The sequence below is a fragment of the Trichosurus vulpecula genome, chromosome 8 (genome assembly GCF_011100635.1).
Source record: "Trichosurus vulpecula isolate mTriVul1 chromosome 8, mTriVul1.pri, whole genome shotgun sequence".
In the NCBI taxonomy this organism is placed as follows: Eukaryota; Metazoa; Chordata; class Mammalia; order Diprotodontia; family Phalangeridae; genus Trichosurus; species Trichosurus vulpecula.
Window position 1 is genome coordinate 89197304 of NC_050580.1, and position 144179 is coordinate 89341482.

Here is a 144179-nt window from a genome sequence, read left to right on the forward strand (position 1 = left end):
GGGCATGTTACTTAACCAAAGTCCACATAGGAAGCAGACAGCAGAGCCAAGGTTTGAATATGCTTCTATGCTGGCAAATTTGCCAACTGTTTTTTTGTGGTCCAAAATGTTGTTTCTTTAAAGCTCTGAATCCAATCAACTTCCACATTCTTGGAGTGCAGTGCCATAGATCTGTGGTCTGTTAAGGGATGTAGGACACATTGAGTGGTGAAATTAGGAGGAGAGAGGACTAGCTATCTCATTGTCTGATGTCTTTTCCATATTATAAGCATGAAACTCCCTGTCCACTGTTTCTGTGGTTGTTCTGTATAAAAATAAGGGGGAGTTTTAAGTAATATACTTCACTTTAACAGCGTTTAGGTGGTGTGCATACAATAGCCACAAGAAGGCTTTTGGCTCAGAAACAGAGAGAGGAAGAGAAGATGCTGAAGGAGCTCAGGCAGAAATCACCAGATTACCAAAAAGCAATGGCATATAAAAGGGAACACCCCCTTCTAAATACAGGGAAGAAAAGTATGGAAAAAGCATGGACTGCTAGGATAATTATTCCACGAGAAGAACTTAAAGTGCCAGCCAGAGAGGAGAAAACTATCAATAAGCACATAGAAAGGATGAAATTGGGGCGAGAATTGCAAGACTGGGCACATTTCAAACAATCCCAAAGCAGTTCATTTCTACCAGCTGTAACTCCAGATTCCAAACCAGCAAGTCAAGGAAGAGAAGAGGAGGAGGAAACCTCAAAAGCAAATAAGACAGAAATAAAAATGAAGGTAATTTTTAAGGCAGATGAACCCAAAAAGACCATCATAAGCAATCCAAATGACAGGGAAACATTCGACGTAAGGAAGAAACTAGATCGTAAGATAGCAGGACACACAAATCGCACACGTTTCCTACCCACGGATTTCCCTGGTGATCTGCTTTTCTTAAGTCAAAATTATAAGTCCACAAGAATTCATCTCAGTCACAACATGAAGTTATTCCTTTTGAACAAAGAGGGTCGTTGGAAAAATTGTCTTCAATATCCTTTCGAATATTCTCCTCATTCTTAAAGTTCTCTATATTTCCCAGCTTAACACTGTGTTGAGGGTGTTTGTTATTTCTGCTGGTCCCTGGTTTCTTTCCTTACTTCCACACACTTCTAGAGAGAATCCTGGCTTCCCTACTTGGGACTTCAGAATCATCATAACACATTCACCAGGAGTTCTAATCCGAAGCTCTTGCTTTAAAACAACTTTTGGTTCACAGTTCCATTTGAGATGAGAAAGTTCACCTTACCAATCGGCACAGCCCTTCCCTTCACCAAGGCAACAGGCATTTGGTATGCTACTTCCCCAAAGCCACCCTGGTCAATAAAAATACTGTATTTAAAAGTAGTAGGAAATAGAATGAGGAGGGTCAATGGAGATATCTAGTCCAACCCCCCTCCTTTTAAAATGAGAAAAATTTGCCTTAGGCAGTTGAAGTGACTTGTCCAAGGTCATGTAGCTAATAGGGGGCAATGCTGAGATTTGAACCAAAGCCTTCTGACTCCAAGTTCAGTATCCCCTCTATACCACACAGTTTCAAATGACATAATAGAAAATGCACTGACCTAAAAGACAAAAGACCCAACTTCTACTCCTCTCCCTGCCACTGATAAGCTGTGTGGTCTTAAGCAAACCACTTCCCTACTCTAGGGGAGGGAGGAGGGATTAGTATTCTCCCCTACAAAGCTGGGGAATTAGACTGAATGATTTCTGCCTTCTAGCTCTCACATTCTATGGCTAGGGTGCTAAGATTTAGAATAACTTGAATAGGGCAGCAGAACATTAATGAGAGATTGGATAATAGATAGGATGCCAGAACCCTAATTGCCTTGGCCCACCTTGCCTACTGACACCAACCTCCTACACAGATGTTGCATTTTAAATAACTTGATTCATGACATGAAAGGACTGGAAGGGACCTTGAAATAATCTCATCCAGACCTTTCATTTTACTGATGTGTAAATCAAGGTCCAGATAGTTGAAATAAGTTGCCCAAGATCACAAAAGTATTATATGGCGCAATCCAAACTATAGCCCACTCCTCCCTATTCTTTTTTTTTGCAGGAGGGAGGCAGGGCAATTGAGTTAAGTGACTTGCCCAAGGCCACACAGCTAGTAAATGTGTCAAGTGTCTGAGGCCAGATTTGAACTCAGGTGCTCCTGACTCCAGGGCCAGTGCTCTACTCACTGCACCACCTAGTTGCCCCACTCCTCCCTATTCTTATGAAGACATGGATTCACATCTGCTTCTGATAAGAGCTCTTTGACACGAGCAAGGTCTCTACCCTCTTGTACTTCAGGCTACTTCCAATGGCCAATCTAATAAACCATAGATAGTTTGTGATCTGTATCTGCTTAGGGAATTTCTACTCCAAGACCTTCTAATCCTTTGTGTTTTCATACATTATTTTTATTTTTTTTTAGTATCCAAAAACCTAGCTTCCCTGGTAACCATTAAGCAAGTTAGGAAGTACAAAAGAACCTTTGGGATCAGCTAGTCCAACTCTTCACATTTTATAGATGAGGAAACTGAGACCCATGGGAGTGAAGTAATTTGCCCAAAGTTACATAGGCCAGTGAGTGTCAAAACCAGAATTTGATTCCATGCTTTACCCTAATCTAGCCTTCTTTCCATGGTATCATGCACATCTAAGGTTTAACAATGGCTTGTGCCCTTTTCCTATTATTTTATCATCAGTTGACAAAGAAGGGTATTAACTTTGTCACAATTCACTTTATCAGTCCAAAAAATGCATGGGAATTTCCAAAATTGCCATTGTTTTGTTTGAATTAAAAGGTCATCATGAGGCAGTCATTTATAGACTTAAGACAATGAAAGCAACAAGCCAAAATAAAAGTCTGAGTTTGAGTCACCACATTCTTGACCTTCAGATTCACCATCTGTAAAAAAAAGTGTCCAAATAAATAATTTCTAAGCTCTCTTCCAACATAGTATTCTAAGGTTGCCCAAACACATTAAGCATCCATCCATACAAGCAAATTGAACATCCACCTATTTGTCTCATTGATCATTACTGAGTTTAACTCTTTCAGAGGGTGATCACTTTTTCTGGGCTTACAGTTCTTGGGATCATAGGATCATTGCTCTAGACTTGTAAGGGACCTTAGACATCATTAGTCTCAGCATTTTATTTCAGATGAGCAAAGTAAGACCTAAGGAGGTTAAACGATTTGTCTAATACTATACCAATAGTGAAGAGCCTAGCAGGATTCAAACTTAGGTCCAGGCATAATATTCTTTACACTGTACCAAATCCTGGCTGGAAAAGTCAATAAAAGATCAGCATTAGATGTACCCAACATGGCACTAGAGTTTCCTCAGGTGAGCTAGTCTGGGATACAGCAGCCAGAAGAGTAGGTAAAAAGGGAAGACAGTGAAAGGGAAGACCCTGGGAGTAAAAGGGTCAGATAAGATAAATTTTCCAAAGGTGAAAAATCCAACCCAAAATCAATACCATAATACTCAACAGTTATGCGGAATACATTAATTTATTGTCAACATTCAAGACACACAAAAAACACTCTGTAAGGATACCTTTACCTATTTCAGACTAATTTTTCTCTCTTCTACGTGACTGCAAATTTTGGAAACTACCTTAAACTAACTTAATTCAGAAACAAATTCCAACTTCATGAGGAGATGTTCTTGCTCTCAGCTCCCCTTAGTGTTTGACCACAGCTCCTTTTTCATGAATTTTTTTCAGAAGCAGAACATTTTAATTCCTGGTAGCACTGTGGTCCCAAGAAGGAAACTGCATCTTCCATTTTCATGAGAGGATCCATTGATCAGGGCTGCAAACCAAGAGAGAAATGTCATTCACTTTAGAAAGTCAGCAACAGTTGATACCATGATGGAAATCAGAAAATTAAATGGCATTAACTGTTTTCTGCCTACTGGACTTTTTTTTAAATCAAGGCTTAGATCAGAGGTTCTAAAACTTATTTGGCCTACTGCCCCCTTTTTAAAAAAATATTACTCAGCACCACCCTAAAAATCTACTTTCTTTAACCCTTTAATGTTTTTGTTTGAAATTTATGTCATTTCAAAAAATATAAAATATTTTGAAATGATGCATCTTAAATTTAATAATTTATTTTGAATTTGCAGAGGGTATTCCTACATTGAAATTTTGATGATGAAATATTGTATCATGTAACTGTATAATATTATATTGTAAACAAGTCAATAAACGCACATATTCCCGCCAATGAATGCTAGACTTCCCAACAATGCAAGACATGCTCACCTGCCAACACTTACTTGTTAAGACCTGTTGGCAGACTTGACCACTGATCAGTTTTTACTTGCGTTTTGTATGTTTATTTAGAAAATAATCTAATCACTACTTTAACTCTGTTACACAACAGATGAAATATGTTTGAATGGTTTTTCTAAATTTTCTTCTCATGCTTCCCCCACCCCCTTATTTTTATTCAATGCCCCCCAATTGCACTGGAGGCTACTACTACCCCACTGGATCATTCCAGCACCCCCAGGGGGCAGTATCACCCACTTTGTGAATCTATGATACATGCTCAGGGTAGTAAGTAGGACAGTTAGGATTTGAAATCAGATCTTCTGATTTTAAATCAGTGCTCTTTAAACCATTCTTTCTATTGCTTTTGTTGGTGTTCTTCCATGAAATCAGTAAGGCCAGGTGTGAAAATGGAAATAACATTGGATTTGGAGATGGAAGACCTGGGTTTAAGTTACAAATTCAAACATTTTGAGCTGTAGGTTTAGGATTAGAATTAGTGATTTGCCTGTTTGAACACAAGTCATTGAAGATCTCTAGCTATCTCTTTTCTCATTGGTAAAATTAGAATAATGTTTATCATGCCTATCAAGGTGCTTGCGAAGAAACAATTTAAAATATTGTAAGAAGGAATGAATAAATTTAAAAGCTGAGCTCTAGTGATGCAAATATAATGACAAAGATAGTCCCTACCCTCAAAGAACTTACATTCTAATAGAGAAAGGCAACACATATAAGGAAGTGGCCAAAGAGAGGGACACTTTGGTAAGGAATGTTATAGGAATGACAGGAGGGTCCATAGAGGGGTAGGTTTATATACCTAACCCAGGAAAAGTAGCAGAGTTGATTTGATTATGGCACAAAATGAAATGGTGTGGTACAAGGAAGGGTATGCCTTCCGTGGTAAATTGGTTGGCAAGGCTGTCAGTAGGAAGTGAAAGGAAATTGGAACTTTCTGAGAGGCTAGGGTTTTTCTGAAATGGTGGGGACAGGCATGATAAACATTATTCCAATTTCACCAATGAGAAAAGTGATAGCTAGAGATCTCCAATGACTTGGAGAAGAGATAACTCACGTTAGATATGTGAATTGTCATTATTGGTAGCATTAATGACATTAAATCAATATTGGGAGTGTCATAAATTCATTTTCCATCTCCAGTATGTGTAGTATCCCAGTCAGACCCATGGAAGACCTGGAATGATGGTGCTTGATGTATCTAAGTTATAGATAATAATTTATTAAGACTTTCAATGAATTTTTAACCAGACAAATTGAATTTGTTTTCTCCAAGCTGTATTCACTTACTACAGTAATTATGCAATTACCACAAAATATAAGAAGGATGGGTACAATTTTCCAGAATTTGTACAAATAATAATTGTTGCTGTCATTTCTGACTTTTCATGACCCCATTTGGGGTTTTCTTGGCAAAGATACTGGAGTAGTTTTCCATTTCCTTTTCCAGCTCATTTTACGAATGAGGAAGCTAAGGCAAACAGAATTGAGTAACTTGCCCAAAAACACATAGCTAGTAAATCTCTGAAACCAGATTTGAAGTCAGGAAGATGAGTCTTCCTGACTGTAGGCCTACTACTCTGTCTGCTGCCCTACAAATAATAATCATTCACATTTATACAGATCTTTAAGATTTAAAAAGCACTTTACATACCTTATCTCACATGATCATTACATCAGCCTGGGGTGGTATTGAGTGGAGTGTGGCATTATGTTTCCAATTTCATAGATGATGAAATTGAAGTTCAGAAGAGTTAAGTGACTTACCCAGGGTCACACAGCTAATAAATATCTAAGGCAAGATCTGATCCCTCCAGGTCCCAAACTCTATCCATTATACCACACCATATTCTCGCTAATGCAGGTGAGTTTAGGTATCCTTAAAAATGGAATCTAAAAATAAAGACAAAGGTGGCCCTTTGGGGAATTTCATGTCTACTTGATACAAGCCAACCATCTAGTTGTTTCCAAGGGTCCAGATGTTTGATATTACATGGGCAAAACCTCTTTCACTTTTCATCATTTATGGGTTGTAGAACCCATATCATTTATGGATTGTACAAAATACCTTAAGATTAGATAAATGTTTTTATGTCAGTAACAAATACCTGCTTAAATAGTTTGAAAAGCAAGTAGATTATTTACGTGCTGTTAGTCAGTCAGCAAGCATTTATTAAGCACTTATTCTATGCCAGGTATTGTGTTAATTAGCACATTGTGCTAATGTCCTAACAAAGAAAGGCAAAATCCATCCTTGTTCTCAAGCAACACATTCTAATGGGGAGACAACATGTAAATAACTAGGCATAAACATTATATATCCATGAACATTTATACAGAGAGATGATAGATGGAAATATAGATGAGAGATGGAAAGATAGATAAATAGATGATAGAGATAGAAGACAGATAAAAAGATATATGATGGATAGATAGATAGATAGATAGATAGATAGAAGAGAACTAGCAGTGGAGGGGGCCAGGAAAAGCTTCTTGCAGAAGATAGGGCTTGAGCTGAAGCTTGCTGGAAGCCCAAGAAATCAAGAGGTGAATGTGAGGGGTAGAGCACTCCAGGCACAGAGGCAGCCAATGAAAGCAGGGATTCAGAATGTGGAGGTTCAGGTGGGTGGGACAGCAAGGAAGCTAGTGTCTCTGGATCATAGAGTGCATGGAGGGGATAAATGTGCAAGAATGGTAGAAATGAATGTGCATGAAATGGTAGGAAGGATATGGGTTATAAAGTGTTTACACAGTGACAGATGAGTTCCAATTACCAGCCTTTTTTCCAGAGATGTTTCCCTCCGTAGACGAAGTGGTCCGAATATAATATCCAAGCTGTCCCACTCAGGGTGTGTTTCTCGTTTCGATCTGAGTGTACAGCCTTGTAGACATTTAGAGGATGCATCATCTGCTCTGCATATGATCATTTGGCACTTCAGATAAACAGCATCATGTTGTTTAAGAAACTTGAAGGCATTAAACTTAAACTTGACAACATTTGGGTTTGGAGAAGAGTAAGCAGTGTAGGTGGGATCACTCACACATCTGGAAAATAAAATTAAAGTGAGATGAGATATCTCTTCTGTTGGTCTGAAATAAGGGCAAATATGAGATGAAACTGTCTGGAGCACAATGTAACTTGATATTTAGCAGAAGGAAATCTGTGTTTGTAACAAGAGGCATAAATCTTAACTGGAGAGGAAGCATTAAGGAAGATGAATGCAAATAATAGTTGGTGAATATTCCACTTCAATCCCACCTTCCACCTATAAATGAGGCTGCCAAGTTTCTAGTTATCCATTCTTGAAACCTTGTAATTATTTTTTGCCCCCCTCTCTGATAGGTAATCTATTCTCATGCTTTCAAGTATTATAGCTCTGTGGATGACTCCCATTACTGTCTCTAACTCACCTCATTTCTAAGCTCCTGTCTCACATTTCTAACTACCTCCTGTATATTTCAACTTGGAAATCACACCATAACCTCAAACTCAACATGTATGATGCTAAACTCATCTTTCACTGAAATTCAGCTCCTCCATGAGAATTTTGTTTTGGTTCATGATGCCACCATTCTTTCAATCACTTGAGCTGAAAACCTTGGAATCATCTGCTGCCCTCTCCTGCATGACTCACATCCAATTTGTCACCAAGTTATGTTAGTTCTTTGTCTCTTCCATTCCATTACCATCACCACCATCCTAATTCATTTAGCCTTCACCATTTTACTCATGGACTATTACAGCTACTTCTTAACTGATCTCTGCCTCTCCTAATCCATTCTAGGTCACCACTGTAGTCATCTTTCTGAAACATACCTTTATTCATGTCTCCAAAAATCCCTTCGATAGCTCCCCACTGCAACTAAATAAAGTCCAAACCTTTTTGGCTTTGTATTCAAGGTCTTCCACAATGTGGCTACAATCGGTCCTCTTATCTTTATATTTCATTAGTCTCCACTCCATCCAAAGTGATCTATTCACTTTTACCTGGAAAGGTCCCACTCATTACCATCTCTATGTCTTCTCTCATTCTTTTCCTACTGCCTGAAATACCATCTATCTCCTACTTATCTAAGCTTTATTCATACTTTAATTTAAGATCCATATAAAATTCCACCTACTCCATGTAGCTTTTCCTGACTTCTCAAGCTATTGTTATCAATCCCTCACCTGAATTCCTATGATATGGATTAAGATCAATGGGTGCATCAGTGAGTATATATTTCTCTGAACTATTTTTTAAATTTTATTCACCTCATCTCCTTTACATGAAGATCATACTTCCCTAAAGGTTAGAGATCATGTCTTATATCTGTTTTATCCTTTATAGGATACAAACATGTACAAGGACCACCATAGATACTCAAGAAAATCTCAGTGAAGAAGATGATGTACTTTCCTTCAGTCTTCTGGACCTAATCAGTCTCCATGACCTAGCAATTAATGCCTTTCCCACTCAGTTTTCTTTCTTAATTTCCAGAGCCACCATGTTCTTTGTTCTATGTCCAAATTACTTTATGCCTGGATTTAGTATACTACCAGTTTTCTAGCTGATCATCCTGACTCCAACCTTTTTCTTCAAATTTACACAGCACATTACTGTTACATTTGTGTTTCTTTCATTGGGTCACTACTTTTTTCAAAACCCTTTAAAGGTTTCCCATTGCTGCTAGAGAAATATTAATTCTGGTGACTTAGTTTTAATAAACTTCATTTTTAAAAGTTTATGCATGTATCAAATAGTTGTATTGGTGCTCACTTTCCTCTTCTGCTAATAAAGATTGAATCCAATTAACTAATTATTTGAATTTCAATTGAATTAGATTTATTAAATACTCATGCAAGACAATTTGAATAATGAATTGAGCCCTGACAAAGTAAGACCACTTGTATCCTAGTCTCCACTTGACCATTTGCAACCCATATGATCTTAGGCACATTACTTCACATCTCAAAGCCTCCATTTCCTCATCTATAAAATGGGGGAAATATTTGTACTACCTATCTCGCAGTTTTGCTATGATGAAAATACATAATAAAATGACACATACCATTTAAATGTGAGCTGCTGCCATTACTGCCATTACTAATTAGACAATTTTTACAAGCATCAAGTTGACTAAATTTGTTCTTTTTCCAATTGGTTTTGCAGTATGGAAACAGCAGACAAATAGAATACCCTAACAATCCAAAGGAGATTAACAATTAAAAAATTAGCTGCTATACAGAGCTCTTACCCATGTCGAACTAAATCATAGGTCACAGTTTGAAAGTCATCACCGTAGGGAGAGGCCACACAAGTATCTACAGAAAGCGCCAGATTTGGGTCATAGTGTCTCAGCATAAGTTGAAAGAAAACATCCTGGTTGAGTTGTACATAGTATGGGGATTCAATCACTGGATGTTCAAATAATGGAGATTCATAAAATGAGACCTTCAGGCCATAATGGCCATATTGATGTTTGTAAATATCAATGGAATCATCTGCCAAGTATTTGACTTCTACCATGATATTCTTATTCATTCTGCAGGAGAGATGTAGGTGGAAGTTCTTTAGCCTGGAAATGACTCTGCTGGATTGGTTCGTGGAAATCACATTTGAGTAAATGATGGTGTCATCTTTTTCCTTATCAAATCAAAGACAAAAATAAAGCATGTTTTAGGAACTATATTCTATCAAAAGAGCTAAAAGCATGAAGTTACAACAAAATAATATATGGTCAGGCCCTTCTTAAAATCTTCAACTACTCTCCCTGGCAAATTCAAGATCCTAACTTTGAACCTTAAACTCCTTCACTCCACTCCAGCCTCTCTGATGACTATCATAGCAGTGATGCCTTACTGTTGCCTCGAACTGGACTTTCTGTGACAAAGAGATCTTTTCCCTTAAGTCCTTTTGTCTCTTTCCCTTTCTAGCTCCTGTTCTTTCCTACTGCTTTTACGCTTCAAGTCTGGGAGTAGTCTCCCTGACTCTTATAGACCAACCTCTGGCCCTTAAAAGTCTGGACTTTGCTGCAAGTTGCCTTGAAGAGCTAACTAAGCAAGAAAAGATTGTTTTCTTTCACTCAGTTTTCCTGTACATATTTATATTTAGGTATAATGATTTTTAAGACAAATATTTGGGAAGGAAAAAACCCAGGTTAAGAGGTGATATGTGGTCGGTTTTCCATTTGCTTGTCAAGGAAGAAAGCAGGACCATCCAAAACATCACTTGTATATGGTTTAGGAATGCACAAGGTGAACCTATATAGTAAGGGAGTATTTCCATGACACACATAAAAGTCACCCTCATTGATATATAATCACAGCTCATAGATACCAGTTCTTCCAGAAATCCTTGTATACTTTTAAGCTTTAGTTATTTATGTTGAAGACTAGATAATTAATCTTTAGAGTAATAACATTACACAATTTTACAAAATTTAGTCTTCTTTCAGATCCTGTGACAAATAAAAAATGGCAGCCACGAATAGAAAGATTATCTTTTTCAGCAGCTGGAGAACTGAGTGCTGTCCAAGGTGCTGACTCTGTCAGTGGCCAGTGACCAGGACCCTCATTATGGTGTTAATCAATATCAATAGCAATGTTACACATTGAAAGATGCAAGTTCACCACAGTTAAAGCCTATACAGTTAAACAAAGCCTATGTGGCAGGCATACTTAAAATGCAAAGGTGGAAAGGCAGTCTTACCTTTTTGGAAGACAGGTAGCAAAAGTAGGTCCAGACTATAAGTACTCACCCTTTGCTGATTATTTTATTGGGCCTGTCCTCAGTACCTTAAAGGTTGTTCTCTAAACTTACAACTCTAGAACTTTTTGTGGAAGAATAGAAATGTACCCTGACAGTGTCCAGAGATCTGATACTTTATCCGCAATGTCATGATCCTGTGTATTTTATTCTATGTTTGAGGAAGCTGCTGCTTAACCAGAATGAGATGTTATGTCTCCTGTGTACTTGGGAGAATGGAGTTCTTATCTAGAGGTTGGTTACTATGTGTGTATTGTTAGGAGCCAAAGGCGCTGGTTGAGTTCTTTATCAAACCAATGGAAAATTGGTGACCTGGGATGGCTTGCATGAAAGTCACTCTGTATGCCTGTTTGAAATAATGTATTTTAAGGTTCTATCTTCATCTATCTGTAGAGAGTAGAAGAAATAACTAAGGTTGGATAGTACTAGCCAGCACAACCTGTATTTTATGACTGGTAGAACTGCAGTCAAAATAAAAGAGGAAACATTCAATTTTTTGCCTTTAAGTGTGATTTACATTTTTTCCTATACTGCCTTCACCCATAGTTTAATCATTATGAAAGACTTTTCAGAAGACCTTGAAAATATGTATAGATACATATATAATATGTATCTATGTATATTACAACTGAATTTTACTTCCTCATTATATTCTCCTGAGGCTAGTGTTTAAATTAGTTTGTATTTTTGCATTTTCCAGAGAAATAGTCACAAATGAGGGGCATAGAAATGGTAAGATAATATAGGGGCTGAGAAGAGTGTATTGGAAACAACATTGGATATGGAATGGGGAAGGCTAGGTTCTTGACCCAATTCCATCATTTACTAGCCCTGTGACTTTTGGCAATATGAGGTGTAGTGGAAAGAACATTGGAATTAGAGTTGGAAGACCTGACATTGCATCTTGGTTGGGATCCTTACTACTTGTATGACATTAAACAAGTTGCTTAATTGTTCCAAGATTTAGAGCTCACTATGTTAAATGGATAATACCTGTCTTATTTACCTCACAAGATTGCTGTGTAGAAAGTGCTTTGTAAACCTTCCAATACCCCACAAATGTGAGCTATTATTTATTATTCACTTCACTCAGTCTCATGTGATGAAGTAGGACTCAACGTTCTCAGGAGTTCCTATGACATCTGCTGGTGTCCAATTCTAGAGTTCTGGGGCTTGATTGTACTGAGGTTTGACTGTACTTAAGGTTCATGATTTCTCACCTGTATGACAGTTCCACAACCGTTAAATGGGATGCTGAATATTATGTAGTTTTCGATGACTTCAGGCTCACAGGATGAGTTGTGCAGAGATATGTTCTGAGCACTGTAACCTAGTGACTGCAGATATTGCTCACTGACTGCAGCATACATCTGATCTTCTGTGCATGACAATGCTAGTGGAGAAGGGGGGAGGGGGAAATCATATTATTGCACAAGAGTCCTGAGTTCTAGTTTAAGCTCTGCTGCTTGCTCTCCATGTGGTCTTTGCCATATCATTTCACCTCTCTAAGCTTCAATGACTGCATTTGTCAAATGGGGACAGAAATATGAATCTGACTTATATATGAATCTTTTGTGAGGATTAGTTGGGGTCATGTGAGATTATTACAAGAGGAAATATAGCACAGTGGATAGAGATCTGGATTTGGAGTCAGAAGAAGAAAATTTGAACCCTGGCTTTTCTAATTACTACTTGTGTGACCTAAAATAAGCTATGTGACCTCTCTTGATCTCCATTTCCTCATCTGTCAAATGAGGGGGTTGAAATAGATGACCTCAGAGGAGGCATGGAGTAGTGAAGTCCACTGGACTTGGAATCATGGAAGGTCTGAGTTCAAATCCTGATTCAGATACTCAACTATGTGACCTTGAACAAGTTATTTAACCTCTCTCTGACTCAGTTTCCTCATTTGTGAAGTGAGGAGGTTAGACTCATTGACCTGAAGATCCCTTATAGCTCTTTTTTGGGAGGGGAGAAGGCAGGGCGATTGGGGTTGTTACTTGCCCAATGTCACACAGCTAGTAAGGGTGTCAAGTGTCTGAGGTCGGATTTGAACTCAGGTCCTCCTGACTCTAGGGCCAGTGCTCTACTCACTGCACCACCTAGCTGCCCGTCCCTTATAGCTCTTAAATCTATGCTTCTATATATTTGGACAATCTTTGAAAAATACACATTGTTATAGAAATATAAGAAAACAAATCCACCCCAAGGTGTGATCAAATAAAATACAGAGGTTTCCTGATACCTGCTGGGAATGGTGGTTTGGGAGCCAGCTTTAATGAGTTAAAGCTGGCTTAGATTTTTCTCATCTTTGCTTAGAATCAGGAACACTGGACCTCAGTGAGGAGCAAATTTTCTTATTCAGACAAGGGTGAAAACTCTGTCCCCAATGAGAAATCCAAACTTTACTTCCAGATCTGTCAATGGTGCTAAGTTGGAAAAAGAAATTTCTACAGAGGCAAGGAATGGCTCCTTTGGATTGAGCAATAAAACAGAAATTTGAGTTGCAGTCTTATAATCCTGAATGAGTTGCTAAATCACACCAAGTACTTTATAAATCTGGATCTTGTCTGTAAAGCTCACAGCCACTTAGCTCAGAGATCCACTGTGAGGAGGAATCAGAAACAGATGGTTGCAATGATTTTGCTGGTAAAGCACCAAAGAAACAGTGGGGCTTATCGGTTGTGAAGTGCTAGTCCCCTGCTCAGTCTGGCCACATTTTCCTAGTTAGTCTCACTTCTAGTGGGATTTTCCTGAGGTCCTCATCTAGGTTTGCAAAAGAATTAACAAGGGCCACAAATAATTTATTGCATGAATGCATGAAGCATCTGTGATTTCAATGGTACACATAATTCCAGATGTAGGCACTCCTTACTCTGTTTCATATCTAAACCCAGATATACTTCAATAGATAAATTCTAGGGAGTGGCAGTCATCTATAAAGCACACAAAGATTAGAAAACCTACATAGAGCAAAACAGCTAATAAGTGTCAGAATCAGGATTCGAAACCAGGTCTTCCTCACTCTACTAAGCCATGCTGCTTATATAACATGAATATGGCTACTTAAACTACAGGGTTTATTTTGAGGAAGTGTGGCATTATGCCAAGAGTTCTGAATATTGTGTCAGAAAACCTGAGTTTCAATGGTGTCCCTGCTATTTGCTGGCTACATAGTCCTGGGCAAATCACTTTGCCTCTTCAGCCTACACTAAATCATATGTAAAAAAGGATAATAACTCTTATGCTCCCCATCTCATGGGATTATTGTAAGGATCAAATGAAATAATATATGTAAATAACTCAGTAACTTTAAAGCGTTGTATAAAAATGAACTGCTTTTGCTGTTATTTCAACTGAGTATTGTTTCTCTGAAGTTGGCCACTTAATTTTTTCCCCTCTCTCTTCTATTTCCTTTTTCATTTATCACCCAAATCTCCTAAGCCAAAAAAAAAGGGAGACATGCAATGTCAAGAATTTTGACTGAGTCTCAGATCGGTGAACATTCCTCTAAACAAAGGCTAGATATGAACTTGAATTGTAAATGAGGTGGTTTTGTTTTGGCTTGTTTATTCCTCCAGTACTTATGCAACCTGAGATTAGTGGGGGTAAGGGAAGAGTAGGGTGGGGAGATATAAACATCTTTTTTTTTTTACTTGCCTGTATCATTATTATCCTGTGGAAGAGCAAAATAAGAAGCCTGGAATCCAGATTCGGTGACAAATGAGTCACTAGAAAATTGTACTTTCATCTTGTTGGAAGGAGACAAAAATGTCTCATTGGAAGCATCACAGAAACGCCCTAGCAGATCAGATGAGTTCTGGGATCCATCAAAGATGTCAACATGGCTTGAAGAACAGCTAAGGGAGTGTTCATCCCTGTGAAGTTGAAATTAAAATAGAGGTTATATCATCACTCAGGCATTTGGGACATTCATACATTAGTGGCCAACTTTTTCAGGAGAAATGATGTGGAACATGGTGGTACATGCCTGTAACTCCTGCTGCTGGGGGAAGCTGAGGTTGGTGGGTTGCTTGATCTCAGGAGCTCTGAGCTGAAATAAGGCTAAAGCTTATGAGGTGTCAAACATAGAGCAGGATGGTGGTGGTGGTAAAATGCCTGGTATATGATAGGTGCTAAAAACATTTGGCTTTGTCACTGGTTTTTGTGTAATAATGTCTGATATTTATAAATGTAATTTTTCATTTAAAAACATCTTTCATATAATTTGTCATGTAGTCCTCAATAGCAACCCTTCAAGGTGGTAAGAGAAAAGCATTCTCATCTCCATTTTATAGATAAACAACCTAAGTTTCAAAGAAGGTGAGTGACTTTCCCAAGGTCACATAGCTAGAAAGTGATAAAACCAGGATTCCAGCTGAAGACATGAATTGAAGATGCCAAATTCAACGAACTTTCTACTGTACTACAGAAACCCCTATAGCCCTGGTCATTACAATGGAGAAGTGAGAGATTTTTCTCTACTCCCCTAGAGCAACAGTTACCAAACTTTTTGGTCTCAGGACTCCATTATGCTATCAAAAATTACTGAGGACCCAAAATGTTTTTGTTTAATAGGGTATATCTCTGCATATTTTCAATATTAGAAATTCAAACATCTTGGTATTACCATGAAAGCAGTTTTGACCTAATGGTTCCCCTGAAAGGTCTTAGGGATCCCCAGGAGTCCACACTTTGGGAACCTCTGTCCAAGGGAAAGATTTGTGTTCTTTGGTGTCCAGCTCTTAAAAATAATTATTTGCCTTTTAAAAAATCTAAATGCTTAGTCTACTCTTTAAAGAGCAAATTACAGGGCTATTTGGGGTTGTGTCAAGATGTCAACAAAACAACTAACTGAAAACGTAATAACCCAGTAAGTTTCTTTTGCATCATATTGACACAAATGACTGATACTGATTAGTGACTAGCCTCAAAAAAAGAAGATATCTCCTCTCATTTTTTACAGAAGTGGGCTACCATGCATATAGAACAGTGAAAAAAAAACATGAGATTTTTGATATATTAGTTTTGATAAACTTTTTTCCTTCCTACTTTTTTATTATAAAGGGTGGCTTTCTAGAAGGGGTGGGAAAGAAATACAGTGGGAAATGTAAGTGATGTAAAAACAAAAGATATTAATAAAAATTTACTTTGAAAACAAATAATCAGATTGTTTCATTTTAGGGTACAGACAAAACAATGGAACCTTCTCCTCTCATTGGCTTGTCTTAGAGAATGAGACCATTGGGATTTTATGTTAGAGTTAAAACCTTACTACCTTACTCAGACTCTTGTTCTGATTTCCTCAAATCCATGCTACTATTTAAACTGCAAAATCATTCAGCAGAACAGAGATGAATGGTGAAGTCACACTTTCCGTGAGCTCAATACTCTGGTGGTCAAGATTCTTCTACTCCACCTCCTCCAGGACCTCAAAGTTCCTAGGAATTTCACTCAGTGTTCAAAAACCAAGGCCATGATAATTCTTACAAAGGCTCCAGTTTGGAACCTTCCCTGAGAATCCAAGCCAACTTTCTTCAGAAATGTTCAGAAGCTATTAGGTTAGCCCTTGCCTTTGAGAGAATAAGTATGGCCTTGGTTTTTGAACACTGACTGAGATTCCTAGGAACTTTGAGGTCCTGGAGGAGGTGGAGTTGAAGAATCCTGACCACTGGAGTATTGAGCTCAGGGAAAGGGTGACTTCACCATTTATCTCTGCTCTGCTGAGTGGTTTTGCAGTTTAAATTGTAGCATGGGTTTAAGGGAATGCGATCAAGAGTCTGAATAAGGTTTTTACTCTAGCACACAATCACAATGGTCTTATTCTCTAGGACAAGCCCATGAGAAACAAGGGCTCCCTTGTTTTGCCTATACTCTATATTGAAGTTATCTGATTATTTGATTTCAAAGTAAATTTTTGTTGACATCTTGTGTTTTATCATCACTTACATTTCCCACTGTATCTTTCTCCCACCCCCTTCTAGAAAGCCATCCCTTGTAATAAAATAATGAAAAGGAGAAGGGGGAAAAGTTCAGCAAAACTAATATGCTAAAAAATCCATTTCTTCATCCTATTAGCATGATTACAACAACACAGGTAGCTATAATATGTACATCCTTACTTAATATATACATTAGAAGGTTAAAAAACCATAGAACTCTGTGAAATCTAAGGGGGTATATTACTACCAACTGGAGTAATTAGGGTGGGCGCTCTAGAGATAGCATATTAATGGAGCACCCTACCTAGGCGAAATGGTATCTAAAATTCTGCCATTAAAGATCCCTCCCTTGGGGACTAACATTTCCCTGTCAGAAGAATACACATTGTTATTAGCACATTAGCATTTCAGTTAATAAATTCACTTATATCTATTATAGGAGGTCACTGGAGCTTACTTATCTTCTCCCTTTTGACATGAATACCTCCATCTTAAAAACTGGCTTCTTGTCTTCTCAGAGGGATGAGCCACAATCTCTTCTTTGCCCTTGTTCCTTCAAACCCTCTTCATCTCAGTCCAAGCTACCAGGCTAATAAATGGACTGTCTTGCAGGCTAAACAATGATAAAGTTTTGTAGCAAGGCTTAAATGCAGACAAGCTCACAAGCAAGGCTAATGTAAATAGAAACTCTTACTTTTTAGAGTTCAAAAGATTTCTTTGAGCTTGGTAGGACTAAGGGTTGGAGTAGCTTCTATTCTGTAACAAATCTTCTGATGGCTAAATGTCTCTGTGTTTTCTGTGTTATCAACTATAGCTCCTGATGACCTGACTTGTAAATGCAATCTACAATTATTATGATTAGGATTGTTATTATGTTGCCACAGAACATCCTTAGAGATAGATTAGTATAGAAGACAGCACCAGGCTGGGAGTCATTAGGTCTGCTTTCTAATCCCAGCTCTCCACTGACTGGTTACATGACCTTGGGCAAATTGCTTCTGTCCAATAGAAATCATAAGACTGTAGATTTAGAGCAAAAAAGGATTTCTGGGGTCATTTGGCCCAATTCCTTCATTTAAAAATGGAGGAATCTGAGACCCAGAGAGGATAAATGACTTGCCCAAGGTCATAGGTTATATGTAACAGACAGAGCAGAATTTGAAAAAGGTCCTCTGACTGTAAGTCCAGCACTCTTCCATGTTGCCCCTCAAATGAAATTAGATTAGATGACCTCTAAGGTTTCTTTCCAGCTCTAACATTCTCTTAATCAGCAAAAGCAGGAAAGGGCACATAAAGGTAATTTAAGGATGCCAAGAGCAATTCAGCCAGCTTCAAGTTTTGCTGAGGGTTACGATTCCATATGGAAGAAAGCAACTAAAATCTGATTTTCCCATTTGGCCAATTTTAGTCTTATTCCTCCAATACCAGTGCTATAAAGGGATTGAAGCTTCCACATGAATAATCTAGGTAGGACAATGAAATGCAAAACCCGATTTTCCAAGTGTGATAGAAATCAACATCCAACAAACCAATTAAGATTCTCCCTGGTTAAAAATGGACTGAGAATTTTCTTAATATCAATAATCCAGTTGTCTTCTCACTTACCCAAATGTTTTCAAGGTAAGGCTTATCTGGTAGGTCTTTGGCACTTCAATCTCCCAGACACAATTCACACTGTGTGGATAGTTTCCCAGATATGACGGGCTAGAAAATGTTCCTTTGGGCTGGACAAGTAGACTTCCACAAGGTAGAGCAGCTATATAGAGGGGTGGGGAAAGGACCAGTTGGTAACATGGTCAAGTTGAAAGAGTTAAGACACTTGGGCTTCAGTTCTCACACCATCACTGCTTGTGAGACCTTAGAAAAGTTACCTCTCAGGGTCTTGCTTTCCTCATACGTAAAGTGAGGGTTGTTATCAATAAAACTTTTTTAATTAAATAAAATGAGAGTTGGAGAGGTCCTTTGTAGTTGTAAAATTCTCTGATCTATGTATTTGTTGGAATTCTACTCCTAATTTCTCTATATCTGCTTATTGTTTTCTTTTTTCTTACACAATTTTGACCAGAGTAACACTGACTAAAATTCCTTGTTTGGATGATCTGATGGAATATTGTTTATTAACACCTGCAGATGACCACTTTACCTCTACCAATGACCTCTTGGGTAGCATCTAATTGAAAGGTGAGCCAGGATTTAATTCCTGTGAGTTAAATGTGAGTCTGAATGATTTAGTCCAAATGATCACAAAATCATGGAATATAAAAGCCAAAGGGCATCTCATACCAACTAGTCCAACCCTCTTATTTGATGTAAAAAGAAGGTGAGGAGTGAAATGACTAAGGTCATATAGCTAGTAAATGGCAAGGCTAAGGAACTGAATTCAGGTCCCCTGCCTCCAAGGAATTTCCATCACACTATGTAGTCTCTATAACAATACTGTTTATACTATACTATATTGCACTGTACTATATATAATATTACTACCTTATTATGTATATATACACATGAATAAATGTATACACACATATATGCACATTATATGGAAAGGGCATCTATGTAGCACAGTGGATAGAGGGGCAGGCCTGGAGTCAGGAAGACTCATCTTCCTTCGTTCAGATCTGACCTCAGAAACTTATTAGCTATGTGACTCTAGGTAAGTCACTCAACCTTGTTGTCTCAATTCCTTGTCTATAAAAATGAGCTAGAGAAGGAAATGGCAAACCACTTCGGTACCTTTGCCAAGAAAACCTAGAATGGGATCATGAAGAGTTGTGCATGACTGAATGACTGAACAATAATATGTAAGTGTGAATACATCTATACACGTACATACACACATACATGAATACATGTATGTATGTATCAATAGATAGACAGACAGACAGATAGATAGATAGACAGACATACAGGCAGGCAGACAGGCAGAAAGACAGGCAGACAGACAGATAGATAGATACAGACAGACAGGCAGGCAGGCAGACAGACAGACAGACAGACAGATAGATAGACAGATATAAATCACTTATACTTACCAAAGCATTTCCACATCTGTTTAGTAGAAAAGCAATATGGTATGATGGATAGAGAACTGTCTTCGAAAGATCTAAATTCACAGCCTGCACAGTGGCTGTTGCCCTAGGTAAGTCACTTAGCCTCCCAATACTCATAAACCACTCTCCAAGACTCTAATTTGGAGAACAGAAATCTGCACTGGTTAAAGAATTTCTGTGTTTGGATTTCCCTAACAAATGAAATCACAGGTGCTGTCCGAATAAACTTGTAAAATGGATATTATGATCAATGCTAAAAACCAAATATATTAAATAAATTAAATGAAAATAGAATAAATTTTTTTTAAAAAATGGATATCATGATTCTCACTTTATAGATGAGGGAGCTGAAGACCAGAGAAGTTAATAACAACCAACATTTATAAAGTGTTTTGAGATTTTTCCAAACATCTTACATCCATTTTCTCATTCGATTTTCACAGAAGCCCTGGGAAGGAGGTACTACAGAACCTACTATCCCCATTTTATGGACAAGGAAAGTGTCACTCAGAAAGGTAAATATGCCATAGCTTGCATATGTCAGAAGGAAGATGTAAACCCAGGACTTGCTGATTCCAACTTAATTATTCTATTAGTCATTTTTAATGATATGTCTAAGGCTACACAGCTAAGTGTAGGTAGGGACAATTAGGCGGCACGTCAGAAAGAGTTCAGGGCCTAGAGTCAGGAAGACTCATTTTTCAGAGTTCAAACCTGGCCTTAGACACTCACTATCTGTGTGGCCTTGGGCAAATCACTTCCTGTTTGCCTCAGTTTCCTCATGGGTAAAATGAGCTGGAGAATGAAATGGCAAACCATTCTAGTATCTTTGCCAAAAGAATCCCCAAATGGGGTCACAAAGAGTCAGACATGACTGGAAAAGACTAAACAACAATAACAAAGCTACATGAGTAACTAATGGCTAAGCCTTCTTAGAATCAGGGTTCCTTGAATCCTAACTGTGGCACCATTCTGCCTCCTACTTACCCTATTTAATAGCATTGGGTGCTAGCTCTAAACTTGGTAAGGGGGGAGGGAGGCAGGAACTGAGCACAAGACAGAGCAACTAGAAAATAAAACAACTGATATTATTGACACTATCATGGTATCCTTCTGAAACCCTCAGTCCTTCATCCACAAAGATCACTAGAAATCCACAAACAACTCCCCTATGGTGGCATCGTTTTGACTCAAGAAAAGAAGGATTACTTACTTGTTGGCACTGTGATTGATGTAGAAGCTAGAAAATCAGAACAGGAAAAGTCAATATTAGGATTTAGATCACTCTTATTCATGAAAAATGTCAGTGAGCTTTACATAAGATTTTAAAGCCTAGACTATGGCAGCTTTGGCATAAGGAAAGATTTATATGGCTAAGGATCATGTTCCCTTCATGTAAACAAATACCATACATATCCAAGTTTCTGTCTAGGCCATGCCTCCACTTTCTATATTCCAGAATACCCAGTTGACATACTTTATCTCTGCTTCAGTCCCATTCCTTTCTCTTTGCTATTTTTCTTTTTTTAATTAGATTTTTTATTTTTAGTTTACAACACTTAATTCTACATGTTCTTGAGTTTCAAATTTTCTTCCATTCCCTCCCCTCTCCCCACGCCCCCCCAAGACAGCATGCAGTCTGATATAGATTCTATATAAACCTTTGCATTAAACTTACACAACAGTCAAGTTGCAAAGAAGAATTATGACCAATGGAATGAATCATGAGAGAGAAGAAACAAAACCAAAAAAAGAAGAGAAAAAAGGAAGCAAATAGTTTGCCTCAATCTGCATTCATACTCCACAGTTCTTTCTCTGGAGGTAGCTAGCTTTTTTCCTTCATGAGTCCTTTGGAGCCATCTTTGAGCCTTGTCTTGCTGAGGAGAGCCAAGTCTATCAAAGTTAGTCGTCACAGAATCAATATGTCTGTGGTTGTGGACGATGTTCTCCTGGTTTGCTATATTTCTTACTCTACATTTTGAACTTCTTGCCCAGAAGCTGTTATATGTATTCACTAATTCCAAAGTCCTTCCATTTCTTCTATTCTACTTCCCAAGGGAATACTATGATTGATTCCTTCCTTCTCAGATCATTAGTCTTCCTCTCTCAGGGCCAGATCATTTCTAGTTCCATGTACTATTTGTAGACTGGATTCTCCCAGCTTCTAAAACCCAGATACTCAGTGAATATCTGGGAAGACCCCCTTCCCAATCTGTAGGCACAGTTCAATTTCAAAAACTTTGATTTGGCACCCCCAACATGCTAGGCACCATGCATGCAAAAATAACTACAAGTCTCTGCCTTCAAGGAGTTAAACTTTGCCTTCTGTTTGATGGAATTAAAGGTTATAAAAGGGAGGTGAGTGGAATGGTATGGGGCTCTATATAAGGTAAAGATCCATTGCCTTCAAGTATCATTGACAATGTAATTCGATTGTTAAAAGGACTCATAAATTTGAAACTTGAAGACTTCTTTATCATTTCAGAGGCCTGTTAATATCCCCAAGGGAGTTATACCTTAATTTGTTTGCACTAACATGTTCTTACCAGATATTTGCGAGAATATAGTATAAAATGGCAAACACCTAGGACTGAAATGGGAGATGGAAAACCAAGGGCAAAGCTAGGGGACTTTGCTAATTTTGTATCAGCCCAGGCTGGAATAACAGAAGTCAATTCCATTTAGGGTAGGTTTGCAAAATACTAAGGAAACATATGGGAAAGCAAATCTAGGATCATTCTGTCCCGGCAGTATACAAATCTTCTCATATAAAGGAAATGAATTAACAAAGATAAACTAACAAAAATGTATTTTTTTAGGAGTTACATGATGAATTTACATTTCTACCTAGAAGGCTGAACTATTAAAGAGGTAAAGATAGTCAATCAAATCTGCCAACAAAAATTTATTTAATTCTTACTATGAACAGTCTGCCTTTGGTGCCTCGATTCACAGGATAAAACATTTTAGTTCAGATGTCAAGGAAAATTGGGGAAGAGCAGGGTATTGCAACCTCTCATATCTACTCTGACTACTTCTAAGATTGGGTGTGGGAGTCCATTGGCTAAATTGCAATATAGAATCTGTTCAATGAACTTTCTAAACATGGAAGAAATTTACTAGATTGCAAGCCCCCTAATGGCAGGGACTGTACCATCTTACATCTTTGTGCCCCCTAGAGTAAAGCACAAGATGTTGCTTATATGCACAGTGCTTATAAATGTTTATTGGCTTGAATGTTTTCCCACTGGCTGAGTGGAGCCCTCCAGTTATTGGGGAGACATTTGGTAATTTATGAGGACCACAGGTTCTCTGCTAGGGCAAAGGGGATGAGGAGAGGGGGATTGACCTGGAAAGGCCTCCTATCTTTCTGTTATACTCCTCCCACAGAGAGGAGTCAGATCTGGTCATCCAGGAGGCTGCTGGCACAAAGAAAACCACTCTGCCCCCAGAACAAAGGCTATGTCTCTACAAGACATCAATTCAACTAATCTACTTTACAGGATTTTCAGATATGTCCATATCTATATCCACATACATACATACATATATACACAATGCTGACTTATGACATTCTTGGGCCATCATCCTTCCAGATCACAGATCTTCATAATCTCAGCATTTTAAGGTATCTAAAGCTACTGTAGTCTAACATATACCTCAAACAGCAATGTTCTCTATAACACCCAATCTCTACTCCAGGACTTTCACAGATAGGAACTCATTACTAAACAAGGAAACTCATTCAAGCTCTAATTACTGGTCAGTCTTTCCTTATATCAACACCAAATTGTATTGTTAGTCACCTTTACATGTGTATACCTTAGTTCCCCAACTACACCATAAACTCCTCATTGACAGCTTCAAGTATCAGGCTATTTTTGTACCCCTCATGTTGCTTAGTAACTCACAGGGACTTGATGAATATTTGTCAAATTTATGAATGTGTGTTCCCTGGCTCACAAGACAGATTTGGGGTTTAGCAGTAAGTTTTAGTCACAGCATCTGATATATGTGTGTATATATGTACACATATTTATATACATATACATTTGTACATATATACATATGTGTGTATGAATGCATATTTATATAATATTCATGGATTTCAAAGAACTTATATGGTTAGATATTTGTCTTTAATGAAATTATAGGAGTATACACAAACATCTGAATAGAGTATGAAACCAGGGTGAAAAGGTACCCTAGAAGGCTATATAACACATCGAACATCTGGATATTGAGAAATACCTTAATATTGGGCCAAATATTTTACTTTTGAATGATGATCATCCTACGGAAGTAGACTTCTTCCCTTCCCCTTCTTTTCATGCTGGGGGTCCAAGACTCTCTCAACTTAACTCCAGAACATTCTTCAGTTGATCTATATTTTTGAATGGCTCAACACAAAAATGAATGTGTTTCTCATGCAGTAGTGTTGTCCTAGGTGGCAGGAGTCATCTGAATCTCACTCATACTTACCTTCCAGCTCAGCATAGTAATAGCCATCAAACAAAGAAGACGACTGGCTCGAATTTCCAGAGAACACAACAGTCATGATGTTTGAGGAGGACTGGTAGGTGAGGTAGAGTCCATTGCACACTTTCCCCAAAGAACGAGAAGTTGGGGTCCCATCGAATACTTCAACATATTCAGTGGAACAGTCTAAACTGAATGTGAAGGTAAAAAAATACATATAGTCTGTCTAATGTTATTCTCCTTGAAAAGACACTTTCCCATCTACTAGAAGACCCTAAGAGAGGTTAATCCAGCACCCTGAGCCCAATAACCTGGAAATGGCAATGCCCCAAACTACAGGCCTAACTCTTAGCCCAACCCCTGTTGCCATCATCCTAGGAGGCAACTCCAGTGAAGATGCAACTTGGAAACTACCCCAGCCTTCGAAATAACCCCTGCTTCCCCAGCAGGCTCAGCTACCAATGACCTAGAAAAGAAGCTTTGTGCCACCAAAGGTCTTGGCACTAATAAGTGGTTCCACCTCAAAAATGGAAATTGTTTTATGAGTGCAAAGTGCTGTGTTAGGTGCTAGGAAAAAAATGCAGTTCAGATACAGTCCCTGCCCTCGTGAAAGGCAGGTTAGCTCAAAGGAACTGATTCTCAAGTCAGTTTGTAGCTATGTTCTCATTATTCAACCACTGTATTAACATTACTATAGGGAGAACTATATAATGAATAACCCCCAAATCATTTCTGTCTAACATTATAGTATATGTCACTTGAACACATTATTTAGAACTGGAAAATATCCTAAGAAATCAGCCAACCCAAGCTTCTCATTGATCAGACTGGGAAACTGAGAGCCAAAGAGGCTAGCTAGATAAGTGGTCCAATGTCATACAAACTAATAAGCACCAAAGTTAGGATTAGAAGCCAGGTTCTCAGAAACCACAACTTCCCCACTTTTGTTTCCATGTAATGAATAGCAATGGCTAATCACTGTTAATTATCTAAATACATCACACATACACAAACATATGACGTGCATATACATACATATATACCACAGACATGTACATTACAGATATACACACCACACAATGCACATATATACATACACACACATACCACATACACAGACCATGTCCACATGCACATATATCTACACATACATATATATAAAACACACACATAAACCACATAATTCACATATGCCCATATACACACAAACACAGATACACACTATGTACATATACCACATACATGTGGGAGGGAGAAGGAGGACATCTCAACCTAACATTTGTGATTTCTTTGATATGAGGCACTCCTTTAGTGGAAACTCCCTCCACCAATCTTCTGTAACTTAGAGTCTTAGAGAGTTGTTTGGGGGCACTGAGAATTTATGACTTGAACACAAATTTAGCGTGTGTCAGAAGCAGCACTTCAACTTGAGTCTCCCTGATTCCAAGACCAACCCTCTATTCATTACACCACATTGTCTCTCTCCATATAAATTAATAATAACAATAATAAATTGTTATTAGTAATAATATAGTACAATCTTTTATAGGTTTAGAGCTTCCATTAATTTCAAAAGGTTTTCACGTAAATTATCCCGTTAGCTCACCACTGTGACCCTATGAAGTAAGGACTACTGTTGACATTTGACAGATGAGAAAACAAAGACCCAGAGAAATTATGATGTTCCCAACATTCAAAAACTAATCAGTTAATAAACTGGGGCTAGAGCCCAGGTCTCCCAGCTCTTAGATCTACTATAACACACTGCCTCAGTAAGGAAATTTCATTCAAGCAAGAATTAAAATAGCTTCTTGAGGGATAAATCAGCCTTCGTTGACTAGTTCTACCCGCCTATTAGTTTTCTGTGACCATAGCTGTCTTGAACTGCCTCATTTTACCTTTAGAGATTTTTGCATCCCATCTCAATCTCTTCCCACCTGGGAGTTATTGACTGAAACTTTGTGATCTGTTAAAAGGTGTGCAAATACAGTGAGGTGGCTTAGTGGATAGAACACCGGACTTAAGAGTTGGGGAGACCCAAATTCAAATCCTGTATCAGACACTTACCAACTAAAAGTGACCCCAGGCAAATCACTTAACTACTCTGTGCCTCAGTTTCCTCAGTTGTGAAACAAGAGGATTGGACTTGGTGGCCTCTAAGGTCTCTTCTATCTCTCAGTCTATAATCAATCAATAAGTATTTATTGAGTGCCTACTATATGCCAGGGGCTGTGTTAGGTACTGGCAATATAAGTACAAAATATAAAACAATCTGCACTTACCAATAACTTATATTCTAATGGGGGGGAGATAAGAATACATGTGATCCTGAATGTCTGTATATTTATCTTAGATCTTCTCCTAATTCACTGTGCTGCGCTACCTTAAACAAGTCACTTAGTATCTCTAGACATACTATTATTAATATTGTTATATTTTATCACTTTGTTTAGAGCTTCTATTATTTTCAATGAGTTTTCACATAAAATTATCCCATTAGCTAGCCACTACAACCTTATGAAGTAAGGAATATTATTCCGATTTGACGGATGACAAAACCAAGACCTATTAGTGGAGTTAATAATACTTTCCCCACCTATTACACAAGGAGAATGTAAATGAGAATCCTCTGCCAAGGGAAGAACCCTTTACAAAGTATTCTCATACTTTTTACATATAACAAAGTATACTGTGTTAGTCTTCTATTTCGTGAGAGTCAGTTGGCTAGCATTTATTGAGTGCCTACTCTGTGCCAGGCACTGTACTAAGCACTAAACAACTGGGGTACTAGAGAGAGAGCCAGCCTTAAAGTCAAGAAACCTGGGCTGAATTCCTGCCTGTGACACATGCTAGCTGTGTGAATGAGCAAATTACTTTAATCTCTGATCATCTCAGACAACTCTCTCAGATGATAAGTAGCAAAAGAGGTGCCAGATCTGCTTTAGCAGAGGGACTTTGCTCACCAAGAGCAAATGGACCAATGAAAACCACAATTCTGGCCCCAAACAAAACAAAGCTTGCTTCAATACTTCTAAAGTTTTTGGTTTCATCGATATGAGCATTTTCTCCATCAGTGCAGATCACATACTCCCTAGGCTGTGTGGCATGAGTTACCATGCCTGGAAAAAATTAATCACCTGATGGCCAGCTTTTTGACAATGAGCCTTTCTGTACCTAGCTACGGTGCTCCTTGGACAACCAAGATCCAATACGTCACTGACCTATCCTCTGATCCCTTCCAACTTCATATGATATGCCAAAGGTTGTGATTGGCTGGAATAGCCTTAACAAAAACCTCACATTTCAGAGTTGAAAGAAAATACATTGCCTGGCACATAGTAGTTGCTTAATGGATTCTTGTTGGTTGGCTGATTAATTAATCTCAGTGACCATTTAGTTTAACCTATACATACCTGAAAAAGAATAACCTCTACAACATATCCAGCAAAGGGTCTTCTAGCCTTGGCTTGAAGGCCTACAGCGAGGGGGGACCCACCACCTTCCCTGAAGTCAAGGAATGCATTTTTTCTTTCCTTAACCCAAGAGCTTAGCACATAGTAAATGCTTAATAAATGCTTCCTGATTGACTAGCCTTCTGAGAAAGACTTCTATGCCATAATAAGACATCCAAGGAAGATTTTAGTGAAGAAATGTTTTTCTCAGTTATCTCTGGGGCATATACATCATGGCTAAGAGTAAGACTTAGACAATGGCTACAATGCAGACTGATCCAAGTTAAAAATATATATATTCTTTCCAGAGATCCTTGTTATTCTATAGACTGCTTTCCCATTGAGGGTTTGAAGAGATAAGCAGGAAGAGAGGGAAGTATATGTTTGTGTTCATGGTTGGGTCTCCGCCTTTTAAACCTTCATATTCTGTTCCCTTCCAGTCTTCTCACCCCTTCTTCTCCTCCACATACTCTATGATTCAATGATACTGTACTCTTTGCTTTTCCTCAAACATGACACTCTATCTCCTGGCTCTGAACATTTTCGCTAGCTGTCCTTCATGCCTCCCTGCTCACCTCTGCTCTCTGGGTTCCCTGGCTTCCTTCAAGTCTCAGCAAAAGTCCCACCTTCTAAGAAGCTCTTCCTAAACCCTCCCAATTCTAACACCTTCCCTCTGAGCCTAACTCCAATTTATCCTTACACATCATATTTGTACGTAGTTCTCTGGATATTGTCTCCCCGCTTTTAGACTGTGAGCTCCTTGAGAACAGGGACTGTCATTTGCCTTTCCATAGTATCCCCAGAATTTTTAGCACAATATTTGGCAGAAACAATAGATGATTGTTGACTGAGTTACTTGACTCCTCCTATCATGGTTTAAAAATGACCATGAGCATTTTCTGATGGACAAAATAAGGTACAGTAATAGGCTTCGGAGACTCTAGAATCATGAACTCTTAATGATAGAAGGGCTGCTCTGGGTTATTGAGACCAATCCCTTGTCTAAAGGAGGAATGTATTGTATCCCTGGCCTAAGGATTCATCTAGCCTCAGCCCGAACACTTTTAGAAAGGGAGAATTTACCCCTTATGAAAACAGACCATACTTTGTTTGGGATAACAAAGATGTTAAGATGTTTTTCTCTGTAACAAATCAAAATCTCCTCCATAGAACAATGAAAGCAGGATATAACAAAGGCCAGGCTTCAGGTGAATGCTGACTGGTAGTCTGGTGCTCTGCAGATCTGAGTATCTCATGAACATTATTTTGAAGGGAAGATGAGGCCAAAGGAGGAAATGTATTTATTCAGCATCAGCACCCAGATAGGGCAACACTGTGAAGTAGACCTTGGTTTCACCTTGTCCTTCCCTCATCAGAGCTCTCTTGATGTGCAAACATCCTCCTATGCTCCAGATTATCTCCAGCTACCTCTTGTTTAACTCCGTCACTCTGTCTCCTCTTTTCCCAAGTCCATTTCCTGATCATGCACTACCTAACCAAGTGAGGGCAGTATGGTATTGTGAAAAGAAAGCTGGGCTTGGAGGCAGGAGACTGATTCAAATCCTGTCTCCGCCACTTACTATCACGATGACCAAAAACAAGTCACTTGAAATATTTGAGCCTCAGTTACCACTTCTATCAAATGGAGCTAATAACACTTTCATAAACTATCTGGTATGAGGAAATCGCAGCTTTAAGGCTGCATATAATTGTGCAACACCTTAACTTAACTCAATCAAAATGCATGTGCATCTGGAAGATAGTAGAGATTTCAGTCACTGCAGTAGGTCAAGGGGGCCTGTGGGGCTCCCTCAACTCATGCCATCCAGACAGCTACTTATTCACAGCATTTCTCCTGGGCCTGCCTATGGGAGAGGCAGACGTTTGGCTCTAGTACTAAGGTCAATGAAGAATAGCTTATGATAGATATAGTAATGCATCTCTATACACCGGGAGCGTAAGAACAGACTCTATGGAAAACAAAATCCCCCGTACTTACTCGAGTTGAGGAAAAGCCAGTGAGACTCTGTGAGAGAATGCCACTTGGATGGACCAGATACACTTGAAGGGCACTGAGTGTGTAGGTCCTCTGGGACTGGAGAATTTCCCTGAAGGCTTTGTGAGAATACCACCACAGTCAGGTGATGCTGAAAACAAAACAGAAAGATTATAAAGTGATGGAAAGGTGGACTTCCCATACATGATACACATTGGAAATATTTTCCATTCTCCTGTGTTGTTTAGGATACTTTCAGGCATCTTTCCAAAATAAGGGATCAAAAATGGTTCATATCCAGAGAAAGTGAATGTGTCAGTCATGTTAAAGAATGTTCCAAATGACCAATAATTGCAAATTCCCATACACCCATCAGATTGGCAAAAGTAACAAAATCAGTCAGCGAATAATGATTTATTAAACACTTACTATATATTAGACACCATGCTAAGTGCTGGGGATACTAAAAGAGAATAAACACAGTCCCTGTCCTGAAGGAGCTAACATTCTCATGGGGGAGACAACAAACAAACAAGTATGTATTTAAAAAACCCAACCCAAGTGCATAATAAAGAGGAAATTATTAAGAGAGAGAAGGCACTTGACTTGAGGGGTTGAAAAAAGTTTACTGTAGAAGATTATATTTTATTTAGGACTTGAGGCTTGGAGATGTGGTGGTGAAGATGAGGAGGGAGCCTAGCATGGGAGACTGCCAGAGAAGCTACCTGGAGCTGAGCTATGGATGGTTCTTTTAAATGGCAAGTGTTAGACCCTCTAAGAGAACTAGCCTGCTGTGCAAATTATAACCATCTCTATTGTTCATTCCCCCCTAAAAAGTGGTCTATTACCCTTACTTACCTATATTAGTAGTCAATAATCATCAGCTAGGGTTTCCTTATTCCTGACCCAACCCCAGCAGGTTGTAAATTTCACCTATTTCTTGTTCTCATCTCTGTCTCCTTTTCACATTCTTTGAAATTATTATGAAGGTCACTTTTCCCTGAGATTTTTCTAAGCAGATCTTTAAGACGCATGATCTTCCCCTAGATACAGCTACAGTCCATTTTCCAAAGAGTCAAAAGGTGTATATTTTACCTTGCAGAGTTTGAGAGGCTATCCTAGGGATGGTCTACACCTAAGATCAGGAGTGATATCTCCCAGGAAAGTAGAGTATGAGGTAAGAGGGGAACCATTTCATGGAATGGGCAGGTTTCATCCCTAGTTTCTCTGACAGAGTGAAAAGACAGTGAAATATCTACATTCAGGTATGCATTCAATACCAGACAGAAAGTAAAGAGAGGTCATAGTTACCTAATGTGGAGTATTCCATATTAGTTTTCAGCACCTAGAAGTCCAGAAAGAAAGAAACAATCCCTCTGGGAAGATAATTTCAACTATACACAGTTCTCTTATTAGAGGGCTTGCACAAAACATGAAAACAAGAAATATATAATAAAAACATGGCTCGCAAAAGGGTTGAGATAACGCTCACCAGTCCTTGTTGTCTCTGACAAGACAGTCCACACAATGCCTGTTGTGGAAACAAATGGAAATTAGTTACCACTCTATGATTTATATGTTTTAGAAATCCAAGTCTATTCAAGACTATGTATTTATATGGAAAGAAATCACACCTTTATATTTGGCGGGGGCGGGGGGTCAGTAGCTGAATGAAATGGGCAGCAAGGTGGCCACTGGAGAGAACACTGGGCCTAAAGTTGGGAAGATCTGAGGTCAAATCCAGCTTCAGACCCCTACTAGTCATGTGACTATGTAAGCCACATGATTCTGTTTTCTTCAGTTTTCTTATCTGGAAAATGAGCTGGAGAAGGAAATGGCCAACCACTCCACTGTCTTTGCCCAAAAAACCCCAAATGGGGTCACAAAGAGTCAGATGTGACTAAACTACAACTGAATGACAATATCTGAAGGAAAACTATTTTCTATTTCATATTTTCAGGGGAAAAGATCAAAACAACTTAAATAGGTTAGCATTTAGCTTTATACGGTTTTTGGGGAGTCAGCGTTATATGTTAACCTCAACATTTTTCCAAACTCATGTTCTTTGCATTGTCCTGCCTGATAATTTGAGCCAGCATTTTCTGTTACATCATATTTATTTCAGAGACCACAGAACACCCAGAGTTAGAAAAAACTTTGGAGGCCATCAAATGCAACCCACATCTAAATGAAAGTCCCCTCAATGATGTCCTCAGGAAATAGTTGTCCAACCTTTGTTCGTGTTGAGGAAACCAATTACCTCCAGAGACAGACCATTTCTCTTTTGGATAGCTCTCTAACAGTCAGGATGTTTTCTTTCCATTGAACTGAATTGGGCTTCTCTGCAATCTCTTCCCATTACTCTGAATTCTGCCTTCTAGGGCCAAGGAGAACAATTCTAATCCCTCTTCCATGCGATATCCTTTATATATTTGAAGACAGCTATCAAACTCCCTCCCTCCAAAAGAATCGTTTCTTCATCTCCTTTAAACTATCCTCAGATAAAATGAGCTTGAGGTCCCTCGCAATGCTGGCTGTCCTCCTTTAGATATTCACCAGTTTATCACTGATATTTTTTAGACTGACTCTTCCTATCTTGCAGGTTGCAAGTAAAAGGACCCCTGATGGAGCCATCCCACTACTGTGATCATGTACTGATGTACATGAGCTTTGTTCTGACCCAGGCCAGTTAGCACTTCTTTAGGCATCCTTGTGGTGCCCAGATTCTAGGGAGTCACCATATTAATGCCATCCAATGCAGACACCTAATCACCTTCAGCCCACTACAGTTCAGACATCCAAAACTGATGAGATTTCCCAGCCACAGACTCCCTTGTTGCAGGGATTACAGGCACCTGCCACTGCACCCAGCTCATTGTCATTCTCAAAATGTGGTTCCCAGAACAAAATTCCTTACTCTTGCCATAGTCCAACCACAGCAGAGTGGAGAGGGCCTGATGACTTCCACCCATCCAGAGTAGTTTTCTTACTTTCCCCTTATTTTGTATTAGACTTTTTTGTCCTGTCCTTTCCAGCCCATTACCATCACCTTGGCAGAGCAAAATACAAATTAAACAGGTCTGTTATATGAACCAAGTGAAAAAAATGTGTGAAAGTTTTTTGTTGTATGAATATACTTTTCCAAGAGACTGTCAGCACTCAGTTTCATAAGCACAACATATTCCTTTCTCCAACTAGGCAGACACAATGGGCATTGATCTATTTATCTTTTAAGAAACATCACTGTGCCCTTTTACTAACAATGCACTGACTTTTGGCATCACTGGATTTACCTTGTCATGGGTCAATCCATAGTTTAGGCTTAGCAAACTACTTTTCTGTATGTTATCTCATGTGTCTTCACAAAGGCAAGTCCACTGAGCGATAAAATACAAAGCACTTTGAACTAATTGAGTGATAACCAAGGGCAACTTGATATTAAGTCCTTTGTTTCAGGCCTCAGGAGCCAACTTTCTTTTTACTCCAGTGGCTGCGATGTAAACAGAAAAGTCACGCTTTACTTCCCCCCTTACTCAATATATATTGGTTAGCCTTTTAGCCAAAAAATGCTCTAAATAGCAAACTCAAGGAAATGTCAACCGCATTTATGCCTCCAGCCATGCTCTCGGATTTCCCTTAATCTCCAACTTCAAGATGCCAGTGATTGCATCGATTGGCACTTCATGGTTTTAACTAGTGATGGGCTTCTGCGAATGAATTAGTGACCTTTGAGGCAAGGACAGGGGTGGAAATTAGAGGATCAGTGAATAACTGGAACAAACAGGACAGCATCCTCCCATGCCAGACCTGAACAGCCAGACCTGCGGCGTAAGTTGCTTCTCATTTTCCTTTTATATACATAATAAGAATAATAGTGCCTATTCTGCTGACCTCACAGTAACTTGTGAGGCTCAAAGAAGATCTTGTTAAGTTGTTTCACTCATGTCCAACTCTTCAGACCCCATCTGGGATTTTCTTGGCAAAGACATTGGAGCGATTTGCCATTTCCTTCTCCAGCTCTTTTTATAGATGAAGAACAGAGGCAAATGGTTAAATGACTTGCCCAGGGTCATACAGCTAATCAGTGTCTGAGGCTGGATTTAAGCTCAGGTCCTCCTGACTCCAAGATTGGCGCTCTATCTATCCCACCCCCTCCCTGCCCCCAAATAAGATGACTTTGTTGAAAGGTCTCAAGTGGAAACCTGGAGAAATATATGGGATTTCTAGACACCAGAAGTAAAGGTATACTCAAGGAATACAAATATTCAATACAAAATGATGAGAGGCCAACGCAATCAGCATCAGAAATCTTCTTCCTAACACTTTTAATGTGGTAGAGACTCAGTGATTATTTGTTGATTTGAACAGATTTGGCTTGAGTCTGTCCTCTTGTGTTCTCTGTGTCTTTAACGCCCTCTTTCTCTGTCTCTGTCTTCTGGGCACACTCTGGTTTTCTCTCTTTCTCTTTCTGATAATCTTTCTAGTGATAGAACTGGGACATACAGAATATAACTTTGAGTCCCTTGAGACACGTATTAACTTTCTCTAAGAATAGGAATCTTACTGCAAGTCTAAATGATTTCTGGACATTCAATCGAGTTTGGGCACTCATATAAGCATAGTATATATTCGAGGGCCTTTCAAGTTTATCCAGAAACTAGAAAAACAGCACAGAGTATATATTAGAAGGGTTCTGGATTCAGGATCAGTAGATCTGTGTACAATCCTAACTCTGGCCTTTACTAACTGTGTGAATTTGACCAAGGCATTTAATCTTTCTAAAGCTCATTATCTTCATATGTAAAATCATGACAATAATACTTTCATTAACTACCTCTCAGGAAGCTGTTGTGTGGGAAATGTTCTATAAGTTTTATAGAAATGTGATTTCTTATTATAAACACATCTTAAGTGGTTGGAGGAACAACCAACAACCCGACCTGCTCAATGATACCAAATGCTTGTTACACATGAGATAAAGTTTCTTGTCTTTCATCAAGTTGAAAACCAGGGCCTACTACTCTTCTCTCACCCCTTTCCAAATGCCTATGGAGCAAATGTGTCAAACTCACAGCCCATAGGCCTCATGGCGCAGCAAAACTCTTGAATGCAGACCAAATCAGATTAAAATGTAAACGGGAAGTGTTTAACAAAATAAATAACTAATATATACAATGCAGTCTAGATTTTGTTAATTTAAGCTTTCTAAGTCAATATGTGGCCTATGGGGAACTGTTTCTATTTTAGTTTGACACCACTTCTGTGGGGCATATATAAGATAGAATAAATGAAGATCCCACAAATGGTTTAATATTTGTTCTGAGTTCTGTGGATGACCTGCCATATTCAATTTCTCTTTGGCACTATGTATAAAAAGACATGTTGTTTGCTGGAACTGATCACAGAAGCACAGAATCTCAGAGCTGGAAGAATCCTGGGGCCATGTACTCCGACCCATACCTGAACAAAAATAAACTCTACAATATTGGCAACAAGTGATCATCTTGCCCCTACTTAAGGACCTCCATTGAAGGGGTTCTCACTATCTACCAAGACAGCCCATTCCCTTTTTGGAGAGGTCTGTTGGGAAATTCTTATCTACATTAACCCTAAATCTGCCTCTTGGAAGCAGCCTAGATAAGAGCTACAAGTGTTCTTTATCAATAGGCAAGATCTTCTAACCTTCAGCCAGCAGATTAAAAGAACAGAAATAAGGTGGGGATGGAACATACCTGCACTCAATAGAAGGGTCCAGATGAAACCCACTGACCTCCCCATTCTAGGTGGAGATCCTGTCAGCCCGGCCTGACGAGTGAGCATCGGAGTATGCATGCTGAGGGCTATATAGAGACATGACCTGAAATATGATCTTTTCTTTATCACTGGGAAAAAGGAAATATAAATTCTTCATAAAGTGCCTTTGAGTTCATTTAGTTGTTGTGGTATTCCTGAAGGCAGTTCCCAGCAATATCTCTTCTATTTCCCTTAATGTATCATCAGTGAATTTTTTCACTTAGATTGTGAAATAATGGACCGTTTCTTTCTCATTTCCTCCTTTGGTGGTCAGGGAAGAGGAGAAATAAACTTCTGAAAAGTGAGAAGCCAGGCTGATAATAACTGTTTGCATAGCCCTTAACTTGTTAAAAGATTTTCACGTGAGCCTGTATAGAGCCCTGTGAGGTAGTGTTAGCAAAACTTCTCTCATGGATGTGGGCTTGTTACATTTATATTTCCTAATGGCTATGAACTTAGATCTTTAAGGTTTGGCAATGACATGTCTTGGTTATCATATCAAGCAGCTCATACTTTTACATGTCTTCCTCTGAGAATAAGAAAATAAATTTATTAATGATACAGAATAAAATGCATTAATCACATCTGGAAACTATTAGTTGATATACAAACATATAAATTCTTATGCATCCAAATGAGCTAAATCTGACAACTACTTTAGATTAGCAACTTAACTTAAATAGCTTCTCATGGTAAATGGAGCACATTCTAGGCAGACAAGGGAAACAAATACACAAGGGAGATGAACAGCGAGATTCATTGGAGTGGGAAAAAACCAAACACACAGAAATTGAATTCTGGCAGTGAAGGCACCAGCAGGAATATAAGAAGAGCAATAAAGAATGCCTTTCCCAGAGTTTGCTATATCATTATGACTGAAGTGTTTTAAAACTCCTGGTAAAACTAGAGTGTTTAAAGCAAGAGTGTTTCTGAGCCTCTGAGCCTTCAAAGAGTGAAGAATAAATTACCTCTGAGTTTCTCTCCAAGCCAAAGAAGGAAGGAAGGAAGGAAGGAAGGAAGGAAGGAAGGAAGGAAGGAAGGAAGGGAAAATGGAGGGAGGGAGAGAAGAGAAGGGAAAGGAAAGGAAGGGAAGGAAAAGAGGAAAGAAGGGATGAAGAAGGGAGGGATAGAGGAAAGAAGAAGGGAAAGGAAGGGAGAGAGGGAGGGACAAAGAAGGAATGGAGGAAGGAGGAAAGTTAAGAAGGAAGGAAGGAAGGAGAGAGGGAGAGGAGGAGGAAGAAAGGGATGAAGAAAGAAAAACAAAATTATCCTTCCTAAAATAAGAAGCAGCAATGAGAAAGCTTGAGATGAGAACCTATCTTTTTTTTCATATCTCTACACATGATAGCATAGTATTCAATAAGCTCAAAGACCCTCAACTACTGGGGTAAAGATTCACTTTTTAACCAGAAGTGCTAAGAAAGCTCAAAAGCAATATTGCAGAAATTGGGTTTAGACCAACATCTCACATGATATATCAACACCGAATTCCAGATGGATACACAAACAATTACAAAAGATATCATAAACAAATTAGAGGAGCAAGGAAGGGGTTACCTTTCATGACTATGGATAAAGGAAAGGTTCTTGACAAAACAAGGAGCAGAGATTCTGACAAGAGACATCCAATTTTAATTATATAAATTTTGATTATACATTCAATGCAGTTAGAATTAGGAGATCAATGCATTTGGAATATGAAGGGAGACAGTTACCTGGGAAGAACTTTTCCAGTATTTTTTTTTCCTGAGGAAGGACTAATATGCAAGAAATAGGGAAGTGATTCGAACATATGAGAAAATGAGTCATTTCCTATTAGATAAATAGTTAGATAAATAGACCAAAGGATATGAACAAGCAATTCTGAAAAGAAGAAATACAAACTACCAATAACCTTGTGGAAATGCTCCAGTTCACTAATGACAGAAGAAGTGAAAATTTAAATAATCATAAGATTCCATCTCCTACTGACTTTATTGGTAATTATTGGAAGGAGGCAAAGTATAATACTATTGAATTGGTCCATTCTAGAAAACATTTTATAACTATCCTTAAAAAAAGACACTAAACTATACTTACTCCTTTATTCAGAAATGCCACTACTAGACATACAAGATGAATTTATACAACTCTTTGTAAAAGCATTTCTCTCATATCACAGAACTCAAAACAAAGTGGGCACAAATCATTTGCAGAATGGATAAATAAATTGTGGCATAATAATGTAATGGAATATTACTATACTATACTGTAAGAAATTATGGGAGACTGGGTACTATGGCACATAGCAGTAATCTCTAACACTGCAGAGGCTAAGGCTGATGGATCACTTGAACTCAGGAGTTCTGAGCAGTGGTAGGGCCAAAGATGAGGTGTCTACATTAAGTCCAATACCAATAGGGCAAGCCCCCATGGTTGGGTGGAGGAGTGGACCAAGCTGCCCAAGAAGAGAGAATTGATCCAGGTCAGAAACTAAGGTCAAAGCTTCTGTACCTCTCACCAGTGAGATCAGCCTGACAGTGGACACCTCACTTTCAGCCTGGGCAAGAGAAAAAGATTCGGTCTCAAAAAGAAAAATAGAAGAAAAAAAGAGAGAAAAACCAAAAAGCAAGGTTTCAGAGAAGCCTTGGAACACTTGAACTGATATGATACAGAGGAAAGTGAGCAGAGTAAGAAGAACAATGTTTGAAATTATTACAACATAGCAAAAAAAAATTTACATTTTAAATAACTTGAGAACCACGATGATACAATCAGGACTTCAAAGAACCATGATAATACAAGAACCAATCAGGATTCCAGAAAACTGATGATGAATCTTGCTCTCTACCTCTTTTTTTTTTTTACAAAGAAACAACCATTTTATTAAATATTGAAATATAACCATATTCCAGAAAAAGTGGCACCATATACCCAATTACTTTGCTAGTGCGTATCCCTTTGTTTAATTTTTCATAAAAAAAGAATTCGTGGCCACATCTAAGACACTTTCCTGAAAGTCATGATCATAGAGGTTTTTCTTCTTTATCTTCAAGAGAAATCTTAAGTTTTATAGATGGAACAATCAATTTCTACAGCCCATCCCATCCTTTGGAAGAAGCAGACCACACTGCTTTCCAATATTAATCCACTCAGGATGGCCAACAATGAAAGCTTGCGACTGATGTTTAGGGTCACTCTGATTGCCTGAGAATTTGATGTAAGGACAAATACTTTTATGAGTCTGAGACACAGAGGAGTGTAGTCATGTTCCCAAATGACAGCTGGAATCAGCAGGAGTTTCCCATAGCTGGACAATAGTAGTGCTTTCAGAAGCAAAATGAAGTTGGACTTTCTTCTCAGTGTTGTGGGTTGGATTAGCCACAAACCAGCAAAAATTCCAATAAAGAAAGCCATTTGTTCTAAAGAAGCTATTGTAAACATTCTATAGAAATCCCATTCTTTGGCATATCTTATTAAGTCATCAAGGTCAGCGTGCTGGCTTGAATCTTGCGGCTGCAGCCACCTCAGATATGCTTCAGAAAGCAAACAAAATATGCGGGGCTTCCCATGGGTATTTATCTTGGTATTGAAAAGAATATACCTATAGGCCTGCGCTTTGCATAAAATGGCACTGATCAGGGTGATAACAGGATCGTACTCGATGTACTTATCCACAGGCTTCTGGCAAGACTTGCAGATGGTTATCTTCAGCACCCAGTGGTTATAGTCCCTGTACAGTTCCGTCGCCTCCTGGTTACACTCGATGCACCTGTAGGGCCATAAGCTCGAGGGGGCGTTGTCCGCGGCTGCTTTTTCCACCTTTCCCTTCACCGACCGTGGCCTGCTCCGCCCGCCGGTCCCCATCTCCACCACCCGCGACACCGCCTCCTTTACGGCAGCCCAAGTTACGCTCTCTACCTCTTGATGGGGAGGTGATGGACTATGGGTGCAGAATGAGATACACATTTTAAGAAAAAAACCAATGAAACACAAATTTAGTGTTGGAGTCAGGAAGTTCTAGATTCATATCCTGCCCCTGGCACTTATTAAGTGACACTGAGCAAGTCAACTTGCCTTTCACCCTCAATTTCCTCCTCGGTATGATGGGGGTGATAACAGCACTTGCCTCACAGGGTTGTTGTGAGGATCAAATGAAACAAATGTGTGAAGTGCCTTGCAGACCTTAAAACGCTCCATATCATCAGCAGCAGCAGCAGCATCACCATCATCATCATCACCATCATCATCTACCATTTTGAGTTTTTCTTTGGAGGAACTGTGGGAGGGCAATAGATGTAGTAACAAGGATGCAGAAAAGAAGAAGAGAAAAAAGAGATAACCAATGAGACATTTAAAATGCACATAAGACAGAAGGAAGCTCAGAAGGGGATCCAGACCATTGCTTCCATCTTAAATTTAATATATACTTACAAAACAAACAAACAAGCTGCATGTAATAGATCCATGGTTCCATACACAATCCTATTTTCTGCCCTTCCTTTATGGAAATGTTCATATTTGTTGATGTTTGTCAAGTTCCTAATAATTCTTTAAAGCCATCGAGAAAAAATGAATAAAAATGTATACAAACTGTACCATTCTGTATAATTTTTAACAGAAAGAAGGAAGCAAGGAAGGAAGAGTTTTAAAGCACCAATAATGAGCCAGGCACTGGGCTGAGTGCTTTACAAATATTACCTCATTTTGATCTTCACAGCAACCCTAGGAGATAGGTACTTTACTATTTCCATTTTACAGTTGAGGAAACTGAGGCAATAGAGATTGCGTGACTTGCCCAATATTATATATTAATTATTTAAGGCCAGATTTGAATGCATAAAAATTGTTCTTTGTCTTAGCATATCTTTTTTCTATTTTCAGTGTATCTGGCCTTGAAAACATTTTTAGGTACTTAATTAAATGGGTGTTGATTGATTGGTTGATCAAACCCAGAACACCAGAGAGCCTCTTCAGTAAGAGTCATAACCACTCAAAAGAGTTTGGCCTAACTATCCATCATGGAAAATGCTAGAGAATAGAGAGTGTCTGTTGTCCAGATCACGATATAAAGTTGCATGGATGATCCTTAGAGTTCTTCTATTGCTGTATACACACAAACACGCACACACGCACACATTCACACACATACATAGATGCATATCTTTCTTGGAGAGACACTAAATGGACAATAGGATGGGTACAGAATTGAATAAGTGGGCCAACTGGGTTTGGAGATACTACAGAGTTGTATATATAGACAAATGCACACACATACAAACACATATATCTTTCTTTGAAAAAATACAAGTGGATAGTAAGGTGAGTACAGAATTGAAAAAGAGGAGAAGGGTTTGGAAATCATACAAAGTTCATTTAACAACCTCAAGACAAAGGCCAATCTTCTTAACACAGATATTCTTCCAATGATGGTGAGTGACTGGAAGTCATGGAACAGCGTAGACTCTGAAGAAATGAAGGTGAGGATCAATCAAAAGGCATTTGATGGCTGTTTCAATGGCTCCCTACCATCTTTAGGATAAAACACAAGATCTGTCTTTGGCATTGAAATCCCTTCATAATTTGACTTTAGTTTATGTGTCCAGCTTATCACATAGCTCCCGTTCACACATTTTATGCTCCAATTAAACTGCCCTTCTTACTTCATAAATGACATTCTGCCTTCTGTTCCCAGGCTTTTTGCAAGGCTGTCTGCCATGCTGAAGTTCATTCCCTACCTATCCTGACCTTTTATTACTCTTAAATTTCCTTAAAGCTGGGACTGATTGAGTATCCAGATACATCACTAAGAGACATTATTATAATTCCAGTGTCTTTCTCTGGTACTCTGGCACACAGCCTGTTAACAGTCAATATGTCATATAGTTCTACTTGACCAAGAGAAACTACAGCCCAAAATACTCAGTTGCTTTTTAAAGATCTCAAAGCAGAGATTGCTCTAGAATCTTGGTTTTCTGACTCTCAGACTAGAGGAAACTTACCACTACCCCAGCAATAACATCTTTCGGATGGCCTGCACCTAACACATTTAACACCCCCCTCCAAAACAAAACAAAACATTGCAATATATCTTTCATCTTCTGAGGGTTGTGACTCAACTTGGTAGACTCTGCAGAATACAAGTCAATAGTACAATAATTATATATATATATATATGTTTTCGTTACAGCAATCCTATGAGCTATGTCACGCAGTTATTCCCTTCACATTATCGTCATCCCCAGAGTATAGATGACAAAGTTGAGGCATAGGTTGCTAAAGTGATTTCTCTAACTTGGAGTCACCCAGCTAATGAATGTCAGAAGCTAGGAGTAGAAACCAGGTCCTCCGACATCGAATCCAGAACTCTTTCTACCACCACACTTCTACAGGAGGAGTCTTGATCACAATCAGTGATCTTTAATTGTTTGCCTTTCTTAATGAGTCTTGAGAGTCCCTTCCATATTTGTTTTCCTTTAAATAGATTAGGTAGAATGGCCAACCATCTTCATGCTTACCTTAAAACCTTGAGTCTTAACAAATTTCTTAACATCTTAATTCTTTTAGGATACTCCTGAGTTACTTCCTTTTTTTTCCTTTTAAATTGGGCCCAAGCCCTAAAGATATCCCCAAGATCACCCACTTAGAGTTTTAGCCTCTGGGAAATGACACTGACCAAATATTTGTCATTTACTTAATAGGTGCTAATGTTATTTAAGTGAACAAAGAAAGTTGGCTCTTGGAATGCATTGAAACTTTCATTTTTAGTTTCATCTTTTTATGGCACAAAGCCAGCCTTTGGCAGTTGGGGCCCAGGGGGAGTCTGCTTCTGAAGGGTCTCAGACGTCAGTGCCACTATGAGAGGTGAAAGAGAATAAATGGAATTTAGTGGTGGGGAGGAGGAAAGGTGATGTTTACTATTTACAAAGCACTTTACTCACAACGCTAGGATACGGGCATTATAAATACCATTATCTCATTTTATAATTGGGGAAACCGAAGCTCAGAAAGATGAAGAGCCTTGCCCAAGGTCACAGATTCAGGAAGGCTCTGAGAAGCCTGATGTTCTCAGTATAATCAGCAGCTCAGTTTCATGAGCTATGTCCCAGCCAGGGGATTTGGAAGGCCAGAGCTAGAGTATATAGAGGTAGAAAGGACAGGTCAAATCAGGAGGATGTAGCATTTTACTAGTTTCATTCAGAAAGTATATAATGAATGAAAAAGCTTTGGCTGGATGCAGCTCATGTTAAAAAAAAAAAACAACCCGATCTCCAGGTTTTGATTGAGGGCTAGCTCATGTCAGCCAACAGGACAACATCCTCAGAAAAGGTTAGACTGCATGGAAAGTGATGGAAAAAAGAAAGGAAGAACAAAGAAAGGGAGGGAGTGAATGAAAGAGGAAGAAAGCAAAGAGGAAGGAAGGAACGAACGAATGAACAAACGAATGAAGGAATGAAGGAAAAAGAAGAAGGAAAGAAAGGAGAAAGTGATAAAGGAGGGAAGAGAGCAAGAGAGAGGGGGGAGGAAACAAATATTTCTTAAGCTCTTACTATGTATGAAGTGCTTTACAAATATTATCTCGTTTGATTCTCACAACAACCCTGTGAGTCAGGTATTATTATTATCCCTATTTTACAGTTGAAAAAACAGGCAGAGAGTGGTTAAGTGATTTGTCCAAGATCACAAAGCATCTGAGGCAAGTTCTGAACTCAGGTTATCCTGACTCCAGGCCTAGCACTCTATCAACTTCTCTACCTACCTTAGCTGCCTTTAGGCAGAATCTCCAGAAAGAGGTGAAAGATTTGTTGTATGCTATGCTGGTCAAGATATATCTAAAATATTGTACTTAGTTCTAAGAAAGATATTCATAAGCTGAAGTGTTCAGAGGAAGACAAACAGAATTTTAGAGACGTCAGAACCATGCCATACTAGGAAGAAGGAACTAGGGGGAAGAGAAGACATTAGAAGAGTATGACAGCTGCCCTTAAGAACTGTCATGTGGAACCACAAATATACTCACTACTTGGCCCAAAAGGACAAAATTGAGAGCAAGGGGTGAAAGTTTCAGGGAGTTAGATTTTGGTTTATATAAGGAAATACAGAGTAGAAAAATACAGAGTAGAATGAGCCACCGTCAAAAGGTAGTTGGTTTCTCCTAACTGGAGATCTCCAAGTAAAGACATTTACTTGTTGGAGAGATTTGAGAGGGTCTTCTTGGTCAGGTATAGGTTGAGCTAGATAATATCAGAAAGTAAGCTCGGTGATCCTGTGGTTCTGTGGATCTTCTGGTGATGGGTTTCTATGAGTTTAACGAGGCTGGTCCTTGGACAACTTGCATGAAATCTGTTCCTGGACCCGTTCTCAAAGCCTTTCTAGATGTTAAGAAATGTTAGAGTTTACCCTTTATTAACATTAGCCTTCAGGAGCCCTATTTCACCTTCATACCCACAATGAGGCATCAGAGTAGGAATTCAACATCATCCCTTAACTCAGATAAGCTGCAAATATCTCCAAAAGTCCCATAAGGCAATGCAGCTTGGTACAGAGAAAAGACTTTTGGCTTTGGTTGATTTCTTACTACTCTGTCACTGATGCAGTGCGTGCCCTAGTTTCCTTATCCATAAAAGAGGGGATATAAATGGAGATATAAAATGAGAGGAACACTAAAGTTTCCTTTGTTTATCCTTCATTTTCAAAGAGAAGCAATGGCATCATGGGATGATATCTTCACTTGCTTATGAATTGGATTCAAGTGCGGCAAAGTTGCACAAAGTCATCAGCCTCATTCTCTCTTGCAGAGTCATTAACAAGTCAGTGACAAGACAAAAGTCAAGACAACTAGTGATAGTTTGGGATGCAGTGGATGACCTTGGCTTCCTCTGTGTCTGATCAAGTTATTAACACTCCACAGTACCTGCTTCAGCCACCTTATTGTCTGTTGGAACAAATTGCTCTCATTTGCCCGTTCTGCCTGAAGTAGTCTTCACATGCTTGAGGCAGACATCTCCCTAACTCACCGATGAGTTTGAGGTCTATCAGTTACCTTCAACCTGGTGTAGCCCTTTTGCTGAGATGGTTTTAACTGGGGTGTGACCACTGCATTGCTCCAGCTTCTTGGAGCCACAGGTAAGAGCTGGGTGAAGGTGGCCACCAAAGATGGATGAGCAGCCCTGAAAATGCCTTGGGAAGCCCTCACACCAGAGGTGGTAGTGAACTCCCCACACGCTATTAACATTGGGATGAACAGCAAGATAAGACTGAAGTTCTAGAACATTATGGTATACAAAGTGATTTCAAATACTACAAAATATTCATGATGTCTTCGAACTAAAAGAGGATACTAAAAATGTAACATATATAACATAGTGCTTGGGAATTCAGAAGAAAAGGGATATCATTCCCAGTTAGGACAGATACCTCAGAGTTCAGACATCATAGAATTTAGACCCGTGAGGAACTTTAGCAGTCTCTTAGCCTAACCCCATTATTCCATTGACTAGGAAACTGAAGCCAAGGTGAGTGAACACAGCAATAATAAATAAGAGAGTTGAAATTCTGTCCCCAACCTCTTGCGTCTAAATTCAGAACCCTTTCTAGTATATTAGGGCTGAACTGAGTTTTACAATGAGCATGTTTCAAAAGAGCAAATCAACAAACATTTACTAAACACGAGCCTTTGACTCCAAATCCAGTACTCTTTCCATGGCACTTGGCAGTTTTTCATCTTTAAGATATATTAGACTAGATGATGAGACTGGATGGGCTAGAGAGCAGTGCCGCAAAAACCTAAAGAACAAAGAGGATCAAGGAGAAGTGGGTGATCAAGGTGCCAAAGACTGTGTGGCCTGGATGAAGATCCAGCCAAGAAGGCTTGAGAAGGAGCAGTCAGGTAGGAAAACCAGGAGAGTGTTGTCATGAAAACCTAGAAAGGGTTATTATCCAGCTGAAGAGGATTACTGAAGCTGTCAAAAGAGTTGCAGAAAGACCAAGAAGAGTACTGAGGAGAGTCCAATTGATTTGGCAATTAAGAAGTCATTGATAACTTTGGAGAGAACAATTACAGTTGAATGATGAGGCTGGAGACCAGACTGCAGAGAGTCTGGAAGAGAAGGAAAGGAGAGGAGGTAGTGGTTGTTGTTAGTCAGTCGTTTTCAGTCATATCTGACTCTTTGTGGCCCCATTTTTAGTTTTTCTGGCAAAGATACTGGAGTGGTTTGCCACTTCCTTCTCCAGCTCATTTAATAGATGAGGAAGCTGAAGCAAACAGTTTAAATGACTTGCCCAGGGTCACACAGCCAGCAAGTATCTGAGACCAGAATTGAAATCAGGAATCTGAGTCTTCCTGTCTCCAGGACTAGCACTCTATCCACTGTACCATCTAGCTGCCCAGACGAAGTGGAGACACCAGTTACAAATGGCTTTCTCATGGGGTCTGGCTGTGAGAGAGAGAAGAGATAGAATGATGCTAACAGGGATAATTGAATCAGGTGAGGTTTTTGGTTTTTTTTAAGCAGGAAGGAAAAGGCGTTACTGGTAGGGGAAAGCAATAAAAGCTAAGTTATTGGGAGCTGGCGTGCACATGGAATATTTTTTGTTATGTGTTCTATTGGTTTTGAAGGTGCAGAAGGGTGATGAATCTACTCTGCTCAGAGTGATTGATCTACATCTGACCTCAGAAAGCATGACACCAAAGGTTAGTGCTGTTCAGAGCAGGGATTGGCAGCCTTTCAGAAGTGGGGTCTCAGGCTTGGATATCAGTCCCTCTGAGTTGGCATCTGCTGTAAGGACACAGAAGCTTCCCTGAAGGCAATCAGTGGATTTCAGGAGGTGTCACACAGATAAATCAACACTACAAAGACCCAGTAATTGGACTCCCTCTGATTCTAAGTAGTTTAAGAGCCAGAGGAGAGCAGAATGAATGAAAAACCACAGCACAGAGGAAGAGACAGGTGAGGTGATGTTTGACCTTTCTCACCGTGGTTTCACAACAGTCTGAAGTGTGGCAACTGCGAGTACCCAAGGAAGCCAAGAATTTCACTGTTTGTTTTTTTTCTCTCCTCTCTGGAAACAAAGGCATTTTTGTTACAACCTGTCCCCCGTTGCCACCCTGTTCAAGGAAGCTCTCTCTTCACTTTTCATTTGTGCCCACTCAGGGCCTTGGCTGGTTTATTACAGACACCAATCTCCCAGGCATGTTGGGGAAGTGAAGGGTAGCCATATGGGAGGAGCTCATCTGTCTGAGATTACATTGTAGAGCTGTGTGACCATGAATGAGTAATTCAAACTCTGAGCATCAGTGCTCTCCTCTGTTAAGCAGGATGTAAATTCTTTTTTTAAATTTATTTTATTCTTAATTCATGAAACGAAACAAACACTTCCACAACATTGCACAACTAAAAAGATGATTTCACGTGAAGCCACAAAACGCACACATACAACTTTCTATTCCTTTTAAATGTATAATAAAGTTATCACATAAAATTCTTTTTTCTCTCCCCCACCCCAGAGATGGATACCATTAGACACAAACAGGTTTGTGTGTACATATACGTATATGTACACACACATATAAGTATGTATGTATATAAAATTATTCTATACAGATATTAATTCTTCTTTAGCCAACCTCTTAAAGTTGTTGTGAGGATCAAATGAGATAATGGATATGAAAGTATTGCATTTTTTGATGAGTGATGAAAGGAACTGATGAAAAAGATCAAAGGACCATGGAATTAGAGCTATAAGGGATTTTAAATATCATCTAGTCCAATTCCCCCTATTTTAAAAATGAAAAGTCACAAGGTACCGCAGAAAGAGTATTGGATTGGAGTCAAAGGACCTACATTCAAATACCATCTCTGCCACTTACTACTTTGTGATCTTGGGCAAATCTCTTAACCCCAGTGGACCTCAGTTTGTTCATATGTATATTGAGAGGGCTAGACAAGGTAACCTCTAAAATTCTTTTGAGATATAAATCTATTATCTATGAAACTGAAGACCTGAGAAGTCAAATGAATTGAGACTTACAAGAGCTCTTCATGACTGTATTAGGGGTCTTCTTGGCAAAGACACTGGAGTGGTTTGCCATTTTCTTTTCCAGCTCATTTTACATATGAGGAAACTGAGGCAAACAGGGTTAAGGGACTTGCCCAGGGTCAAACAGCTAGTAAGTGTCTGGAGCCAGATTTGAACTCAGGAAGATGAGTCTTCCTGACTTCAGGCCCAGCAGTCTATCCACTGTGCCACCTAGCTGCCCTGAGATTTCCATAGGCTCTCATGATTATAGAGTGGGAAATAAATTCTCTGCTCCACCCCTATACATACCCAACCAACCAGACAGCACTTATATTCCTTTAGAAAGGGGCTGTGGGGAAGCTTTTATATCCTAGAACAGTTCTATGCTCTGAGTATGACAGCTGTTGCCACCTCCAGAACATAGTCATAAAATGTTAAGGCTAGAGGGATCCTTAGAAATCTAGTCCAATTCTCTCATCTTACAAGTGAAGAAACTGAGAACCCAAAAAGATAAATCGTTTATCCTTGGTAACATGCTGGTATGTCATATACTACATCTCAGGTCTTTGATTCCCAAGGCAATATTCTTTTGCCATCCCAATACTGCATTTGCTGATGCCATAGGACAATAGTTTCTAATGGGTTTTAATTAAGCAAAATAAATTCTATTAGTGTTTTAGCTAATGTTGTAATTTCCCAAAGAACTTGAGCCTTCACCTCTTTAAACATACAAGTCTCCAGAAGGCATTTGTGCCCTCAATTTCAGGTTTGTTGTGGTTCAGCCATGTCCAACTCTCCACGACCCCATTTGGGGTTTTCTTGACAAAGACACTGGAGTGGTTGGCCATTTCCTTCTCCAGTTCAAAGGGAGAGATAGAACGGGGTAAATTATCTCACATAAAAGTGGCAAGAAAAAGCAGGGAAGAGGGGGCAGGTAAGGGGGAATGAGTGAATCTTGCTCTCATAGGATTTGACTTGAGGAGGGAATAACATGCATGCTCAATTGGGTATCTTACCCCACATGAAAGTAGGGGGAAGGGGATAAAAAGGGGGGACGATAGAAGGGAGGGCACATAGGGGGAAGAAATAATCAAAAGCAAACACTTTTGAAAAGGGACAGGGTCAAGGGAGAAAATTGAATACAGGGAGACAGGATAGGATGGAGGGGAAATATAGTTAGTCCTTCACAACATGACTATTTATGGGAGTGTTTTGCATAATGATTCATGTGTGGCCTATGTTGAATTCCTTCTCCAGTTCATTTGACAGATGAGGAAACTGAGGTAAACAGTGTTAAGTGACTTGCCCAGGTTCACACAGCTAATAAATGTCTGAGGCCAGATCTGAACTCAGGAAGATGAGTCTTGCTGGTTCCAAGCCTAGCGCCACCTAGCTGCATGCTGGATATCATAGTAGCATTCACCAATTCTCAGAGCAGATTGGATGGAGGTGGGAGGAGGGGGAGATATTTTTAGTAAGCCATTATTATTTGAGTACATTTTTGAACCTATTGGTAGTAGTGGGCCTTTTCTAAGCAACAGAAAGGAGGAAGAACATCCAGCAGAGACTACTGGTTCAGCTGAAACTGCATACTACTTGAGACTGGTGAAGAGCAGGACCATCAGGAGTAAGAATATCATCAGAAGATATTGACTATCCAATAGTGTAAGAGGGATGTGTTACTCCTTCATGCGGGGAAGTTTTGAGAAGCCAGGGTGCCAGGATGCAAGCATAAGGGGATCTTTGAACTTGGAATTTGGTGGCTGGAAACATGCTGTATAGGAACTGGGTTAAACTGGGGGCTAATCCCCCATCCCTGCTCAAGTGCTGAAGTGGTGTAAGGAGGGATTATGCCCTCCAGATGTTAAGGAGAGTGGAATGTTTATACCTTTGTTCCTCCTACACCTTTGAATTAGATATTCCTTTGTAAAAAATACTCTGATGGTAAATGGTCAAATGGAACTGAGGTGCAGAATGCCCCTAAAATTAGGAGAACATAGTCAATAGGGGCTTAAATGAGAGAAAGTAAATACCCTCCAAACCTACATAAGGGTTCCAGAGAACCCTGTGGGAGAAAGTTAAATATAACACATCTGGCCTCTGGGCACTTGGGGCCGGGGTGGACACTATGAGAGTGACGCTGACCTCCTTTCTATTCCTAACATTTAAACTCCATACTCCCAGCTCAGAGAATTACCACTGTCCCCCATGCCTAGAATTTTCTCCCATACCTAATCTCTTTCTCTTGGCTTCCTTCAAGTTCTAGTTAAAATACCAACATCTCTCAATCCTCCTTAATATTAGTGCCTACTTCTGGGATGATCTTCAACTTATCCTGCATATTTCTTGTTTGTGCAAGGTTCTTTCCAACTTGTCTCCATTAGATTGTGAGCTCATTGAGAACACAGAGAGCAGGGACTGTTTTGTTTGGGGTTGGTTTGTTTTGTTTTGTTTCTTTTTTGCCTTCTTTGAGTGCTTAGTACTTAGCACAGTGCCTGACACTTAGTAGATACTTAGTAAATCCTTGTCAATTTTACTTGACTTGGCTTTGACAGACACTAGTGTCATCCAACCCCCATATTTCATAGATGATGAAACATTCCCAAAGAGGAGAGTTGTGTAACTTGCCTCAGGTCACACAACAACTTAGTGGCAAAATAGAGCAGAGACTAAAACCAAGACCTCCTGACTTCTCATCCCCTAGACCACAAATCTTTTCACATCAGACCACAGAGATAATTTGAAACAATCTCTTCCAACAACTGATGGACATCTCAGTGTTCACATGCCCTTTCAGAAAATACTGACAATACCAATATATGCTTTAACAAAAAGGTTTTATTCTGTCCATAATCTCCCAAAATAAGGCTATGATTTGCATTAAGGGGTCCACATAAATTTTACATTTTTAATATTTTTTTCCAAATGCAGACCCAAATAACAGGAATCCTATCTAGCAGAAGCTTTCTTCTAATTGGGCTTTTCAAATCAATTTTTATGCAGAATCTCTTTACCATTGGCAAGTGCTTAATGAAAACATTAATGTTTTATACAAATCTAGTCTACTAAACAACATGGAGAACTCAGAACCACCTTGCCCCACCCCCACCCTGATCTCAACTATTTCAATGTAAACCATATCACAGCTCAATCTGTATGGCATATTCTTCATGCTGATTTCTTGAATGTGACCTTTCTTGGGCCACATGGCTTCTAAGGCATTGTGCCAAAGAAGGACACAAACGAACTCTCCTCTTCACGTTTTACGGAAAAGCCACCTCTCCAGAAAAGATCTTTTCTTTTTCTTCAATTTACAGGCAGCACACACCACAACCAAAAAAGAAAGCAACAGCAGATACAGCAAGGGGGTTAAGAGCCCTCCTGGGATTCACTCAGTCCAGCCATCAGCATCTGCAACAGCTCAGTCTGAGAAGATGAGAGAAAACATGATTAAATTTTGGTCCTAGTTATTTAGTATCAGGGACTAGAGCATGACACAGGAGCTAAGAACCAGGTAAGCTTTTGAGGAGGTTCTTTATGAGCCGTATCTGAGAAAGATCCAACCGATTATATATACATGTTAGTGTTATCTAATTAATTTTTAAAAGGTATTTTGTGATATTTAGTTTTTTGTTTTAACTCTAAGCACACCCTTTCTTTGCCTGAGTGAAAATAATACTCTGGTTGTTAAACATTTACCAGTACATCACCAATACATTGTATGTGAATTAGTATCCATGACATAAGAGAATATGTCAAATTACTTTTGATTTTTGCCACACATAGTCCTTAGCCTCAAATGTTTACCAAATTCTCATTTCTTTTCCAAGGTTTCTACATTTAATTTAGACCTAGGATCTCTTTGGCTTGCGTTCTAAGAAGTCTTTTGGCACCAGGTACGTTGTTTTCAAGGGGGATGCATGATGTTCTTACAGAGACTAGCAATTGGTTCAAAGAGAAACCACTAAATCTAGTCATATTAGAATTGTTATTCTAATCATTAACTAAGGTTCTCATTGAACTATCCTAATCACTGACCTCCTAGAGTCATCCAAAGTCACCAAGTTTTTTGAATTTACCAGATTTCAGTCTTGCTTCTTATTTCTGGAGTTGGAATGGCCCCAAAATAACATCTATTTTCTCCTGATAGGAACTCGTGTCTCTTTTGGATCTTGTTACACATCCTCTGTAGCATCGTGAAGAATAATCAAAAGCCTGACACACCACGAATTTGCACTTCATGTAAACAGATGGGAATCTCTCCAAGAAGGCAAAGGATCTGAATCCAAATCGAACTTGATGTGGGTGTGGTGAGTAGTATGTTACATAGGTATTGTCCCTAGTGCACCTGAAAGCAAAGAAAATTCAACTGATGGCTTTCATCAATAGCTTATAACATCAGAATAAAATATTGCTCTATTGTCCCTAGAACACAGTGACATAGTTCTTATCACTCATTCAGAACCATGGGACCCTTTTGGTGACCCTAAAGGAGAATGGATTTATCCGAAGTTGGGATTAGAATGGTCTGTTGGCTCTGTTTGTCAAAGAAATTTCTGGCAAAGTAAAAATGTTAACGGTGAGTTAAGAAGCAGTAAGTGAATTAAGAAACAGAACTTAAGGGTTTTGAATTGAAAGGAGTCTTAGAGCCCTTGTCTAACCCCCTCAATTGATAGATGAAGAACTGGAGGAGGTGAAGTGATTTGGCAATTAAGGAGAAAAACTGGGATTTGAACCCAGGTCTCCTGATACCAAAGCCAATATGTTCCTACTATAACATTATAGATAGATAACTAGACATATATAATTGCATGTATATGTGTATATAATTATATACATTTATATAGTATAGAATCTCATATAATATGTATATTATATTACATGCATAAACATTTCTGAAAGTTTGTGGATAAGCCAGTTGTAAAAATTCAGAACATATTTTTCTATAAAAACATTTATTCAATCAGTCAATATTTATTATCTGCTACACAAAAGGCCCTGTCATAAGAGTTAAAGGAAATGTAAGATGGTGTTTACTCTCTAGGAGGTTACAATCAAGTAATAATAAGAATTCATATCTATAAAGAATGTTGAGGTTTGTGAAGTGCTTTTCTCACAACAGCCTCATGCGGCTATTTCCAATTCTCAAGCAAAGAAATGGAAGCTGATAATGACCAATTAACTTGTCTATGATCATATAACTAGTAAGGGTCAGAGCTAAGATTTGAATGCAGATCTCTTATTTCCAAGTCTAAGTCTCACTGCACTTTGCTTTGCCTCATAAGTGAGGGGGGGGCGGCGACAGGGGAGCATGTACACTCATGAACGTAATACAGAATGGAATATGATGAGCGCATAAGAAAGACATTGAAAGCTACAAGAGATCAAAGGAAGGAGAGATCAAGGAAATCTTCATGGAAAAGGTGGGATTGGAGTTGGATACTAAAAGATGGATGGATTTCAGTAGCCAAAGATGAGGAAGAGGATGTTCTAAACACATGGAATTATGTCAGCAGAGGCAAAGGGGCAAGAAATGATGAATAGTACCTAATATATCTGAAAAGGATGAGTACAAGATAATCCTTGAAGCTAGATCCCCTCCATTCTCTTGTGGGGAGAGGCTAATGATAACAGAATAGCCAAGGAGGAGAAGCAAAGATTCAATCGAAATCACTAAGGTGTTTAGGTTGATGAGGGCTTTAGAAGTCATCTAATTCAATCCCTTCATTTGACAGATGAAAAAACTGAAGCCCAGGGGGCAGAGCCAAGATGGTGGCTGGAAAGCAGGGACTTGCTTAAACTCCCCCCATCCAGGTCCCTCCAAACACCTATCAAAATGGCTCTGAACAAATTCTAGAGCTGCAGAACCCATGACATAGCAAAGGGAAACAGGGCTCCAGCCCAGGACAGCCTGGATGGTCTCTGGGAAGGGTCCATCACATGGAGCTGGGAGAGAGTGGAGCAGAGCCCAGCATGGACTGCACCAGCACCAACCAGACTGAGAACTGGGCTGAACAGGCGTAGCGCCCTGAATCAGTAAGTTGTAGCAGTTACCAGACTTCTCAACCTACAAATGCCAAAGACAACAGAGAAGGTTAGTGGGAAAAGCTGCTGGGACAGAGTGAAAAGAGTGCCCAATCAGCCACCACCCAGGAGGTGGTGGAGGTGGTGCAGCTCTGAGGCTGCTTCCAGAGCTACAGCTGCAGTTGCTTCCAGCCCCAGGCCCACCTGGTGGGAGGAATTAAGCAGCAGATTAGAGCAGGGGTGCAAAGCCTGCTTTGCCCTCCCAGATCTGGGCTGCAATCCTGGTTGTGAGTTCTTGGGGGAGGAGTAGCACTGGTGTGGCAGAGCTTTCCGTGTAGAAGTAGCTCTAAAAATAGCAGCACACCCCTCAAGCTTGGAACAAAGTACTCTCTATTGTACAAGCAGTCATACCCTCACGAAAAGCTCAAGGGTCAAGTAAGTTGGCTGGGAACACGAACAGGCAGCGAAAATGCTCTGAGATTCAAACTCAGACTTTGGAATCTTTCTTTGTTGACAAAGAAGACCAAAACATACAGCCTAAAGAAGTCAACAAAGTCAAAGAGCCCACAACAAAAGCCTCCAAGAAAAACATGAACTGGTCTCAGGCCATGGAAGAGCTCAAAAAGGATTTGCAAAAGCAAGTCAGAGAAGTAGAGGAAAAATTGGGAAGAGAAATGAGAAGGATGCGAGAAAACCATGAAATACAAGTCAATGACTTGCTAAAGGAGACCCAAAAAATACTGAAGAAAATAACACCTTAAAAAATAGAGTAACTTAAATGGCAAAAGATCTCCAAAAAGTCAATGAGGAGAAGAATGCCTTGAAAGGCAGAATTAGCCAAATGGAAAAGGAGGTCCAAAAGACCACTGAAGAAAATACTACCTTAAAATTAGATTGGAGCAAGTGGAAGCTAGTGACTTGATGAGAAATCAAGATATTATAAAACAGAACCAAAGGAATGAAAAAATGGAAGACAAAATGAAATACCTCATTGGAAAAACCACTGACATAGAAAATAGATCCAGGAGAGATAATTTAAAAATTATTGGACTACCTGAAAGCCATGATCAAAAAAAGAGCCTAGATATCATCTTTCAAGAAATTATCAAGGAGAACTGCCCTGATATTCTAGAGCCAGAAGGCAAAATAGAAATTGAAAGAATACACCGATCACCTCCTCAAAAAGATCCAAAAAAGAAAACTCCTAGGAATATTGTCGCCAAATTCCAGAGCTCCCAGGTGAAGGAGAAAATACTGCAAGCAGCCAGAAAGAAACAATTTGAGTATTGTGGAAACATAATCAGGATAATACAAGATCTAGCAGCTTCTACATTAAGGGATTGAAGAGCTTGGAATATGATATTCTGGAGGTCAATGGAGCTAGGATTAAAACCAATAATCACCTACCTAGCAAAACTGAGTATAATGCTCCAAGGTAAAATATGGATTTTCAATAAAATAGAGGACTTTCAAGCTTTCTCAATGAAAAGACCAGAGCTGAATAGAAAATGTGACTTTCAAACACAAAAATCAAGAGAAGCATGAAAAGGTAAACAAGAAAGAGAAATCATAAGGGATTTACTAAAGTTGAACTGTTTTGTTTACATTCCTACATGGAAAGATGATGTGTGTAATTCATGAGACCTCAGTATTAGGGTAGCTGAAGGGAATACACACACACACACACACACACACACACACATGCACGCACGCACGCACACACACGCACGCACACACACACATATATATATATGTATATGTATATATGTATATGTATATATATATATATATATAGACAGAGGGCACAGGGTGAGTTGAATATGAAGGGATGATATCTAAAAATATAAAATCTAATTAAGGGATGAGAGAGGAATATATTGAGAGAGGGAGAAAAGGAGAGATAGAATTGGATAAATTATCTCACATAAAAGTGGCAAGAAAAAGTAGTTCTGTTGGAAGGGAAGAGGGGGCAGATGAGGGGGAATGAGTGAATCTTGCTTTCATCAGATTTGACTTGAGGAGGGAATAACATGCACACTCAATTGGGTATCTTACCCCACAGGAAAGAAGGAGGAAGGGCACTAAAAGGGGGGAACGATATAAGGGAGGGCAGATAGGGGGAGGAAGTAATCAGAAGCAAACATTTTTGCAAAGGGACAGGGTCAAGGGATAAAACTAAATAAAGGGGGATAGGATAGGAGGAAGCAAAATACAGTTAGTCTTTCAAAACATGAGCATTGTGGAAGGGTATTACATAATGATACATGTGTGGCCTATGTTGAATTGCTTGCCTTCTTAGGGAGGGTGGTGGGGAGGGAAGAGGGGAGAGATTTTGGAACTCAAAGTTTTAAAAGCAGATGTTCAAAAAAGAGGTGTTTTTGTATGCAACTAGGAAATAAGATATACAGGCAATGGAGTATAGAAATCTATCTTGCCCTACAAGAAAGCAAGGGAAAAGGGGATGGGGGAGTGGGTGACAGAAGGGAGGGCTGCCTGGGGAATGGAGCAATCAAAATATATTCCATTTTGGAGTGGGGGGGAAGCATAGGAATGGGGAGAAAATTTGTAATTCAAACTCTTGTGGAAATCAATGCTGAAAACTAAAAATATAAAATAAATTTAAAAAGGAATGAATAAAAAGAAAAAACTAAAGCCCAGGGAAGCTAAATTATATCTCATGATCATATAGCCTAGACTAGAACTCAGCAGTTCTAGTCTAGTCTACATCCTTCTATACCTTCTATACTACCTGTAATTTCAGTGATTTTGGGGGGAATAAAATCCACCTCCATTAGGCTGACCTGGACTCAGTATACCTAAGTGCAATATATTTATCTAGCAAGTATAAATTTGATGTTCATAAATATGACCTTGAGCCACAGGATCTTTATCATCAAAGAAAGATTCAATTATTTTCACTTGTACTTATTAAGCAGGAAAGCAACATATTTTATAATAATAATAATAAAAACTTCAGCAACAAGATTTAGCTGGGAGTCATAATTTTTGAGACCTGAATTCAGTTGCTCCCGTGTTATGTGACTTTGGACAAAAAATTCACTAAATTTCTCTGAACCTCAATTCCTTCCTCTGCAAATGGGTGTAAGAGTACTAAGTCTACTCAAGGGATTGCTATGAGGATTGTTTGAACTATTAGATCTAAATGGACTTTGAAATACTTTTTTTTAAAAGCCAACTACCCAAACTAAAGTATTACTGTTATTGCTGTTGCTGTTGTTATTAGTATAAGCACTTCATGCTTCATCAGTACTAATTATCCAGAAAATCCATCCCTCGAGTGTTTCAGGAAACTGAATTTTTATTCTAACAAGAGGAAGTTAAATTTAGGCAGCAGCAAAGACAGTCCTTACCCATTCCTGATTAAGTCATAAGTCAAGTTCGTGAAATCATTTGCATCTGGGGATGCTAGGCAGGTGTCCACAAACAATGCCAAGCTGGAATCAGCGTGGATAATTTCTCCTTGGATGTACAATTGCTGGTTTAATCGCACAACATATGGTGTATTATTCACAGGCAGGAAGAAAGAAGAGGACTCGTAAAAAGACAAATCCACACGGAAACTGCTATACTGGATTTGTTTGATTTCAGCAGTCCCATTAGTAATAAACATCGTTTTCACCCAGTTGTTCCTCAGCATTTTGCAGCTAACATGGAAGCGGAGACCTTTCTCTCTTGTGATGACACCATTCGGTTGAACAGGTTGACTTGATACAAGGATATTGCTATAGTCGACAGTGTCACTGCTTATCTGTGGGGGGGAAAACAGGGATGTAACTAGAGAGATGTTAACACAGTAATAACTACACCAGAAATAATCATCATTTTGACTTGTGTACACCTTAGCAAGAAGTTTACAAAGAGCTTTTATTCACAACAGTCCTGTGAGAAGGGAAGTGAAAGCACGATTGTCCCTGTTTTACAGACGAAGAAAGTAAGACTCGGGGCAGTGATTCACTCAAGGTCTCGAAGCTAGCTAGTAAAAGAGCTGTTACGTGGACCCAGGCTTTCTGTTTTCAATCTATGGCTCTTCCCACTGTGCAACACTGCCCAGATCGGTTTGATTCACTCATTCAAATGAAGTATTGAGATATTTATGAAACTCAAGACAAATGATACCTGATGCTAACAAGCTGGTCAAACTTGACCAAGACTTTGTCCTCATTCTTCAGCCAAGCTGGACTGCAGTGATTTAACACAAATGTATTACTATTTGTGAGTGTGCATCTCATTGTCCTTTGCTCCCTCGGGACACACACCTGAACAGATAGGTCAAGGGATCTCTCCTCTCTTCCAGCTAGAATGTAAAGTACTTGAGAGCAGGGATATTTTCTGGTTTTGTCTTCCTACTCCAGAATTCTGTGGGTAACTTCAATAAGTAATGATACCATATTGACCCAAATATAAGGTAGCCTTACTTTTCAATAATAAAGAACAATTTTAATGCAAGGGTGTACTTTATCATAGGCAACCCCTCCCTCTTGCCCCTGTGGCAAGCTCTTTGTTTTCTGAGACTGGAGCTCATTCACATAAAGCTGGAAGAAACTTTAGAGGACATCTAGTTCAAATTCTTCATTTTATAGATGAGGAAACTGTGGCCTTGAAAGTTTAAATTAATTTAAAGGTCATGTAGCTAGTAAGTGGCAGAGCTAAGATTTAAAGCTGCGTCCTCTGCCTCCAAATCTAGCATGCTGGAGTTACTGTTCTATTTAAATACTTTACTCTGTGGCAGGCTGTGTTTCAAAGCAGGATATCAGATGAGCCTCAATACCTCAAATCTTCACAGGGTTATTGATTTAAACCTGGACGGGCCCTTAGAGGCCACCTAGTTCTACCATCTTGTTTTTGTTGTCATTGATCTTTCATGACCCCACAGCCAGGCCCTTCTGTCTTCCACCATCTAATATGTTGGACACCTTCCGACCTGAGGGGCTCATCTTCTGATGTCACATCTTTTAGCATTTTAATCCTGTCCATGGGTTTTTTTTAGTAAAGACACTGGAGTGATTTGCCATTTCCTTCTCTAGTGCTTCGCCTTTTGTCAGAATGCTCCATGATGATCTGTCCATCTTGAATAACCGTGCAAACTATCCCTCACAGTTTCATTGAGCTACGCAAGACCCTCCACCACAACAAAGCAGTGATCCAGAAAGGGCCATCTTATTTTACAGAAATGAAAACTGAAGCTCAGAGAGGTTAACTGACTTGCAAGGTTCTTTCTTGCCTTGCATCTTAAATGCACTTGGAAAGTCACCTTGCTGGTGCTGTAGCCCTCCAATGCAACTTAGAAAACTAGACTGACTGTCAGGAGACTTGTCTTCTGTTCCTCTGTGTTCCTTTAACTTGCAATGTGACCGTAAGCAAATCCTTTGCCCTCTTAGGTCTCTGTATTTTATGTTAGACATGAGATTTTACTAGATGTTCCTCTAATTCCCTTGAAGTTCAGAGGTGCAGTGATTCTGGAGTTCAGATATTGATTAACCAGTTGTTTTCAATAAGACAACTGCTCCTTGGTAACATTTTACAACTTGTTTCCAGGTACTTTGTGAGGGATTTTGGTCTTGAAAGGTCAACTTCTCTCCTAGAGAAGTTTTTTCAGCCCCTCCTTCCCATCCTGCCCCTCCCCTCTAAATGACACACTTCCCCTTCTCCTCCCAGGAGTGATGTTTATGAGATTCCTGCATCAAAAGTGCTCCAGCAGTGATAAACAGCAGTACATAGGAAGGCTAGGCCTCTCCACTTGAGCCATAGACTATTCAAAAGTAAGCTTCTAGAGGCCTGAGACTTTCTCACTTTTGTCTCTTTCTCCCCAAGGATTAGCACAATACCTGGCACATAGCGAGCGCTTAATAAATGCTAGCTGATAAATTGATTGATTGATTGTCCAGGAAAATAATTCTAAGTCCTGTGCTCTGTGTCCATAAGTGGAAGGACAAATTACATTTCTTTAAGCTTGATTTTTTCTAAGATAAGTGGTGGATCAAGGATGTATGTTTCTATCATTCTGAGTATTTCTTGGCAGGGAACATTGCCTTTGGAATCAGAGGATCCGGGTTTGAATCCAAGCTCCACTGCCCTTGCCATCCTTAAGCAAACTACTTGACTTTTTGGGTCCTCCGTTTCCCCATCTATAAAGTAAAGGGGTTGGACTAGATAATCTCTGAGGTCCATTCCAGGTTAGGATCTATGATCCTTCCACCAAGGTGTTAACAATTAATCAGTGTTTTAAGAGATAATCTTCATGAATTTAAGAGTGGTTCTCATACTGGTGAAGAAAGTGCTCGATATTAGTCTACAACTGTTTGGAATCAGATCATCCATTAAAGGCCTCCTCAGGTACTTCATCATAGCTGTGGCTCAAAAAAGAAATTTATTATCTAATGGTTAGTCAACTTCCTGGGAATGAGCCTCTTTTAATTCAATGAGGCATGTTCCCAGAAGACAGATGCACCATCTGTCACCAGGTCAATACTCAAAGCCTTTCGGGCTTAGTAGGACCTGACAGAGCTTTAGCTGCTCTGGCATTGCCTTCGAGAACCCAGAGACATACCTGATCCTTGATGATCCATATGAGAAGGCCCTCGGCTGGCTGTTTGATTCAATATAGTCCAAGAAAAAACACTCTACACTTACTTTGTCATCATGCAATTCACCCTTGACATTGACCATTGGCTGTAAAAGACAAAGGTAGTCTTCCCTTTCAATTGGTACTTGTATTTAACATCATTTATAAATCACATGTGTCCAAGGAATGGGAGAAACAATGTGCTGAGTTTCAAATGCCTTTTAACTTAAAAACCTTCTATCAAGAATTATTTCAAGGCCGTGAAAAGTGGCATATATTTTCTAAATTCTACTATATATAGCATGGTTGGTTTTGGAGGAATAAACCCTTTCTGCAATGTGTTCAGAGGAAAGAGAACTACATTTAGAGTCAGAAGATGTGGGTCCAAATTCCACTTCTGTCCCTTATTACTCCTGTAACTTAACCTCTCTGGGATTCAGTTTCCTTATCTGTAAAATTGGAGGATTGGACTAAATGACATCTGAGGTCTCTTTTAGCTCTAAATCTCTATCCCTATTATCTTACAATGCTGAACTAACGTTATTGGGATGTCTATTCAAAAAAATAGCTATTTTTATTATGGGGGTATGTGAAAAAGAGGGAGTTTCTTATGACAATTGAAAACGCAAATGGAAGAAAGTACGTCGACTCGGAGTCAGAAGGACCTCATTTCAAATTCCAGTTCATCCCCCAGCTCAGTATAACCACGTCGCTGTATCTACCTGAGCCTCTAATTCTTCGTCTGTAAAATGGGAATGATACCATATATTGTGCAGAATGTTGTGCAAATCAAATAAAGAAAAGTATGTGAAAGCATTTTATGAGCTCTGATGTTCCGTACAAGAGTAAATTATCACTATTACATGTTAGCCGGCATAGAGGTTAGAGTGCCAGACTGGGAGGCAGGAATACCAGAGTTCAAATCCTGACTCAGACGTTTGCTAGCTATGTGACTCTGGACAAGTCGCATCACTCAGCCTCAGTCTCCTCGTCTGTAAAATAGGGATAATAAATAGTGCCTACATCCCAAGGTCATTTTGAGGATCGATTGAGATAACATACATGCAAACTTTAATATGTTATATTAATTTGAGTAAATCAACAAGGCCCCCACCAACTGTGGCAATGGTGTGGATGGTGAACCAGCAAAGCAGACCGGGAGTCTTAGAATTTTAAAAATGATTATTTTCTCTGATAAGAAGCACTTTAAAAGACAAACTGGAGACTTACGGCTTTTGTTGTCCCACAGCCATTATATGGTATATTAAATACAAAATAGCTTGAGTTTTCCACAGGCCGACAGGATGAATTATAAAAGAGAAAATTCAATGAATTATAACCCAGAGATTGGAGATAGCTTTTACTGATGGTGACTCTCATTTGATCTGGTAAGCATACTAGAGCTGGTGGGGGACAAAAGAAAAAATCCTTGTCAGTGTACTGAGGTGTATAGAAACAAGTGATAGTTATTCTTCTCAAAGAAATGATGCAAACAGTGAGATAGTCTATAACATCTGTTATAGAGATGTTATTGCATAGAGCATTAAGAACCAACAAGGCATGAGCAGACCTTCAACACAGCCAAAATTTATTGCTATAAAACTATAATGGACAAAAACCTATCTAAAAATCAAAAGGTAATTAGACTTGTGGGATCTGTGAAGGAGCAAAAGGATAGGAGCTCAGAAATAAAAGCACAACCCTGAACCACAGTACCACCCTCTGGTGTACATTTATATAACTCCTACTTGGGAGTCTGTTCAAATACATGGCCCCATGGCCACAAAATTCCATAGCCATGACACTCAGGATATTTGTCATGATCTGATCAATGAAATGCTCATAATATCCGGTGGGGACATGGGACATTAATAAACCTATTTTCATAAAGATATATCAGTGGAACAAAATAATTCATCATTGCAAAGAAAAGTACAATTCCCTACATATTCTTGAAACTTACTATTATGCTATGCTTGAGAATCTAAAATGAGACCTTGTTGGTTCAGTAAAGATGAATTTGTCATGTCAAATTTGTCTCTACTGAAAATAGTGCCATGTCAAGGTTTATAATGGGTTATTAAGGCATACAGGTATATTTGAGCAAGAACTCTAACTAGGTTTGATATCACAGACGACAGCCATAGACTCTGCAAAAACTCCCCTAGTCACCATTGCAAACAATATTGGTCCCTATGTCCACATTTGATTCTAGGGTAGTACCTTGGCTGTCTACAAGGGCGATTACACCTTTCAAAGAAACATCATTGACTCCCAGGGAATAACATTGTACCTTGGGAATTTGACTCTATTTCACTGAACATTTTTTTACTGTTTCTTTTTTCACCTTCCACTAGAGAATTACTGTGATGCCACAATGTGATTAGAATTCTTGAAGGCTATGCAACCAAACCACAAACTCTGGTAGGTATTAAGACTAATATGACCCCAGCGATAGACTGTGTCTGCTTTCTGAGGACCAGCAAACCTAAGTATATCAAGGATCATCACCAGCCTATTGGCCACTTTAGGAGGAATTCTTTGGCCAAAGTGACCCAGGGGAGGGATAATTACTATACACTCCAAAGGCTGTACTAGTATCTGTGAAATATTAACAGAATCAGAGGTAGACCTTCAGTCCATGGGGCTGTAGAGGAGAGATTTCTTTGGAGGATTTATGGAAGGGCATAGATAATTCCTATTAATTGCACTGAATAATAAAGCATTGATGAAATGAGATATGAACTAATAGAAGAAATATCCACTCTAGTGAGAGCCTGAATCCATCAAATTACTGAATATTTTTGCACAGTGTGTTGGAAACAGTTCTGGACTGGCAGTAAAGGGACCTGGGCTCTATTCCCAATGATGCCATTAACTAACTGTGTTACCATCTTCAAGCTGCTTTTCTTCCCTGAACCTTCTTTTCCGCTCTTTAAAATGAGGAATCTAGATTAAGTGAACTCTAAGTAAATAAGATCATAGAGTTGAGAGCTAGAAGAAAACTTATCTAACTTTAAAATCATCTTGTTTTAGCCCCCTCATCCCAACTACCCATCCAATACCTTAGACATTAGGAAAAGAAACACGAAAACCACAGTCCATGAAAAGTCTACAGCTTGACTAATGGCATTCCTTTCTGTTCCCCTACCTTCCATTTTGCCTAAACAAATTCATTGATTGAGGACTCAGTGGCCTGCCAGGGCTAGTAGAACTTCCTAACTTATAAGCAGGAAGAAGCAGACAGAGAGAACCCAAAAATCTTAATTGGTCCCTCAACTGAAGATGAAACTTACAAGTGCCGTCGTCATTTGGTGTAGAGTAGTACTGAGCCTGGAATCCTCTTCTGGTGACACTGATGTCACTGATGAATCGAACGGACATGAAGTTTGTTGTTGACGTAAAGGAACCTCTGTCTCCATTGCAAACTCGTGCAATTAACGGGGATGTCTGGTAAGGCCCGTCATAGATCTGAATATAATCATAGTTACAGTTTCCTTCGAGCCTAAAGAGCCAAAGGCAAAGGATATCTTAGCTTTATCCTGCTTAGATTAAGAAATCCCATCTCCTGCTGTCTCCAATCTGCTTTTTCCCTTCCTTCTCTTTAGTGTCCTTGTGCTACCTGGCCTCCCTTTCCCACCCCCCATTCCAAATTATGTGTCCCTTTCTATTTTGCCAGTCCTCTCTCCAATTTTTCCAGTCACCTAACTTTCATTGATAGTTTCTAATGATTCAAGATGCTATTTCTCTTAACTAAAAAATTTGTGTTCTGAAGGATACAAAAGAATAATTATTATCAATAACTTAATTATAATAATATACAATATCAGATATTATAACATATAATAATCTCTGTAACATCTGTTATAGATATTTTGTTGCACTGAGCATTAAGAACCAAGAATATTTTTAACTTAGGAAATTGAAGCATAATTCAGGGTAGTGAGGAAGATATTTGAGATAAATTGGTGCCTCAAATCACCCAAAATAGGGAACTGCCTTCACCGAAGACCAGCCATCTACCTAATAAAGCTAATAATGACCAGCAAGGCACACCAAATTTCCTTATACCAAATGGACTAATTTTTCTGATACCAGCAAAAATTATTCCATCCTTAGTCCTAATATACATATGGTTCACTGGGACTTAAGATTACAGCCCATAAAGCCATGCTAGAATAAACCAAGTCCACACTTGAGGCAGACTCATTTTGAGGGCACAGAGGACAGTCTCACCCTGGGGACTGCAGGGGACTTGGGAAAAGGGGAAGAAAGAAGCTATAAGGCAAGCATTTCCACTGCGGGAGGAAACAATCCGGAGCTGCTCCCCTCCTCCTGAACTTCACCCCCAAGAGTCGGGAGAGGGATAAGGCAGCCCCTTGAAGAAAGGGACACAGTGATGAAACCCTGGGTGTGGTATAGAGGAATTTTTGTGGCCCACACTTCCAGGCCAAACTAAGGGATGATGGCTTCCTCATGCCAATTACAGATCTACCTTAAAGTAAGGTAGATAAATAAATAAAGCATGGCAGGAAGAGGGAGGAGTAGTGGAAGGCAAATTACTTAAAAATGTATTGATGGGAGATACTGTGGCCAATTTGAAAGACCATTGAAATTGCAATCAGAAAACCTAAGTTCCAGTACTGATAGGGGGGATGGAACATGTAATCTTAGTTGCCTTGAGCACTGAGAAAGTGCGTGACATACCCAGGATCCCACAACCAATATGCATCAGAAACAAGACCCAGCAACACCCAGGCCCCCACTGGAAGTCTTTGCTTCCACCTCAGTTACTTATGAAGTGCTGAGGGAGACACTATACAGTAGCAGTCTGAGGATTCCGCAGTGGCCCCTGACGTGACTGAACATAGTCTGCATCCTCAGACATTCCCTGGACTCCCTTCTTCTTATGTTGAGGCAGCATGGCATTCGGGGGCAAGGAGGAGAAGCTGCAGTTTAGTGAACTCCTTGACTCTTGCATCCCATGTCGCTCACTGGCTGGTTGAGTTGCCCATCACCATCCAAGACTGGTCAGGGTGCCAAGACTATTGAGTAAAACCATCACTTATTGCCTTGCTGTTGATAGAAAGTGTGATGGGGAGAAGTCACCACCCCTTATGTACTGACATGCCCCATAATTATTTCTAGATGCTCAGTAGTAGAAAATCTGTGCTTCTGGGCCTAATGTTGTCCATTTTTATACTTAGTATTTTGATGGAGTTTTCTTATATTCTGTAAAGAACTTCTTCACTTACTGTACATCTTCAAATACTATGGTCACACGGTAGTTATTTGGCACTTCAATATCCCAGACACAATTGGCATGGTTTGGATAGTTCCCAGGGAAATTTGGGCTGGAAATGAGCCCTGAGGACTGAGAAAGGAATTCTCCACAAGAGAACTTTGCTGTAGAAACAAAACAGAAATTCAGGCCTCACTTTCTTGATCTGTAAAGGAGGGATTATAGTCCTTGCCCTGTGTTCTCACGGAGCTGTGTAAAGGATCAGATGAGATAATGGATGTAAAAAATCCTTTTAAATTAAAATCAGATTCTTATGCCATTTGGGGCCAACTAGAGAAATCGTGCATTCTTTAATGTCATTGGAATTATTTTGGGCATAATATCACTTCACTTAGGAAATAAAGATTATGGAAAATAGGTGACCAACAAATCACCTTCTCTCCCACAGAATTCCCTTTTTAAAACTAAGAAGTCACTACTCATAATTATTATTCACAAAACAAAGAAAAATGTCTCCATCATAAGAACAGTCAAATAAATCTGCTTTTCAGTACCACAACATGCTTTCATATGGAAAATCCCAGACATGTAGGGAGGTAATTTTTTTTCCTGTATCTGTCCCCTGCCTCCACAAGTGCTGCTTGATTCTGGAAGATATTACAAGGACCAAAAAATGAAAGTAATGGGGAAATTTACTAAGAATTAGAGCTATCTAAGAACGGAATGGACGGCTTTAATGTGTGGAGAGTTCCACCTCTAGAAGGACTGAAGAAAATCACTCAAAGATATTAGAGGAGATCCATGCTTCAGGAAAGATTTGGACAAGATGGCTTCTGAAGGTATTTCAATTTTAAGATTATGTGTGTATATACATACATATATGAATATGTGTGTGTACATATATGTGCATGTTTGTGTGCATGTATATATACACATATATGTATATCAGTACCTCATAACCACAAATTGTTGTGTGTATATAAATGTAATGTTCAGCATACCATAATAGAAAGAATATTAGACAAAATGTCCAAAGATCTGGGTTCGAATCTTGACTCAGCCAATCTAACCTCAGGCATTGACTAGCTCTGTCACCCTGACCAAGCCACCAAACTTTTCTTCACATCATTTTATTCATCTATAAAATGGAAGTAAAAATAGCTCCTACATCCCAGGATTGTGTTGAATATAAAATGGGATAATAATTGTAAAACACTTTGAAAACCTTAAAGTGATATACAAATGTTAGCTATTGTTGTTATTATTAATATCATTATTAGTTTTGAGGCCAACTCTTACACTATGCAACGCTGCCTCTCAGTTAAGTATCCAATGAGATATTCTTGTGAAACCACTTTATCAATCCTAAAACACATATAAAGTTAAATTTCTTCTTGTTGTTGTTTTTATTAATATTATTCCACAAATATTTTTCTCCCTCAATGCCGCATAGAGGCATGGAGATGACTCTATATTCTCACTGTCTGTGCCAGTTGGATGCAAGGTTCCAGCAGGGTTAGCTGAAAAGTTTTTGAGCGCGGGCCCAGGAATGGACTGTGGCAAAGAGAATCGTTCAACATTGTCTTTACTCATTAGATCTATTGGAAGCTCATCCATATGAAGTCTTTCCCGATCCTCTCAATGTCTAATGCCCTTCCTCTCAAATAGTTCTGTCTACATTTAACTATGTCTACATATAATTCTGTCTGTATTTCTATGTATATTTGCTGTCTCCCCCATTAGAATGTAAGCTGCCTACAAATAGGGATCTTTTTTTCATTCTTTGTCTTTGTAACCTCAATTCCTGGCAAAAAGTAGGTGCTTCATAAATGTCTGTTGATTGATTGACCGATGCCAGTTAGAAAGATTGTCTGGTGTGTCCCTAAGAGCCCAGTGCCTGTTTGATACAAAACATCTAAGTTTTATTTAATTTATTGAGAGGTTTCTAGAAAATTCTAAACAATTACTTCAGACTACAAGGTTTTTCATCCAACAGATAGGGAAAACAAATCCAAAATTCATTTGTGATTTTAGATCAGTCACATATTGTTCCTGGAGTCCAGGATGAGATAAAGGTATTGCAAATTATGAAGACTCAAAGCAAGTCATTATGAAAAACAAGGGATTGTTTGCTTTAAGGGGTGGCTGTTAGTCATGTATCTGAAAGTGTCTCAAGTGACTGAAGGAAGAAGATGGGTCTCTCTTGTCACTCAAAACTTGGCTTTCTGTTGATTTCAGAAGGAATGTTTATGATGTAGTAGTCAGCCTAATCTTTGCCTTACTCTGCTCCAGAAACCAAGAAGTAAACCTCAGTACAGAGGAAGACTACAATGAGTTTGAGTCAGAGGTGCCCATTTAGATTAGGGGAAATTTCTGCTTGGGTTGGCTGCTTAATTTGACAACAATGAAGACAACATCACAAGAGACTTAAATGAGAGCCACAGATCACCAGTTTTCATTTATGGGCCTCGTCGATAGGAAAACATTCATCCCATCTGCACGTATGCTATGCTTTGCTTAAGTATTATTAGAATATGAAGTAAACCACCACGCAAATGAGGATGCCATTGAGACTCTGTGAAATTGCCAAATGAAATTTGCAGGGAGGATGGGTCTATGAAAATTGCAAGGATTTTTATGATATTGATGGAAGCATTTTTTTTTAATTTAAAAAAGTGGGGAGACCTGATTTTATTTGGTCGTATAATAAAAATCATTCCTATCCTTTGCAACCTTGCATTACACAGGAGCATTGGCATGTAGGTCGTAAATCTTGATTAACCACTAATAGCTTAGTTAGAGGCTTAGTTATTTCAGCTATGTTTTTGGGCCCTGATAAACTCGTTATATATTTAAGTGTGAAACTCTTAATATTCTGCTTTTTCAGTTGGAGCTGTTATCTGAGGATCATCCTTGCTAAGTTTGGAGAGACTCATTCCTAGTATGTTGGTAACCTCTACTCATAGGCTTGTCTGCTAAAGGGTGGGAGGGTGTGAACTGGATCATTGGAAGGAATACCCACTGATGAATTCAGGGAGCACTGATATATTGAAGCATATTGTCATTACTGAGAGAGAAGGGGAGAATGTGTACATGGATTGGAAAATTGGGCCATTATTTGGGGTTCTCCCTTGGGATCTACAAACTTATTTCCTAAAAATATACATTTTGCTAGCTGCATTTTAATATAATTGGCTTCCTTTGTGATATTACATATTATATTTTATACATTTAAGATTGGTAATCTGAGAAGGGGACCACAGGCTTCACCAAATTACTGAAGGGATCCATGGCACACAAAAAAAGGCTTAAAATGCATGGACTAGCTGATCATTCTAGGTCTAAGAATCTGACTCTACAGATGAGTTAGCTGTCATTGTTTACATTCTGTAAAGATCTCATACATGCCTATTTTGGCAAAACAATTAATAATCATAATTCTGATGATAATATCATATCATATTAAACACTGACATGGTGCTTACCATGTATCAGATACTGTGCTAAAGTATTTTAGTAAAATCACACATTCATTATTTTCATTGCTCCTGGCACTATATCACATTACATAGAAATGAGAAACATGTTTAAAGCAGATTAAGTCAGCCAAAGCATCTGAATTCCCCATCTGAAAAGTCAAGGATAATTCACTTACGTGTTACGGGTGGGCCTACTGTGGAGACGGGAGTTGTATAAAAACCTGTTGATAAGGATTTTTAAAAGTAGGTTAGTTTTGCTGTAGAACACCCAGGAAACAACCTGAAAGCATTTGGGAAGTTATTGTATATTCCTTAAATGTTGATTCTAGAGATTTAGAAATGAACTAGGCCCAGAGTTGACCTCTTCTGACAAAATCACCTAGCCGGCAAATGGGCAGCTCTAAGAGTGTCTGTGAAAACCATACTAAGTCTCAACAAGGTAGAGTGGGAAAGATCCAGTAATTGAAAATAATTTTTTTAAAAAAAATGAAAGGAAAAGCACAGGGATGGGGGAAGGTGAGGGTCAGAATCCAAAGTAGATATTAAAGAAAAATAGTTGGTTAAGCTGCAAAATGAAGAATAGTGACCACACGCACAGAGAGAGAGAGAGAGAGAGAGAGAGAAAGAAATTGTATCTCTGATGATTGATGGCTTGGACCTATCTGGAAGAGGCTTTGGAGATCATTTAGACTGTCTGTCATTTTACAAATCAGGAAACTAGGGCCCGGGTATGCACTGATGAGACCTCAGCCAGAATACTTAATGGGGTCCTGGCAACACACTTCAAAGGGAATTTGGTAGATGGATTTGAGGAGGCAGTTGGGCCTAGGGGACAGAAAGCTAAGCATTGTACATGAGGGGCCAAATTATTCTGTGCAATACGATAGAAACGAAGGAATTGCATTTTTACAGCTTCTCCTTCCCTCATGCACCCACAGGTATCCTGCCCAAACATTGCTCCAGCAGCCCACCTGATTTAGTGAGTTCCTGTGTCTCCTTTATTTGGGAGAAAGAAAGCCATACAATTGTTATCTGGGGTCAGGCTGCCCATTCCTGCAGGGGCATGGGTGAGGTAGAATTGGGAGGAGAGATTAGGGGGTAGAGAAAGGAAGAAAAGTCCATCAAGTTGGTTATCTAGCTTCTGGAGAAAAAAACAAACTAGCTGCTGGACTGACTGAAAGGTTTCCATTTTCCACCAGCTAATTTAGTATTAACCTAGGTGGATTTCTCCAAAAAACCTATTCCCTTCTCTTCTGCCTAAGACTGTCATAGCAAAAAGGGCATTGACCAGATGGACCTATGATGAGGTAGGGAGCAGCATATTAGGACCTGTACAGCAGAGGGGTCAAACACACTGGCCCACAAGGTACTCTACTGCCTGCAACACTCTCACGTATAACCTGAAGCAGATTAAAATGTGATTAGGAAACATTTAACAAATAGAATATAATGTTAATATATGGTCTTCTGAATCAATAAGCATCTCACAGAGATGTTTATGTATGCCTTAGTGGCCCTATTTCTATTGGAAGTTGGCACCATTGATGTCCACCATGGTTTTTTTGGCAAATAAGGACACCAGCTGGCATTCATTAATGCACACACACAAATTCATGAGCTCTCACAACTTCACTACAAAATGAAACTAATTTTAAGAAAAACGTGACAGAACTTATACATCTAAACCAGTACTAAAACCTTTAAAGTAGTCACCTTACAAGGCTACACACTTATTCTAACACTCCTATAGTTCTCCCTAAATTTGCTAATCCTAAATTTGTTATTATGAACTCTAAATTTGTGCTTTAGGAACTGAACATATCTGATATCAAATTCATCATCATCTCCTCCAAACCAGCTCTTCTTCCCAGCTTTCATTTTTCTGTTAGTGCTACCATCTTTCCTATAACCCAGACTCCACACTTCAGAGTTTCCTTTGACTTCTCCTTCTCCCTCCCTTCCTCTGCAATATGTATTATCTATGACTCTTCTCTCTACTCCTACCATTTCCACCCTAGTTCAAACCTTTATTGACTCTTCACCTATACATTTGCAATAGCCACTTAATTACTCCTAATTGGTCTCTACCTATGCTTTTCCCCTATTCTAATATATCCAGCATCAACCAGTGATAAACTAATCTAATGAAAACATAGATCACATTTTGTCACACATTCCCAATTCTAATTCTCTCTCCCTACAGAAAAAAACAACCTCCAAGAGCTTCCTTTTGCTTATCAAATAAATTCCAAAACACCTCCATTTGGCAATGTAGGTTTACCGTGATCCAGATATAACCTACCTCTCTAATTTTATTTATGTTCCCACAACCTAGGTTTCAGTGAAACCATTCACCAAACTCTCCTACTTTTCTTCATAGATGTTCATACTTTGAACATTCTTTGCTCCAAGGTCTACCTAAACTAATTTGAATCTAACTCTCAAAGACCAATTCCAAAGTCACCTCCTTTATTAAGATTTCCTGGAAGCACCCTGCACTGAGAAAAAATAATCTGGAAGTAGTCATTTCCTCCTCCTAACTTCCATAACACTTTATACCTCACTTGAACATAAGTTATTTGTGTATGTTCTATCTCTCGTATTAGATTGCAGTTGCTATGAGGGCAGGGAATATGTTGTATTCTCCCCCATACCACCTACCATAGGTTTTGTACATAGGAGGCTCTCAGTAAATATATGTTGAATGAAGAAATGCATAAATATATATGTATATATTATATATCTATACATATATATAATATATTTATCTTCCTGAGGTGATTAAGAAATCATTAAATACCTGAGCAGATGACACCAGCATCTTCCTGGTGACCACAGTTGTGGGAGAACCAGCCGTTATGCCGACACTGCCAAAGATTTAATTCATTCCCTCTACACCTCACATTATCCAGGGTGATGGGTCCTGAACCTTCACCAAAGTAGGCACTTCCTGGGGCCAGAGTGGCTGTTCCACACCCCAACTGTCGGCAGACCACCTGAGCATCCTGTATGCCCCAGTCGTCATCACAAACCGTCCCCCACAATCCATTGCTATAAACTTCAACACGACCAGAGCAGGCATTGGATGAGTTTATCAGCCTCAAGGCTGAATCTGAAAGAGACACGTGACACATGGTACTTTTGACCTGCAGCTATTAGTCAAAAAAGATCATCTAACATTATATACAATTCTAACACCTTTTCAATTAAGTGGTCTCATTCACCTTATCCCTAGAAACAATTGAATAAAAATAACGTCCCTGGAATTTTCTATTCTGGTCCTAAGTTTCCTTCTCTGTAAAATGATGTGACTACACTAGATGATTTCTAAAGAGCCTTCCACTTCTAACATTCTATGATTCTACACTCTATGGAGAAGTTTATAAACAGCGAGTTCTTACTGGATGACAGCTATGAATGAAAAGTCATTCAGCTTGGAGATTTCCCACATTCTTGCTCACGTGGTGGATTCTATATACCTCATGTGACTGAAAGTTCATTATGGAGATTAATAGTTCAATCAATAAATGTGATGTCAATCTCCAAAAGAGCACAGATACCAAAGTGGTACTATCTAGTGACACTACCACCTTGCCTTGGTGCCTTGGTATTCCTGGCAAAATGCACAAGGAAATCACAACTCTGACTTCCAACCCAATGAGAATTGAGCTCATTGCTCCCCTTAAACATAAACATTGAGATGGATTGGTGGCTTGGTTTTGACTTCTCTGAGTATCTTCTTAGACATGATTCACTGAGCAGGAATATGATGAATCCGGTCCATTTACTGTGCTTGGAAAATGCTTCTAAATATACTTCCAGCCAGTGTAGCCAAGGCTATACATGAGTTAATCATAAATCTTTTCTGGCAAATATAGCCATGTACTCCATATTGCCTCATGGAAGTGGCATGAGCTGCCTCCTTGTTGATGAAGCTTTTCCTTGGGGAATGATACATCTTATGATGGACAAGTCCCAGCCCTTCTACGATATAGTAGAACATAAGCTTTTTGGAGGCTGGAGCTGTTGCATAGTGGTCTTTGGATTCCCTATCATAGCACCCAACACGCAGTAGACAGATGTCTATTGAGTTCGATTGTAAGAAAAACCAGGACTATCTAGCTAAACCACCACAATCAAAATGCACTGAAGACCAATATTAGTCTGGGTCATTTGGATATGTAAGGATATCACCACCATATCCTTCAAACTATTCATAAGAAGCAGTAAGCCATCAAGGATAGAGTTGGCCTCAGAGATAGAAGAATCTTGTCTCTGACGTATACTGGCTGGGTGTCCCTAAGCAAGTCACAACCTCTCAGTGTCCCCAGGGAGCTGGCGGTTGGTTGCAGCTGCTGATCTAATTGGAGCTAGGTGGTGAAGTGGAAAGAGCACCAGGATTTAGGAAGACCTGAGTTCAAATGCAGGCTCAAACACTTACTAGCTGTGTGACCCTGGGCAAGTCATTTAACCACTGCTTGCCTCAGTTTCATCATCTGTAAAATTGGAATATTGTGAGGATCAGATGAGATAAGAATTGTAAAGCACTTAGCTTAGTGCCTGGCACACAGTAAGCACTATATAAGTGTTAGTCATCGTCATCATCATCATCATCATCTTCATCATATGCATTGGTAGTGGAGTTTCCTCAATGGGAGTCCCCTATACCAAGGAAATCATGGGTTCCAATCCAAAAACAAAACATATGTATGCAAGGATTCTACATTCATGTTCATTCTAAGCTATATTTTTAAATCGACCATTCTGAGACCAAGATCATGAATGCTGGGATTGGAAGGGACCTTAACAATCATTTAATTTGATGTCTTCATTTTGTAAATGAGAAAACTAACATTTTAAAAGGTGAAGTGACACAGCTAGTTAATGTTGGAACCAGGACTAGCACCCAGGGCAATGATTTCTGCTGTGATGTTTCCACCTTGCCCCTACCTCCACCATGCCAGCTGACTCTAATCACAGTAAAAGGAAAAGTATGACTTCAAAAGACATTCTTTCACCAAAATGATCTCTTGGGAGTGGTTAAGTCTAAAAAAAAAGAGGCAGTATGGTGACAGGGGTAGAATGGGAAGTGGTCAAAGACCCACATACAAGATCAATTCTTCTTACCTCTTGGATAAGAGTTATACCAAGCAGAAAATCCTATGTTTTGGATGCTGACATCGCTGACAAAACGAACGGTCAATCGGTTGGAGGAGGAGGTGAATATTTCCTGGGTTTGGCTGCAAAGTTTCCCCATTGACTGACCATTCAGTGACCCATCAAAGATTTCAACATAATCATATCTGCAAGAACTGTGTGCTTCCAACCTGAAGAGGAACAGTTAGAACATACCTTATCAGCATTTTGATTCTAGACAAACTGTTTAGTAGCTCTGAGCCTCCACATCAAGGAAATGGAGAGAAAAGCATCTTACAATACAAAACATCTCATTGGGTTCTGCAAAACTATCCCCCAACAAACTCTTGCATGTGCCCTGGAACATGAGCGAGTATGAGGAAATGGGTGGTTTTTCATCACCTCAAAATTACATGTTCTAGAACTTATTTTCTAAAATAGTACCATATTCACTTATACTCTCCTCTTGCTCACACACATGCACATCCCTTTTCTCAGATTTTTAAACATTAAACTGGAGAGAAGGTAATTGATTTTTCTGTTCTGACAGGCCTCCTAAGCTGGAACTGTGGCCCCTCATTAAATAAATACTCTCCCCCATCTCTCAGGGTGCTGTGGATGTGAGCAGCAACATGCTCCTTCAGAATGGATGGAACCTTTGGACAACTTTTTAAAGACAGTAAGAATGGATGTAAGCAGTGGCCAACGATTTCACTTACTCTCTGCAAGTAGGATACATAAAATCTGGTCCTCAGCTGCTCTGACTCAGGTAAGGAAATCTCTGGTCTGCCACTACTGACAGATATAGCCTGACAGGCCAGGAAATATGGATATACATGTGGAAAGCTGTCTCAGTCCTTGTTATCTCTCTTTAGTTCCAGAATTAAGTATTACTGTAGTTAAATGTACAGTGATATTATAAAACTCTTTGAGTTGCTCAAGGATAAGCACCAGAATATCCTATTATTCCCATGTGACCAAACCCTCCAAAATATTAGAAAATGGCCTATGCTTGATTCTTTAATTCTAACCAACCCTCCTCATTTACTCCTGTCTACAGGAGGGTTCTGTTTACTATCCAGGATCTGGTCCTACTATGCCTATAAGATTGTCACCTCTAAATCTTGAATCATATAGATTTATTCTTTGATTGCATGCTGTATTTACTCAAAGATTCCCCCTCCCCATTTCATGAATTTCTTCTACTACTTTATTTTTTCCTCTTGTTCCGTTTGATTTTTGTGTAAAATGTTATATTGATTGTCTAGCCAGAGATTAAGGCCAAAGGAAGAGCACTGTGTTTGTGTTCAGAGAACCTGGGTTTATATCCCAGTTCTTCCATTTTGTACCTCTGTGTCCTTATCTCTAGACCGCTGCTTCTTCATATATTAAATGAAGGGGTTAAACTAGATGACCCCTATGTGCTCTATCATTTCTAAAAATAGATCCTATGAAATCATGAAAATCATCTTCTAAGGCAGGAAGGGGTTATAATTCATGTCAATGAAGGGACTACTGAACTGAGCAGCTAGGTGGCACAGTGCCAGGAAGACTGGAGTTTAAATCCAGCCTCAGACCCTAACTAGCTGTATGGACAGGTCATTTAACCTTTATTTGCCTTGGTTTCCCAATTTTAAAATGGGGATAATAACAGCACCTACCTCCAAGAGCTGTGGTGAGGATCAAATGAGACCATGTTTGTAAAGCACTTGGTACAGTGCCTGGTATATAGGAGGTGCTATATAAATACTAGCTAATATTATCATTTTCTTTTAAAGTACATACACACACACAAACACAAAAACAACTATCTTAACATATTTTTTATTGTTCAGTTGTTTTTCAATCATGTTCAACTCTTCATGACCCCATTCGGGGTCTTCTTGGCAAAGATACGAGAGTGATTTCTCATTTCCTTCACTTTACAGATGAGGAAACTGAGGCAAACAGGGTTAAATGACTCGCCCAGACTCACACAAGTAGAAAATGTCTGAGGCTGGATTTGAACTCAGGATGATGAGTCTCCCTGACTCCAGGCTATGTATGTATGTGTACATATATATATGCACATGTATTTATATGTAATATAATATAAATAAAATCCATCAGCCAGAGAGCAAAATTGTGTGTGTGTGTATGTGTGTGTGTGCATGTGTATTGAATGGACATTATATTGCATGTGGGTCATTGTGGTATTACTTACTGCAGATCGTCGAAGCCCAGATTTATCCTGGAACTGTAATTCACTACTATCTCCCAGACACAGTTGACATTGTTTGGGTAGTGTGAAGGATATGAAGGACTTGAAAATGACCCAGAGGCATTGGTAAAGAAACCACCGCAAGTAGTAGAACTCACTACAAGAGAGAAAGAAAGAGTGGAAAGCAGATATTTCCTTTGTGACTCCTGCATAGGACTTCTGTTCTATGGTGCCTTATCTCCTTTTCCATTGTAGGGAGAATCAGTGGATACACTGTAAAAGAGCAGCTAGCATTTTATACATGAGGAAACTGAGGCCCACACAGGGGAAGTGACTGGCCCAAAGTGACACGAATAACAACTATAACAGGTGGAATTCAAACTCAGGTCTTGTGACTCCAAACTCAACATTCTTTCCATCACACCACAGTCACTCTTTAACAGTAATAATTTTTTAAAATAGAAAAGCAGTATTTTTATGGCGTTAAATGTCCTCAATAAGATAAACATGAGAAAGCCACGGCATAGAGAGCTGACTGGGAAGACTCAGGGATGTTGATAAATACAGAAAAGCCTTTTAACCTCTCCATGATCTAAGAAAATCTCTAAGACTATAAACTAGAGATATAATGCCAATGCGCCTCTGGAAGGTCCCTATATCAATGAAACCATAGGTCTAGTTCCTAATCCTACTGAGCTTACCACTAATCAACTACCATCCTCCTTGGATAATAAAGATCTCAAGAATGCCTGAGAAAGAGAATGGGTGTAGATCAGACCAAAATACCACTAGAAATAATTTTTTAAAAAAGTTTATTGACCCAGATTAAGCAGTATAATCCTTTTAAGAGAAAGAAGATTAAAACTATAGCCCAAAGGAGAAATCCAGACAACTACTGGCTCTTTTGGCCAGCCAGCTAAAAATGGTTTTTACATTTTTTTTTAATTTTAAAAATGTAAAACTGATTTTAGCTTCCAGTTGTATTTGGCTTGTGGGCCATAGTTTATAGCCCCCCGCAGTAGTAATTTTAATTTTCTTTCTTTAACAAGATGATGTTCCTTCGTCTCATTCAATAAAATTTTATTTAAATATTTAAATAAATATTTTAAAATAAAATATTTAGCTCCGGGTAATATAAAATCAGGCAGTGGGCTGGATTTGTCCTCCTGGCTATAGTTTACCCTCACAAATGAATGATGAAAAGAACACCATAGAAATGAACAGAAATTCCTTTAACTCCCTGAGTGGATTTTTTTTTAAATTTAAATTTATTTATTTAACATATTTGGTTTTCAGCATTGATTTTCACAACAGTTTGAATTACAAATTTTCTCCCCATTTCTACCCTCCCCCCCACTCCAAGATGGCTTATATTCTGGTTGCCTTGTTCCCCAGTCAGCCCTCCCCTCTATCACCCCCCTCCCCTCTCATCCCCTTTTCCCTTCCTTTCTTGTAGGGCAAGATAAATTTCTACACCCCATTGCCTGTGTATCTTATTTTTTAGTTGCATGCAAAAACTTTTTTTGTTTTTGAACATCTGATTTTAAAACTTTGAGTTCCAAATTCTCTCCCCTCTTCCCTTCCCACCCACCCTCCCTAAGAAGTTGAGCAATTCAACCTAGGCCATACATGTATCTTTATGTATAACCCTTCCACGATACTCATGTTGTGAAAGGCTAACTACATTTTGCTCCTTCCCAACCCATCCCGCTTTATTGAATTTTCTCCCTTAACCCTGTCCCCTTTCCAAAGTGTTTGTTTTGATTACCTCCACCCCCATCTGCCCTCCCCTCCATCATCCCCCCCCCTTTTATTTTTTTTATCTTCCTCCCTCTTCTTTCCTGTGGGGTAAGATACCCAGCTGAGTATGTATGGTATTCCCCCTCAGGCCAAATCTGATGAGAGCAAGGTTCACTCATTCCCCCCTCACCTGCCCTCTCCCCTCCTCCCACAGAACTGCTTCCTCTTGCCACCTTTATGCAAGATAATCCACCCCATTCTATCTCTCCCTATCTCCCTCTCTCACTATGTTACTCGCTCATCCCTTAATTTCATTTTATTTCTTTTAGATATCTTCCCTTCATCTTCAACTCACCCTGTGTCTGCTCTCTCTCTTTTACATATATATATATATATATATATATACATATATACACATATATACATATACATATAAACACACATATATATAAAAAACACACACACATATATATACACATACATACACATACATACATATACACATAGATATATACATACATACACATTCACTTATATATATACATAAACATATATATATATATATGCATATTCCCTTCAACTGCCCTAATACTGAGGTCTCATGAATCATACACATCATCTTTCCATATAGGAATGTAAACAAAACAGTTCAACTTTAGTAAGTCCCTTGCAATTTCCGTTTCTTGATTACCTTTTCATGCTTCTCTTGATTCTTGTGTTTGAAAGTCAAATTTTCTATTCAGTTCTGGTCTTTTCACTGAGAAAGCTTGAAAGTCCTCTATTTTATTGAAAATCCATATTTTGCCTTGGAACATGATACTCAGTTTTGCTGGGTAGGTGATTCTAGGTTTTAATCCTAGCTCCATTGACCTCCGGAATATCGCATTCCAAGCCCTTCGATCTCTTAATGTAGAAGCTGCCAGATCTTGGGTTATTCTGATTGGGTTTCCACAATACTCAAATTGTTTCTTTCTGGCTGCTTGCAATATTTTCTCCTTGATCTGGGAGCTCTGGAATTTGGCGACAATATTCCTAGGAGATTTCTTTTTGGGATCTATTTGAGGAGGTAATCGATGGATTCTTTCAATTTCTATTTTGCCCTGTGGCTCTAGAATATCAGGGCAGTTCTCCTTGATAATTTCTTGAAAGATGGTATCTAGGCTCTTTTTTTGATCATGGCTTTCAGATAGTCCAATAATTTTTAAATTATCTCTCCTGGATCTATTTTCCAGGTCAGTGGTTTTTCCAAGGAGATATTTCACATTGTCTTCCATTTTTTCATTCCTTTGGTTCTGTTTTATAATATCCTGATTTCTCATCAAGTCACTAGCTTCCACTTGCTCCAATCTAATTTTTAAAGTAGTATTTTCTTCAGTGGTCTTTTGGACCTCCTTTTCCATTTGGCTAATTCTGCCTTTCAAGGCATTCTTCTCCTCATTGGCCTTTTGGAGCTCTTTTGCCATTTGAGTTAGTCTGTTTCTTAAGGTGTTGTTTTCTTCAGTGTATTTTTCAGTATTTTTTGGGGTCTCCTTTAGCAAGTCATTGACTTGTTTTTCATGGTTTTCTCGCATCCTTCTCATTTCTCTTCCCAATTTTTCCTCTACTTCTCTACCTTGCTTTTCCCAATCCTTTTTGAGTTCTTCTATGGCCTGGGGCCAGTTCATGTTTTTCTTGGAGGCTTTTGTTGTAGGCTCTATGACTTTGTTGTCTTCTTTAGGCTGTATGTTTTGGTCTTCTTTGTCACCAAAGAAAGAATCCAAAGTCTGAGACTGAATCTGGGCTCGTTTTCGCTGCCTGGCCATATTCCCAACCAACTAACTTGACCCTTGAGTTTTTCAGTGGGGTATGACTGCTTTGTAGACTAACGAGTTCTATGTTCTACGTTTGGGGGGGAGGTGACAGCTCTGTCAGAGCCGCACTCCTCCTTCCCCAATAACCCCCAGTCCAGACTCGGCTTAGATCTTCAGCAGGCTGTTGCACTCCTGCTCTGATCTGCCACTTACTTCCTCCCACCAGGTGGGCCTGGAGCCGGAAGTAACAACAGCTGTAGCTGCCCCACCTCCGCTGCCCCCGGGGCTGGAAGCCAAACCGCGAACTCCTTCCACTCCCGCAGCTTTTCCCACTAACCTTCTCCACAGTCTTTGGTGTTTGTGGGTTGAGAAATCTTGTAACTGCCGCAGCTCACTGAATCAGGGTGCTAGGGCCCCCTTCGCCCGGCTTCTGGTCTGGATGGTCCACGCCACTCAGGCTGGGCTCTGCTCCACTCCGTTCCCAGCTCCCAGCTCCCAGCTTCGAGCTCCGTGTGGGATAGACCTCACCCAGAGACCATCCAGGCTGTCCTGGGCTGGAGCCCTGCTTCCCTCTGCTGTTCTGTGGGTTCTGCCGTTCTAGAATTGGTTCAGAGCCATTTTTTATAGGTTTTTACAGGGACTCGGGTACGGAGCTCACTCTAGTCCCTGCTTACCAGCCGCCATCTTCAAAGTCCCCTGAGTGGATATTTTTAAAAATCATGAAGGTATCAACATAGACCCACCATGTGAATGCTCACACAAACAGGCACGTACAGATACACAGGGCTTGGATCTCATCTTTCCTTGGTTCTCATCTTCGATTCATGAAGTTTGGACACAAAGGACTATTTATATACAGTGTGTATGAAAAGACTTTTGGGAATCTGATTTCAGTGCGATTATCCCTGCTGAATTTAGCCATGTCCCAATAACATTTTAGCAACCGGAGAATCCTTTCTTTTGCTTCTCCTTTTCTGTCTCTTTCGTCTCTCTGTCTGCTCTCTCTCACACACTCTATCCCCCTCCCTCTCTCTCTCTCTCTCTCTCTCTCTCTCTCTCTCTCTCTCTCTCTCTCTCTCTTTCTAGCTCTCTCTCTCATTCTCACACTGCACTCCTTTTTCATCTCTCTGTTGCTTTTACAAGACCTAACTTCCACCAAAGTTTGCCTCAGGTGCTATCTTTATCACATCTTCATTCATCCCCCCAACTTTAATCCTCTGTGCCTCCACTTACCTTATTTAATGCTTATGGGATACCCATACACCATTGCAGTCTCCCGGCAAACCACAAATTTGGGGAGACAGGAACATATCCATTTTACATGAGTATCCAGAGTGACTAACACATTTGATGCACTTAATAAGAGAGTGCGGGATGAATTGAATTGCTATTTAAAGATGCTCAATTCTTCCTTTCAACTCTCCTCTAAAACTCATTAGAGATTCACAAAAAAGGAAAGGAAAGATAAGAAGCATTACCTGTTCCATCTATTGTTGTGCGCCAATGTGATTCAGTACTCGGCAAGACTGTTTGTGCTGGAAGTGAAAAGACCAAACTCAATCTCATCTCGGGGTTAGAGGGTATTCCCTCAAAGTAACTACACATTTTCTCACTATCACAAACACGGGCATGAGAAAAATTTCTTAAGACATTCTTTTAGGGGAGCATCATATAGTTACCTTCTGTGGGTCTGTTTGTTCTTAAAATGAGAAGATTGGACAAGTTGCTAATAAACTGGAATTAAAGGCATCCCTTTAAAAAGCTAAGATCATGCGAGGTTCAGTAATATGTCATTGGGAAAAGGAATGGAGGAGAGAGCAGAGCAAAGCAAAGGGGAAAGGGGGAAGAAATAATGGGGCAAAGGGAAGTGAAGAGAAGGGAGGAAAAGTGACATGAAATAAATTTAAAAGAATCAGTTATTATAAACTTAAGATATAAGAAATTGTGGAGAACAGGTAGAGGCCATAGTGACAGTTCAGTAATCTTAATATAATAGCTTGAAAAACTAAGCAGTGAAAACAGTGCAAGGTTTATTAAATTCGAACCTAAAAGAAGAGAAGGGGCAGGAGGAAGAGAAATAAGATCAGAGAGGAAGGTGAAAAGAGGAAAGAAGACAACAGAAGATGGAAATAGACAAAAGCAATAGAGGTTAGGATTTTAAACTGCAGAGGAGAGATTAACCTTCATTCATATAATCGGTGATAAATGACAATTTAGCCATGGAATGAAAGTTTTAAAGTGAAGGGGAGACATGATCACTCTTCATATGGGAAGCTTTCTTTGGTAGTATTTGTAAAAATAAAAGAATCAAAAGAACAAATGAGAACTCAGAATTTAATTGTAGCCGTAAAGCAATTTTACTAATTCAACAAACTCTGGATGCCACCCCAGCACACAGGAAGGATCAGTCTGATGGAAAAGGTATTTGGGAGCTAGAACTAAAATAAACTTCCTTCACATTATCTCTGTTCAAATCATAACTAACTCTACAGAGGAGAAAAGCACCATCTTGCTACAGTAGTAGAACATAAATCAGGGTTTGTCCTACAGAAACCCATGATGTTGAATCACAAAGAACTCAGACTTACCAAAGTAGGGTGGACTTGGTGAACTGGCTTCTACAAGACAGAGAAGGTCAAATCAGACACAGATTCAATTGAGAGACAGATGTCACAGGTAAGAAAAGGAAGTCAATGCTCCCAGCCCATTAAGGAACAAGGCATGTACATAGCATAAATCATTAAAATCAACAGCAAATTCACACAGTCACAGAATTTGAGATTTGAAAGGAATCTTAACAGCAACCTAGGCCAATACATGTTGAAAGGAATCCCCATTAAACCCACACCAGCTGGTGGCTGTGCACTCTCTTCTTGAAGAATTCCAGAACAGTAATGCAAGAGGGATTCATTTTAAGGGAGGTCACTGAGCTATGCTGACTGACCTTGGGGCCGAAAATAATGGGTCATTATTAGCCATATATGACCTTGGGGCCGAAAATAATGGGTCATTATTAGCCATATAACCATCAGCAGTATTACCACTGACTCCTAACCAGTATGACATAGCCATCAGTGAGTCAAGCTCTATTAAGAGTCAGGAGTATAACCTAAGGGTGCTGAATCAAAAAAGGCAGAAATCTCAGTTCAAGTCTCAGCACTTTGTCACTTACTAGTGAGATGGCCTGTGGCCAATCCTTTAACATGTCTTGGGCTCTGATTCCTCTTCTTCTACAACCTTAAGTTGGGAATGATTGCTCAAGCTCTGTCTAGCCTTCGTCGAGTAGCATCAAGAACTAAGTGCCATCAACAAAGTGTATTTTGGCTCATCTGAGTGATCAGAATAATATCATGGTTGACAATTCTGCCACTGGAGAGAAGGACCATAACTGATTGTTTCAACTGAAAGTGCAGGGTGGCTGTTTTCTGCAAGACTAGTCCTTGACCCCTACAGAGTACACACAAAAGGCTCCAGCAGACAAAGACTGTGTCTTGTGCAGAGGGCTTCACCTAGTTCCAATGGAAAGGAGTATTCCCTTATTTGAGAAAAAAGGAATTGGACTCATGATATTTGGCCTTTTTTGTAGGGGTGTGGAGGCAGTGCAATTGGGGATAAGTGACTTGCTTAAGGTCACACAGGATAGTAAATATGTCAAGTATCTGAGGCCAGATTTGAACTCAGGTCCTCCTAACTCCAGAGCTGGTGCTCTACTCACTGCACCACCTAGTTGGCCCAACTCCTGATACTTGGAGAAAAGCCTGGCCCCTTTGATTCTTTTGAAATTTCTAGGAATTACAACAGGGCATAGTAATATGGTGATAAGATAATAAATTTACAGCCAGAAGAGATATGAAAAGGTATCTAGTCTGGTCTCTTCCTATGAGGAAACTGAGGCCCAGAATGATTAAGTAATTTGAAAAAGTCATAGAAATAAGTAGAGAAAGAGTCAAACTTTTAATCCAACTCTCTGACCCCCAAACTAGCACTCTTCCCCCAGCACAGCCCTTTCCCTAAACAGTCCCTCCTTTAAGTGTCAGCACCATCACTGGAGAAAAGGACAGTGAGTTGTTCTACAAAAAGTACAGCAAATTCTCTCCCTGAATCCAGCAGTCACTGATCCTCAGTACTCTTCAACTCAGAGAAACCTGTGGACATTTCTGAGCAAGATGAAAGTCTCAACAAGTTCAGGACAAGAAGCATCTGAGCCAGGAAGAAAGTGTTCCCCAACAGGATCCACTCCAGAAAAGAAGCAGCAGGTGTTTCCCAGAGAGACAATACCTGAGCAGATGACACTGGCATCCTCACTGTGCTGACAGTTGTGGACCAGCCACCCATTGTGGGGACAGTTCCACAGGTAGGATTCAGACCCAGAGCACCGCACATTGTCCAGGACAATATTGCCTGTGCCCTGGCCAAAATGGGCATATCCTGGAGCTGACACAGCATATCCACAGCCCAGCTGCCTGCAGACCACGTTGGCATCAGTCAAATCCCAGTCATCATCACAAACAGTGCCCCAGGAACCTTGATATCTGACTTCAACTCGGCCCTGGCATCTGTCTCCTCCATTCACCAGTATCAAGTCCAGACCAGAATCTAATCCAAGGGAGAGAGTGAGACAGAACAATTCCATTTCAGTGTCCTTCCTCACAAAAGAAATCTCAAGGCTTTAGGGACTTCCCTCAAAGCTCAGAATGGGCTGAGATGGCTGAGGTCAGAACTCTCCTTTAGTCATGCCTTAGGGCAAAATTAACATAATGAAAAGGATACCAAAGAGCTATACCATCTACAAAAGATATTCCTCCTTCCTTTGTTCCCCCCTAGTCAGAAACTCAGCAGACTCTTCACATGTCAAGCTTAAAATTCCCTGATTTACCCTGTATAACATTAGGAAGACCTCTGTGGAATTTGTACTTGCCAATGTCCTAAGTGCATCTCTGCCTCTGGTAGCATCTTAATGGGTAGAACCTTCCTGTCTATAATGTCATCAGGTATTAACATGACCATTTGTTCATGGTTGTGCCTTTGTGCTCTATGAACTTCAACTTATGCACATGATCAAAACTTTAGAAAAATTCATCTGGTTATCCTGTGAAGAAGTTATTTGAAAAAAGGAGGTAAGGAAAAAGAGAAAAAGAGGCTAAAAATGAACAAAGGGAAGGATAAAAGGGAATGAAAAAAGAAGAGTTGAAGACTGCAGAAAGGAAAGAAAACCGAAAAAAAAAAAAAGATTGAAGAAGCATGTAGGAAGTATGCTTTTTTCCTCCAGAAAATGATGAAATACTTTTTTCTTTGAAAAGACGCATAAAATCTGAGAGCTAATTTAGACCTCTTATTTCTTTGGCATAAAATGGCAATGACCTGTCCACAGCCAGAATAATTCCTAACCTTAGTTTCAGGACAGAAACTACCTACCAATTCAAGGGATAATGAAAATTGGAGCATAGGAAAAATCCACAAGGATTCCTTGGAGCACACTTCTACCTCCTTGGCCAGGGTCATACTAGCAAAATGGTCCAGACTCGGTCCTACCACAGATTCTAGAACACAGTACAATGGCTGACAGCAGGGAATGTGGAACATGGGGCAATTTACATTTGTTCCAGTGATGATTTTCTGGAGCCAAATAAAGCCTTATCAGCAGATAAGGAATAAGGCAGAATCTGGGGACATGTAATTGAAACTATGTTCAAGAATCTTCTGCCTCCATTAGATCTCCCACATTCCCACATGGCAATCTGAACATAAACCTACACATGTAGCACCAGGGAAAAGACCCCACTCTTGACACTCATCGCATATTCTACATGAGCACAAAGACCCCTTGTAGGGGGCACTCTCCCATAAGAGACTTGTCTACTAAGAAATATGAGGTGCCAGTGAACTCTCCTGTCTGTCAGCCCTCAATCCCTCATGGCTTATCCCTGAGGCTCTTCATGAAAAGGAAACTTTAAAAGTGGTCTTGGGGCCATCAGCTTAAGGTCAGTTTCCTACCCTGTGGTGGCAAGAATAATATTGTGAGAAATAAGTACCAACAACCTTCCCACATCATGGTCCAGAAGCACCCCTTCAACCAATGAAGGAGAAGTTCATTTAAACTAGAGGAAAGGATTTAGTTTGAAAACTGAGACTCTCTCAAAATGTTCCCCAAAATATACCACCATGCCAAGTATGAGATCTAACGGATATGGCACACTACATAAATGCAAAAAGGAAATACATCTCACAACTCAGCAGTAGTAGTGACTGAAGGTCCATCTCCTCTTATCAGGGTACATAGAAGGGAAAAGCTTTAGCTTCAAGATAAGTCCTACAAGTTGAGGAGATATTGAGGACGAATTTATTCACAACCTGATTAATCCACAGATATAGTTGTACACAGAGAGAATACATCTCAAACCTGAGATAATGTTACTGAAAAAGGATATGAGACCTCAAACTCAAGACTTTATCTCATATCTCCATGCTTTTATGTGTGTTGTCCTTTTCTCAAGGAATACACTCTCTCCTCATCTCTCTCTGCCTTTTACAAGGCCTTACTTCCACCAAGGTTTGCATCAGTTGCCATCTTTGTCACCTCCTGCCTCATCCCTTCAGCTTTAGCCCTCAGTGCCTCCACTAACCTTATTTTATGCTTATCCTCACACACCATGCAGTCTCCCAGCAAACCACAAATTTGAGGAGGCAGGAACATATACATATTTAGGCATGTATCCAGAGTGACTAGCAAAGACCATGAACATTTGATGCACTTAATAAAAGAATGAGGAATAGATTGAATTGATATTGAAAGATGCTCACATCTTCCTATCAACTCTTCTCTAAAACTCATTAGAGATTCACAAAAAAAGGAAAGGCAAGATAAGAAGCATTACCTGTTCCATATATTGTTGTACGTGATGGTGATCCAGTAGTTGGAAAGACTGTTTGTGCTGGAAGTGAAAAGACCAAATTCAATCCCATCTCAGGGTTAAAGGGTATTCCCTCAAAGTAACTACACATTTTCTCACTATCACAAACATGGGCATGAGAAATATTTCCTAAGATGGTCTTTTAGGGGAGCATCATATTGTCACCTTCTGTGGGTCTGTTTGTTCTTAAAATGAGAGGATTGGACAAGTTGCTAATAAACTGGAATTAAAGGCATTTCTTTAAAAAGCTAAGATCATGCGAGGTTCAGTTAATATGTTCTTGGGAAAAGGAATGGAAGAGAAAACAAAACAAAGCAAAGGAGAAAGGGGAAAGAAATAATGAAGTAAAGGGAAGAGAAGAGAAAGGAGGAAAAGGGACATGTAATAAATTTTTAAAAATCTGTTACTGTAAACTTAAGAGATAAGAAATTGTAGACAGCAGGTAGAAGCCATAGTGACAGTTCAGTTATCTCAATATAATAGCTTGAAAAAATAAAGAGTGAAAGTAGTGCAGGGTTTATTAAATTTGAAACTAAAAGAAGAGAAGGGGCAGGAGGAAGAGAAGCAAGATCAGAAGTGAAGGTGGAAAGAGTGGGAGGTAAAAACAGGGGAAGAGACAACAGGAGATGGGAATAGACAAAAGCAATAGAGGTTAGGATTTTAAACTGCAGAGGAGAGATTAACCTTCATTCATATAATTAGTGAGAAGTGACAATTTAGCCATGGAATGAAAGTTTTAAAGTGAACGGTAGACATGATCACTCTTCATATGGGAAGCTTTCTTTGGTAGTATTTGTACAAATAAAAGAATCAAAAGAACAAATGCGAACTCAGAATTAAATTGTAGCCATAAAGGAACTTTACTAATTTAACAAACTCTGGAACCCAGCCCAGCACCCAGGAAGGATCAGTCTGATGGAAAAAGTATTTGGGGGCTAGAACTAAAATAAACTTCCTTCACATTATCTCTGTTCAAATCATACCTAACTCTACAGAGGAGAAAAGCACCATCTTGCTACAGTACTAGAACATAAATCAGGGTTCGTCCTATAGAAACCCACGATGTTGAATCACAAAGAACTCAGACTTACCAAAGTAGGGTGGACTTGGTGAACTGGCTCCTACAAGACAGAGAAGGTCAAATCAGACACAGACCCAATTTAGAGACAGATGTCACAGGTAAGAAAAGGAAGTCAATGCTCCCAAGCCCATCAAGGAACAAGGCATGTACATAGCATAAATCACTAAAATCAACAGCAAATTCACACAGTCACAGAATTTGAGATTTGAAAGGAATCTTAACAGCAACCCAGGCCAACACATGTTGAAAGGAATCCCCATTAAACCCACACCAGCTGGTGGCTGTGCACTCTTTTCTTGAAGAATTCCAGAACAGTAATGCAAGAGGGATTCATTTTAAAGGAGATCACTGAGCTATGCTGGCTGACCTTGGGGCCAAAGATAATGGGTCATTATTAGCCATATAACCATCAGCAGTATTACCACTGACTCCTCACCAGTATGACATAGCCATCAGTGAGTCAAGCCCACTGAGGCTCAATGAAGAGTCAAGAGTAGAGCTAAGGGCGCTGAACCAAAAAAGGGAGAAATGTCAGTTCAAGTCTCAGCACTTTGTCACTTACCATCTAGACAGTGTGGGGCCAATCCTTTAACATGTCTCGGGCTCTGATTCCTCCTCTTCTACAACCTTAAGTTGGGAATGATTGCTCAAGCTCCTTCTAGCCTTCCTCAAGCAGCATCAAGAAACTACATGCCATAAATAAAGTGTATTTTGGCTCATCTGAGTGATCAGAATAATATCATGGTTGACAAATCTGCCACTGGAGAGGACTGTCACTGATTGTTTCAACTGAAAGTATAGGGAGAATGTTTTCTGCAAGACTAGTCCTTGACCCCTACAGAGTACACACAAAAGGCACCAGCAGACAAAGGTTGTGTCTTGTCCACAGGGCTTAACCTAGTTTCAACGGAAAGGAGTATTGCCTTATTTGATAAAAAAAAAAGGGAATTGTACTCCTGATATTTGGAGGAAAACCTGGCCCCTTTGATTCCTTTGAAATTTCTAGGAATTACAACAGGGCATAGTAATATGGTGATAAGATAATTTACAGCCAGAAGAGATATGAAAAGGTATCCAGTCTGGTCTCTTCCTATGAGGGAAATGAGGCCCAGAGTGATTAAGTAATTTGAAAAAATCATAGAAATAAGTAGAGAAAGAGTCAAACTTTTAATCCAACTCTCTGACCCCCAAACTAGCACTCTTCCCCCAGCACAGCCCTTTCCCTAAACAGTCCCTCCTTTAAGTGTCAGCACCATCACTGGAGAAAAGGACAGTGAGTTATTCTACAAAACGTACAGCAAATTCTCTCCCTAAATCCAGCAGTCACTGATCCTCAGTACTCTTCAACTCAGAGAAACCTGTGGACATTTCTGAGCAAGATGAAAGTCTCAACAAGTTCAGGACAAGAAGCATCTGAGCCAGGAAGAAAGTGTTCCCCAACAGGATCCACTCCAGAAAAGAAGCAGCAGGTGTTTCCCAGAGAGACAATACCTGAGCAGATGACACTGGCATCCTCACTGTGCTGACAGTTGTGGACCAGCCACCCATTGTGGGGACAGTTCCACAGGTAGGATTCAGACCCAGAGCACCGCACATTGTCCAGGACAATATTGCCTGTGCCCTGGCCAAAATGGGCATATCCTGGAGCTGACACAGCATATCCACAGCCCAGCTGCCTGCAGACCACGTTGGCATCAGTCAAATCCCAGTCATCATCACAAACAGTGCCCCAGGAACCTTGATATCTGACTTCAACTCGGCCCTGGCATCTGTCTCCTCCATTCACCAGTATCAAGTCCAGACCAGAATCTAATCCAAGGGAGAGAGTGAGACAGAACAATTCCATTTCAGTGTCCTTCCTCACAAAAGAAATCTCAAGGCTTTAGGGACTTCCCTCAAAGCTCAGAATGGGCTGAGATGGCTGAGGTCAGAACTCTCCTTTAGTCATGCCTTAGGGCAAAATTAACATAATGAAAAGGATACCAAAGAGCTATACCATCTACAAAAGATATTCCTCCTTCCTTTGTTCCCCCCTAGTCAGAAACTCAGCAGACTCTTCACATGTCAAGCTTAAAATTCCCTGATTTACCCTGTATAACATTAGGAAGACCTCTGTGGAATTTGTACTTGCCAATGTCCTAAGTGCATCTCTGCCTCTGGTAGCATCTTAATGGGTAGAACCTTCCTGTCTATAATGTAATCAGGTATTAACATGACCATTTGTTCATGGTTGTGCCTTTGTGCTCTATGAACTTCAACTTATGCACATGATCAAAACTTTAGAAAAATTCATCTGGTTATCCTGTGAAGAAGTTATTTGAAAAAAAGGAGGTAAGGAAAAAGAGAAAAAGAGGCTAAAAATGAACAAAGGGAAGGATAAAAGGGAATGAAAAAAGAAGAGTGAAGACTGCAGAAAGGAAAGAAAACCGAAAAAAAAAAAAAGATTGAAGAAGCATGTAGGAAGTATGCTTTTTTCCTCCAGAAAATGATGAAATACTTTTCTTTGAAAAGACGCATAAAATCTGAGAGCTAATTTAGACCTCTTATTTCTTTGGCATAAAATGGCAATGACCTGTCCACAGCCAGAATAATTCCTAACCTTAGTTTCAGGACAGAAACTACCTACCAATTCAAGGGATAATGAAAATTGGAGCATAGGAAAAATCCACAAGGATTCCTTGGAGCACACTTCTACCTCCTTGGCCAGGGTCATACTAGCAAAATGGTCCAGACTCGGTCCTACCACAGATTCTAGAACACAGTACAATGGCTGACAGCAGGGAATGTGGAACATGGGGCAATTTACATTTGTTCCAGTGATGATTTTCTGGAGCCAAATAAAGCCTTATCAGCAGATAAGGAATAAGGCAGAATCTGGGGACATGTAATTGAAACTATGTTCAAGAACCTTCTGCCTCCATTAGATCTCCCACATTCCCACATGGCAATCTGAACATAAACCTACACATGTAGCACCAGGGAAAAGACCCCACTCTTGACACTCATCGCATATTCTACATGAGCACAAAGACCCCTTGTAGGGGGCACTCTCCCATAAGAGACTTGTCTACTAAGAAATATGAGGTGCCAGTGAACTCTCCTGTCTGTCAGCCCTCAATCCCTCATGGCTTATCCCTGAGGCTCTTCATGAAAAGGAAACATTAAAAGTGGTCTTGGGGCCATCAGCTTAAGGTCAGTTTCCTACCCTGTGGTGGCAAGAATAATATTGTGAGAAATAAGTACCAACAACCTTCCCACATCATGGTCCAGAAGCACCCCTTCAACCAATGAAGGAGAAGTTCATTTAAACTAGAGGAAAGGATTTAGTTTGGAAACTGAGACTCTCTCAAAATGTTCCCCAAAATATACCACCATGCCAAGTATGAGATCTAATGGATATGGCACACTACATAAATGCAAAAAGGAAATACATCTCACAACTCAGCAGTAGTAGTGACTGAAGGTCCATCTCCTCTTATCAGGGTACATAGAAGGGAAAAGCTTTAGCTTCAAGATAAGTCCTACAAGTTGAGGAGATATTGAGGACGAATTTATTCACAACCTGATTAATCCACAGATATAGTTGTACACAGAGAGAATACATCTCAAACCTGAGATAATGTTACTTAAAAAGGATATGAGACCTCAAACTCAAGACTTTATCTCATATCTCCATGCTTTTATGTGTGTTGTCCTTTTCTCAAGGAATACACTCTCTCCTCATCTCTCTCTGCCTTTTACAAGGCCTTACTTCCACCAAGGTTTGCATCAGTTGCCATCTTTGTCACCTCCTGCCTCATCCCTTCAGCTTTAGCCCTCAGTGCCTCCACTAACCTTATTTTATGCTTATCCTCACACACCATGCAGTCTCCCAGCAAACCACAAATTTGAGGAGGCAGGAACATATACATATTTAGGCATGTATCCAGAGTGACTAGCAAAGACCATGAACATTTGATGCACTTAATAAAAGAATGAGGAATAGATTGAATTGATATTGAAAGATGCTCACATCTTCCTATCAACTCTTCTCTAAAACTCATTAGAGATTCACAAAAAAAGGAAAGGCAAGATAAGAAGCATTACCTGTTCCATATATTGTTGTACGTGATGGTGATCCAGTAGTTGGAAAGACTGTTTGTGCTGGAAGTGAAAAGACCAAATTCAATCCCATCTCAGGGTTAAAGGGTATTCCCTCAAAGTAACTACACATTTTCTCACTATCACAAACATGGGCATGAGAAATATTTCCTAAGATGGTCTTTTAGGGGAGCATCATATTGTCACCTTCTGTGGGTCTGTTTGTTCTTAAAATGAGAGGATTGGACAAGTTGCTAATAAACTGGAATTAAAGGCATTTCTTTAAAAAGCTAAGATCATGCGAGGTTCAGTTAATATGTTCTTGGGAAAAGGAATGGAAGAGAAAACAAAACAAAGCAAAGGAGAAAGGGGAAAGAAATAATGAAGTAAAGGGAAGAGAAGAGAAAGGAGGAAAAGGGACATGTAATAAATTTTTAAAAATCTGTTACTGTAAACTTAAGAGATAAGAAATTGTAGACAGCAGGTAGAAGCCATAGTGACAGTTCAGTTATCTCAATATAATAGCTTGAAAAAATAAAGAGTGAAAGTAGTGCAGGGTTTATTAAATTTGAAACTAAAAGAAGAGAAGGGGCAGGAGGAAGAGAAGCAAGATCAGAAGTGAAGGTGGAAAGAGTGGGAGGTAAAAACAGGGGAAGAGACAACAGGAGATGGGAATAGACAAAAGCAATAGAGGTTAGGATTTTAAACTGCAGAGGAGAGATTAACCTTCATTCATATACTTAGTGAGAAGTGACAATTTAGCCATGGAATGAAAGTTTTAAAGTGAACGGTAGACATGATCACTCTTCATATGGGAAGCTTTCTTTGGTAGTATTTGTACAAATAAAAGAATCAAAAGAACAAATGCGAACTCAGAATTAAATTGTAGCCATAAAGGAACTTTACTAATTTAACAAACTCTGGAACCCAGCCCAGCACCCAGGAAGGATCAGTCTGATGGAAAAAGTATTTGGGGGCTAGAACTAAAATAAACTTCCTTCACATTATCTCTGTTCAAATCATACCTAACTCTACAGAGGAGAAAAGCACCATCTTGCTACAGTACTAGAACATAAATCAGGGTTCGTCCTATAGAAACCCACGATGTTGAATCACAAAGAACTCAGACTTACCAAAGTAGGGTGGACTTGGTGAACTGGCTCCTACAAGACAGAGAAGGTCAAATCAGACACAGACCCAATTTAGAGACAGATGTCACAGGTAAGAAAAGGAAGTCAATGCTCCGAGCCCATCAAGGAACAAGGCATGTACATAGCATAAATCACTAAAATCAACAGCAAATTCACACAGTCACAGAATTTGAGATTTGAAAGGAATCTTAACAGCAACCCAGGCCAACACATGTTGAAAGGAATCCCCATTAAACCCACACCAGCTGGTGGCTGTGCACTCTTTTCTTGAAGAATTCCAGAACAGTAATGCAAGAGGGATTCATTTTAAAGGAGATCACTGAGCTATGCTGGCTGACCTTGGGGCCAAAGATAATGGGTCATTATTAGCCATATAACCATCAGCAGTATTACCACTGACTCCTCACCAGTATGACATAGCCATCAGTGAGTCAAGCCCACTGAGGCTCAATGAAGAGTCAAGAGTAAGAGCTAAGGGCGCTGAACCAAAAAAGGGAGAAATGTCAGTTCAAGTCTCAGCACTTTGTCACTTACCATCTAGACAGTGTGGGGCCAATCCTTTAACATGTCTCGGGCTCTGATTCCTCCTCTTCTACAACCTTAAGTTGGGAATGATTGCTCAAGCTCCTTCTAGCCTTCCTCAAGCAGCATCAAGAAACTACATGCCATAAATAAAGTGTATTTTGGCTCATCTGAGTGATCAGAATAATATCATGGTTGACAAATCTGCCACTGGAGAGGACTGTCACTGATTGTTTCAACTGAAAGTATAGGGAGAATGTTTTCTGCAAGACTAGTCCTTGACCCCTACAGAGTACACACAAAAGGCACCAGCAGACAAAGGTTGTGTCTTGTCCACAGGGCTTAACCTAGTTTCAACGGAAAGGAGTATTGCCTTATTTGATAAAAAAAAAAAGGGAATTGTACTCCTGATATTTGGAGGAAAACCTGGCCCCTTTGATTCCTTTGAAATTTCTAGGAATTACAACAGGGCATAGTAATATGGTGATAAGATAATTTACAGCCAGAAGAGATATGAAAAGGTATCCAGTCTGGTCTCTTCCTATGAGGGAAATGAGGCCCAGAGTGATTAAGTAATTTGAAAAAATCATAGAAATAAGTAGAGAAAGAGTCAAACTTTTAATCCAACTCTCTGACCCCCAAACTAGCACTCTTCCCCCAGCACAGCCCTTTCCCTAAACAGTCCCTCCTTTAAGTGTCAGCACCATCACTGGAGAAAAGGACAGTGAGTTATTCTACAAAACGTACAGCAAATTCTCTCCCTAAATCCAGCAGTCACTGATCCTCAGTACTCTTCAACTCAGAGAAACCTGTGGACATTTCTGAGCAAGATGAAAGTCTCAACAAGTTCAGGACAAGAAGCATCTGAGCCAGGAAGAAAGTGTTCCCCAACAGGATCCACTCCAGAAAAGAAGCAGCAGGTGTTTCCCAGAGAGACAATACCTGAGCAGATGACACTGGCATCCTCACTGTGCTGACAGTTGTGGACCAGCCACCCATTGTGGGGACAGTTCCACAGGTAGGATTCAGACCCAGAGCACCGCACATTGTCCAGGACAATATTGCCTGTGCCCTGGCCAAAATGGGCATATCCTGGAGCTGACATAGCATATCCACAGCCCAGCTGCCTGCAGACCACGTTGGCATCAGTCAAATCCCAGCTGTCATCACAAACAGTGCCCCAGGAACCTTGATATCTGACTTCAACTCGGCCCTGGCATCTGTCTCCTCCATTCACCAGTATCAAGTCCAGACCAGAATCTAATCCAAGGGAGAGAGGGGGACAGATCAACTCCATTTCAGTGTCCTTCCTCACAAAAGAAATCTCAAGGCTTTAGGGACTTCCCTCAAAGCTCAGAATGGGCTGAGATGGCTGAGGTCAGAACTCTCCTTTAGTCATGCCTTAGCACAAAATTAACATAATGAAAAAGATACCAAAGAGCTATGCCATCCACAAAAGATATTCCTCCTTCCTTTGTTCCCCCCTAGTCAGAAGCTCAGCAGACTCTTCACATGCCAACCTTAAAATTCCCTGATTTACCCTGTATAACATTAGGAAGACCTCACTGGAATTTGTACTTGCCAATGTCCTAAGTGCATCTCTGCCTCTGGTAGCATCTTAATGGGTAGAACTTCCTGTCTATAACACGATCAGGTATTAACATGACCATTTGTTCATGGTTGTGTCTTTGTGCTCTCTGAACTTCAACTTATACATATGATCAAATGTTTAAAAATTCATCTAGTTATCTTGTGGAGAAGTTATTTGAAAAAAGGAGGTAAGGAAAAAGTGAAAAAGAGGGTAAAAAGGCAGAATGGGAAGAAGGAAGAAGAGAAAAGTCAAAGGTTAAGGAAAGGAAAGAAAGCAAAAAAAAGACTAAAGGAAGAAGTAGGAAATACTATTTTCCATACTTTTCTGTGGAAAGGGACATAAAATCTAAGAGCTAATTTATGCCTCCCATTTCTTTGGCGTAAAATGGCAATGACCTATCCACATCCATAACTCCTAATCTTCGTTTCAGGACAGAAAGCATCTACCAACTCAAAGGACAGTAAAAATTGGAATATAGGAAAAATACACAAGGATTCCTTGGTCCACATTCTTCCTCCTTGGCCAAGGTCATAGTAGCAAAATAGTCTAAACTGTGTCCTACAATGGGTTCTAGGACATAATACAATGGCTGGGACCAGAGCAAGTAGAACAAGGGGCAATTTATAGTTGTTCCAGTGATGATTTTATGATGCTAAAATGTCTGATCAGCAGATAAGGAAATGTGGAGAATCTTGGGCCATATAGTTGACACATTGTTCAAGAATCTTCAGTTTCCACTAGATCTCCCACATTCCCACATGGGAATCTGAACATACACCTACACATGTAGCATCAGGGAACAGAGCCTACTCTGGAACTTCATCCCATATTCTACATGAGCACAAAGACCCCATGCAACGAGTACCTTCCCAGGAGAAACATGGCTACTACGAAATATGAGGTGGCAGTGAACCCTCTGATCTGACTGCCCTCAATCCCTCATGGTTTATCCCCGAGGCTCTTCAGGAAATGACAGATTAAAAGAAGTCACAGGGTCATCGCCTTATAGGCAAAGACCTTCCCCCATCAGGGTCCAGAAACACCAGTTTCAATCAATGAAGGAGAGGTTGGGTGGGAATAGAGGAAAGTATTTAGTTTGGAACCTGACACTCTCTCAAAATTTTCTCCAAAATATACCATCGTGCCAAGTATGAGATCTAATGTGATGGCACACTGCATAAATGCAAAAAGTAAATATATTTCACTATTCATTAGTAGTAGTGACTGAACGTCTATCTCCTCTTGTCAGAGGAGTACAGGGTACTCAGGGTACACAGAAGGGAAAAGCTTTGACCTCAAGATAAATCCTATGAGTTAAGGAGATATTGAGGATGAATTTATTCACAACCTGATTTATCCACAATATAGTTGTGCACACAGAGAATACATCTCAAAACTGAGATAATGTTAGTTAAAAGGATACAAGATCTCAGTCTAAAGACTTTATCTCATACCAGAATGCATTCGTGTAAACTGTCCTTTTGCCATGGAATGCACTCCCTCCTCATCTCTCTCTGCGTTTCACAATGCTTGACTTCCACCAAGGTTCACTTCAGGTGCTGCCTCTATCACAGCATCTTCCCTCATCCCCTCAGCTTTAATCCTCTTCTCCTCTACTTACCTTGTTTTATGTTTATCTCTATACATCATGCATTCTCCTAGCAAACTGAAAATTTGGGGAAGCAGGAATGTATCCTTTCTATATGTATCCACAATGACTAGCACGTATCCTGCACATTTGATGCACTTAATAATTAATAATGGAATAAATACAATTGCTATTTAAAGATGCTCGCATCTTCCTATCAACTCTTCTCTCACTAAAACTCATCAGAGATTCACAAAAAGAGAAAGGCAAGATAAGAAGCGTTACCTGTTCCATATATTGTTGTAGGTAAAGGTGATTCAGTAGTTGGAAAGTCTGTTATTCCTAGAAGTGAATAGACCAAATTCAATCTCATCTCAGCGTTACAGGGTATTCCCTCAAAGTAACAGCTCATTTTCCCACTAACTACCACAAATACAGGCATGAAAAAGACTTCCTTAGATAGTCTTTTAGGGGCACATCATACTGTCACCTTCTGTGGGTCTGTTTATTCTTAAAATGAGAAGATTGGGCAAGTTGCAAATAAACTGGAATTAAAGGCATTTCTTTAAAAAGCTAAGATCACACACGGTTCAGTAATATGTTCTTGGGGAAAAGAATGGAGGAGATACCAAAGCAAAACAATGGAAAGGTAAAAGGCGGAAGAAATAATGAGGGAAAGGAAAGGATGGGAAAGGAAAAGAAAGGAGGGAAAGGGACATGAAATAAATTAAAAAGAATCTGGTATTATAAACTCAAGAGATAAGAAATTGTAAACAACAGATAGAAATCATAGTGACTATTCCATTATGTCAATATAATAGTTTGAAAAACAAAAGAGCAGAAGTAATGCAAGGTTTATCAATTTCCAAACTAAAGGAAGGGAAGGGGAGGAGGAAGAGAAAAAAGAACAGAGGTGAAAGTGAAAAGAGAAGAAGAAGCAACAGAAGATGAGAAGGAACAAAAGCAATAGAGGTTAGGATTTTAAACTGCAGAGGAGAGATTAACCTTCCTTCAGATAATTGGCTAGAAATGACGATTTAGCTACGTCCTGAAAGTTTTAAAATAAAGAGTTGACATAATCACTCTTTATATGAAACTCTTTCTTTGGTAGTGTTTGTAAAACTAAAAGAATCAAAAGGACAAATGCTAACTCAGAATAATTGGAGCCATAAAGGAACTTGGTCAATTAGACAAAATCTCAGACCTATCCCAGAACCCAGGAAGGGTCAGTCTGATGGAAGAAGTATTTGGGGGCTAGAACTAAAATAAGCTTCTTAACATTATCTCTGATCATCTCATACATAGTGCTACAGACAAAAAAAAGCACCATCTCTCTACAGTACTAGAAAATAAATCTGGGTTTTCTCACATAGCAAGCCAGGATGTTGATAAGAAAGAACTGAGACTTAGCAATGTAGAATAGACCTGATGAAATGGCCTCTGCAAGAAAGAGAAGATCAAATCATACATGGACTCATTTTAGAGACAGAAGTCATAGATAGGAACAAAAAGTCAATTCTCCCAGACCACCTAGGAATGAGGAATGGACATAGAATGAATCTCAAAGATCAACAACAAATTCACAGTCATGGAACTTGAGATTTGCAAGGAACCTTAACAGCAATCTAGGCCAACACATGATGAAAGGAATCCCCATTATAGTACTCCTGGGTAGTGGCTGTGCACTCTCTCCCTGAAGAATTCCAGGAGGGTAGTGCCAAAAAGAATTCATTTGCAGGGACATCACTGAGTTATGCTGGTTGACCGTGGGGCCAAAGAAAATGAGCTACTGTTAGCCACATAACTATCAACAGTGTTACCACCGAATCCTAATCAGCATAACATAGCCATCACAGAATAAAACCTAGTAAGGACCAATTAGGGGTCAAGAACAGAGAGTTACAGTCACTGGACCAAAAAGTAAGAAATCTGGGTTCAAGTCTCAGCACTTTGTCACTTACTAGCTTACTGGCCAGTCTCTTGACATCTCTAAGGCTCAGTTTCCTCATGTTTAGCAAGCTTATGTTGGGAATAATTGCTCAAGCTCTAGCCTTCCTTGGGTAGCATCAAGAAACTAAATACCATCAGTAAAGTTTGTTTTGGCTCTTCTGAGTGATCAGAACATTAAAGGCAAGTGGGAAGGAGAGAGGTAAGGAAAGAATGAAATAAGAATGGATGAAGGCACACAAGAAAGGACAAAGGAGAAAACCAAGAGAAATAGACATGGAAAGAAATTTTGTTCTTCATAAAATTATGAGAAAAATTTCTATGGAAATATACTTAACATCTGAAAGATGATCCTGTTTCTCCCACAGAAATTAGTATTGAGCCATTCACATCCAGAATAATTCCTCTGTATAGTTTCAAAACAGATGGCATTTACCTCCTCTAGGAATAATGAGGATTTGGAAAGCAGGAAAATTGAATGGGAATGACTTGTTCCATACCCTATCTCTTTGACCAGGGACATCTTTGTAAGACGATTCAAACTCAGTCATATGGATGACAGGTTCTGAGACAGCACAGAACACTAAGGGACCAGAAAAAGCAGTAATTTGTAGATGTCCCAATGGTCACTTTCTGGACCCAAAAACTTTAACTGTTGTTGATGAGTTACGGAACATATTGGACCATGTAAATAACATTGTATTAAACATTTGAGGTCCATGTGACTCTCTTCCATTCTCATGAGGTTCTCTAAACCTGCTTATAGGGCAAAAAGGCAGACTTTCTGATGATCTCCATCCCTAGAGAAGAAAAATGTGATGTTTATGAACTATCCTCCTTACACTCCTCTTTGTTTACTGGTGGTGATCAAGGCCAATTTTTCAATATGCCAAAGTGGGAATAGTCTTGTCAGAAACAAATGCCAGATTGCTTTTTACAAAACAGTCCAGATCTTGCTGTGAAAACCTTAGGAGGCTTTGTGTTGGGAGTTTAAATCTCCAACAAAACATTCTCAGAAATGAAGTCCGTTAATCTTTTTCAGTATGGTCCATTTAAAGATAATAACGGGAATCACCAATTTATATGATATAGGTACATACTTAATGATATAATAATTTAAAGTTTTTAAAGTGTTTTGCATATGATGTCACATTTGATCCTCACAATTACCCATTGGGGCTGGTAATCTTATTATATCCACTTTAGAAATAAGAAAACTGAGATCAAGAAAATCAAGTGACTTGACTTGGGTTATACATAGTCTATAAGTGTCTAAGCATCAAAGGATTCCAACTCAGAGTCTTCCTGACTCCAAGTCCAGCAGTCTGTCTATGATGTAAGCACCTGATGATGGTACGCTCTATCAAGGAACAAAAATAAGTAAACAGGGTATTCCAAAAGTCTTAATGTTAATTTATTAAGCTACTAAGACACAAAATTGCCCTAAGATTTTTGGGATACCCTATATTGATTAGAGGTTGATGAAGACCCAACCTCTCAATTCAGGTTTTCTGAACCAAAGAGAATGACTTTGACTCAAGATGGCTTATTGAGTTATTAGACATTGAGAGGGGACCACTGATTCACATGTCTAAACACAATTTGAACATGGCAAAAATGTCATCCATGTTCTCCTCTCTGTCCCTTCAACACCTTACAAAAAAGCATTCAATACTCTCACTTCGATTCAACAAATACTGACACCCTCAGAGTAGATGGTCAGCCACAGAGTTCATATTTAGTTTGGTGATGAAATAATAGATATGAGACCATGGGTGTCAGAACTTCTGCATTCAGAAGTGACCATCTCTACACACGTGTATTGGCTACAGAAAGTCTTTCTAACATGAGATAATTTTATCTAAGAAGTTAGGACATATAAGTATATATTTGATCTTTACATCATCTTTTATTTGACCTTTGAACTTGACACTATATCTGATATCCTCATGTGCATTGTCAGAACTACCCTTTCTGCCTAGAATGTGCTCCCTCCTCATCTCTCTCAGTCTTTCAGAATACCTGACTTCCATCAGGGATTATCTCAGGTGCCGTCTCCATTGTGAAGTCTTCGCTCTACTACTACCACCCTTCCCCATCAGAATCCATTATGCCTCTACTTACCTTATATTATTCTTGTGCACATACATCATGCAGCCCCCTAACAAACTTCAAATTTTGGGGGAATGTCTACATTTTTATATGTGTATCCACAGTAACTAGAACATGACTTGAACGTATACACTTAATAACTGTATATGAAATAAACTGAATTGATGTTTAAATATGTTCTTATCTCTGGATCAATGCTTTTCCTTGCCTAAATATTACAGATTTGCAAAAAGGGAATTCAAGGATAGGAAACATTACCTGTTTCATATCTTATTGTGCCAAAAGGTGACTGAGTTGTTTCGAAGGTTGTGTTTCCTAAAAGAGAAAAGCTCCAATTCAGTCTCATCTCAGGATAAAGGGTATTCCCTTAAAGAGGCTTCCCATTTCCTTACTAACTACCACAAATTGTGTTGTCACATTATCTGTGTCTGTTTGCTTTCAAAATGAGAGGAGAAGGAAAGTTGCAAATAAACCAGAATTAAAGACATTTCTTTAAAAATCTAAAATCAAGGAAGGTTCAGTAATGTGTTCTTGGGAGAAGGAATGAAGGGGAAAGGAAAGCAAAGGAAAGGAGGAAGAAGGAAAGAATAGTGGCAAAAGAGAAATGAAGGGAAGTGAAGGGGAGAGAAAATAACCTGGTGTTGTAAACTTAAGAGTTAAGGAATGTGGACAGCAGGTAAAAACCTTCGTAACTATAAAAAGATCTCAGAATCAAAGCCTGAAAAAAACAGTGGAAGTAATGCAAGGTTTGCAAAATATAAAACTAAAGTAAGAGAAGGGTGGGGGAAAGGGAAAAGAGATGTAAGGGAAAGTTTAAAAAAGAGGGGAAGAGACAACAGAAGATGAGAGTAGACAAAAGGAATAGAATCCAGGGTTTTAAACTACTGAGATGACAGAATAACCTTGATTCATATAATCTGCTAGAAATGACCAACTAGCTATGGCTACTTTGTTGAAAGTTTGAAGATAAAGATTGCACATAACCACTTTAATATGGAACTTTTTCTTTAGTAGTATTTCTAAAACTAAAAGAGTCATAAGAACACATGCTAACTCAGAATAACTGGAGTCATAAAGGAACTTTGCCAATAAGACAATATCTGGAAGTGCCCAGGAAAAACCCCATCTCTCTATAGTACCAGAAAATTAAGCAGGTTTTTCTCTTGTAGAAAGCCATGATATTGGATAAGAAAGAACTCAGACTTACCAATGTTGGGTGGACTTGATGAACGGACATCTACAAGACAGAGAAGATCAAACTGGACATGACCCATTTTAGAGACAGAAGTCATAGGTAGGAACAAGAAGTCAATACTCCCAACCCACTAAGGAATGAAGTATGTACATAGCATAAATCACAGAGATCAACAACAAATTCACACAGTCACAGAATTTGAGTTTTGAAAGGAACCCTAACAGGAACCTAAGGCAACACATGATGAATGGAATTCCTGTTACAGCACACCTGGCTAGTGGCTGTGCACTCTCTTCTTGAAGAATTCCAGGACAGTAATGCAAGAGGGATTCATTTTAAGGGAGGTCACTGAGCTATGCTGGCTGACCTTGGGGCTAAAGAAAATGGGCCACTATTAGCCATAAAACCATCGAAGGTATTACCACTGACTCCTAGCCAGTATGACATAGCCATCACTGAGTCAAGCCCACTGAGGCTCAATTAAAGGTCAAGAACTAAGAGCTAAGGGAGCTGAACCAAAAAAGCAAGAAATCTGGGTTCAAGTCTCAGCACTTTGTCACTTACTAGCTAGATGATCTTTGACCAATCCTTTAACATCTCTCAGGCTCAGTTTCCTCATCTACAGTGGGCATATGTTGGACTAGATGTCCTTACATGATCATTCGAGGTCTAGTCTTTCTTGATTCTAGCATCAAGAAACTAAGTGCCATCAATAAAGTGTGTTTTGGCTCATCTGAGTGATCAGAACATTATTATGCTTGATAATTGGGCCCCTGGGGACAAGAACCATAACTGATTGTTTCAACTTAAAGTAAGGGGAGAATGTTTCCTGAAAGACTAGTCTTTGCCCCCCACAGAGTACATGCACACATCATGTCCATGGGGATTCACCTTGATCAAATTCAGTATTCCATTATTTGATTAAAAAGAAGTTGGATTCATAACATTTGGAGGAAACCTGGCAATTTCTTTCAAATTTCCTAATTACAGAGGGGCATGAGTGGAAGGATGAAAAGATAATAAATTTTAGAGCTAGAAGACATATTAAAAGGTATCCAGTCTGCCCTCTTCTCTTTACCTAGAAGGAAATTGGTGCCCAGAGTAATTAAGTCACTTACAAAGGTCGTGGGGAAAGATAGGTGAGGCAGTGGAGAGAGAGCCATGAGTTGAGTCAGGAAGACCTGAGTTCAAATAGAGCCTCAGACACTAACTATCTGGCCCTGGGCAAGTCGCTTAACCTCTGTTTGTCTGTTTATTCCACTTGCAATGAGCTGGAGAAGGAAACGACAAACCACTCCAGTACCTCTGCCAAGAAAACCCCAAATGGGGTCACAGAGAATTGGATGTGACTGAAAAACAGCTAAACAGTAACAACACTGAGGTCATAGAAATTATAAAGAGATAGAGTCAGAGTTTTGACCTGAATCTCCGACTTCCTAACTAGGGCTCTTCCCCCAGCACTACCCTTTCCCTGAACAATTCCTACTAGGAAGTGTTATTGCTCTTGGAAAAATAAACCAAGTTCTCTCACTAAATCCAAGTCACCGATCCTCAGCACTTTTCAGCTCAGAAAAACTTGTGGACATTTCTGGGCAGAAAGAAACTCTCATCAAGCTTAGGACAAGAAGAATCTCAGACAGAAAAAAATGTTGCCCTGATAGGAGTCACTCCAGAAAAGAAAGAGCATGTGTTTCCCAGAGAGACAATACCTGAGCAGATGACACTGGCATCCTCACTGTGCTGACAGTTGTGATTCAGCCACCCACTGTGGGGACAGTTCCACAGGTAGGATTCATATCCAGAGCACTGCACATCATCCAGGACAATTCTGCCAGTGCCCTGACCAAATCGGGCATTTCCTGGAGCTGACACAGCATATCCACAGCCCAGCTGCCTGCAGACCACGTTGGCATCAGTCAAATCCCAGCTGTCATCACAAACAGTGCCCCAGGATCCTTGGTACAGCACTTCAACTCGACCCTGGCATCTGTCTCCTCCATTCACCAGTGCCAAGGCTAGACCAGAATCTGATGCAAAGGAAGAAGGAAAGCATTTCTATTTCAGTGTTCTTCCTCAGAGATGAATTCTTTGGGTGCTTAAGCACTTTCCAAAACCTCCAAAGAGGCCGGGATACAGAGGTAGGAAATCTGCTTTAAGTTGTGCCTTAAGGTCAAAATAACACAATGAAAAGGGGAACAGAGACTTAGGAGGTAAGAGCTATCCCACCCTTAGCAAGTATTCCCCTTCTTTGATGGATGTGGGGATGTCATACTTTCTCCCTGGTTAAAGGATCAACAGGCTATTGAAAAACCAAGCTTAGAACTTCCTTATTTATTTCATATCTGATATTCAAGAAACTCACTCTGATTTTGATTTTCAACACTTCTCATTGCTGGTCTACCCACATAGCACTTCCCTGGCAACATTACTTTCCTCATGCAAACACTAAAAGAATCATTTATTCATGATCCTGCCTTTTTGGTCTTTCCACATGGGTGGTTCAAACTCAGTCTTATGGATGACAGGTTCTGGGACCATACAGTGGCAGACACTGAGAGATTGGAACAAGCAGTAATTTGTAGATATCCCAATGGTCACTTTCCAGGCCCAAAAACTTCAACTGTTGTTGACGAGATATGGAACATATTGGACCATGCAAATAACATTGTATTAAACATTTGAGGTCCATGTGAACCTCCTACATTCTCATGAGTTTTTCTAAACCTGCTTATAGGGCAAAAAGGCAGACTTTCTGATGATCTCCATCCCTAGAGAAAAAAAATGCAATGATTACTAACCATCCTCCTTACATTCCTCTTTCCTTCCTGGTGGTGATCAAGGCCAATTTTTCTATAAGTCAAAGTAGGAATAATCTTGTCAGAAACAAATGCTAGATTCCTTTATATAAAACAGTCCAGATCTTACTGTGACAACCTTAGGATGCCTTGTGTTAGGAGTCTTGATCTCCAGCAAAATATTCTCAGAACTGTAGGCTGTCAATCTTTTTCAGTATGATTCATTTTAAAAATAATAATGGGAATCACTAATTTATATGATATAGATATATATTTAATGATATAATAATTTAAAGTTTTCAAAGTGCTTTGCATATGATATCACATTTGATCGTCACAATAACCCTTTGGGGTTGGTGATCTTGTTATCCTCATTTTAGAAATAAAACTGAGATCAAGAAAATCAAGTGACTTGACCTGGGTCATACACAGCTTAGAAGCATCCAAGGGAGGATTCCAACTAAGACTCTTCCTTATTCTAAGTCCAGCAGTGCACCTATGATGCCACTACCTGATGGTGGTATGTTTTATGAATGGCAAAAATAAATAAAGTTGTTTCTTAACCTTAAAACTGCACTTTTGGAGCACCTTATGTCGATTAGTCGTTGTTGAGGGCCCAGCCTCTCAAATCAGGGTATCTGAACTAAAGAGAATGACTTTGACTCAAGATTGTTTATTGGGTTAACTGGAAACTGAGACAGGATTACTGATTCACATCTCTAAACACGATTTGAGCACAGCAAAGTTATCATCCATATTCTCTTCTCTGCTCTCTCAATACCCTAAAAAAGGAGTCAATACTTCTCTTTTAATTCAACAAATACAGACCGCCTCAGAGTAGATGGTCAGCCACAGGTCTCCTGTTAAAATTTGATGATGAAACAATAGATGTGAGGCCCTGGGTTTTAAAAAGTCTTCATTCAGAAGTGATCATCTCTTCACATGTAGATTCCTAATGTGAGATGATTTTACATAAGAAGTTCTGAAGTATAAGTAACTGATCGTTGAGCTTGACACTATATCTGATATCCCCACATACATTCTCAAGAGCTATCTCTTCTGTCTGGAATGTGCTTCCTCCTCATCTGTCTCTGACTTTCAGAATGCCTGACTTCTATCAAGGTTCACCACTGGTGCCATCTCCATCTTGAAGTCTTCCCTCATCCTCTGCCTCTTAATCCTCTATGCCTCCATCTATTTTATATTATTCTTATGTGTATGCATCATGCTCCCTCCTGGCAAAGTACAGTTTTTTGAGGCAGGAATGTGTCAATTTTTATATGTGTATCAGCAGTGACTACCACATGCCTTGACCATGTGAAGCATTTAATAAATGTATGTGGAATAAATTGAACTGAATTAATCCACAATGAAATTTAACAATGCCCACATATCTGCATCAACCCTTTTCTCTGTCCAAACTCATTAGAGATTCACAGAAAGGGAAAGGCAAGATCAGAAGCATTACCTGTTCCATATATTGTTGGGTATAAAGAAGCCTCAGTGGTTAGAAAGTCTGCTGCTCCTGGAAGAGAAAAGTTCCAAGTCAATCTCATCTCCAGATTAGAGGGTATTTCCTCAAAGTGACTGATGCCACAAGTATGGGCATCAGAAGTACTTCCTTAGATATATTCTGGTTCTGTTTTGAAGATAAGAGGATTGGATAAGATGTAAATAAAATTAAAATTAAGGCAGAATGATTAGCACAATGAAAAATGTACCAGAGCTTGAAGAAATAAGCACTATACCACCCACATCAAGTATTCAACCTTTTTTCACATCTGTTGATGCCATACACTTTTTCTGGTTAAAGGATTAACAGCCTATCAATAAACCAACTTAAAATTTCCTTATTTACCATAAATTTGAAGAGTTTGGTATGAATTTGATTTTCAACACTTGTAAGTCTTCTTTTGCCCACATGGCACTTTCATCATAATAATTTCATCTCCATAAGACAATCAGATACTAACCTGATCCTTTCTTCATTGTCATGCCTTTTTGGTCTCCCCACCTAAAGTATGGACGTGGCTAAACTTTTTTTTAAACATATCTGCTGAGCCTACAAAATAGAGTTATTTGAAGAATGATAAGAAATGAAAAGAAAAAAAGAGGAAAAGAAGAATTAAAAAGATAAATGAAAAATAGAGAAAGAAAAGAATGAATGAAGGCAGGAAGAAAGAAAAAGAGGGAAAAGTAAGAAAAAAGAGAATGTCTTTTGTACTGCAGATAATGTCTTTAAAAAAAAGTTTCCTATCTGAGAGCTGACTTGAACCATCCTATTTCTTTTGCAAGAGAAATTAAAAGTGGTCATTGAGTTGACCACTTCTAGAATGATTCCTGAATATGGTTTCACCCAAAAGGAATCTACCCCTTCTAGGGACTGCATCTGGGGCCATCACCATTCATCTTGACTTTTGCATTGGCACTGGACTTTGAAGAGAATGAGGCTAACAACTTTGTACAACTCTACCTCACTTAAATCCAATTTTATGCACAAGTCAAGAAATTACCTGCAACATCATTGGTTCTCTTTAAAAAAGAAGGACAAACAACAACATACCTTCACACAAGCAAGCTATTCCCTGTGCCTGGAATGCACTTGGTCCTCATATCTGGCTATCAGAATACTTGTCCTTAGGCTTCAGGTCAGCTACCACCACTCTGATCTCCCTATGTATCCTTCTCCCCAATAATTAGTTTTGATTTGGATTTGGATATGTAAAATACAACCCCTTTACAGCAGGAAGGGTATCATTTCTTCTGTCTTTGTATCTCTAGCATCAAGTACAAGTTTTTACACATAATGAAGAGTTCAATAAATATATAGTATACCGAATTTAATTGAAATGAATTTACCCCCTTCTAAGCCAAAAACAAAACAAAACAAGTGCAGTGCTTCTATTTAATATCTCTTGTGTTAATCTTGTGAATCAAATTCATACAGAGGAATGGTGATATAGAAGGAATTACTTATTCGATGACCATTGGTTTCCTTTTCCGAGAAATAGTTGAACTGGCTATTGTTGCTAAAAGAAAAAAATTTTAATTCAGTCTCATATCCATTACACCCACCCAAAAAAAATTACTAACTCTCTTATTAAGAATGACAAATATGGTCTTCAGAAGAGTTTCTCTTGAAGGGAAGAAAAAGTAAAGTGGTCCAGTGGATACCTTGTGACACAATGAATTGAGTCCAAGTCAGAAAAACCTGAGTCTAAATTACACCTCAGATCCTCACTAGTTATGTGACCTGTCTAGGGTCTACGTTGATAGAAACAATCACTAGTCTATACGTGATTTTCTAAAAATAAAAAGTAAACCTTTATAATCAAAATTGACATAGGGCATGGAACAATGGAGAGTGAGGTACCCTCCCAGTCAGGAACACCTGGGTTCAAGTCCCACATCTGACACATATTGGCTGTGTGACCTTGAGCAAGTTATGGCCCCAGGCAACTCCCCAAGATTGTATATAAATTGACTTGCTTTGGTAGAGGTAGATGCCTCTGCAAATTCTCTCTACCAATAAAATCACATCTAGGCCCTATCCTATCCTGAAAACCAAAATTAAACAGAAAAAGGAATCTTTTTTACCTTTGTAGCTGGTGTTTTAAAAATTAAAAGTACTAAAAGTAAAACTCAATAAAAAATAAGTACTGCCACTAACAAGATGCCATGAAATCAGTCTTGTTATTGTCAGGAGGAGGAGTAAGTATTGAGCCTTGCTTGGGACATGATTTCAAGATCTTGGCATATTCTAAGTTCATCAGCTGGAAATCACTGCAAGCTTAGGAGCACCATTCCTGAAAGCAGCTCCAGGGAAGAAAGCCCCACTATATTCAGTGAGGAAGCCATGATGTCAGTGAACAAAATCAGACTTATCAGGCCTTGTATGAAAATCTTTAGAGCCTGCTATAAGAGAGACAAGGCAAAAGGAAGTATAAAGAGAGTCCTCTTGGTGAAGCAAGAATATCACTGAATCATCCCCTTCAGGAAATGCTGCCCATGAAAACAGAAGAAATTGTTTGCAGAGAGATACTATCTAAGTGTGCCAGCTAGGTGATGCAGTGGCCTGGAGTTAGGAAGACTCATCGTCCTAAGTTCAAATCTGGCCTAAGACACTTACTAGCTCTGTGACCCTGGGCAAGTCACTTAACCCTATTTGCCTCAGTTTCCTCATCTGTAAAATGAGCTGCAGAAGGAAATGGCAAACCACTACAGTATCTTTGCCAAGAAAACCCCAAATGGGATCATGAAGAATTGTACACTCAGACTGAAATGACTGAACGACAAACAACGCTACCTGAGTGAGAGCAAATAACTCCAGCATCTTCTCTGTGGCCGCATTCATGGTTATAGAACCCATGATGAGGGCAATTAGACAGGTAGGACTCTGTCCCAGAGCAATTCACTTCATCCAGGAGAATGTTTCCAGAGCCTTCACCAAATCGGGCACCTCCTGGGGCTGATACTGCATAGCCACATTTAAGCTGCCTGCAGACGACGTTGGCATCTCTTGTGTCCCAGCCATCATCACAAATAGTACCCCAGTGTCCTTGGTAAAGAACCTCAATTCGACCCTGACACCTGTTCTCTCCATTGACTAGTCTCAGAAGCAAACCTGCATTGGACACAGATGGGAAGGAAACTAACTCAGCTTCAACTTGTTTCAATTGAATTTCAAGGGGATAACTCTTTTTTGACTTGTAGACAAGTTAGAATGGTCAGGGACCCAAGAGAGAGGACTCCTCATAAGTTAGAACTTGTGAATAAGAGGTTGCTATTTCTGCATTGCTCCCTAAAGTTCTTGCAATGGTATGCACCAACCAATCTTTTTCTTTGGTGCTCTAGTCAGGAATTCTTCCCACAACCAAATCTGATTGAACAAGAAAAGCCTACACTCTCAGGGGCCCTTACAGTTTATACAGCATTTTCTTTGGGGCAACCCTCTCAGTTTAAAAGTAAAGATACTAGTACCTCCATTTTAAAGATCAGGAAACTGAGATAGAGAGGTGGAAATTGTTTGCCCAGGGTCAGAAAACTAGCAATTCTGAGCTTAAACCTGTGTCCTTAGGCCATAATTCCAAGGCTTTTTACACAATGCTCAGATTTGAGCGCTGTGATGGGAGGGAAGCAGGTCAAAGATTGATAAAGCTTGATTCTCATCTTTAAAGTTAGTGAGACTTTGGAGAAAGGTAGGGTCTTCTTCCTAACTAAAAGTGATAATCCCATAGGATACATCAGATGCCCTATCAATTAGAAAAAAAAATTGTGAGAATCAATTGTGTATGGAAAAATTTCAGACTAATTTTGGGCCATAGAAAGAAACTACTTTAAGTGGAAGCAAGCTTGGCCTGAGGCTGCTAAGAAAAACTGCCCCTGAACAGGTGGAACGTTAGATTTGTCGGTTTGGTTAGGAAAGAAACTTATCAATGGATGTGCATTTCAAAAAATGAATAGTGTAGCTGGGAAAGTTGTTTCTGGAAGGAAAAAGAGAAAGATAGATGGGGTGATAGAAACAGAGAAAAAGAGACAAAGACAGAGACAGAGATAGAAAAGAGAGGAGACTGAGAGAAAGAATAAATTCGTTCTCCTCTAGCGACTTTTGATCAAATTCAAATGTTCCCTCCGTGAAGTGTCTGCACTTCTCATCTTCTTTGCCACACCAGCGGATATGCCTCTGGAAAGAGAGGGGTCCAGCCAAGGAGGAGTCTGAGAGGACAGTTTTCTCTACAAGGAGATCCATTCTAAATTTTAAATACAGTCAGAATGATGGACAGTCATCCTATAGAGACCTCTAGAGAAGAACATGGACAGAACTACTTGATGAAGTTTAGGACTTACCAGCAGACGCTGGAGTATCCGTTGTTTCCACAAAGCTAAATGTTTCAGCTGCTCATGCAAACAAGAATGGAGAATAAATTCAACTAGCTCCATTTTCAGACCTCTAATTAGTCAAGAAATCCCTACAATCTAAAAATAAAGATTTTCTGAGAAGTTGTGAGTTTAGTGAATTTTGATCAGTTAAATTCTGTTTTAAATATGCTAAGAGAGATGCCTAATTACAGAAATAGTATTTTAAATCTTACAACTTTGAAGGTAACAAGTTGAATTTATTATATGCCTTTTGGAAAAAATTCTGTATATTTTTTCTCCCCACTAATCTGGTTTCATTTACAATCAATCCTCTTCTTCTGTTTATGTATATGGAAACATTCATGTTATTGGGTGGGATTTTTTTTGCTGTGGTGATTGCTTTTTGATTTGTTTTTGATTTGTTTGTTTGTTCATCTTTGGAGACTGGGTCTCTTTATCTTGCCCAAGATGGAAATTCAATGGTCATTCACAGGCCTAACAGCACCAGTGATCATTTCTCCTTTGGAAGTCTCATGGCCCTCATTCCCACACTGGTGCCAGATTTAGTTGCACACACCCAATTGGTATTGGCTCACTGCAGCTTAGTACTCCTGAGATCAAGAGATCCGCCAATCCCAGGCTCCCCAGGAACAAGGATCATAGATTTTAGAGCTAGAAGCGATCTTAGAAGTCATTGAGTCCAACCCCTTCATTTTACAGATGAGGTAACCAGGGTTCGAGATTACTTGCCCAGGATCACACAGTTAGCAAGTGTCTGAGTCTAGAGGAAAACATATGTCTCCATGACGCCAAGTCCAGTGTTCTATCCACTAACTATCCCATGCTGCCTAGAGGTATAGGTCTCCATGCTCAGCCTATTTAGTGTTTAAGTTGAGAATGAAAAATGAAAAATTCAAGATTGGAGTGGGGAAGCAAAGGATTCCTTTTTTGGAGAGGGATAATTTCCACTGCTCCCAGATTTATCTTTGGTACAAAATTAGACCGCCACAAAATCTAATGAGGCAAAAGTCCTTTACTATAACCAGTTCTATGTGAATGCACATAAAAAAGACTTACCATTTGTGGTACTCTCAGCAGCTCCTGGAAGGAAAAAGGAAAAAAAAAATTACATAACTTATCTTAAGAGCTTCTTGGGCACCTAAATTTCTTCCTTTTGACAAGAAAGCTAAGAACCACATTTTAGGGTTCTCCAGAATCTGAATAAAACTCCACTTTTTCATGATCTAAAATGTTATTCTCAAAGCCCATCTCTGTCACCCCAGCACAACTACTCTGTAAGAACATAAAAGGATGGAGTGCAGAAAGGTGGACCTGTTATGAGGACATCCTGGTGCAAGGTGGAAAGAGAACAGAGGAAGTAGAAACGATGAAGTTCATTTGTACTCAAGGCCCTTTGTTTTTTATAGCATTCTCTTCTTTAATACTTTTCATTGACACCTTTTGTTTTTCCCACCCTCCCCCCAGACTTAACCCTCCAGTATGATAGAGAAAACCTAAGCCAAAACATCTAATACACAAACTGAATTGAACAATCAATCTCTCAACAATTAATTACCAAGCCCCTACTGTGTGCCAGACATTGCACTAAATGCTGGGACAATGGATACAATGGTCTCTATTAGAAGTTCTCCCCCTCTCTCCCGTGAATGAGGCAGGAGGTATTTTTTATTAACCATTCCCTGGTACCTTTTTTTTTTCAATTATCCTGAATTCACCTTCCTTTTAGTGATCAGATCCGTCATGTCTGTCTAATCAATAATGAAATGACAAAAGAGACTCCGGTACTGTAATTACAGCACAGAGAGAATTAGATGTGTGTCCATGGTGGTCCCCAGAATTTCAGAAGAGAAAAATTAAAATTAAATTTAATCTCATCTCATCCCCTACTCCCAACATGACTATGGGTGTTCTTACTAACGAAGAGCAGAAGGCTGGCTGACCTTGTGCTGAGGCCCCAGACAAGGAGAACCACAGAGCAAGGTACTAGCATAGTAGTGGGTCACCTAGTGAAAAAAGCACGGCATTCCCCCTAACCCCACCCATGTCGACACCCTGGGGCAAATTCTGTTCACCCAGGATCTATACCATCAGCCTCATCAGCATCATTTATTTTGGCATTTATATAACTCTTCCAGGTTTGCAGAGTCCTTTTTTCTGGTCCCCACAACAATCGTGTAGTAAGTGCTATCATTATCCCCATTTTCCAGACGAGGAAACTGAGGCTGATGTGTATCTTGCATTGGTCATATAGTTAAGCCAATGAGGAAGGATTCAGATGCGGGCCTTCTTTACTGCAAGGCAGGGGCTCGATCCACTCTGCCTAACTGCCTGACAGGAGACAACAATCTCACAGGGGATTAAGACAGGCTGGTAAAGATAAACTCATTGGCTATCAAACCACATGGCTATAAAAAAGTGGGAGGGGGATGCTTCCATCTCTATCTGTTTCCTCTTCCTCTTTAGACCCAGCCTGTTGGGGTGGGCTAGACATTCCACCCTAATGGATACACGGCATAAGCCTCTGTAAAGAAGAATCTACAGCAACTAGTGACACCCCTCCCTACCCCAGCTCCCCATAGCTGGGTTTATGTCTCAATCCAAGTAGCTACAGTCTGTATTCAGAGTCATAGAGCATCGGATTCCTTCATCCTACTGGGCTCCATGGGAATATCATAAAGGACCCGGAAAAAGAATGTGAAATGACTTCCCAATTTTTCTACTACCTTGAAAAGACGTATTTGAAAGAACGTGAAATGACTATTTGCCTTTCTTTCAAATGCTTAATTCAGATGATGAATAATGATGATTGGTCATCACTAACAATGAAATAACATTGATAATTGATCATAATTCTTAAATCAATCATTGATAATGATGACTACTAATCACAATCATCCCTTACATTTTTATAGAGTCTTAAATTTTTCAAAAAACTTTCACATTCATTGTCTTTTCCAGTCCCCCCAGTTATTAGTCCTGTGTCTCTCCTACTCCATTTACTTGTATTTACTGTGTATATATTTTTGCATTTCCTTCTATACATGCATGCTGTTTCCCCAAATAACCCACAAACTTCTTGAGGGTGGAAATTGTTCCGTTTTTGCCTTTGAAGCCCCCAAACCTAGCAGATCTCCTGGAAGGTAGTAGGTACAATCAATATTTACTGGTCAATGGATTACATGATCTTTATATAACAACCACTCACCGAAAGTGGCAGGGCAGGTATAATTATTCCCATTTTACAAACTAGGAAACTGAGACTCTGCCATTAACTAATTGTATGAACTTGGGTAAATAGCTTTCTACTCTCTGGGCCTCAATATCCTCAACTATAAAATTAAGGGCTTGCACTAGATGCCCTCAAATGTCCCTTCCAGCTCCCTCCACCTACGCTTTTCAGCTTCCTTTTGTGTGTTGTCTTTCCCCAATCGATTGTAAGTAAGCTCCCTGAGGACAAAGGGACTGCCCTTTTTCTTATTTCTTTCTGTAGTACGTGCTTAATAAATATTTATTGAATTGAGAGCCTTCGAGTATTGTAATTGGGAATGGAGCTCATCACTATATGAAGTTAATAATCTTTGCTATCAGAACTTGCTGACACATCGTAATAGTGAGAATGGATTTCTCTAGGTCTTCCCCATTTTCTGCCCTTTCCTTCCAGGAAATTGCTGGAATACACTTCTCTTTAAGGCTGCAGTTATTTTTAGTTTTGTTCGCCAGGGAGAAAGAGAAAAAAGCATACAACAACAACAAAAACCCACAAAGGCAAGGAACTAATTCATCTAAAATATTAGGAGAAAGTCCCTTTTGGTCCTATGGTCAGGATAGCTTGTGGATTGTATCAGAAACACAAAAATATGTTCCTCTTATCAAAGCAATACGGTGTAGTGGAAGGAGGATTGGGTTTGGAGTAAAAGGACATCAGCAGAAATCCATACTCTGTTATCTTCTAGCTGCGTGTGTGACTTTGGGCAGGGCACCTAACCTCTCTGGGACTCCATTTCCTCATGTGTAAAATAAAATAGATGAACTATATGATCCTTAAGGTACTTCCCATTCTAAATCCTCTGATTGCTGGACTCTGCAGAAAAGGCAAAACACAGAAGGGAAAATCATGCAAAGTAACGTATAAGGTGGAAGCCAACATCCAGGCAAGAACATTAAATGAAAAATGCCAGATTTTGCCCTAGGCCAAAAAACCAAATGTTTCTATAGTTTGGGTTTTTTTCGGGGGGGGGGGGTTGGGGAGAGATAGCAAGGAGACTTTAACAGAAATTCAGGTATAGAGAGGCAAGGGAATTGGGAGGTACAATAGATAGAACATTGAACCTGGAGTTAGGAAGACCTGAGTTCAAATCTAGTCTCAGACACTTTCTATCTGTGTGACCCTGGGTAAGTCACTTAACTTCTGTCTCAGTTCCCTCAACTGAAAATGGGGATAATAATAACACGTACCTCCCAGGGTGATTGTGAGGATCAAATGAGATGATACTTGTAAAGTACTTAGCAGAGTGCCTGGCATATATTAGGTGCTTAATAAATGCTTGTTGCCTTCTTTCATTCTCCTGTTCTCATATCCCCAACTCTAGCACTTGCTGGCCATCTTAAATATCCCATCACGTTGGTAATAATATCTTTGCTCTTGGACCTTGAGCTGAACCTTGTTTGTACCTCCCATGCATTTCTGTTTTTCAGTAGTTTCAGTTGTGTCTGACTCCCTGTGACCCCAGATGATGACTCCAGACCCTGTGACAAAGATACTGGAGTGGTTCGCCAGTTCCTTCTCCAACTTTTCTTACAGATGAGGAACTGAGGCAAGCAGGGTTAAGTGACTTGCCCAGGGTCACACAACTAGTAATTGAGGCCAGATTTGAACTTAGGAAGATGAGTCTTTCTGATTCCAAGTCCAGTGTTCTATCCACTGCACAACCTAGCTGCCTCTCACATATTTACCAAGTATTATTTTGATATTATAGCCATCTACATTCTGTATCTCTCTATAATTAGCCTGTACTCATTTTTCACTTAAATTTTCTACCCTCCCCTTCCCCACTCAGAGTTGGGCACTGAGGGTTCTGCACACAGCAAGTGTTAAGTAGCTGGTTATTGAATTCAATTATGAGAAATTTTCACAGCCTCCTAAGAAGTGTCTATTCTTTAAGGACAAAAACATACCAGACTTGGAGGGTAACACACATGTGAGTGAGCCTTTCTTCCCGTGTCCCTTAATTTATGTGTTTATAATAGTCAAAATGACTTAGTCACTCAAAGTCGTTCTTAAAACAATATTGCTGTTACTGTATACGATGTTCTCTTGAGTCTCTACATTCCACAAGTCAAGAGGGCTCTCAAGACAGAAGGAAGAAAAAATAAGCAAAGGTTTTGTGATCAGTATAGAATTTTTTGTATCCTTTGCATCACCTAGATCTGTCTGGATTTGGCCAGGAGAGTTTGGCCTCTCGGCATGAGGCGACGGTCTGGTGTTGGCAGGCCCGATTCTACCCAGATAGATTGTAGTGATTCCATTCTGGATTGAAGCCACCATTGTCTGCTGTCCACTGAACCCAGGCTCCCAAATGGGCATCCCTGAAGAAGCCTTTTGTTGGGAAGGCGAGTGGTGTGGAAATTGAGACCTGCCCTAAAAACCCTCTTATCTCTGTCCTTAAACACGCACACATACACACGCATGTACGCGCACGCTCGCACACACACACACACCACACACACACACACAAAACATACACACACACACACACACACACTATGCAAACAGAGTCACAGGAGGGGAATGTGGGACCTCATGGAGGATTTCTACCTTCTTCCCCTATTCAGGGCCACTTCAAGTAGAGAGAGCAGCTGCCTGTGGTAAGATTTGACTTACGGTGTGAACTGCTCTCTCTTTTCCCCAAAATGTTTTTTCACTATGATTCCTAAAGTTTATGCCATTAGAATTAGACCCGTGAGCTCTGGTATTATTTCTATCAGGCCTCCAGTTTAAAAGGGCTATGTAGTGGCAAAGAATAACATGTTAACCCATCCAATCCATGTACCTTAGTATATCCATTCATCAGCTTTACTAGCTACACCCTCCCAGACATAAGTCCTGAGGACAAGAGGGAAGAGAAAGGTTTTTATAAGGTTATCAAAGGTTGGATAAAGTAAAGAGAAAGGGAGAGTCGATGAAGAATAAGAGTAGGTATGAGTATTCCAGTGAAGTGACTCAAATGGGCAGGACGCAGCACCGAGGTACTGGCAGGGGCCATAAAGAGCACACAATAAACCGGTGAAGCATAGAGCCCTCCCTGACAATTTGTAGAAGTCTGAACTTTAAGTTGTGAAAAGTGTACTGGACTTGGAAATGGAAGATCTGAGTAGAAATTCCTGCTTTTGTCACTTATTAGCTGTGTGACTTTGGACAAGTCACTTAACTCCTGTGAACCTCAGTTTCCACATCTGCAAAATGAGTATAAAATAACTTGGACTATTTAACAGATAGGATTGTTGTGAAGATCAAATGAGATAATAAATAAATACTTTCTAAATCCTGAATGCTCCAAGGAAATGTCAGAGACAAAGAGCCACAGCGGGTGAGACAAGAGCTGAGAATGACAAATAAAAGAGTGTCTCATTTGAATAATCATAGTAATGACTCACTCACAACTAAAAATCACATTAATGTTTGCAAGAGGCAGCTAAGCAACTCAATGGATAATGCACTGAGCTCAGAACCAGAAAGATTCATCTTCATGAGTTCAAATCCAGCCTGAGACACTTAGATCCTGGGCAAGTCACTTAATCCTGTTTACCTGTTTCCTCATCTTTAAAAAAAAGTGATGGAGAAGGAAATGGCAAACCACTTCAGTATCTTTGCCCAGAAGACCTCAAATGGGGTCACAAAGAGTCAGATGTGCCTGAAAAAACCACTTAGCAAAAATGGTTGCAAAGGACTTTATGCACATGAGCTTATTTGGTTCTCACAACATCCCTATCAAAGACATACTTTTCTTATTCCCGTTTTGCAAATGAAAAAAAATGAGGTCAGAAAGTTTGAGCACTTCAGTGAGGGTAAGTTGGCTAGTTAGTGCTGGCGGCAGAACTTGAACCCTGGGCTTTCCTGACCTGAAGTCCTGAGTTCAAGCTACTGCATCACTTGCCCCCTCTAAAGTTAAATGTTCTACTCCAAAGTTAGGAATTAAGAAAATATAGCTCTTTTCTAAAGCCAGAGGTTCAGGAGGTAGAGAGAGCTGCACAAACAATCAAGGAAGAATGTGGATTATCCCAGAAAATCTCCAAATGTTACCTGGACAAGGAAAGTGACCTTTCCAGGGTCATGTAATTATTAAGTGGCAGAGTCAATAAGCAAACCTATATCTTAATGCCAAGGTTAGTAATCTATCCAAAATGTCATTCTTCCTCTAAAATTGTGATTAAAAAAAATACACATCATGCGGTAGATTCTCTTTAATGGGCTTCACTAGAGTACACACACACACACACACACACACACACACACACACACACACGTCTACACTGTTAAGCTGCCTAGGAGAATCAGAAGGCTCCTGTATCCAAGCATGAGGAATCAGCCTGTCCTGCTATATTCAGGTGATGACGGACAGGGTTTAGAGCCATAAGGTCCCACTCCACTCTTGGCTAATGATAGACAAGGTTCTCATAAAATCCTTCATATCAATAAATACCTAAATCAATTTATCTTGACCCTGGAAAGCAGGAATTCATGATGTTTGTTCTTCATTATCAAGTAGCTTTGATGGTTTAGCAATTTTCTGAATTAGGAGAGTTGAGATTTTACTATTTCACCTAAACTCAACCTACCCAACGTCCCTAGATGGCAAGTCCAAGGATAATGGGGCTTTCATGTGAAAACTCTGACTCTAAGGGAATGGCCTTTGCTGAGTTTGCCATTCAGAGTGAAGGACCCTCTAGTGCCCTCTAGTGAAGGACCACTAAAGCAGAGTCTGTAAATCCCCTGTGCTCGAAACAACCTGGCCCTACACTGCCTTCTGACGCTGAAGATTTGTATGTGTTGGGGAGAGCAACAATGAGGACATGACAAATATTGAAAACCACACTTTCATCTATCTCTCGCACCCCCAGACAGGACACCGGCCTTTTTGACTACACCACTATCTATACACATGAGTTACACACTCATCATCACGCAGTCTTTTGGCAGTGGGAGGTGGGGAAGATTGTTTGCTTCTAGCCTCTTAATGGAATTAATTTGCCAGGTGAAACATGACCCTAAAGGTCTCCTACGATCTTTTCTCTCCAGATGAAGATAACCAGGAATGATTATTTACTTTCATAAGCACACAAGGTTGTGAAACATTTGAATCTGACAAAAAAACAAAATTAAAAACAATATGCCCATTTAATGAGAACATGACTAAGCACTTGTTCAGTTAGTGAGCCCTGTGAAAATTGTCTTGGAAAGAATCACAGAATGCAGTACTCCCCAGGCTTGCCTCTGGTTCTGTAGGAATGTAGCCATCTATTCCATCTGACACTCAGATTTGGGTGAGAATCTAGCTCTGGGCCGTCTGGCAAAGGCTGTGGCAGACACAAGGGTGGGTTCCCAATTCCCTTTTCGACAGTCAAACCACTTAACTATGTGTGTACTCTAACTATGAAGTATTTTAAGACAGACATATCTGCAGGCAGAATTCAAGTTACAAGTCTTTAAGAAACATTAAATTAGCAAGGGCATCTGTTCTGCCAATCCTTGTATCATGGAGATTATATCAGATCAAACATTCTGGATCCTTTCCACTTGAGTCACAAATGCAAAACGCATTAGGTAAAATATTATATCCCTTAACCACATACTCTACAAGTTTGTAACAGCTATTTTGTTTTCAAGCCCAAACAATCCTTTGACAATGATTTAATGAATCCAGTGACATTGCAATTAGCCTGCTCTGGCTCCAACTGCTTATAGTTCTCCAAGGAAGAAAAAAAATATCTTTCATCCAATTAAACAAAAAAAATCCCACTTATTCAAAGCCTGTTGTGTGTAAGAAACTTTGTAAATAATCATAACCAAGGTCTACTGGCTACCTTCATCTGTAGCCTCCTAAAATTCCTCCTAAAATGAGGAGTCTATGATCAGGGTGTACAACATTAAAACTCGTCTAAGTAGGACTTGGGAGGAAAATGCACAAATATCATAATTAGTAACACAGTACCTGTATATAGAAGTTGGCACCATAATAGCCATATCCCCAGGAACATGGAGATGCCCATTTTGCTGGGTCCCTGTCAATCTCAGTAAAGACACTTCGAAATTTATATGCTCCAAGGTATGAGCAGGCGTGTTCTCAGGGGTAGTCACTTGCTATTGCTGCAATAAATCTATTAAAAGGAAGTAAGTAAATTAACTCACCAGCAGTTCCCTAATCTACGGGAAAAGAATAGGTGTGTCTGATTGATTGCCCCCTGAAAGATTTGGCATGCTTCCAATTGCAAAAGCACATTGAAATCAATAATATAATTTGCCACTTCCTTCTCTGCTGTCCAACAAGATTTCTAAGTGTTCCTTGGACATAGGGGAACCTACATTTACCAATGGAATCTATGCTCCAAGACAATCCAGGCAAAGCAGGATGTGGGCTACTCTGCAAATAGTGAAGAGAGAGCCAAGGGGAAAAGAATATCTCAGGGATGGTTTGCCCTAAGGAATACTCCCCTCATAGCCTCATGAATACCTCTTGCTGACCTGGAGGGTAGGCCATGGTGCTCTCCCATGAAGTAGTTCTTGTAATGGCAAAGAGAAAAGGTTGACGTGCACTACTTCATTGTGAAGCCCAAACAGTCCTTGTTTCAGAGTTCCTGTCTTTTGGTCCTACCTCCAAGTCGCAAAGGTTTTGACCTCAAATCATGCAACCTCAGATTCCTCTTATGTTGTAGCCACTGGTATTTCACAGTGCTTGGAGAAGTGCTCCAGGCATTTTTCTTACCCCATTCCTTCTATTTGCCATGGAGAAGTTGGCATTCCTTTCCATGCCACCTCCTCTCACCTTCTGGATGAGCACAATATGCTACAAGCAACCAAAAAGATGGCAACTTCCATGCAAAGTATCAACTACCCATTGTCAAATGCAATGGGAGGTGGTGACCCATGACTCTTGTTCAGGATTTTATTTTTAGACATTGGTAAAAGATACCCATCAAAACTACATAGCTTGCCTACTCCTAGGAACTCTAGTTCGGGAAAGTTTCCAACCTCTCCAAATTCTCAAAAGTTGTGGTTTTGGCGGTCTGTATCAATTCCTTGCTGGTAGCAAACAATAAACATGTGTCTGTTGGATATGGTTGAAGATAAAAAAGGTCTCCACTACAACATTGCTTGAATTGCCTGTGGATAGATGATTTATAGGGGAACAAGAACAAAAATCATGTAGCTTAAGAAGATATGAATGGCTTCCAATTTGCACCATTGGAAGGAGTTCCCACATCATGGAGATCATGGATTCACCAAAGTATTAGTGCAGACACGCACACACACACACACACACACACAGCTACATTTATGCAAGTCTTTACAACTAGCCAAGGATTTCCAAATCCATCATCTCATTTGCTCTTCACAGCGCCATGAGGCAGGCAAGGCAGGTAGCTCCATGTTGTGGATAAGGAAACTGAGGCTTAGAGACAAAACACATAGCTACCTAATGACAAGGTAAGGACTTGGAACCATAGGATCAATTTTTTTGAACTAGATGAGACCCTAACCTAGTTCAAACCATTACTGTTTTATATAAAGAAATGGAGGCTCAGAGAATTTACATGATTTGCCCAACCTCACAGCTAAGAAATAATAGTTGGATATTCAAGTCCAGGCCTTTTGATTCCAAATCCCTGGCTCTTTCCACCAGGGAAGGATATTTTTATTTCCTTAGGGAATATTTGCAATTCTCCATCTACTTCTGTATTCTGTAAAGACAGGAGAACTATACACTGCCCTCCAGAGATACATTACCAATCAGTTATAAGAGACAAACTGGTTGGGTCTGCATAATTATAATGATGATGATGATGATACCCCCACTTAAGGGTCTGCAAAGTACTTTACAAATATCTCATTTTATCCTCACAACAATTCTAGGAGATAGGTGCAATTATCTTTATTTTACAGATAAAGAAATTAAGGAAGACAGAAGTTAAGTGACTTGTCCAGGGTCTCAATCTAATAATTGTCTGAGGCAAGATTTAAACTCAAGCGTTCCTGGTGCCAAGTCCAGCACTCTATCCACTGTGCCATCTAGCTTCTTCATAAAGACAGAAACTTCTACATCATCACCTTCAAGCCTGAAACTTTTTTCCATCTATACCATTTACTATTGGTCCCTAATTCCTACTCCTATTTCCAAGAGCAAAGACCTATTTCCTGCTTTTTTAATAGAATAGTTTTTCTTCCACCCTCCCATGGTCACTCTCAGAACTTGCCCCAATAGATCTCTAGGATTTATCAGAGAAAAAGTACGGAAAGCATAGCACATTACCTAGTAGAAAGTACAATAGTGAATACTCTCCTTATCTTATAAATCATCTAGATAGAGGCTTGGGAATTGTGTGTCACATCTCATTAAATGAAGAAACACTGAAACTTCCTCATAATTCAGAAAAACCCATCCCATTCTCACTAGCCAATCTTTCCTCATTCCAATCTATCCTTTACAATGATTCCTAAAGCACAGGTATGACCACTTTAGTCCCCTTAGCAAAGTCCTTGTATAGCCCCCACCTGCTCTCTCCTGGCTACGTGGACAGCACTTGTACAACTCGCCCTCCATGCTTCGAACAGGTTCTTTCCTATATCCCAACCTATTTAAGGTATAGATGAAGTTCCACTTCCTCTATGAATTCTTCCCTGATTTTCCCCAACTAAAAACAATCTTGTGCTGAAATTTCTCATCCCCTTACATTTGACTTCTTCTACACAGTTACTTCCTTCTAATTTGTATCTTAGTTATATAATTTGAAATAAAAACCCAACTTTTGAACATCCATATTCCTCTCTGGTGATGCTATCTGGATCCAAGCCAGGGAAAACTGCAATCTTATTGCAGATCAACCAAAGGACATTGGATAAGTGGTGGGTGAAAATCAATGCATGGTATTGTCAGCAATGATTTCTGATCACCACCAAAAGATGTAGGATGAGTGAAGAAGGCAGTTTGATCTCATAGAAATAAAAAAAATGATACATGTATAATCTATGTCAAATTGCTTGCCTTCTCAAAAAGGAGAGGAAGGGGGAGAGGGAGAGAATTTGGAACTCAAAATCTGGGGGAAAAAATTATGTTAAAATTGTTTTTATATGTAATTGGGAAAAATAAAATATTAAATAATAATTTTTTAAAAATAACAGGTGATAACAGATGGACAACCCACATGCCATATCCATGTCTATTCAATGCTTAGACACCTAAAGTTCCCAAGATGTTGGGGGGATTCCCTGTGTAAAATTAATAAAAGTAGACAAGAGTTTCATAGAAGGAGAAGTAGTGTATGGGTTGCAATCTTTTCCCTTGTAGGAAATACCAGCATCGACGAGATAATAAATCCATTGATGTATTAAAATACTATCCTCTACTATATTGCTAAATTCCTTAAGAGCAAGAATTATGTGATTTTCTTTTTTTCACATTCTCAGTGTTTCAAATGTTCAAGTTACTAATGAAAAACTACTAGAAAATGGGAATAATATTATGGGGAAAACCCACTATCAATCATAATATGATCCACAGATCTCAGAGATAGGACCTTGCACAGAGGAGGTCAAGGGCCAATAGGCAGTCCTTGTTGGAGCTAGAGACAGCGCTTCAAAATGGCATAGTCACAGTATACCACTCCCTTCATTTTACAGAAGAGAAACTGAGGTTAAAAGATATGAAGTGATTTATCCAGGGTCACATAGAACATACAGAGCTAAGAATGGAACACATAGGTGACTTGTTCAACATACTTCTCCTCCTAACCCCCCTTTTTTGGCTTATGAACTTTTGTGCTCAATTAATCAAGAATTCACTTTTAGAGATAAAGAGTTTGAAGGGAAAGAATGGTATAGTTCATTCTGGCTAGTTATCCATTCCTTGGATCACACCCACAGGCAAGTACTTTTAGGCTCTAAACTTCCTCTACTCCTCTGAAGGTTGTGAGAAGTCTCTGAACTGATTAACTTTGATCTGGAGCCCTGGGGGAGCAAGTACAGGAAAGTCAGCTCTGAGGACTTGGAGTCATATGAACGTTGGAGGATAAGGGTCCTGAGAGATGCCGGGACATAAGATGGGAGAGGTGAGAGAATGATTAGCTGGACTGCTGATAAGATAGAAAGCTTTATCTGGATTTGGACAATAGTAAGAAAGACCAACAAGTCGTGTGCAATCATTTCTTCAAGTCTCTTCTACCAAGTCTTTTTTTCAGAAAATCTCTTCTTTTAGGCTAATTCATACTCAAATTTCTCCATTTTCTTCATTTTTTCCACACTGTAATGTTTGTACCATCCATTTAGCAATTGACACCACTTCATTTCTATATTTTCTCTTTTATGCCTCTGTTCTATTTCCCCACTAGGCTATAAGTGCCTCAAAGCTAATCACTGTGTCTAATACCTCCATGTATTCTCATTATTTAGCATAGTGCCCTAGAAGCAGTAGAAAGTAGAAAACAATAAAACATTAGCGTTGAAAGAGATATCCGTGATTGTGAAGATATATTCCTTTATTTGATGGAGGAGAAATTGAGGCCTCAAGAAGTGCAGCTGCTTACCCATGGGGGGTAAGAAGATGATCAGTAATTGATGATGATAATTATGGTGATGCACTTGATTTTTAAAATAGTCCAAGATTCAAAAGGACCATCAAAATGCATGAAATAGATTGTAGACTGGACCCCTTTCCTAGGCTTCCTAAGATGACACATTTTCTATTAGCTCCTATTCACCCTAGCAATAACTGCAGCTTACAGAATCACAGTATTTCAGGGTTAAAAAAAAGATCTCAGGAACCAAACGGTTCAACTGTATATTAAAAAAATGAAAGAGAGAGAGAAGGAGAAAGAGAGAGAGAGAGAGAGAGAGAGAGAGAGAGAGAGAGAGAGAGAGAGAGAGAGAGAGAGAGAGAGCATACCTAATAAGTGGTTATTGGACCTTTGCTTAAAGAACTTCAATTAGGAGGAATCTCCTACTTGCCATGGTAGCCCATACCACTTTGGGAGAGCTTTGATTGTTGGTCATTTTTCCTTCAATCAAACCAAAATTTGTCTCCTTGCCACTTCTACCCCTTGCTTTTTCTATTGCTCCCTAGGGCCAAGCAGAACAAGTCTACCCCCTCTAGCAGAAGGCATTTCAAATACACAGCTGTCATGTTCTCCCATAAGTTTTCTCTTCTCCAATCTACTCTTGCTCAATTCCTTCAACCAATTTAATTCTCATTTGCCATGATCTCTGGAAGGTAACTATTTTATGACTTTTAAATATTTGTAATATATGTACTCCAGGACTATCCCACAGCAAAACTGTAAAATAGATGACTTGTCTTTAGTGATCTCAACCTCACTTTTTTGCCTTTTTTTAATCCCTCACCCCCAACCTCAACAGTCCGGTACCTTCATGTTCTCTCTCTTTCTTATCAAAACAATTTCTGAAGAAAGGAGCAGACAAACTCATTCACACATTGTGGTATAACTGAATGAGGAGTTTTAAATAGTTTTCAAAAACAGGAAAATGTACTCAACCATTGTCTTGGGACCTCACTACCACCCACTAATAAGGATACCATCAATGACAAAACAGTCATTGTGTAACAGTCTTCATTGTCACCCATATTTGAGGCATTCATTCTAGCATTGAACATTTCCATACACTAGATATAAATTGTCCTGTTAACAATACTTTTGTTGATGATTGTTAGTCATGGCTAGTCACAGACCTGAGCTTGGCTTTTAAAAAGGAAATGAGACAGACAACAGAGAGACACAGAAAGGGGGAGACAGACAGAAAGAGAGATGGACAGACAGACAGAAAGAGATATAGGCAGAGACAAAAAGAGACAGAAAGACAGAGGGACAGAGTCTGAGAGACAGAAACAGAGACGTGGAAAGCTAGAAAGAGGCTGAGAAACAAAGACAAAAAGACACAGAGAGGCAGAAAGAGAGACTAAGAAAGACAATGACAGAGAGAGAAAGAGTCAGAGAGAGAGACACAGATAGATATAAACAGAGATTGACATAGAGGAGAGAGAGAGAGAGAGATAGAAAGAGAGAGAGAGAGAGAGATAGAAAGAGAGAGAGAGAGAGAGAGAGAGAGAGAGAGAGAGAGCGAGCACACACCAAGGAGAGGCCAGAGCCAACAGACAAAGAAGAAAGGAGAAAGTCTCTACTCACTGGAGAAGAGTTGGTCTGGGAATCTCCAGAGCCCCTCTAGGGAGCTCTATCACCCCAGGAGAGAAAGAGACCACATGTTCCCGGAAGTTACAGTGACTAAAAGAAGATATGGAGCTACTAAGGAGTCCCTAAATAAGCAGGTCTGAGAACAAGCCTCCTGAACCAAGTAGTAGAGTTTCAGGACCAATCAATCCATTGCCACATCCAAAACATGGAAGAACCAATCTGGGCTTTGCTCTCTGTAACTGCTGCAAGCTATATGCACTATCTATGTCTAGGGAAAAGGAGTCAACATTCATAATCCCAAGCAATTTTTTCTCGCAGAGAACTTTCACTTCTAGAGCCAGTGCTATGGGTCTAGAAGTCTATATAGGTCCTTGGGGAGAGTAGAGATCACTGGAAAGGGAAAGATCACTGTTTTCATATTGTGGACTTGCATACAAGTCCTTGTTTTAAGGACTTTGTATTTTAAAGGTAGCATGGTATAAGAAGAACTAGCATTTATATAACTCTATAAGGTTTACAAAGCATTTTACCTACGTTATCAAGAATGGAATCAGGAGGGGCAGCTAGGTGGTGCAGTGAGTAGAGCACCGGTCCGGGAGTCAGGAGGACCTGAGTTCAAATCCAGCCTCAGCCACTTGATACATTTACTAGCTGTGTGATCTTGGGCAAGTCACTTAACCCCAATTGCCCTGTCTTCCCCCCTGCAAAAAAAAGAAGAATGGAATCAGGAAAACCAGGTTTCATATTCTACCTTAGACACTTGCTAGCTGTGACTCTAAATAAATTGCTTAATGTCTCTCAGTTCCAGTTACCTCATCTGTAAAATGGAGTTGACACGAGCACTTAACTCACAGGGCTGTTATGAAAATCAAACAAGTCAATAATATTTGTAAGAAACTTTTCAGACCTTAAAGTGCTATATAAACCCAAGTCATAATTATTATTATGGTCTTTATTGGGTTAAATAAAGCATCCTCTGTATTCGATGTCCTGTTAGGCTGAATGCTCCCATGAGAGAAAAGGGTTCTTTTATTCTTTCTGTAGAGATAGACGTGGCTCATATTTTGATTGTCAGGGAAGACTCTGAGTGGGGGAAAATGTCAAATTCTGATGTTCCCAAAGGAAACCTTAGGTGGGGTCATGAGTCAAAAAGAACAAGATTAAAACAGATCTATGCAAGCCTAAAACCTTGTATTGGGCTTGGAGTTACACATGGGATATTTAACAAGGGAGGAAAGTATCAAAGCAAAGCAATTAAACTTCGTTGATAGAATCTTAGGCACAATCAAATCATATTGGAGAGCTACTCTGAGAGAATACTAGGGTCTTCTCAGTCCCCCAGAAAAATCTACCACATAAACATCAACCTACTCCACCTATGCCTGGAATCATATACTAGAATCTTAGACACTTACTTAAAAAGGAAGAGACCTTGAAGGTAATCTATTCCAGTCTCCTAACCAAGCAACAATCCTATCTATAGCACTTCTGCTATGAGGTCATCCTTCCTCTACTGGAGCACATTGAGTGACAAGGAACTCACTATTTCATTGGACATTCTATTGTTGGACAGTTCTAATTAATTACTGGAAAGTCCCTCCTTACAATAAAATAGAAACTTCTTCCTTGTAATATTGACCCACTGGCTCTCATTCTGCATTATAGAGCCACATAGTTTAGCCTAATCCTTTTTCCATGTGACAGTCCTCTCAAGTCCTCCCTAAGGCTTCTCTTCTCCAGGCTATGTATGCTCTATTCCTTAAATTAATCCATGCATGACATAGATCTGGAATTCTGGGAAGATGGAAGAGTAGGTTGGAAAATTCCAGGCTTTTGAAGTTTTCTTCACAAGCAGACAGAACATCACCACAATATCAACATAGAGCAGCAAAAGTGAAGGTGTAAAGCATTTGTCCTTCTAAGACAACTTGAGACGACCTCCTCTCAATGTTTTACAATCTGTCAACAACAACCTTTTCACAATGAGGTGCTCAGATCCAGTCTAACTATGGAAGAGTATGGCCTAACTATACTTACTCTTGTTTGTTCTCCATATTTCTATTAAGTGTGTTTAAGAGCCAAATAGATTTCTTTTGGATAGCTATATCCCATCAATGCCTTAGATTGAATTCATATGACCCCTATAAGTTTCTATGAATTAAAATTTTAATAATGCTTGAAACTCTTATGCTGACAGTAGAAAAATATCAATAAATTCTCAAGCAATAGACCAGATACTGAACAGGAATCCCAATAATATCTCAAGATTGCTTTATCAAAATTCTAGACCCAGATCAACTTGGTTTCTCCCAAGATTCTCAGCCCAGGCCAACTTGGTTTTCCCAACCCACAGTCGCCATCTTGCCCTTGTCTTTTCTTTCACTTTTTCATTACTAGACACAATACATTTTGTTCCATTGGATTAACCCTGATGGTGAAGACAATATAAAAAATTATAAATGAGTATTTTTGTTTTAACCAGGGGAAAAAATAAAAGAATAGAAGTGTAATGGTGGAACTCCAGGTACAAACAAGCCATATTAAAGAGCTATTCTTGAGAAACAGAACAGTTAACAGTGCAAATAAAATATTCTACCCAAAAGGAAGCCTGTTACAAATGTTGGAATCCTTATGAGCAAATCCTTGGTATAGAGTATTCACGGAGTAGGTAGCAGAAATCAGGTGCAATGTGGTGAACAAGGAATCACCCTGGAGCCTGAAATCTTGGGTGGTGGTGAGTTTAAGGAAAGCATTCAGGTCACTAGATCCTTTCATCCAAATCAGTCCATTCATCCTGCAGTCAGACAAGCCAACTGTGTCTTTGTCTCAGGTTTGACTTGTGTTGCAAATCACAACAAAGACCAAGATTCTAAGGAAATTGAACAAATGAAGGTTTTTGAATACACACAGCTCAATAAAGGCATTTCACATCCAGCCAAAATGTAAGTGCGGGAAAATAAAAAACCACTCAAAATTACCTAGGCTAAAGAGCAACCTAGATAATATCCTCAGTCTAGCTACAAAGAAGCTCTTATATTCAACCAGTGAAGAATTAAACCAAGATAGGTGGGAAACCACAAATTCAGAGTACAAATACTCAAACCAGTTTCTTGAGTAAAACCTACATTGTCCTATGCTTTCCTCTTCCTGATTCCTGACACAAAACAGATTTCAGGGCAGGTAACCAACCTATGTATACAACTCTACACCTATAACCACATAAGGTACCTAGCTGATTTGACCTGAAATGTCTCTTTAGGACCTTCTTCTGGTGGATACCTCACTGGTGGATGTCCTCGGATATAACCATCTACAATTAATGGAGTACCAGAAATCAGGCATTGGTCCAAGGGTATATGGGAGATAACCCACATTACAGTGGGTTAATCAGGGAGTGGTGGGACCTTGCCACACCTTGGAACTCTCCCAAGTCATAACACAACTTGGTACTTACCCTGGCCTCTTTTGTGGACATTTTCTATAACTCTTGGGTTGATGCCAGAATCAAAATTCTTTCCAGATGGCAAGGTGTTTAGCTGGGATTTTTTTAACCCTTTCATGTGCATTTTGAAGGAACATATGCAATATTCTGTTCTCTTAGTGGAATTGTTTTCCCAACATGATAGATACCTCCATTACTATTACTAACAATGCTAATAATTCACATTTATATTTTTTGCAATATTCCTCATATATGCTCATTTATTTTAGCCTTACAATAATCCTCTATAATAGGCAGTATAAAAAATTATCCCCATTTGAAAGATGTCAGGAATGAGGTTCTGAGAGCTTAAGTGATCTTCCAAAGGTAAGCAGAAGAATGGGAATTCAAACCCAGGTTGAATGACTCCAAATTCAGCACTCTTCCCACATTGCCTCCATAGCTGCATCCTTTTAGGGGAAGCTAAATGGTGCAGTGGATGGAGTTCTGGCCCTGGAGTCAGGAGGATCTGAGTTCTAACTTGCCCATGCTCACTAGCTGTGTGACTTTAGACAAGCCACTTGATGTCTGATTTAGTTTCCCCAATTGGAAAATGGGAAATGTGAGAATCAAACAAACAGAGAGCAGGGCAATTAGTGCTGAATACACAGTAGGTGTTCCATAAACATTTGTGGATTTATTGAACTAGTCCTTTTCCTGAATAGTTAGCAGGGCTTAAGTGCTCACCGGCTCCCATTGCAAAGACCTTTCTCCCTATTGTCTTTTGGACTGCCTAGTATTCCACAAGACTCAGTGAAAGTGTAATTTTCTGCGTAAGGACTTCCCAGGTCTCCCTGCCCTACACCAGTATCTGTCTATAGGTTATCTGTCTCATTAAAATTCCCTTGAGGGCAGGGACTTTCACTTTTGTCTTTGAATCTCCAGAACCTAGAAAAATACCTGGCACCTAGTAGGGGTTAAATAAATGCTAAATTAATTGATTCATTATATGGTCCTATAGTCAAGTGTTTCGATTCCTGGGCCTTTATCTTAATCTGCCAAGAGCTTTTTATAGCTATTAAAATTGAGGATTCTAAAATTAAGAGGAACCTGAAAAGTCACCTCATTTACCATTCTCGTTTTATGGAAAAAGAATTTAAGTCACTGGGCGGGGGGGAAGGGAAGCTACTTATCTAAGGTTAATTACTTGCAGAGCCATGGCTAAGATTCAAGTCTTTTGGCATAACCCTTAGCTAGATAATTCACATAGCAGGTTGAAATTATTTAATAAAGCGTTTCTATTTTGTGGTCATGAAGAAAGCTGTCAAACCAAAGCCATGGGAATCATTGTAGAGATAAGATAAGGAATAACTAAAGGTAGCCAGATTTCCCTAAGTTGTTTGCCTAATTGAGCAACAAATCCCCTCACCTATCATTATCCCCCTTCTAAGGTGCAGTGGGATGTATGAATTTTGGCATGGGAAAGCAGTAAGGTTTTGTGTCAAAAACTCCGCATTTGAATGTGGAAGACGTCAAAGATAGACCATGTTTAGAGTTTCCTTCTTAAAATATCATTTCCTATGGTGCCATATAGGTAAAATTGTCTAAAATATACGGTTCTGGAGTATTTCAAGTTACCACCAATGCCCCAGATGCAAGAATAATATACTGAAGGAGTCTCAGAAATACTGATGGATGCACAAAAATGTAGGGTGAGAAAATCACTTCCACTTCTTGTTTCCACTAATGATGCTAGCTAACGACTTTGTCAATCAGCATCAGGCCAGGTAGCAGTGTTTTTAATTGGTTGTTATATCAATTTGGATAGCTAGCCACTGACAGGGAAAGCAAGAATGATGGGGGACTCCAGATTGGTTCTCTTACTCACCCAGTACTGTCTGAGGAGTCCAGCTGAAATCCAGCCTCAGCATCATCTGAGTGTCATTGACTCTGTCCTCTCCTGCACACATACACATCCAATTAGTTTCCAAGTCTGATCAGTCCCAATAGAGTGATCTTTCTCAAACGTGTCTCCTTTCCACTCTTGCTCTTCTCACCTTAACTCATATTTCCTTATCATCTCTAACTTATAATACTGAAATATTTCTTCCTAACTATCCCAATTACTGTTCTATCCATCCTACTTAATGATATTAAACAAAGATTAATGTACAGCTCTGACCATGGTCATATTACTTTTTATTTAAAAATAAAAAAGTCAGTGGCTTCCAAATAGTTTATCCAACAGTTAAGGCTCCAACTTATCTTTCAACCTTTATCTCTCACTACTCTTTTTAGATCTTTCACTTAAACATTTCACTCAAGAAATACTAGGCTGCTCACCATCCCTGGATCACATCCCCAGGCTGTCCTGCTTCAGTGTCCCTGATCATACCATTTCTTCTGCCTTAAAAATGTATTGCCTCTCTTGCTCTACAAGTAAGGGGAAAGGGGATAGGGGGAGGGGGGATAGAAGACAGGAAAGACTGGGGAAAGGAGCAATCAGAATACATGCCTCCTTGGGGTGGGGGGAGGAGGGTAGAGATGGGGAGAAAATTTGTTGAATGTTGAAAACTAGAAATAAATGTGAAAAATTTTTTTACTTAAAAAATAAATAAATAAAATGTATTCCTTCTTCTCCCTCCCATTTTCACCTGCCAAAAATCTTATCCATCCATCCAGGACCAATTCCAATGTCTCCATCTCCATGAAACTTTTCCTTAATCCTTCCAATTCAAAGTAATTCCCCCTCCTTGTAAATTCCCAAAGTGTTCTGTCCACAACTTTCTATGGCATTTTTCACATATGGCTGGTAGTAGTGTGATTTCTGATTGTGCCTTTTTCTTGCCTACTAGACAATGAATCCTAAAGGGCAAGGCTCTAATTTCATGTGTATTGTTACTGAATTAATTGAATTTTGTGTTGCGTTGAATTAATTAATGTGTCAAATTAATCAACTAATTGGTGAACTTCAGAATTCTACTCTGAATGGCACAGAGGTGCCACTTTTCCAAAGGTGAAACTTTTGTAAGGATCCTGGCCAATGTAACAGATATCCATACTGAGTTTCCTGATTATGTTGCAAAGCCAGGGTTGTTCAACTCACCTCTAACATTGTAATATACTTTTTGTCATGCATTAGTCTGTCTGATGAGTTATGCTTCCCATGGTGAGCTCTCAGTCTTGTTGAAAAGCACTCTTCCTGTTCAAAATGTACCAATCTCCCATCTTTGTTCTCAACATATTCCTCCTACCTCACAATAACAATGGATTTCCTTATCATTAATCCTCCTTACCTTCACTGGGGTGCCCTCTTCCTCATCTACAAGCAACCTTAATCCAAGTCCTGACAGCTTTAACTCCACACTCAATTTTACAATTGTTGTTTATGAATTACTATTGTGGGTTATTGTCACTGGAGGGACTGTGCCAAGTCAAAGCAATCAACATTGCTCTCAGGACTCTCCCTAGTGTCTGTTTCTAAGGCATTCTTGCCAGTAATGAGCAGGGTAGGAGATCCATCCCCAGGTATCTGTTTCTCAGTTCTTGCTATTTTCCCACCTTATTTTTCTTCATCTTTAGTACATGTGCAGTTCTTCATGTCACTCCTACATTCCGTTAGCCCTGACCTAAGCTATGGTACTTTAGGCTGTAAAGTTGGTAGTTGCCTTACAGTACTTGGCCGGAACTTGCTAGACTGCAGTGTACAACAATAACCCAACACATATGCATGCAATCATGGGATTTTAGGTCTAGGAGGGGTCTGGTAAAGGGTCACTCAATGTAGCCCCCGACTCCTGCCTACTGGCTGGAATGTGCTTAAGTCTTGCTCAAGTGGATGGAAATCTACCTTGTTTTTAAGGTATCTTTAAAGGAGAAGATTCTTCCTCTTTTAATCACCAGTTCTGATATAACACAACTGTCATTTATGAGTGTAATAGATGGTAAGAAGGCTGTTCCCAAATGAAGAAGCTAAAGAAAAATGCACCTTTTCCATTTGGGGTTTATATTGGGACCATACTGCCCTTCTACTCATAGAAAGTGGACTTTCAGGACTTAAGTAAACTGAGTCAGAGGCATCAAGACCTGACAACCTTTCACTCGCTTCCTGGTCAAGGTCTCCCTGGTTGTTATCAACCCCATCCTCTAATGGAACACACACACGTGCATACACACATGCACACACACACATACACACACACACACACACACACACACACACACACACACCTTAAAATATGCACAAAAAATGAGATCCAAAAGAAAAATCTAAGGAACTAATGAATTCATTTAAACCCTTATTAAATTTTTTAAAAAACTAATACTGGTGAAGGGATTTTATGGCTTTTTAAGCAGTTGTCTTCATAATAACCTGATAAGAAAGGTATTATCATCCTTAGTTTACAGGCAAGGAAAAAAGATGGGTACAAGTTACAAAGAGATACATTTAAATTTGATTTTGCAAAAAGCTTTTCTACCAATTAGAGTTTTCCAGAAATAGAATTGGGCTAGTCAGGTGGTAGTGAGTTCCTCCTTATTAGAAATCTTTAAGCAGAAGCCAGACAACCATTTAGGGGTATGTTATAGAAGGAGTTCTTTTCTAATATGGGTTGTATTAGGTGGCCACGGAGGTCCCTTCCAACTCCCAAAATTCTGCTGATTCTGTGATCCTAACACTTAGAAAAGCTAGCTGACTAGCCCAAAGTCACACAAATATGAAGTGTCAGAGACAAGATAGGAAACCTGGAGTCCTGACTCTAAGTACCAAACTATTTTCATTCTGCCAAGCTTTTTTTAAACCTATTTGTAGTTTCAGCTAAGACCACAAGTTGGATTACCAAGTCCCTATATTTTTTTTTTCCCTGCAGTCCACTACAGATAAAAAGAATTATCCTATTTTCTCAATGCTGACTCATGGTGTTGAAGTGCCCCTGGCTGTGCGAACAGAATGCAATCTCTTGTAGATCTTAACAAGTTGGAAAGGCTACCAAGACAGGTCCACAGCCAGAATACCATGACCATTTTTCTAAGACCAACTTGGCTAAGTTCAAAGATGTTCCTTAAAAGAGTTTGTTATCAGGTTGTGATTTTTCCCCCATTGTCCACAACAACTCACAAAGATGATCTAAGTTTTAAACGGGCAACAATCTGAATTGGTAGAAGGACTAGTTACACTTGAAAAATCACAGATTTTTTTAAAAATGCATTTGTAATTTTTATTTGTAATAAATTCACCTTTTGCAAATATCAAAAGCTACATCTAAATGCAAGTATTGTAACATTAAGTGAAGAGCCTACAGTCACCCTGTGCTGTCTTCATAAATTTATAAACTATAATCACCTTCCTTCTCTATCTTCATCTCTTCAGGCTGAAGCTTCTTTACTTTTTTAAATTAAGCTTTATTGTTGTATTTTGCTTTCTATATCATCATAATTTCTCCTCCCTTAGAGATCCATTCTATGTGATAAATAGTATTATGAAAGACAAAAAAGAGGAAAAAATCGCATAACTTATCAATAACAATTCCTTTGTGAATTTACAGACTACAATCATATTGCTTCTCCACCTTCATCTCACTAGACTGAAGTTTCTTTTCCAAAATAAATAAATAAATTTTTATTGTTTTGTTTTGTACATCACCATAATTTCCCCCAGGACCTTACCCTCCCTCAGAGAGCCATTCAGTATGATAAATAATGTTTTAAAAGATTAAAGAAAGAAGAAACTCGCATAACATCAATATATTGAAAAAGTCTGAAAATGTCCAACACTTGTGAACTTCCACACCTACAAAGGGGAGGCATGGGTGTGCTTCTCATTTCTCTTCTTTTAATCCATGCTTGTTCTCTAGAATTTTGCAACCATCGCTTCAGATATTTTTGTGTTCAATTGTTCTTTCTGTTTATATTTTTGTTATTGTGACTGTTGTTTTCTTAGCCATCCTTATTTCATTCTGCATCAGTTCATGTAGATCTTTGCAAGTTTCTCTGTATTCATCATATTCGTTATTTCTTTAGCACAGTAGTATTCTATTACATTCGTGTGCCACAATTTGTTTAGTCATTCCAATCAATCAATAACTAAATAAACATTTATTAAGCACCACTCACTATGTTCCAGGCACTGTGCTAAGTGCTGGGGATACAAAAAGATAGGACTGTCTTTTAGTCCCTGCTTACAGTCTAATGGGGAGATAATATACAAACAAACATATACAAAGCAAGCTATATACACAATAAATAGGACATGATTAACAGAGAAAAGGTGTCAGAATTAAGAGGAGTTGAGGAAGACTTCCTGTAGAAGTTGCTATTTTAGACCAGGCTTAAAGGAAACCAGGGAGGTCAGTAGTCAGAGTAGAAGAGAAAGAGCTTTCCAGGTGTGGGAGACAGTCAGAGACAAAGTCCAGAGCCAAAAGAGGGAATGCTTTTTTTGTGGAACAGCAAGAAGGCCAGTGTTATTGGATTGAAAAGTATGCGTTGGGGAATAACGTGTAAGAAGACTAGAAAGGTAAGAGGGAGATAGATTATGAAGGGCTTTGAATGCCAAACAGAGCATTTTGTATTAAGCAATGGGAAGCCACTGGAGTTTATTGAGTAGAGGGGTGGGGTGATTGGACCTGTACTTCAGGAAAATCACTTTAGTGGCTGAGTGGAGGATGGATTGGAGTGGGGAAACCTTGAAGCAAGCAGATCCACCAGCAGGCTGTTGCAGTAATCCAGGCATCAGGTGATAAGGGCCTGTACAAGAGTGATGGCAGTGTCAGAGGAGAGAAGAGGGTGAATTCAAAATGTTGTAGAGGTGAAATTGACAGGCCTTGGCAACAAGGATTGGATGGGGGAGAAGGAGATGGTGAAGAATCCAGGATGACTCCTAAATTGGGAGCCTGAGAAACTACGAGAAAGTTATTGCTCTCTACTGATATAGGAAAGATAGGAGGCAGGGAAGAGTTTAGGGGGAAAGATAATGAGTTCAGTTTTGGACATATTGAGTTTAAGATATCTACTGGACATAAAGTTTGAGATGTCTGAAAGATAGTTGGAGATGTGAGATTAGAGGTCAGCAGAGATATGGGGGCAGGAAAGGTAGATTGAGGGCAGGAAAGGTAGACTCATCAGCATAGAGATGGCAATTAAATCCATGGGTGCTGGTGAGATTACCAAGTGAAATATTATAGAGGCAGAAGAGAAGGCCCAAGACAGACCCCTACACCTACATTTAGAGGGCATGATTTGGAGAAAGAACCAGCAAAAGAGACAGAGGAGTGATCAGATAGGTGGGAGAATAGCCAGAGAACAGTCACGTCCTCAAAATGTAGAGATAAAAGAGGATCAAGTTAGAGAGAGTGATCAACAGCAGCTGCAGAGAGGTCAAGGAGAATGAGAATGGAAAAAGGACATTGGATTTGGCAACGAAGAGATCATTGGTAACTTTGGAGAGAACAGTTTCAGTAGAATGATAAGGTTGGACAACAAATTTTAAGGAGTAAGAGGAGAGAAAGTGGAGGTACCTATTATAGATGTCCTTTTCAAGGAGTTTAGCTACAAAGAGTAGAAGAGAAATAGGAGGATAGTGAGCAGGGTTGGAAGGATCAGGTAACAGGACAATGACATGTTTGTAGACAGTAGGAAGTCAGATGGTAGACAGGGAGAGATTGAAAACAAGTGAGAGAGTGGGGATTACAGAGGGGGCAATCTGTTGCAGGAGACAGTATGGAATGGGATCACTTGAATAAATAGAAGGATTAGCCTTGGTAAGGAGTAAGGCCATTTCACCATGTGAGACAGGAATGAAGGAGGAGAGAGTAGCAGAAGGTACCTGATTGATAGGAAGTGAGAAAGAGGAGAGAAGAGAGAGTTTACCACAAAGGGCCTCAATTTTTTCTTTTTACAGGAGGCAAAATTTTTTGCTGGGAGAATAAAGATTGGGGGAACCATGGGAGGTTTGAGGAGGGTTGAAAAGGTTTGGAAAAGCAACTGTGGGGAGTAGGATAGTAAATTGATAAGGAAGATAGGGTAGGATCACCTAGCAACAATAAGGGCCCAGTTGAGGTTACATAACATAAAGTCATAATGAACCCATTCAGAACAGTTTTAGTATTTTCTCAACCATTGTTCAGAATGTGTAGGAGTGAAAGTGATGAATGGTGGGAATGAGTCAAGACTGAGGCTTGGCTGGGTAAAATCAGTGATATAAGGGGCTCGGGGATTCCCAATCAATGGACATCTACCATGTTTCCAGTTCTTTGCTATAATTTTATAAATTTTATGAAAAAATTTATAATTTTATAAAAATTAAATTTTATAATTTTACTTTAAAAAGTGCTGCTAAAAAGCATTTTGTTTTATATGGATGCTTTTTTTCTTATCAATGGTCTCCTTGGGGTATAAGCCTAGTAGTGGAATATCTGGGTCCAAGGGAATGGACATTTATATCACTTTATTTGGACAATTCCAAATTGATTTCCAAAATTACTGTACTGATTCTCAGCTCCATCAGCAATGCACTGGTGTTCTTATCTTCCTATAGCCCCTTCAGCATGATCTATGCCCATTTTTGTCATCTTTTCCAATTTTTAGAGTATGAATGAAACCTTAGGGTTGTTTTGATTTGCATTTCTTTTTAATCGTAATTTGGAAAGTTCTTTCATGTAGTTGCTGATAGTTTTCAATAATTTTGAGAACTGGTTGTTCATATCCTTTGACCATTTGTCTATTGAAGAATGGTTTTAGTTTACAAATTTCTTTGTGTATATACACATGTGTGTGCATACATATATATGTTAATTCTTTATGTATCTTGGATACCACATCCTTATTTGAGAAACCTGATGCAAAGATCTGTTGTCATTCAACCACTTCCTTTCTTATTCTAAGTGAATTAATTTTGTTTATGCAGAAGCTTTTCAGTTTCATGTAAAGTCATCTATTTTGTCATTTATAATTGTCTCTACCCCTTATTTAGTTAAAAATACATCTCCCCATTTGTCAAAGAGCTATATGATCCGCTTCTCCTCTTTTTTTATTGCATGATCTCTAATACTAAGGTCATATGTCCATTAGAAATGTATTGCAAGAGGGTAGAATCAAGATGGTGGGGTGAGAACCAGTGGAGTTTGTTCCTAATTCTTCCAACACAGCCCCTCCACAACAATCCAGAAAAAGCACCAACCCAGGTTCTGATGGAGAAAGCCAAGAAAAAGTCACAGTGAGTCACTTTTTCAGTCCAGGGCTGACTTAGGAAGACAGACAGAGAGTTATAGAGATAATAAGGTTGGGACTGGCTAGGATTGCAATGTAGCAGCAGCAGCACAATAAGCTTTCTCTCCTCTGTTCTGCATACTAACTGCTCTAATTTCCTCTAAGTCCAATAGTAGCTGGTTTTGGTTATTGCTGTTGCATAGTATAGTTTGAGGTCTAGAAGTGATATTCCCTTCTTCTGTACTTCTCTTTATTCTCCTTGATATTCTAGATATTTTATTTTTCCAAATCAATTTTTTTATTGTTTTATCAAGTTCTATAAGTTATTTCTTTGATAATTTGAGTAGCATAGCATTAGAAGTGTCAATTACTTTTGGTAGTATTATCATTTTTATTATATTGACATGGTCATTTCTTTGATAATTTGAGTAGTATAGCATTAGAAGTGTCAATTACTTTTGGTAGTATTATCATTTTTATTATATTGACATGGTCTAGCCATGAGCACTAAATATTCTTCCAGCTATTTAAGTTGTTCTATATTTCTCTATGGAGAACTTTATAATTAATTCTATACTTTTTTGTGCCTTGATAGATTGGTTTTTCAGGTACTCGTGCACTGTGTAGTTACTCAAAATGAGATTTCCCATTCTATTATTGGCCCTAGGATTTTGTTATTATTGTGTTGAAATGATGATGTTTTGAGGGTTTATCTTACACCTGCAACTTTACCGAAGTTATTAATTCTATGAATTACGATCTTTGCTCATTTCCGAGCATTTTTTAAGTAAGTCATTATATCTTTACCTATTTTATACCTTTAATTTCTTTCTCTTCTCTTATTGTTATGACTAGCATCTCCAGAATCTTATCAAATGAACACTGAGAACAATAAGCAGCCTTTCATTATACCTGTATTTATTGGGAAAGGGCCTATTGTCTCCCCATTGCATATGATGTTTCCTTTTGGCTTTAGATATATTTTTATGATATTATAAAAGGTTTTTCTATGCCTATACTTCGTAGGGTTTTTAGCATAAATGCATGTTGCATTTTGTCAAAGGCTTTTTTGCATCTACTGAGATAATTATATATGTGATGCTTTTGCTTCTTAATATGATTGTATTGATTGTTTTCCTAATGTTGAACTATCTTTCTATCCTTAATAGAAATCCATCTTTGTTGTAACAAATGATTTCTTTGATGAATCACTGTATTCTGATTGAGAGTATTTTATTTATAATTTTTAATCAATATTCATTAAATATACTGGTCCATGGTTCTCCTTCTATGTTTTATCCTTCACTAGTTTAAATATTAAGACTATATTGTCTCCAAAAAAGGATCTGGGAGAGTGCTTTCTTTTTAAATTTTTGAGAACAATTTGTGGAATATGGGTACTAATTTTTCTTTAAAAGTCTGATACAATTCCTCTGTAAATATATCAAAACCAAGAATTATTTTTCCATTGGTAGATGTCTTATAGCTACCAATTCTTCCCGAGATTGGATTACGTAATATGTTTATTTTGTCTTCTGTAAGGCAGAGGATATACATTTTTGAAGTTATTCTATTCCTTTTGTGTTCTCCAATTTGTTAGAATATAATTTTATAATAGATTCTGATGACTCTTTTTTTATTTCTTCTGGTTTTGTAGTGATTTCCCCTTGCTTGTTCACTATTTTGTTAATTTGTCAATAAGATTGGCTAAGAGTTTAGCAATTTTATTAGTCTTTTCAAAGAAGCAGCCTTTAGCTTTACTTGTACTGTGGTTTGGTGGGGTTTTTTTGTCTTTTTTTCTCCTCTAATTTTTATCTCTTCTTTCATGCTTATTTTAGAGGTGTTTATTTGTTGGCTTTCTGACATTTAAATACATACTCAGTTCTTTAATCCTCTCTTTCTATTTTGTTCATGTATGTTTGCAGGGACATAATTTTTCTCTGAGGACTGCTTCAGTTGCATCCCAGAAATTTTGACATTTGTTTCATCATTATCATTTTCTTTCACATAGTTATTAATTACTTCCATGATTTGTTCTTTGATCCATTCATTATTTAGGATTTTATTATTGAGACTCCATGGGAGTCTGTGTCTTTTATTTTTGCTCTCTGACCTGAATACTGCTTTTATTGCGTTATGGTCTGTAAAGGGTCAGGCTCCAGTTTTACAGCTTTTGATCCTATCCTTCAGCTTCATTCGTAGGGAAGCTGCGTTTTTAAAAAATTATTTTGGTTGTCCTTTTTTGGACACATTCCATCTCCATTGTTTCTTTGTTGTTGCTCAGTTATTTCAGTCATGTCCAACTCTTCACTACCCCATTTGGGGTTTTCTTGGCAAAGATACTGGAGTAATTTGCCATTTCCTTCTCCAGTTCATTTTACAGATTATGTAACAGAGGCAAACAGTTAAGTGATTTGCCCAGGGTCACATAGCTAGTAAGTGTCTGAGGCTGGATCTGAACTCAGTTCTTCCTGACTCCAGGTCCTGTGTTCTATCCAATATGCCACCTACCTGCCCCGTTCCATTCATTGAACCTTTATTGAGCAAGTATTATATGCAAGAAACTGTGCTCCATGGTAGGGGATAAGCAAAGCTGAAACAAGACATCTCCATTCTGAACGAATTGGCTATCCTCTAACTTTCTCTGAAGCTTTATGACTATTAATCTCAACTTTGGATAGGACCTTCTCAAATGTCATCTAATCAAACAATCATATTTGTATAGCAATTCCATCTACAGCCTCCTCTGGTTCAGATCTTCATCTCCCCTCAACTGGACAATTACAATAGCCTCTTAATTGTTCTCATAGAAATCTCTTCTCTCTTCTTCCCATGCAAAGTCCCATGCTGTCCTCCATGTCTAGCATTCACTCACTCCTTACTTCTACCTTTGATAATCACTGTTATCTTTCAAAGCTCAGCTCAAGTGGTTCCCTGTAATTACTCTGAATATATTTTGTATTTAATGCATAAATTGTTTTTCCCTAACCGAAAATAACCTTCTTGAAGGCAGAGATTGGTTTGTTTTCTTTTTCTTCTTTATATCCCCAAAGGTTACACAGGAGCCCAGTAACTGGAATATAGTAGATACTTAAGAAATATTTCTTGAATAAATGAATTCAATTGAAAAGTATGCCTAAGCTTTCACTGCTACCTTTTGAGGCAGTTTATTTCATTTGAGTATAGTCCCAACTTTCAAAAAAAAGTTTTTCCTTATATTAAGCTTAAATCTACATCTTTGCAACTTCTTTCCGAGGTACTATGGATTAGGTTCTGTAACTGGATCATCAATGGCAGTTTGAAGTTAGTATTACATAAGTGTAGAATGTCAGTAACCCCCTTCTCATACATGAGGCTCCCAGAATAGCTACTCCAAGTTCAAGGTATTCTGTGAGTGGCTCACTAGTCCCTAAAATTGTGTTTGTTTTCCCTCCGAGCAGTCAGAAAGTGGAACTAGTTCAAAGAATATTTAATGAAAAATCATAATAAGAGAGGTCATGGTCAAACATTCTTTACATAAACTTAGCATGCTTTTCCTAAAAACATATATAGCATCAATGAAGAGAATGATAACATATAGAGATCATGTGGGGGCACCTATGTGGTGAACATATATGTCTAGAGCACATGTATGGAAGAGTAGCTAATGTCTCTGAGAGTTATAGGGCCACTCTATCTTCTGGTGAAGTCATCACACAACTCTGCTTGTCTCTGCTGGTCTTGACTCCACTGGAGAGTCATTTGTTGTTCCATGCTAGTACAGTGATAACTGCTGGAAATATAATCAAAATTAAATATTGTGCCTACCTACTGACTTTCAGGCTCATATCTTCAGGAGTCCCCATTCCATCTGAGCTTCAGTCTGCTAGAGAATAGTAACTCGGACCTCTGCCTGATGAGAGCAAGCTTCAGCCTACTTATACATACCTTCTATCTTTCAATTTTTCTTTGGGTTACCTGTGAGATTAGTAGGAGTAGTAGAATTATTGATAAATAGTGAAAATATTAGTATGGAATATTCTGGGTCTCTCCTAGTTTGTCTTCCAAGTTGTCTGTAGGATATTCCAGACTCTTCTTGCCATTTGACCTGGTGCCTTTGACCCTCCTACTTCAAAAAACAATGTGGGAGTGGGAATCTTCTTTACTTCTTTGGAACAAACCCAACAAAGACACTGAGTCACCATTTTCTCCCTCTCAAATCTGAAGTATCTTTAACCCGGTGATACTTAAGCAGCCACTACTGATTTTCCTGGGACTCTCTTGTCTTCTTATGGACTCCTACCCTTGGAAAGACCCTTGAGATCTTTAATGGCTTTTTGAAGTTAAAGATAGAGACTGAAGTTTGTCACCTGAGAAAAAAAAACTGTAGGCCCACAACTGAGACTTTCAAACTTCATTGTCACCTTGCCACTAAATAAATGATCCAAGGACAGAACCATAGACTTTAAAATGTAGAATGAACTTTGCTCAGAGATCTTTCCTTCCAATCCCTTTACCTTACAGATGAAGAAATAGAGGCAGAGAAGTTAAGTAGCTTGCACCTAAAATATTCTAAGACATTAGATGTCTTCTGATGATGGTCAGACATGTAATAGTGGCAGAACCAAGATAACTAGACTCCTTCCTGCCTCCCTCCCAGGCCAGTGCCTCCTTCTGTTGTACTATACTGGAAACTACTCTAATATGTTAAAAATATATCCAATCAAATATGCAAGCAAGCTAAACTTTCTCTCAACCCAATGCCAGAGATTGTAGAGCTAGATGGGATCTCTCAGAGGCCCTCTATTCTAATACCCTTCATTTTACAAATAAAAATTTAGGCCAAGGGGCAGCTAGGTGGCACAGTGAGTAGAGCACCAGCCCTGGAATCAGGAGGATCTGAGCTCAAATCCAGCCTCAGACACTTGACATACTTACAAGCTGTGTGACCTTGGGCAAGTCACTTAACCCCAATTGCCCTGCCTTCCCCCCTCCAAAAAAAAAAAAGTGAGGCCAAGCACGATGATTTGCCCAGGGCAATACATGGAAGAGCTGGGATTTGAACCTCGGTCCATACCACAATGGAAACTTTACACCAGCAACTTCCAAACATATCCAATCAAATAATTAAGCATGCTAAACTTTCTCTCAGCTGAAGGAGAGAGGTAGGAGGAAGGGTATCATTAAATTGATTCTATAAGTAATCAAAATTAGGCACAGAAAAGTTGACTCACTTGTTCAAGGTCACAATGTGTCTGTGGCAGCTATGTGGAACAGTAGATAGAACATGGAGCCTGGAGTCACGAAGACTCAAGTTCAAATCCAGGCTGAGGC

The 144179-nt window shown here is 39.3% G+C and overlaps 3 protein-coding genes across 3 annotated transcripts in view; 1 reads left to right on the forward strand and 2 right to left on the reverse strand.

The window, feature by feature from the left end:
* Positions 1-1052, forward strand: part of C8H10orf120 (chromosome 8 C10orf120 homolog) — a 1701-nt gene extending 649 nt beyond the window's left edge. The window contains exon 3 of the mRNA XM_036735232.1: positions 354-1052. Within this exon, the coding sequence (XP_036591127.1) occupies positions 354-1052 (699 nt within the window). The remainder of the gene's footprint in view (positions 1-353) is intronic.
* A 37776-nt stretch (positions 1053-38828) lies between these two features.
* Positions 38829-45000, reverse strand: LOC118829579 (protein ARV1-like). Its single transcript, XM_036736543.1, has 2 exons — positions 44783-45000; positions 38829-39708 (listed from the first exon to the last, which is right to left on the reverse strand). Exons 1-2 carry the CDS (start codon positions 44998-45000, stop codon positions 38829-38831), a joined length of 1098 nt encoding a protein of 365 aa, XP_036592438.1.
* Positions 45001-50601: 5601 nt separating this feature from the next.
* Positions 50602-120138, reverse strand: DMBT1 (deleted in malignant brain tumors 1). Its single transcript, XM_036735229.1, has 27 exons — positions 120040-120138; positions 111887-111910; positions 110798-110845; positions 106419-106475; positions 103865-104182; positions 102168-102197; positions 101219-101275; positions 97187-97243; positions 94665-94982; positions 93183-93212; positions 92056-92112; positions 89461-89778; positions 87980-88009; positions 86853-86909; positions 84256-84573; positions 82566-82595; positions 81456-81512; positions 76451-76604; positions 74239-74438; positions 71912-72223; positions 69288-69332; positions 65646-65796; positions 63687-63895; positions 61621-61793; positions 57179-57576; positions 51863-52131; positions 50602-51209 (listed from the first exon to the last, which is right to left on the reverse strand). The coding sequence occupies exons 1-26, from the start codon at positions 120095-120097 to the stop codon at positions 51882-51884; spliced, it is 3756 nt and encodes a 1251-aa protein (XP_036591124.1). The 5' UTR covers positions 120098-120138; the 3' UTR covers positions 50602-51209; positions 51863-51881.
* Between the last annotated feature and the right edge of the window lie 24041 nt (positions 120139-144179).

Excerpts from the sequence above, each read along its gene's own strand:
- LOC118829579 (XM_036736543.1), bottom strand. The coding sequence starts at position 45,000 with ATGTTAATAGCGTGTGGGGAGTTCACTACCACCTCTGGTGTGAGGGCT. Across the intron at positions 39,709-44,782 it reads GATAGACCTCAAACTCATCG|TCCATCACCTCCCCATCAAG; the intron begins GTGAGTTAGGGA and ends CTGCACCCATAG.
- DMBT1 (XM_036735229.1), bottom strand. The coding sequence starts at position 120,097 with ATGGGCATCTCCATGTTCCTGGGGATATGGCTATTATGGTGCCAACTT. Across the intron at positions 104,183-106,418 it reads CCCAACAATATATGGAACAG|ATTCTGGTCTAGCCTTGGCA; the intron begins GTAATGCTTCTG and ends CCTTTGCATCAG. Across the intron at positions 101,276-102,167 it reads ATCAAGTCCACCCAACATTG|GAAACACAACCTTCGAAACA; the intron begins GTAAGTCTGAGT and ends TTTCTCTTTTAG.